The 121,896-nt window shown below is 39.5% G+C and overlaps 8 protein-coding genes across 15 annotated transcripts; 3 read left to right on the top strand and 5 right to left on the bottom strand.

Annotated features, from left to right (window-relative positions):
* Positions 1–1,008: 1,008 nt before the first annotated feature.
* Positions 1,009–3,145, top strand: LOC131689076 (tubulin alpha-1 chain-like). The gene is made up of 2 exons (XM_058973870.1): positions 1,009–1,166; positions 1,641–3,145. Exons 1-2 carry the CDS (start codon positions 1,164–1,166, stop codon positions 2,988–2,990), a joined length of 1,353 nt encoding a protein of 450 aa, XP_058829853.1. The 5' UTR covers positions 1,009–1,163; the 3' UTR covers positions 2,991–3,145.
* Positions 3,146–10,430: 7,285 nt separating this feature from the next.
* On the bottom strand, positions 10,431–16,721 carry LOC131687160 (uncharacterized). Its single transcript, XM_058971214.1, has one exon. The coding sequence runs from the start codon at positions 16,719–16,721 to the stop codon at positions 10,431–10,433; it is 6,291 nt and encodes a 2,096-aa protein (XP_058827197.1).
* Positions 16,722–19,586: 2,865 nt separating this feature from the next.
* LOC131690976 (cysteine-rich PDZ-binding protein) lies at positions 19,587–20,206 on the top strand. Of its 2 annotated transcripts, none has more exons than XM_058977090.1 (3): positions 19,587–19,624; positions 19,692–19,888; positions 19,942–20,206. In XM_058977090.1, the coding sequence occupies exons 1-3, from the start codon at positions 19,610–19,612 to the stop codon at positions 20,069–20,071; spliced, it is 342 nt and encodes a 113-aa protein (XP_058833073.1). In that variant the 5' UTR covers positions 19,587–19,609; the 3' UTR covers positions 20,072–20,206. The 2 variants fall into 2 exon arrangements, with proteins under 2 accessions (XP_058833073.1, XP_058833074.1); XM_058977091.1 differs by having other exon boundaries at positions 19,602–19,638.
* Positions 20,089–22,664, bottom strand: LOC131690975 (mitochondrial DNA helicase). Its single transcript, XM_058977089.1, has 3 exons — positions 21,945–22,664; positions 21,576–21,888; positions 20,089–21,336 (listed from the first exon to the last, which is right to left on the bottom strand). Exons 1-3 carry the CDS (start codon positions 22,524–22,526, stop codon positions 20,198–20,200), a joined length of 2,034 nt encoding a protein of 677 aa, XP_058833072.1. The 5' UTR covers positions 22,527–22,664; the 3' UTR covers positions 20,089–20,197.
* Positions 22,665–26,511: 3,847 nt separating this feature from the next.
* On the bottom strand, positions 26,512–29,235 carry LOC131691254 (coatomer subunit delta). The gene is made up of 8 exons (XM_058977521.1): positions 28,849–29,235; positions 28,568–28,791; positions 28,108–28,511; positions 27,877–28,047; positions 27,509–27,822; positions 27,340–27,451; positions 27,113–27,278; positions 26,512–27,042 (listed from the first exon to the last, which is right to left on the bottom strand). Exons 1-8 carry the CDS (start codon positions 28,889–28,891, stop codon positions 26,914–26,916), a joined length of 1,563 nt encoding a protein of 520 aa, XP_058833504.1. The 5' UTR covers positions 28,892–29,235; the 3' UTR covers positions 26,512–26,913.
* Positions 29,236–39,453: 10,218 nt separating this feature from the next.
* Positions 39,454–40,604, top strand: LOC131692027 (proteasome subunit beta type-5). Its single transcript, XM_058978854.1, has 3 exons — positions 39,454–39,690; positions 39,762–40,154; positions 40,215–40,604. The coding sequence occupies exons 1-3, from the start codon at positions 39,544–39,546 to the stop codon at positions 40,521–40,523; spliced, it is 849 nt and encodes a 282-aa protein (XP_058834837.1). The 5' UTR covers positions 39,454–39,543; the 3' UTR covers positions 40,524–40,604.
* Positions 40,605–49,112: 8,508 nt separating this feature from the next.
* LOC131692878 (probable ATP-dependent RNA helicase spindle-E) lies at positions 49,113–63,808 on the bottom strand. Of its 2 annotated transcripts, none has more exons than XM_058980221.1 (8): positions 63,642–63,808; positions 63,354–63,587; positions 61,187–62,251; positions 59,980–61,128; positions 50,592–52,070; positions 50,408–50,529; positions 50,105–50,341; positions 49,113–50,039 (listed from the first exon to the last, which is right to left on the bottom strand). In XM_058980221.1, exons 2-8 carry the CDS (start codon positions 63,537–63,539, stop codon positions 49,907–49,909), a joined length of 4,371 nt encoding a protein of 1,456 aa, XP_058836204.1. In that variant the 5' UTR covers positions 63,540–63,587; positions 63,642–63,808; the 3' UTR covers positions 49,113–49,906. The 2 variants fall into 2 exon arrangements, with proteins under 2 accessions (XP_058836204.1, XP_058836205.1); XM_058980222.1 differs by having other exon boundaries at positions 63,354–63,574.
* An 8,671-nt stretch (positions 63,809–72,479) lies between these two features.
* Positions 72,480–110,310, bottom strand: LOC131692879 (plectin). Of its 6 annotated transcripts, none has more exons than XM_058980223.1 (11): positions 110,066–110,310; positions 99,388–99,755; positions 99,227–99,342; positions 98,829–99,163; positions 90,959–91,124; positions 90,533–90,873; positions 90,097–90,262; positions 89,954–90,035; positions 89,042–89,159; positions 76,791–76,959; positions 72,480–73,827 (listed from the first exon to the last, which is right to left on the bottom strand). In XM_058980223.1, the coding sequence occupies exons 1-11, from the start codon at positions 110,245–110,247 to the stop codon at positions 72,607–72,609; spliced, it is 3,264 nt and encodes a 1,087-aa protein (XP_058836206.1). In that variant the 5' UTR covers positions 110,248–110,310; the 3' UTR covers positions 72,480–72,606. The 6 variants fall into 6 exon arrangements, with proteins under 6 accessions (XP_058836206.1, XP_058836207.1, XP_058836211.1 ...); XM_058980224.1 differs by having other exon boundaries at positions 72,480–73,824; XM_058980228.1 differs by lacking the exon at positions 110,066–110,310 and adding an exon at positions 99,824–100,061 and having other exon boundaries at positions 99,388–99,752.
* Positions 110,311–121,896: the final 11,586 nt, after the last annotated feature.

Below are 121,896 nucleotides of genomic sequence, written 5' to 3'. Positions count from 1 at the left end.
AAATAGCCATCGATACAGTAGAACCTTGCGGCAATTAAAACACTGAAGCACAATCAAACTTAGTAGGCATATTTCAATAATTATCTATATGACGCAATAAAGAGGTGAATTGAGATCTTGTCAAATGGGATTTATAATAATAGTTATGCAGCACAAAAAAAAATTTAAGTAATTTTGTCACAAGATGGCGGCCGTGCAGCCTTTTCCCGTAGACTCCTCTTTTTGGAAAAGGTCCACGACCGGAAACCTATCTCCCATAATTTTCAACCTAGAGCTTAAAACTAAAGTTTTTTTTCAATTCCTTATAATAATAGCATGGGACATACGAAGAATTTTTTCGAAATTTTGTTTTTGCGCGAAATGGCGCCATTTCGTCATAAAAATCGACGCAAAATTGTTGAATTAAAATCAATCAATAAAAAATAAATCCTATACGTCGTTGGAGAAACCAATTTTGAATATGCTGTAAAAATTTCAAAACGATCAAAAATGGTTTGTTCGAGTTACGTTTTCGGCCAGCTCAAAAATGTGACTTCGGGAAAAACGCGGTTATTTTTTCAATGCGATCGGGGTATACGTAAAAGGCGATGCGGCAGCATTGAAAATTTAAACAAATTTAAATTAATCGACTTGCCCTCAATTCCCAGTCCACCATTTTAGGCGGATTTAGTGTAATTAGTGATTTAATACAATGTGAACTCGAGTAAGTATCTATTTATTATTGTTTGAAATATAACCTTGAACAGTTGCGCTAACATGCTATTCCACCATAGCGCGCGGCTGTACTTTTTCTCTCTCATAAAAATTTCTCATTTACGAGAAATAATTGATTATTTTGATACATACTCTTTACCGTTGGAACATCTCACGATATGCTAGTCCGCGTGGTAAAATCTGGCCTCCGGAGGTGTAGAATGAGTAGGCTCACGCTAACAAGGCGCCTGCGCACGGCAGTATTCCTCTCTCGCGGTCCGTGGGTTGACTGGAAAACTAAATGCACATAAATAGCCCCGTGGACCAACGGTACACTTTATTCTCAGTTTGGTAAGCATCCTGATCTGCTGTTTCCAAGCGCGAGTCTTTTAACGGTGTTGCATAAGAACAATTAAAATATTTTAATATTTTATTCCTGATTAACAAGTTTTGGAAACCTCTGTATCAAAATGGTAAGTTGTTTTCATGATATAAAAAAGTACAAATGTGCGCAGTTGTGAATTTGCAAAGGTGTGAAAATTTGAGATTCTTTAAAGCAAACATGATTTGTTCAATATAGTACCTTACTAGTCCGTTCAAAAATCAATACTATAGAACATATCTCCTAGAACTCAAATTTTTAAATAATAATCGATCATACTGAGAATTTTCAAAAAGAGAAAAACCGCATTCAAGAAAATGTCGCATCCCATGTGCATTGCGGTACTGTGATACGTGACTCATCTGCTTATTCTTTTTCTTTTTCTTCTGAATTGATGCGCTGTAATGAGCATAAAATAAAGGGGAGGCAGCAAGAGAAACCTAAAAATGCAGTTATTTCTGTTCATGTGGCAGCCAGATCTTTACCCGAGTCGTTCATACCTTTCACCATTCACTTCCAATTTTAGAAAGCCGCTAACGATGCACTTTCTCCTTCTCTTTCACAGCGTGAATGTATTTCCGTACACGTTGGCCAAGCTGGTGTCCAGATTGGTAATGCCTGCTGGGAACTTTACTGCCTGGAGCATGGAATCCAGCCAGATGGTCAGATGCCATCGGACAAAACCATCGGAGGCGGAGATGATTCATTCAACACTTTCTTCAGTGAGACTGGGGCTGGCAAGCATGTACCACGTGCCGTTTTCGTCGATCTGGAACCGACCGTAGTTGATGAGGTCCGCACCGGAACATACCGCCAACTGTTCCATCCAGAGCAGTTGATCACCGGAAAGGAAGATGCGGCCAACAACTATGCCCGTGGTCACTACACTATTGGCAAGGAAATTGTTGATTTGGTTCTGGACCGTGTTCGTAAGCTAGCCGACCAATGTACTGGTCTGCAAGGATTTTTGATCTTCCATTCGTTCGGAGGTGGCACTGGATCCGGTTTCACCTCGCTGCTTATGGAGCGCCTGTCGGTAGATTATGGAAAGAAATCCAAACTGGAATTTGCCATCTATCCAGCTCCACAAGTTTCCACTGCCGTCGTCGAACCGTACAATTCAATTCTCACCACCCACACTACTTTGGAACATTCAGACTGCGCTTTCATGGTTGACAATGAGGCTATCTACGATATTTGCCGTCGCAACTTGGATATTGAACGTCCAACTTACACCAACTTGAATCGTCTGATTGGCCAGATTGTTTCTTCGATCACTGCTTCCCTGCGCTTCGATGGTGCTCTGAACGTGGATTTGACCGAATTCCAAACTAACTTGGTACCCTACCCTCGTATCCATTTCCCACTGGTCACTTACGCTCCAGTCATCTCATCTGAGAAAGCCTATCACGAGCAGCTCTCAGTAGCCGAAATCACCAACGCATGTTTCGAACCAGCCAACCAGATGGTGAAATGTGATCCTCGTCATGGCAAGTACATGGCCTGTTGTATGCTGTACCGTGGCGATGTCGTCCCTAAGGACGTTAATGCTGCCATCGCTACCATTAAGACCAAGCGTACCATCCAGTTTGTGGACTGGTGTCCAACTGGTTTCAAGGTCGGTATCAATTACCAACCACCAACCGTTGTCCCGGGTGGTGATCTGGCCAAGGTTCAGCGCGCCGTGTGCATGTTGTCCAACACTACGGCCATTGCCGAGGCTTGGGCCCGTCTCGATCACAAGTTCGATCTGATGTATGCAAAGCGTGCCTTCGTGCACTGGTACGTCGGTGAAGGTATGGAGGAAGGCGAATTCTCTGAAGCTCGGGAAGATTTGGCCGCCCTCGAGAAGGATTACGAAGAAGTTGGCATGGACTCCAACGACGGTGAAGGTGAGGGAGCAGAGGAATACTAAACAGCCAAAACACATTCGAGCCACTATTACGAACTCGCTAGGATTCAACAATATGTGAAAGTTTCTCCTCGTTAAAGAATTAAATATTTCTCGATTTTGAATGCAAAGTTTAAAATTTGCAGAAATAAAAGCAGCATAAATTATCATGAATCAAATGCGAAACTGGTTTCATTGATTATTTGCGTAGGCATATCCGACCAGCGACTTGCCTTTTATGGCAGTTGTTATTCACAATGAGTGCCACATGACGTAATTACCAGATTGAACAGAAATCCTTATACGGGGTTTAAACTCGTCCGCCTTCATTTTTTTTATTTTATGGGTCATCTCATACCACGAGTCGATTCTCAGACTCAGGCAAGGTAAGTCATGTGCATTGAAGTGAGATTCAACTTACTCCCCACTCAGAATAATATAGGTAGAAGATATATTTCATTACACCCTTCTGCTTATCGAATGTGAAATCATGCCGAACGGAGAGTTCAGTATCACTAGCGCTTTGAAATTAGACTCTCGGTAAGACAAATAGTATTTCATTTACAATAGATACACTGTCGTTCATGCACAGAGGAGTATTTGGGTCAAAAAACTGTCCAAAATTCGTTAAAGTGGGATACAAATCGATGTTTTTTGTAATAATTACATGTAATGATGACTTATGATTGTTAAACAACAGACCAAATCAATGTCGATGAACCACAGAAAACTGAATAAAAAGCATTTTGTACCTATTATTTTGAAGAAAAGTGAGCGAATTTTACAGTAGAATATGAGATCTTCCGGTTTTCATGAAGCCATTTTCCGAAACTTGAACTTTTTCCTATTTTTTGTGGTTCATCAACTAACTACAAGTCTAGTATCTACAAAACTTATTGATTTTCGCGTATCAGACAATTTTATCAAGTATTATCGTGGTCGTCGCGACGCTCCTCGACGTGGAAATGGTTGGAGGTATACTCTTGAAACGCTCGTATATGTGTCTCTGCGTGTCTGAATTTTTTTTTCGTGAACAATGAATGTATAAATAAATCTGAACATTACAAAAAAGATCCATTGTTACCTTTCATTAAAAATCGTAAACCAAAATAACCGGTTTGAGCAGTTTACACGAGACGCTCCCCTTAAAGGTGCCAGTTTTGTTTTGTTTTACATTTTAAATTTCTTAAAACTAGATGTTATTTTTTGCCATTTTTTTGTAATGACACTAAGGAGATTTTATAGCTATCTTATATATGTACACGAGGGGGTTATGTAATTTTCGTTAGATTTGGGGGGTCATTTAGTTTCTTTTATAGTACAGTCGTGATTCGCTGGTTGGGCCACACCTCTGTCCAACTAACGAATTTGATTCGTTAGTTGGACCGACTGACAGATGTTAAAAACTCTCCAAAGGAGACGTTAGTAGTGTAATTGCATCTATTCATATTACATATTTAACCTTCCGACCGACCGGACGCTTTCTCAGATTCGCGCTGCCGTATCGCGCGCGTATTTTATTTTATGTTAACTTCCTTTACTTTGACCCGCTAACGCGTAAGTGCAAGAATGCACAATTTTATTTATATTTTTTGTCGACATTTAATCATGTACCGTCGCGTAAGAATGGATAAGTGTGGTATAAACCAGTGTGAAATTAGTGACAACAAGCACCTGTGGAAATGTGCTGGCACATGCAGAAGAAGCTTTCATGCTGCTTGTGTGGGAACCCAACGAACTAGCGAGGAGCTGCTACGGACGTTCATGCTACCTCTATGGACTGAACCCAGACGAAACAGCAGCTGACCTTGACTCTTATGGAAAATTTTTGTCAAGCGAAAGAACTCGCCGCCTTCAACAACTCCGCGAAGCTACCTATAAATTTGGAACGTCGAATTTTCGGAAGAGACGACGCCCTCTATAGAGGAAGAACAATATAAATGTTAGTAATTTAAATATTCCAAAAACTTCTTCGCATCCCCAACAGAATTCGGTTGAAATTTTAGTTTATTGCCAAATTTTTAATCGAATGAAAAGCCCAGCGAAAATTAAAGAAATCCATCAAAAAATATATTCATCCTCTTTTAATATAATTCTTGGAACAGAAACTAGCTGGGATGAAAGCGTAAGAAGCGAAGAAATTTCTGGAAATCAATTTAATGTATTCCGGAATGACCGTAATTTGTCTCTTTGTCAGAAAAAATCTGGAGGAGGCGTCCTCATAGCCATAAATGCAGACTTTCCTTCAGAAGCAATAGAAACCACGAAACACATAGAATTTGAACATATAACATAAAAGCAGTAATATCAGGAGAAGTACAATTATTCTCCTCTGTGTCTTTTCCACCTGAAAATGCTCACAAAAAATCATTTGAGCTATTTTTTAAACTGTAGAATCTATTATGTCTAACAAAGAACCTTAAGTAAAACTGCATATTTATGACGACTTCAATCAACGTAACACCAACTTCATCGTAGACATTGAAAACGAATCTATCTTACTCCCAGTCGTAGGCAAAAATGAAACACTTCAATACTTATTTGACAAAATATCAGAATTTTGCCTGCACCAAATCAACCATGTAAAAAATAAACAAAATTCTTATTTAGACCTCTTATTCACGAACTGCACTGAAGACTTCTGTGTTAATGCATCTTTAACTGGTCGGTGTTAAGTCAGACTGGACTAAGCGACAAAATATTGATTTCGAGAAAAACGAGTTTAAAGTTTGAATTGCAGCATCCTTTACATTATGATTGGAAAATTATTTTAACCATAATTCTTGTTTATTGTTACATATTTCAAATCTGACAAAAGTCGAATGTAGCTGACGATATTCTTTATCCAGTGGCATCATTATCTCATTTTTTGATGTTTTGCGACTTAGTCCGGTCTGACATAACACCGACCAACTCCGTTATGGAAAAATAAAATATTTCACACAGCAATCGATTATTCAATTTTTATTCATCAAAACTCCTCCCCAAACGACATGGAGTACGAGGAAGTGCCATAAAACTGACTTCGAAGAAGTCAAACGTAGATTATGTAGAATAAATTGGCAAAATGTATTGAGTATAGAAGGAAATGTCAACGAAGCAGTGACTAAATTCTATTTAATTGTAACGAATTTAATCTCTGGAACAGTACATGTAAAAAGAAGAAGAAAAACTTATGGCGGTCAACAGCCTGTGTGGATTAACCAACATCTGAAAAACCTAAAAAATAGAAAACGAAAGGCACATAAAATTTATAAGAAAGAAAATAGCATAGATAATCGACAAAACTATTTGGACATTTGTTCCCAACTCCACATATCCAAGCGACATGAAGAATATAATCGAGAATGAAATCAAGACTTGTCCAAAAAAATTCTTCAATTACGTGAAAACGAAATTGAAAAGTAGCAACTTTCCATCCCAAATGCATTTTCACGGACATGTAGGAAATAGCAGTACTGATACTACTAGTAGCAGTACTTATACTTCACATTCCGAAACAGGCCGCGACCGCGACTACTTTTCATTTATACCTGAATTTTTAAATTACACTTCCGTCCACGAACTATCTGAACACGAAATTACCACTGCACCAAAAAAACCTAGACTCATCGAAAGGATCTGGACCTGACGGAATTGCCCCAATATTTTTCAAAAATCTAGCAGAAGAACTTACTCTACCATTACACCGTATTTTCAACATGTCACTGAAAAATGGAACATTCCCAGAAATATGGAATCATCCTTTTTAGTGCCAATTTTTAAATCAGGCACTAAATCAGACATTCGAAACCATCGAGGAATTGCCATTATCTCACGCATTCCAAAATTATTTGGAAAACTAGACATACCTTTATTACTCTTCAAACTGCAAAAATATGGCATGGAAAATAAACTCTTGAAATGGCTCGAATCATATTTAACGAAACGCGAGCAAACAGTTCGCTTTCAGAATATACTTTCTGAACCAATTCGTGTCACCTCTGGCGTACCCCAGGGTTCACACTTAGGCGCTCTTCTTTTATTTTGTACGTAAATGACCTTACCTTTATACTCAACTATCTAAAAGTGCTTATATATGCAGACGACATGAAATTTTTCATGGAAATAAAAATTAAAGGGTTGTGTACAGGACACGACCACGGTGACATTAAAAATATAGCTTTTTTATCTATCACACATATCGACACACGTTCTTGTTCACTCGCCTGTTTTCATATGTTACAATTTGCTATATACCCTCCCCATTAAAACATAATTTATTGAAGGTCTTTTAACAGTAATCTATTAATTAATAAAGTATCTCACTAGGTGATTGGCATTATTTGGCTGATCCATCTAGTAAAAATAGGCTGGTCTGTCCAGAAAATATATTCAAAAGAAAAGTTCCATATTGAGAGCTGTGATGAGGAAACCCACGCCCGCCAACGGAAATAGACGGATTCTCCATAAAATATGAAATTTCATTTTCCATTTAAATTTTCAATAATGTACTAATGAACTTAAGTAAACAATCTTAAGTGTAAGTATTTCTTGATCGATTAGTGGTGGAAAAATGAAATTATTTGATAAATTACATTGTTATGCAACGTTCGCACTACCAGTTAAAACGGGTTTTTATGCTATCTTGGTGACATTTTTCTTGTTGCTAATTATTAAAACGTGTTATAACTCTGTAGTGTAAACATTGTATTATTAAACCAATTCTGCAGCGTTTTATGTTATATAGGTGTTTTATGTGGTAATAGGACTGACACAATTATATCTTCAGTACAGCGGTTTGTTTCATAATTTAAAACAGATTTATTTTAAAATTTAAATTAGTATACCCAACCGTATTTGTTGTATACCTTAAAACGCAATTAGAACTGTGTTTTAAATACATAGGGTAGGACAGATATTCTGACTGGTTTAACTGGGAAAACAATTTTAAGTCCAGTAACGCTTAAGACATGGCTTGAATTTGAATCGAAAAAGAACACCCGCTTCAACTGCTGCTGGGACGGTAAGTTCTGTTTTAAAATTTTCCGTTGTGTGCAGTACGAAACAAAAGTGTTTGAAATTAGAAAACAAAAAGTTCTGCTGGGAATGTGATTGTTTCCGATGCAATTACACTCAGATTTTTCACGCAGGGGATACAGGCCATGTAAATGAAAACCGCGTAAATTTAAAAAAAAAGCGTGGATGAAAACCGCGTAAATTTCAAAATCCGCGTAAAAAACCTGAGTGTACTCTCCTATATAAAATACTACGCTGCTGAACAGTGCAATAACTACAGAAGCACGTTGTCAGATGCCTTACTGATAAAAAACATATAACCGAAATATGAAACATGAAAACCAATTGGCTCTTTACCCTACTCATGCATAAAAATAAATATATTTTTTTCAAACGCAACACTCTTAAGCAGCACACACCGTATTGAATTAAATCCAAACCACCCCGCCCACCCACTTTGCAAATCATTCTGTGACACCATGCTGGTACCCGACAAATCCGCACACGGCCACCGCTGCCGAAAATGCATAGCGTCTACCGCTTATTGTAGTGCCCAGACGCTGCAGCCATGATCTTACCCGTTCGACATAAGAACAAAAACTGATTCAAACGGGTACGCGTCACCTCTATTTATAAACTAACCGTATATGGTTTAGTCACTTAGGTGCGAGTGTGTGCAAATGCCAACGTTACCGAAAATCGATAGCGCTTATTGCATCGCCCGGAGACGACGTTGCTCGTGTGGGATAAGAGCAACAACTGATTTAAACGGACATGCGTTGCTTCTATTTATGACTTTTCGTGTTTCATTGAGCAACTAAGCTGCCCTCTTTTGACGGCTGTGTCTGAGAAATCTGCCTCACGAATGGTATTTTTCCCGTTTTTTGTGAACTTTTTAATTTTACCAATTTCCAAAAGTCTACTTTTATTGGGGAGATATTAAATTATTACCAATATTTAAGTTAGGTGTTTCTGAATCGGTTGGTGTATGAATGATTAAAATCCATCTAGTAATATTGGAGTTATAAGCGTGCAAACCTTACATAGTTTCGTTACATGGGAGATAGTTTAGATTTTAGAATGACACCTAGCCCCAGATAGTGGAGTAAGACATTTTTAATGTCAAAAATGTCAAAGACGCTGAAGTATTCCAAAACGATCGAAGCGCTGGCCGATCGAAGCGCCGACCAGTGGCAAGTTGCTACATGCTTTTGTCATTTCAAAGCAACAGTTTAAATTCTTACACAAGTTGAAAACTTTACTTGTATGTCAGTTCTCAGTGATAAGAGTGTGCTTGCTGAATTCCTAGAATCGCCTGAAACACTCACACGAACAGGAACATCACAATTCAAGCGACGTAGTCCTGCTGTTTTAACATTGCGCCGAGCAGTTGAATACCACAAGGCGAAAACTGAAGAAAAAAGAAAAATAAAGGAAAGGAAACAAAGAAAAACTGAGCTTAGAAAGAATAACAAGAAACCACCTCGTAAACAAAAGAATTAAAAATTAATATTTAGTACAAGAAGATTCCTGACGAACTTTGAACCTTGATTTATCATCCACTTGAGGATGTTTCTCCATAATACTGCTACAGATGAATTGTTACACGAAATATGTTATTGTTAACTCTATTGCATAACATTTAATGCTGCTTTGTTAAGTCTGCAGTAACCTAATTGTACCGAAAGTTTTTCTATTTCTCAAAATGATAGAACTAAAAAAATACTTCATGCAGTCAGCCTTCCATATAAAGATTAATGTACCATTTTTGATTGGCAGTCACTGATTTGCTTATGTTCTTCTTTCATGCATTAAATAGGGTAAGGTCGGGCAAATCCGACCTAGTAAATATTTTTGGCAGTAAAATGCTCATTTTACGTCGGATCAAGTCATTTTATATACCAAATTAAAGGTTAGACTTCTGGGCAACTTTCCATATGTAGCATTTTCTTCGTATATTTGGTAAATTTTGAGATTCAAGCGTTTTACGAAAAAGTTCATTTTTGCTGTTGTTATAAAAACTTTCCGAAGTTCGGTTTTCCGCAACTCGACTGCAAATCATAGATTACTTTATTCTGTATCTATTATAATTCAACAATTACTTACAAATTAGTTTCCTAACTCTTCAATTAATCCAATGAGGTTTCAATTTAACTAGGTTAGGTTTCCTAGCTCTGTAGATGGTAGACAATAGTTCAATAAGGCTAGTAATAAGTAGGTATAGTAATTCATTAGGTTAGTTAGGTAGATATTTTAAACAATGTAATCTTAGGTAATTTTAGGTAGATTAACAAACCTTAAATATTCCGCTCAGATGGTATTATCTCCTGCGAAATGTAGCTCTATTATAGCCTAGCTGGTATCATATGCACAGTCACTGCGAATGTCATATGCCAGGGTGACATTAACTAATGCGCCGCTTCAATAGTTTTCGGCGCCGACTCAAGAAGAACCGATCAAAAGAGCCTAATACCCGCATTTCGCAACACCCCGACCCGTAATACCTTCATCTTGAATGGTCTTACTCTCAATGATGTCCAGCAAGGCTACTTTGATCGTTGGTCTTTGAAGTACTCCAGACGACGTTTGGACGTCAACCTTCCTCACCTGACCGTCCTTCGCGGGGTAGATTTTAGTGATTCGACCTCGTAACCATCCGTTACGGACCGTCTCATCTACAATGACCACTGGATCTCCATTTTGAAGCGGACGAACGTCGCTAAACCACTTGGTCCTGCGAGCTATGGTTGGGAGGTAACCTTGAATCCACCGCTTCCAAAATTGGTTTAAAAGCTGTTGCATCATCTTCCAATTGACTCTCAATGGAAAGTCCTCATTCACCGATATTCTTGAAGTGGTGTTAGCGCCGCTCGAACTCATGAGAATGAAATTGTTCGGTGTTATGGCCTCGTCAGATGAATGCTCCAAGGGTATGAATGTCAGAGGATGGGAATTGACAATTATTTCCGCTTCTGCCATAAAGGTCATCAGTTCCTCATCGTTCAGGTGACGAGCATGGTGAAGGGATTTAAATGCATCTTTGATTGAACGCACCTTTCGCTCCCACACACCGCCCATGTGTGGAGCAGAAGGAGGATTAAAAACCCACTCAGTTTCTGCATTGGTGAACGTGGACGCTAATTTTCGATTGATAGTCTTGATTTCGACTGCAAGTTCGCGAGCTGCCCCTCGAAAATTGGTCCCGTTATCGCTGTATATTTGCTGAGGAGCGCCTCTCCGTGCAACGAATCGGCGAATTGCCATTTTACAGGAATCTGCCGACAGTGAGTGGACTACCTCTACATGCACAGCGCGTATAGTTAAGCATGTGAAAAGTGCCACCCACCGTTTTTCAATAGTTCGTCCTCGCTTCACGGTCAATGGTCCAAAATAATCTAGACCCGTAAATGTCAATGGTCTTACGTACGGCCTAACTCTCGGGTGCGGTAACATAGCCATCCTGGGCGCGATTGGTTTAGCTCGGTAGACTTTACACCACACGCATTGCTTCACTACATTCTTCACCATGCAACGATTTTTGGGTATGTAATATCGTTGACGCAACTCGTTGACGACGGTTTCTACATTGGCATGTCCGTAACGTTGATGGTATTTGTGTATCAGCAGATTGGTGACGTGTGTTTTTCTAGGAACTATCACTGGATTCACGAAATCGAAAGAGTAATAGGCCACATCGGTGTTGATTCGACTTTGCATTCGCAGTACCCCTTTATCGTCCAAATATGCCGACAATTTTCCGATTTCACTGCTTCTTTTCAAGGACTTCTTGTTCTCCTCTGATAACTCGGAGTTCTTGCGAATGACATCGATTTCGTAGGCAAACGCCTGTCTTTGAACAAATCGCCACACACTTGCTTCAGCGGCTTCGAAGTCTCGTTGTTCTAATATAACAATTCTACATCCCGTTGACTTTCTTCTTCGCTTTTGACAAGAATGAACGAAGTGATACACATAGGCTAACCTTTTCAGTAGATCTTCCCAGCGAGAAAAATTCGTGAAATCTATTGTCGAGTCACAAACTGCTGCGTGATGATGAATCGCTTTGACTTCCTGCTGCGGATCGGTAAATGTGGTAGGTTGACGTGGCCACTCATGCTTCAGCCGATGTAGGAATGTTGATCCAGTGAACCACGAATTTTCCGGATCAAAGCAAGGGCCGTTTCCCCACTTGGTACCTTTATCGGCGGGATTTAGATTAGACGGAACATGAGCCCACTCGTCAATGCTTGTTTCCGACTGAATTTCTGCAACTCGGAAGGCAACAAATTGCTGATACTTTCGTGGATCTGATCGCAACCAAGCCAGAACGGTTGTTGAGTCTGTCCACATGTAGCGCTTCTGGATTGGAATTGAATGATTCTCCTGAATGCTTTTAAGAAGTCTCACTCCGATCACACCCGCGCACAGCTCGCTGCGTGGAATCGATTGAGGTTTCAAGGGAGTCACCTTCGTTTTGGCAGCTACTAGAGCACAGCGAGGTGTACCGTTGTCAATGATTCGGAAGTAAGCTACAGCACAATAGGCCATCAAGCTAGCATCGACAAAAACATGGAGCTCGAGAGTGTCGTAGCTTCCTAGGTTGTACTTCGGGAAGTAGCATCTCGGCATTTGAATTTCCATCAGATTAGGAATCAATTTCACCCAACGTTGCCAACTCTCAAAATTTTGTACTGTTATCGGATCGTCCCATTTTATGCCGGATCTCCACATGTCTTGGATTAATATTTTTCCATGAACTGTGTAGAAAGCTACGATCCCGAGTGGATCAAAATGACTCATTACCACACGAAGAACTTGTCTCTTGGTTGGAACGATGCTCCCCGTTAATAATGGTTGAAGATCTTCACGGAACTGCGTAGAAAATACGAAAGAATCAACCTTGGGAATCCATTCCATCCCAAGCACTCGTTCTGCCACCGTCGATTTCTCCGCCGCAAAACGTTTCGTTGTTTCCATAAAGTCGACCCCGACCCGTCGAAGAACTTCCTCAGAATTCGACTGCCAGTTGCGAATCTCGAACCCAGCTTTGTCGAAAATCAGTCGCACCTCTTCTACTATCTGCACTGTTTCATCTACCGTATCCTTGCTATCCAGAAAATCATCAACGTAAGTGTTATTAATAATCGCCAACGTAGCTTCTGGATACAACTCCTCGAATTCCCTTGCGTTCGTGTTTTTTACATATTGCGCAAGACACGGTGAGCATGATGCGCCAAAGATTACGACATCCATGACGTATACAGTCGGCGCTTGTTCCGGTTCCGATCGAAACAAGAATCTTTGAACTTGTCGGTCTGTTTGCCTAACCAGCAACTGGTGAAACATTTGACGTACATCTCCTACTGCAACGTACTGCCGTTGTCGAAATTGGAACATAACCTTCAGGAGCGGAGTCAACAGATCTGGCCCCGACAGTAACATAGAGTTAAGGGATACGTCTCCCACACGTGCTGCTGCGTCCCACACAATACGCACTTTCTCGGGTTTGCGAGGATTCCGAACAATACCCAAGGGAAGGTACCAGACGCGAAGTTGATCAGAATTACGTAGCTCCTCTTCAGTTGCTTTGTGTGCATAGCCGCGCTCAAGATACTCTTCAATCTGCTCTAGGACTTTCCTTTTCAGCTCTTGATCCTTGCCTAGTTTCTTTTCCAAGCAAACTAGGCGACGCTCGGCCATTGCGTAGCTTTCAGGAAACTCGATGGTGTCGCACTTCCACAACAGCCCACATTCGAACCTCCCTGACTCAGTTCGCCGGGTAGTTTGCATTAAAATTTGCCTGGCGCGTTGATCTTCGGGAGATTCTAAAGATGTGACCGGTTTTGTTCCCATGTTTTCAACATCGAAATAGTTGTTAACAAGACGGTGAAGCGTGTCATCTACAGTGCAATCGCACATATGAAACATTACGCGATCGGATCGTTTTACTCCCCTCTGTCCGCCGCCAAAAATCGTCCACCCAAGGCGCGTTTTGGCTGCAACCGGTTCGCTGCTGCGTCTCTCACGTTTGTCTAAGGTCAACTTCAGTGTTGCGTTATCCAATCCAATGAGAATCCGTGGCACAGCATTGGAAAAGCTGCTCACAGGAAGTCCTTTCAGGTGGGGGAACTGTTTGGAAAGCTCCGCATAGTCCAGGCTCTGTTGCGGTAGGTCAAGACGAGGAACCGTTTGGACTTCTGAGATAGTGTACTCCCGCCCACCATGCGCGTTAGAAATGCGCAATTCTACCTGCCGTGATGTAGGTTCATTCCTGGTTACACTTCCTGTCCACTGAATGCATAACGGACTGATATTCCCATTCAATCCAAGTTCTTCAGCGACTTCCTCTTCCATCAACGTGAGGTTGGATCCGTCGTCTAAAAATGCGTAAGTTGAAACAGACTTGCCATGATTTGACAGAACGACTGGAAGCACCTTGAATAAAACACCAGCTTTCCGAGGACAATGAGCAGAAATAACTCCCGACGAGCCTGTTGGCAGAACTGGGCTTGCCTGCTTCGGATTTGGTGAATGGAGAAGGCTATGATGAAACTCATTGCAACCATCGACTTCACAGGATTGTTTCGTTCGGCAAGGCCATTTACCGTGACTTCCCAAGCAACGTTGACATAGTTTCGACTGTTCAACAATACGCTTTCGTTGGTCCATATTGAAACCTTTGAATTTACCGCAGTTGCGCAGTTTGTGATCATTCCTGTTACACGCGGGGCATGGTTTGGGAGCGATGTTCTCGAATTTGGCTTGATACTCTTTTTTTGAACTCGAAGCGATCGTAGACTTCTCCTCAACAGAATGTGCATTCACGAAACCACCTTTCTCCTTCCTACCTCGTCGATTTTCTTCCTGAAGACAGTCTGAAGGTAACGAGACTTTGCAAGCAGCACTTTTGATGGCTGTGACGTAATCACTAAATGCTTTTAGCGTTATTTGAGGAACTTTCTGCGTATGAAGCCCCCATTCTAACCGTAGGCTTGGGGGTAGCTTCCCAACCAGCTCTGACAGCAACATCGGATTCGATAAATGGTCTTGTAGTCTGGCGCCTTCGATAAAAATCACTAAATTTTTGACCTCCCTACCGAAATTTATAAGAGTGTCAAGTTTGTTTACGTTTGGCGGAGCAGCATGACGAATCTTTTCCAGTAAACAATGAACTAGCTGTTCAGGTCGTCCGCATTCATCCCGCAGAGTTTGAATGATCTCGGGAATCGCTGCAGGAAGAGTTAATATGCTCTGAACTTTCTCCCGGGCGCCCCCTACCAAGCTTTTTTGCAACCTAGCCAAATTTTCATCTGGCTGTATACCGCACATCGCCGTAGTGGACTCAAACGCGTTGATAAACATTGGCCACTCGAGAGGATCACCTGAAAACTTAGGCAATTCGCGTGATACAACTTGACGTGCTGCCAGTTGCTGTGCACTCAAGACTCCTTCAGTAGCTGGTGTAAAGTAGATACCCGAGGCTTGGCCAGGAAGTGGCTGCTGGATATTTTGCTGGATATTTTGCTGGCGATCATGCTGCGCTGTCGCCGCATATACTTGAGGCACAGTTTCATTAGCTTCAGTCGCACCCGACAGCTGGTTCGCGGTGTGTTGGTGCATCCAAGCTGGCGACGCACCTGTACTCATTCTGGTGTAATACTGCGGTGGGTAGAAATTCATCGGATAGAAAGTATTGATCGATGGCGCAATGGGGTTCTGATTAATTTTATGGAACTGCTGCTGATTATGCATGGAACTTATATTAGCGCTTGAGTGCCACTGGGCAGGGGGCAATGGAGCATTCAGCGACGTGGCATTGTGGTTCCCCGCTGGCTGCAAAGAATAGCCTTTTAATTGACCGTCGCGCTGATTATACAGATGGGTTTGTTGATGCCTATCTAACGCTTTCTCTTGTTTTCGATCTTCTAAATGAGATGCGGCAGGAACTGACTTTCCCACCGTAAGATTCATGCCTGGTAGCGCTACCTCTAATTGACCTGACTGGCTTGTCGGTGGAAGTGCTTGCTTAGGCGGACCTGGAGGATGTTGTTTCTGCTGATCTCGGCGTAAAGTATCGTGATGCGGTGCCGGAATTGGCTGCTTAGGCGGGTAAATAGCGTTGGTTATAATAGGGGCAACACTTGTTTTCAATTCAGTTCCTAGTGGAAGAGCTATAGTGGCTTGTACGATATTCGTGTTGGTAGGCGGAGGTGGGACGACGATTTTCTGAACAACCTCCTGATGATTCCCCTGGGGGATTGACTGAACTGGCTGGGTCAATCGCATGTCTTTTACTGCTTGAATGACGTTCCCGGAGGACACAACGGGAGTTGATGTTGACGCACCAGCTTGTTGTGTTACGACCGTCGGTGGAGTTTCCATCGATTGATTGATCCAGGTTCTAATCTCGCTCCGATGACTGCGACGACTGAGCCGGCTTCTAAAACTCGATGTGCTTCCTTTCAGTTGCCGTTCGCACTGAATTTCAGCCTCCAACCGGTGCTTTTCAGCTAAAAAAGCTCGCTCTTTTTCTGCTTGTTGTAGCAACAAACGATCATCCAGTGCTTTGGACTCTTCTAGCTGCCTCAAACGTAAACGAGCACTAGAGCTACCTGAGCCGACAGATATCGCTGAGCTGCTTTGATTGTCGCCTTGAGTCGAACAATAGCCGCAGTGCCATGGCTTGTTGCAGATGGAAGCCTGCACTCCCGCACAAGTGAAATGAAACCAGGTTCCACAGCCGTCGCACGCGACCATATCTTCGGCTTGATCCGACCGATTGCATGTCTTGCAGCTACCTGCCGATGGTATTCCGGAAGCATTCATGCTGCTGTACCTCCTCGGATTATAATTTTCGAGAATGTTATAAAAACTTTCCGAAGTTCGGTTTTCCGCAACTCGACTGCAAATCATAGATTACTTTATTCTGTATCTATTATAATTCAACAATTACTTACAAATTAGTTTCCTAACTCTTCAATTAATCCAATGAGGTTTCAATTTAACTAGGTTAGGTTTCCTAGCTCTGTAGATGGTAGACAATAGTTCAATAAGGCTAGTAATAAGTAGGTATAGTAATTCATTAGGTTAGTTAGGTAGATATTTTAAACAATGTAATCTTAGGTAATTTTAGGTAGATTAACAAACCTTAAATATTCCGCTCAGATGGTATTATCTCCTGCGAAATGTAGCTCTATTATAGCCTAGCTGGTATCATATGCACAGTCACTGCGAATGTCATATGCCAGGGTGACATTAACTAATGCGCCGCTTCAATAGTCTTCGGCGCCGACTCAAGAAGAACCGATCAAAAGAGCCTAATACCCGCATTTCGCAACAGCTGTTTTCAAAAAATGGTGGGGTAAACCCGACCGCCTATGTTTTTGGTTGATTTAGTACACATATTACCCAAATTTTATGGCTTTTCAATGATAAATCAATGAATGTTATTTTATTGAATTGTAACTTGAAGAATACGGAATTCAATGTCAATCTTGGAATGTCAAAATGACGAGCAGTAGCGCGTAAAAATATTCCCATTTGCATCGGAGAAATTGCTCGACGAATACTATATTCATCACGTTTTTGTGTCTTTTGTTTGTATTTTTGAACTATTGCTCGAAAAAACATATTACTATTGTGCTAAAAAAATAATAAAAAAATATTTCAATTTGATAAATACATATTTTCTTAGCAAAAAAAGCGGTCGGATTTACCCCTCTATTTGAGGTTGGATTTACCCCACCGTGTCATTCTTCATTACGATGCAATTAAAAAAATTATGAAAACAGTTGGGTTAAATTCATCTATGCTCTTTGTAGGACTTTAATCAAAGAATTTAAATCCACTTACATTTTTTATGCAATCACTTTAACAATCAGAAATATTCTGTAGTCAATGATGCACAAAAATCAAATCAAAGGCTGTAAAAACCAGCCCCCTGTCAAGGACGACGTCTCTGTACAGCCAGCATCACTGCCATGAAATGCAAAACATTGATTTTGAACCGAATGATTAGAAGCTGTATTTAGTTACAAAATGTCGATTTTCTGAATGATATGATATTAAATCATCCCACAAGATGCAAAACGTCGTGTGGAATGCTTGAATATCGAGCATAGTGCCGAACATAATTCTTTGTTTCGGGCTTTATAGCTATAACGCCCCATATATGTAGGTCGCTGTCAAACTCCATATGATGGTATAGGGTTGCCAGGGGGCTGGTAAAAACTAACTCATTGTCGTTTAAGCATCTCAATGTTGACTAATGAAATGTTGTCATGCCACCATTATGATTATTTTCGATGCTCTACACGACAACATTGATATTAGTTCGCGTAGTTCTTTCGATTTTCGATAACAGAGGGGGGTCGGGTTTACCCAACGGTCGGATTTGCCCCACCTTACCCTATACAACAAAGAGAACGAGTCAGTAGGTCAGTTTAGTAGAAAAAATTTTACTGTTTCCAAAATATATTCAGTCACATTCAGTGTGTCCAACATATGCTTGGAACACTGTCCAAATTAGAGAAGGGTGCGAAATGTGAAAAATTCATGCTGTGAAGAAATGTCATTTTCGAGTTTATGTCAATGTATAAAACACCCATTGACAGTTTCCTTTCAAGAACAGTAACTTTGGAGCAGACTCGTGCATGTATTGCATTAAAAAACATAGGCAAGCAAATATTTTTTGACGTTCACGTAATCTCACTTCCTCTAGGGGTCCAAAATTGATTGGTCACCCTACATAAAATGGGTAAAAAATTTTACCGTGTGGATTTTGGTGGCTAGCACTGATAAAATAAAGTACCCATTAATGCGTATAAAACTACGCATTTTCAAAATAAAGTGGAATAACCCATTAAATGGGTAAAGAGTTTGTAGCCATAAATGGGTACAGATTGTGTACGTCAGCTTGGGAGTGTTTTATCCATTATTTTTCGCAGAACTGTTACAACAAAATGCGTAAAAAATGCCCATTCATGAAAATCGCGCCAGAATGAAAAATATTGTCAATAGAATTATTTCTGAATTTAAAAAAACATAAAATAACAATCATTTCTCATTATTGTCTCCTTATTAAAGTATAAAAATCTAGATTTAGATTCTATTCCAAAACTCCTTAACAAAATAAAACCGCCAACTGGATATATTTTTGAGAGCTGGATCTTTTGGCTGATCTAAAAATGCCGAACTGGTGCATATTTGCAAAATCCTCAGTAGTCTAAACAGCCGTTGTTTTCGGAGCATTGCCGAAATGTTCCGTTTCCGCTACGGACTCCGATGCAGACCGATAATTTGAAGTTCCCGCTACGATCCTTAGTTTGCAGGTTAACTCGCTTGAAATAATTCTTAAGGATTTTTCACCCATTGTTAAGATCAATATACCCTTTGACAATACCTCATCGAGTAGTTGTGAAAGGGATAAAAAGTACTCATTGTTAGAAACAAAAAATACCCATTTTTGACAGCTCGAATAATTTACGAAAATGGGTAATTTGAATACATAAAATGGGTAAAGTTTTTTTTTTACCGTGAGTTAGACACAGGTTCGCCATCTATGTGTCAATGCGTGCTTTGATCTTTCAATATCATTTCGTCAATACAGATTTTTGAATAAGATCGTCTGGCAGCTCTGGTCATTCATGAAGTGTAGAATAGTAAATAAAACATTGTCGGCTATAATAATTTAAAGCTTTCAGAAATATTAAACTTTAATTTCATTAGGTACCTGCGAAACAGTCAGTAAATATGGTCTGCGAAAAGTGTGAGAAAAAATTAGGTAAGGTAATCACTCCCGACCCGTGGAAATCAGGTGCCCGTAATACAACCGAAGGCGGCGGTCGTAAAATCAACGAAAACAAAGCCTTGAGTAGTTCTAAATTGCGCTACAATCCTATAGCCGGTAATTTTGCCCCTTGTCGGTAAGTGCAGTCTGTTTTGCTTAAAGAGTATCTAATCATTTTGGGAATTGTAGGATATGTAAACAAAAGATTCACCAAGCCGGATCCCACTATTGTCAGCAGTGTGCCTATAAAAAAGGAATATGTGCGATGTGTGGCAAAAAGCTTCTGGACGTTAAAAACTATCGTCAGTCATCGGCCTGAATGAAGCAAGAATCGGATTCATTTTTAAATGTGTAAATAGCTTTAATTGAAAATTACTTTTAATCACTATAACACTTTTGGTCTGATGGCATACTTTTTAAGTTGAAGTATTTAAACGTAAAATAACTAATTATCACCACGGATTGATTCATTCGTTTCATCTACAAGAGGTGTATCTATCGTTTCAGTCTTTTTACGTTTTTGTGCATAGCTCAGGCTGGCCTTGTCGAAATCCAACGGCATAATACCTAAGTCTCCGCTGTAACGATTTTTGGCGACCTGCAGATACTTCTTTCCTCTCACTGAAGTTAGTCGTTTGTCCTGAATTATCAGTACGTTATCTGCTTCTTGTGAAGCTTTGGCTCCACCGAAGATTGAACTTGTCGTCAGGTCTTCCGTGTCGCGCTCCTTCCTAGGATGAATTACCAGCGTCACGTGGCAATTCTTGCGCGTGGCAAATGTTCGGAATGCCGCAATGATTGCATCCTGTTTCCAGTAACGATCTAAATGCTTACTCTCCTCCGAGACGCCCATCATAAACTGCAGATTGTCGATGATCACATGTTGAATGTCGTGTACGTACTGAGTATGTTCGATGGCATCCATTACGACTTTAATCGGTTGCTGCCCATGAAAAGTCATAAAGTAGACTTGAAGTTGCTCGAATTGATCCGCCCAATAGTCGAAATCCGATAAATTCACATCCAACGGTCGACCGGCCAATTGACGCAACAAAGTGGAAGCTAACCGGGTGTTTCGTATTTCAAATGATCCCCATAGTGTCGAGACTCCTTGCAAAGCTAAGTCCAGCGAATAATCCGACATGAAGGTAGTCTTTCCACACCCTGTTGGACCAGTGAGAACAGTCAGTTCACCTTTCCGGTGACCTTTTAGCAGTTTATTAAGTGTGGGATATCGCTTCCACTTAACACCCTGAACTTTATCGATATTCTGTAAATCGCTCAATACGTCCTGTCGCAATGCTTGGAAGGTGGTTATCGACTGATGAAGAATTGGCTGTGCTTTCGAGTAAATTCCTTTCAGGTCCATTCCTAACGAAAGAGCTTTCGCCGGTGTAGGATGAGCATCCGTTGGACGGACAAACAGACATCGACGCTCATCTAACTTTTTAGCGTAATTTCGAGCCGTGTCCCAACCAGCGGTGTCGTAGTTGAACCATAGTATTAATTTCTGGTATCGTTCTAGTCCTGGCAAACACTGCTGAGGCAAACTTTTCAAGTCATGAGGAAGACAAATGGCAGTTGCTGAAAGAATTTCGAAGTGACTTATTCTATAATACTACCGAAAACCGGCAGTTTCCTAAATTGAGCAAAAGTTATTATATACAGCTTCATTCGGCATTACGAGGGATTGTTGTTTCGAACCAAAGTGGTTTGATCGAAATTAACACCCGTTGTCATGATCCTGTCGTTACTGAGAATGCAAATCGCATTCAGTCGCAAAAGCGATCCGTCGCAATGCAGAATAAGGCTGATAAACTTACCGTTAACTTTAGCAGCACTCAATGCCAGTAAATCACAAATATTCAATACAACTATAGCATTAGAAGGCTCTTTGAGATTTGCTTTTACTGTTGTACCAACAGTCGTGGTCGAACATTTCAAGTAGATTAATCCAGAACAGTTCGCATCGGGTACAGTCCTCTCAACCAGCGTGCTACCGTTGGATTCTTCAGAAATACTAAGAACTTTGTAGCCAACTAACCTACATTCCACATCGATCAGAGGGACATACACATGTTGATGAGTCGAATCCCACCTTGAGCACATTTGTACTAAACTCCCTGTCGGAATTCCCTTTAATAACAAGTACATTATTTAAACTGAGATACGTCAATCAATTCAGCATTTACCTCTAGACGAAATTTTGTACAAATTTCAGCAGCTAAATTTTCATTAACTGTCACTAAACCATCCGGAAATTCGACCGCAGCTTTCTTCTCAGCTCTCTTAGTAGCCAAAAAGATATCCCTAAGCTTCTGCATCTCCTGTACAGTTTTTGCACTTTTATTGTAGGGTAAGAAAAACTTCTCAACATATTCCCACCGACCCAGATATTGACATGCAGAACAGGTAAAACTTCCCGTCGTCTTGTTCACATAGATTGTTTCATCTCTCGTACTATGGTTATCGACCTGTCCTGGTACTCTGTTACATATCGGACAAACCGTTTGTATACAAGTGAAGCCTTCTGAACTCTCCAGAGGCGACGCTTTAATAGTTTTCCTGATGTTGTACAGTGATGCCCCAGGTACCGAGAGGTCATCCCGTCCGTCCAGGGTGGAAGCATTGCGAACCAACAACCGGTACCACGCTGCCGAGTTTGGGGCGGATAATTGCGTTGTTGCTGTACAGCTTATTGGGCAAGGTGAGTGCTTTTTGCTTAGTGATTGCGTGGTTTTGATGCATGAATATAGAAAACGCTTCGCTAACATTATAACTTATCACATATTTTTAAAGGTAAATGGTACTAACACATGTAGTTCTTAACGTAGAAATGCATTAACATAATAATTAGTTATCTTTTTACTTAAACTAACGAACCAGGTCGCGAGGTTATTATCGTTATACGCGGTTGTTTACATATGTACAGTGTTGGCAGATTCATAAATGGTTAAACAAGTACACGCTAAGCATTGAAATCTATAATTTGGGTGAAACTAACGCCCAGTCACCGTGGCGAGCAGAAAGTTAGCAAAAGTTGAGCAAAGCGAAATTGGTGGGAGCAGAGTTTCTGCGAGCATTTTGCGCGATTTGTGCAAGAATTCTGGCAACGAATTCGCTCCAATACAACAACCGTTTCTGACAGAAGCGGTTAAACCAACCGATACTGCTCACTTTTATCCAGAATCCAGCCAGAAATGTACGGCCAAGATCTCTGCACGCTTCCTGCCACATCATTGTCAGATGTTTTGCTCGATTCGTGCTAAATTCTACCAGGTAGGAATTGCCAGGATCTTTGCACAGTTTATGTCCGAGTTATGCCAGGGTTTTGCTCGGTTCCTGTTAAAATTTTCCAGAAAATGCGAGCGAAACCGAGTTCGCCCTAGCTCAACTAACCCGACAGGATCCCGGTTAAACCATTCGGAATTTGATTCGGAATCCTGAATGGAGTCAGTATGGACTCCAATTCAAATGCAACAACCGATTCTGAGTCGGAATCGGTTGTTGCATTTGATTTGGAATCCATACTGACTATTCAGAAATCCGAACCGGTTCCGGAATGAGTTTAACTGGGCCCTCTAAGAACGGTTGGTTTCAAAATAGTCCAATGAAAGACGTTCGTTGGACCAATTTGGACGACGTCCAAATAACCGTTCAACAAACGTCCATCGTTGGACCGGTGTGGAACGATTTTGAAACAATTTTTTGGACGACTCAGTGGGGGGATACGCGCAGAAATCTGACAGGGCTGCCAAACCAAGACTTACAGAAATCTAGCAGAGCGGTCTCTGCCAAAAAATTTGCTCACTGGGATTGATTCTGGCAGCGTTTCTGCCAGTATATTTTGCGCGATTTGTGTGAGATTTCTGGCAAAGAATTCGCTCAAATGCAACAACCGTTTCTGACAGAAGCGGTTAAACTAACCGATGCTGCTCACTTGTAGCCAGAATCCAGCCAGGAATGTACGGTCAAGATTTCTGTACGCTTCCCGTCACATCTTTGTCAGATATTTTGCTCGATTCGTGCTAAATTCTACCAGGTAGGAATTGCCAGGATCTTCGCACGAATTATTTCCGAGTTATGCCAGGGTTTTTCTTGTTTCCTGTCAATATTTGCCAGAAAACGCGAGCGAAACTGAGTTCGCCCTAGGTCAACTAACCCGACTGGATGCGCGCAGGAATCTGACAGAGCTGCCAAACCAAGACTTACAGAAATCCAGCAGAGCAGTCTCTGCCAGAAAATTTGGTGACTGGGCGGAGGCGCATACACGTTAAATATTTTTATTAATAAATACTAGAGAATATTAATGATAGTATTAATCGTGTAATAGAAAAGTTGCACTGCGAGGGGCAAGCACTAGCACCCCGTCCAAACCATTCGGAATTTGATTCGGAATCCTGAATGGAGTCAGTATGGATTCCAACTCAAATGCAAGAACCGATTCTGAGTCGGAATAGGTTGTTGCATTTGATTTGGAACCCTCTAAGAACGGTTGGTTTCAAAATCGTCCAATGAAGGACGTTCGTTGGACCAATTTAGACAACGTCCAAATAACCGTTCAACAAACGTCCATAGCTGGACCCGTGTTGAACAATTTTGAAACAATTTTTTGGACGTCTCAGTGGGAATCCATAAAGACTCCATTCAGAAATCCGAACCGGTTCTGGAATGAGTTGAACTGGGCAGGTTTGAGTGCGTCGTGTTGAAAATACCAACGTATTTTGAATATAATTATGGCCGGCTGCCTAGAGTTTAAAAAGAACCAAAAACTAAACAAGATCTTTTTTTTTTCGAGTGATCGTGTACTCGAAGACTAACTAAACAACTACATAATAAAATATTCTTTACAGGTCGCATCGCTTGCTTGGAGCGAATTCTAGACCGTATACCCTTACAAACCACCAACTCCGCGACACCTATGGAAGAGTCTGATGAATCGTCGTCCTTCCATTAAGTAAGTGGAGCATCAACACTTCCCTTCTACCTTATCCTTTATCCTTCCTCGTGAACGATGGAGATGGGGACGGCCATCAATGATGTGTTGAAGTTTTGATAAGGGTCGGATTGGTATAAATTCTGACTTACTACTTCCTAAGCAACTCTTATTAGATAATCAGCAGTCATACATGATGAAGTCAGTGTGCAATCCGCCAAAATCATAGTTACAATGCAACGCAACGTAAAGATTCAAAGAACTGCTCATGTTTGAAAAAAGGAATCAATTCCTATGATCGTGTAAATCGGGTATGCGAATGGGTAACTGGGCCGCCGCTTTCGTCGGCTCATCCTCAGCAGCTTAACACCGCATCAGTTCCTTGACTTAGGTAATGCACAAAGTTTTGGTTTCACCACATAACCTTACTTACATAACACTGTTTCATTCTTTTGGATCCTAGGAAGGGAGTTACCGTTTCCTATGATTGTTTCCAAATGGATCTCAAAAATACACCTGTACTGAGTTCTGCAATTTATCCAACATGTATGTTTATTGTTTATATTATTAAAAGAAATGTAAAAATACATACTATTGTCTAATGTTGCTAGCAGTGCACTCTTCGAGGGGAGTAAAATGGCGAACATTCTGAAAGATTTTTGATTTTCATCAAGATTTTTCCCAGTTCAAAGCAATATGGGTAACTTTCCAAAAATGTCTAGGAAATTATTATAACTGCGGAATGAACTTCTGAGCATCGGTTCATTCTGTATAAGGCTTTTTCGAGAAAGAGTGCATTCTGGAATATTGTCTTCTAGGATTTGTTGCTTTCGAGGGAACGGTCTTCTGGAAAACAGTTCTTTTTGGTAACAACACTTAGTTATTGCAGTTTCTTTGGAATGGTAAAGTCGTAAAACCAATTATTCATTCCAATATTCAACACAACATGATATAGCAAATTCCTTATTTGTTCGAAATAAATAATGTCATCTCAACTTCCGGTTTCAACACAAAGCAAATCATTTCAAATGTGACCGAATCGAAAGCGAAGAATGTCGTTGGATGGAAGTGGGATCAAGTAGAATGTTTGAAAAGATCAAATCAATAAAACAAGTAAAACTTTTCTGGGAATTGTGCATGCTGGGGGATGGAATTCTGGGGAATGGCACATTCTGGGGAATGATTTTCGGGGGAATAGCATACAATCATGATAACCAGCGGGATGACCGTTTCAGTGCTGAGTGCCAAAGCACGACGAAAGGCTAGAAACCGAATGCTTGCAGCAGCTATATGTCAGAATAGCCATATAGTGAACTGAAGGCAGCCTGGAAAAAAAATTCATCGGCGTAAGAAATGTGAGCGCAACGAAATGGAAAGCACAAACAGAATGAAGAATTGGACAAACTGTATATCACCCCACGCTAGACGAAGTGCGAATCCCAGCCGAAAAGTCGGGAACCGGCTGTAGGAACCAATCCGCGGTCGGGATGATCAGTAATGAAGAAGAAATGCTTTCGGTTTAATTGGATGGTATGGTAAAAACTATCGAGGGCTAACAATCCCCGATGCCGCCTACAAAGTATTCTCTCATGTTCGGTTTAACAGACTGCACCCGTTGGCTGAATCCTTTGTCAGCGAAAACCAAAGCGGGTTTCGAGGAGGATCAACGACGAACCAAACGTTTACCGTGCTACAAATTCTGGCTAAATCACGGGAATAAAAATTTGTTGACATCAAGGCGACGTACGATTCAGTGAAACGAAACGAATTTCACAGATGATAATTAGTAGCCTCAAATGGAAAAAAATAAAAAAAAACTGCAGTTAATTACAGTACCAGTTCGCATGTGTTTTATTATAGATTCGATGCGGTGCTCTAAATTGGTGCTATATTTTATGAAACATAATCCGAACCGTTCTATGCTTTTGTATTCTGAAGCGTTTTCAAACTGACTCGCATCTAGATATCCACAGATTCCCCTATTGGACCATGGTAGGTGTTGGCAAAATTAAATATTTTCATAGAGCACATATAAAAGAATCTAGCCTGCAAATTACACTAAAACAGGTAAACGAAAATTAAGGCATCTTTTTTTTAATTTGTGTTCCAAAAGAATTAAAAGAATTATTTTAAACTTCTGCTGTTTTCATAAAGATAAAATTAACAATAACGATATCTGGATTGCGTATAGACGAGCAAAAGTTGGCAAAAATGGGTTGATTGATTTACACAATCTCATACTTATCGGTATAGAACAATGTCTCCGTCGAGAATTTGACATCCGTTCCGTCTTCAACAAGTTGCACCTTCATAGGCGTCAGTTCGGCATAGGGAATTTTCGATGAAAATGATATCTGCGTATAAAATGGTGACGCCAGTTAATTATGCAAGTTAGAAGTGTTTATCTCGTTTGAAAATACTCACATCCAATGGGAAGAAATCGCCCGGAATCGAGTTAGGTACCGAAAACTCCATTGAACCCCGTTTGCTGGATGCATCAACGACCGATAGGTTCCACTGGAGAATATTCTTCCGGGAGTCGTGATGGTAGTCGCCATCACATTCCGATATTACTGGAGCTATACCCATTCTAGTAAAGGAACATATTTTAGATACACTTGAAATAGTACTTACATACGGATGATCCTTACGGTAACGGTATTGTGATGCATACATCGTGGAGCTCAAGTCGTGGATGCTCCAGCTCGTACTCAATGTTGACATCACAACCACTTTCTGCGTTCTCCGAAGGCCAACAGTTGACTGACAAATAAATGTTATTTTACAAAGACAGATTACTATAAAATAGATGCTACGTACTAGTTAACGGAATAGCAGATTCATCCTGTGTCTGGAAACGCCATTTAAGCACGCCGACATCCGTATTTATTGGGAATGGTTTAGCAGGATTTTTAAGTCCAATTTGATTTTTGTTTTTAAATAGTTCTTTATCCACATTAGGATGGGTTTGCAACTGAATACCTCGCTGATCTGTATTCTCCAGTTGTACCTTGATTCTGCCATACTTTTCGTCCGAAATACGCAGAGTAAGCAATCCAGATAACTCAAATCCTTGCAGTCCACCATCACGACCAATCCGAACAACAATTTTATCCTCAAGACGGAGATGAATGCTACGGAGAAAAACATCGACGTTAACCAACACTAACTATTATTCTGAGCCTTACTCATCCATTGGAACATCAGATAATGGTTTGGCCTTGACCACTGCCGAAGGAGCTGACGGCGTTGGATTGCTGGTCACTTTCTCACCTTCACTCTTCAGCTGATCAACAAATGTATCCGCATCGCGAGTTTTCCCTCCCAATTTAAGAGCATTCTTCGCAGCGACCGGTTTACTGTAACGAGAAAACTTTTACACCTTGTGTATGACATAAGGTACCATTCAGACTACTCACGGTGCAGTCGCTGCTGGTTTTATCTCGCCAATACCAATCGAAGGGGTCGTTATTGAGGAATGATTAGAAATGCCTCCACTTGAGTTGTTGCCAAAACCCTCGGAACTTCCGCCGCCATACGGACGACCGCTGGCACCCAACCCTCCCTTTTTCTGTTCCATTCGTGCACGCTGGAGCTCCTTAGCACGTTCGCGCATCTTCTGTTTCGCTTCGCGCTCCTGTGTCTGCCGGACTGCTTGGTACACCTTTTCTTCGTGCGAATCCATCTCGACAAAAGTTTTAATTTGAGACAAATTTACGCTTTCCCTGTACCCTAAAGCAACAATTTCATCGAAAGCGAATATCAGATCAAATGCATTCTCGATGATTTCCTTCTCCTCCAGAGTGCGGCAGTACTCGGGAATCTAAAGCAAGAAACTAAGTTAGAACAAAAAAAATGAAGAAACAGCATTTTACGTACCACTTTTGAAAACAATCGCAACGTTTCCAAATCTTCTAAGATATTGCTCGCTTTGGTGGTGATTAGCAACATGTACAGCTTCTCGAGTGGTTGATATACGTATCGCACTGAATCTGTCTCAACGAAAGTGTGCTGTTTCCCAGAAGTCATCAGTTTCGGGAAAGCTGCAAGCAGACCCTCAATACGTGCCTTGGTCATTTCGACAAACTGCCTGGACACGATCGCTACAATAGAAACATATTTATATTTCCAAATTAATAGTTCCTATAACCATAACTTACTCTTGCCTGCTTTCGTACAGACTGCTGCCGCTATAAGTACCATAATGACAAGGGCTCAAAAAATTAATTTTTCAACATAAACCAATTGAATCTTTAGATAAACCTTCACTACCCTTCCGGCCAATGAGCATACAATTCCGGCTGACGTGTGAAGTTATGACGTTTCTTCGCTGATTAGATTGAGACAAAACATAAAATTCACTCGGAGCGATCCAAAATCCAGACTTAATTCAGAGCACTACATTTGTTTTAACCGTCTGGCGTGTCTGTGGTTAAGTTTGTGTTAATCAAAAACAAGACAGTCGTTTTTTCAACAATCTCAATTCGAATTTTGGATTAAACTTTTTAAAGAGATACCATAAAATTCAGATTTTAGTTGAATGTTTGACAGCTAACTTTGACATACGCAATTGGCTGCGTGCTAGCATTTTGAAGGACTGTTGTAGTGTTTTGAGTGGAGTGTTTTTAAATTACTCAGCTGGGATTTCAAAGGGTCTGGATCAATTCAAGACGGATTAAAAATATATTTTAAATTAAAAAAATGGATAGAAAATGCAAGAAAAGCCCAGAGCGGTACAGAACTGGTCCTGCTGGTACATGCCTGGCAGAAATCTGGCAGGAAAAATCGTAAGGAGAAAAATTCTGCCAGAAACGGTTGTTGTATTCGAGCTGGCAGGCTGACAGAGTTCTGCCTCTGTTCTGCCAGCCAGACCCCCAGAAATTCTGACAGAAATTTTATTTCGCTGCCGACTATCTGGGAGGAAATCTGCCAGGCACGTCCGAGCGGGATACTGCTATTGCTGTACAAAGACTGATGAACATGTAATTGAAACTAATGGGATTTTCGATTGATTGACACCGGTGTAGTGGATTGCACTGGTTTTGCACTTTCTAGCAGAAGTGTCAATGGAACATACCCAGTTTTCTGCACTTTTGCTAGAAAGTGCAAAAATGGTGCAGTTTCAGTGCACTCCACTACACCGGTGTCAATCAATCGAAAACCCCATAAGACAAGACAAGACAACAACAAGTAAGCGGTTTCTGGAGCCAGCGTGGAGCCCAAATGACGTCTTCGAATTTGACTAATGGGATACTGGTTTCGTTACCACAACGTTCATTTCGCAGTGTTGGCATCATGATCAATGCAAGTTGCCTAATAAAATAATTTGAATTCGTCAATTCTGTAATTCTGACTCGTCATAATAATCATTCGTTTACCATTCATATATTAGTTTTCTTCCGATCGAATACCTGTCAATAGAATTCATATGAATCAAAATCTTTTCGAATTCTTTTTGAAGAACATTTGTATTTATATGTGTATTTGTGACGTTAGCCTGTTAGCGTATTTGCAATATTCAAATTTTCTATTCTCGTGTATGATTAGAATATCACTTACCTATGTATAAAAAGTAAGCAAAATATAAAGATGTCGAGTCATTATCAGTGATTCTGCGTTTTTATTGTCGTTTTTGCTTGAGGCAGAAACTAACTCAGTTTCGGACCTACCCAGTTAAACTCATTCCGGAACCGGTTCGGATTTCTAAATGGAGCCATTATGGATTCCAAATCAAATGCAACAACCGATTCCGACTCAGAATCGGTTGTTGCATTTGATTTGGAATCCATACTGACTTTATTCAGGATTCCGAATCAAATTCCGAATGGTTTGACCGGGTAACTGCTGTCAAATCGTTTGTTTGAAGCCAGTTTCGAACATAGGTTATGTGCCACTGAACTAAAAACCGAGTTGGGTTTCAACCTGAAATGTATTTCGGTTTCGCTCACACCACCGCTGTTTTGCAAGAACCCAACTCAGTTCCATTAAAAATGTTTGTTTGAAGCAACTAACCTGGGTTAGTGTCGAAGTTCTCAATCGAAAACGACATGTACACAGAAACGAAAACTACCTAAAATTGAGTTCCTTTGACTCAATCTCGTGGTATCGTGGGGAACTTAAAATTAGGTAAACCGTGTTGAATGTAGTTTCCATTTAACCACGGCAAAAATTACAACTCATTGATAGGTTTTTGATACTCAAATTTAAGTTGAATTTACGTAATTTTGAGTATACCCCAAACAACTCAAAAGTACGTTCCTCCACGGAAGACCTCGACTGAGTCGAATCTCTCGTTTTGTTTTTAACAACACTAGTAAGTGCGAAAGCGACGCACAACTCAAAAGTAAGTTAAAAGAACTTATTCTGCAGGTTGTTTTATTTAACCGTGTAAATCTATTACGGGGACCTTCACCTGGAATCGTCGAAAAATCAAGCACTATTTGAAAATGTTTTGAGTAAAAACTAAACGACATACGAACTTCTGCTTTAGAACTCCTTAAATAAAAAGTGTGTAGTCTGCAGACTGCTCTGTAACGAGTCGTTCACATAGCAAGATGGCGGAATGGTGAGTCAAATAGATTTATGAATGTTACTTTTGTTCGTGCGGTCTGATATGATATGCTGGCCAGATTTGCTAGAAATATGTAGTGTTTGATATGGCGAAATGTATTTTAATGAAACGGACATTGTGTATTATAATAGCAACATATTTAAATATGAAAAAGAAATTGGCTGCACTGCCAACATCGCTAGTCGCATACAGTCAACTGTCATTAATTATTCAGCAGGGCACAAAAAAGCAAGAAAACCAAAAATAAGAAGCTAGTTGTCTCGTCTTGTCTTAGAATTGAGATAACCTTCATCTTTAGTTGGGTGAAAACTAATTAGGCATACTTCAGCACCATTTTTGAGCAACGCGGTGTTTAATCACTGCAGTATTTGCTGAATTTATTTCAGAGAGAGTTCACGTTACTACACACAGAAAAAAATGTTGGTAAAAATAACTTTAAGTTCAGTTGGAATTCCGATTGGTTTCTGCCACAACTCAGGCTCTACATACAGACAAAAAATATTGGTAAAAGAGTGTTCCGCTCTTAGCAAAAAACTGACGGCAGAGTTAGAAACACCGATGTGGAAACCAGCGTATGGGATTCGGAGTGGAACAACAGGAGAAACAGTGCACACGCGAGAACTACGTTTAACAATCGTTTAATAAGGAGAAACTAAAAGGTACAACTTGTCGCGGGAAGCGCTTGGTTTAGAAGAATGATTTTGTTTTATCTTCTCTCTATTCTTCTGCGGTCGGCGCAAGGTGTGATGTAAACGAAGGTGTAGACAGTTGCTGGGGGTGTGTGTATTGGTAGACGTTGCACATTTCCACACTCCTCCTCAACGGGTATCCGCTTCACACATCGTTCACCAGCCCAAGCATCTGCAAAAACTGCTCGTGCTTCTGAGGACCCAAAGGCTTGGTCATGATGTCAGCCACCATTCAGTTGAACAGTATTCCAATTTGATCACCTTCTTCTCACACAGCTCGTGGATGAACTTCTCCTTTGTGTCAATATGTTTCGACCGACGACTTGATTTCTCAGTCAGGCACCCTTGGTTATCTTCTTTCATGACGGTTGGCTCGTCCTGAAGCTCATCGAAATCACGCAGTAGCTGCCGCAACCAGAGGGTCTCTTGGCAAGCATCGGAAAGCGCGACGTATTCCGCCTCCATGGATGAGAGTGTCACGCATGACCGCCGACGGCTAGCCCAGGAAATTGTTCCTCCGCCGAAGTAAAATACGGAACCAGACGTTGATCGTCGGCTCTGGGGATCGCCGGCCCAATCGGAGTCAGAATACCCGATTAATGGTTGATTAACTTTTCCGCCCAATTGAAGGTAACATCCGTTTGTCTCTTTCAAGTAGCGCAAAACGCGCTTCGCAGCGGTCCAATCCGCCTCGTTTGGTGCGGAGAATTTTCTGCCGAGTATCGCCGTTACAGCTGCAATATCCGGTCGGGCAATTACTGACAGATACAGCAATCCGCCAACCAAACTCCTGTACATTGTTGCATCTTCAAGTAACTTGCTGGTTTCCTGAGACTTCAAATACCCCGAATCCATAGGAGATTTCGCGGTCTTGGCTTGATCCATTCCGTGTTTGTTCAATAATTTTTCGATATACTGCTTCAGTCGGACTTGAAAAACTCCATCCACGCGGCGCACCTCCATGCCAAGGAAGTGTCGTATCTCTCCCAGACAAGTAATTTCGAATTGTTTGGACAAGTCTTCGTAGATCTGTTGCAACTCCACTTCATCCGTCGTTGCGAGAAGCATATCGTCGACGTAGACTAACAGAAACACCACAACTTTACCAGTTTTCTTAACGTAGAGACACTGATCCGCTGACGACGCTTTGAACCCCAACTTGGTTAGAACATCGTTCAGTTTTCGATTCCAGCATCGCGCCGACTGACGCAACCCGTAAATACTTCGCTTAAGCCGGCACACCAGTTCTTTCTGTCCGACTACAGCGAAGCCGGGGGGTTGGCGCATGAATATTTCTTCTTCCAAAGTTCCGTTAAGGTACGCCGTCTTAACATCTAAATGACGGACCACTAACTTCCGGTTAGCGGCTACTGTCAGGAATGCCCGTAGCGTTGCTTGCCGAGTAACCGGTGCGAACACCTGATCATAATCGATCCCAACCTGTTGAGTGTATCCTTGTGCCACAACTCTCGCTTTGAATTTTACCACTTCATTCGCTTCGTCGCGCTTAAGCTTAAATACCCATTTGGAACCAATTATCTTGCGCCCCTTTGGCAACGGTACTAGATCCCAAGTGCCACTGCGACGATGAGAGTCCATTTCGTCTTCCATGGCACTGCGCCACTCCGGATGCTCGACAGCTTCTCGGTAACTTGCCGGTTCTTCGAAAGCACATGCCGCTATACCCACGACAAAATCATCGAACCGCGTTGGAACAGCTCCTTGATTCCGTCTCATTGACCGTCGAGTTCCACAAGATTCACTTTCATCCTGGCTAGCAGTATCGTAATCTTCTTCATTAGCCGAATCGTCATTTTCTTCACTCTTATCAGGCTCCTCCTTGAACGGTAGTAGCTTAATCTCTTCTTCGGGATCGTCCGGAACCGAAGCAGGAAATTCCACAGATGAAGTTCCATTTCTAAGTTCGATGAAACGCGCATCCCGACTGATGGTTATAGAATCCGTCTCTCGATCTAGAAACCTGTAGCCCTTGTGCTCCATCGAATAGCCAACAAAATAAAGTTTCTTCGCCTTCGCATCAAGTTTGCTCCTCCTGGATTCAGGAATATGGACGAAGGCTTCACTGCCAAACACCTTCAAGTGACCGAGATCCGGTTTCCGACCCCACCATAATTCGTATGGAGTTTTTGTGAGGGATCTAGATGGCAAACGGTTCTGCAGATAGGTAGAGGTTAGAACGGCTTCGCCCCAGTATACTTTTTCGAGTCCTGAATCGACGAGCATACAGGTCGCCATTTCATTGATCGAACGATTCTTTCGTTCGGCAACACCGTTGGATTGGGGGGAGTAAGCAGTGGTAAACTGGGGTTGGATCCCCTCAGATTTGTAGAAACTCCTCAGCTGCTTATTGTCAAACTCGCCCCCACCGTCAGAACGAATTACACGCGGCTTACGCCCAAAATTATTCTCAGTCCACCGCACGTAGTCGATAATGTTCTGCGTTGCTTCCCACTTGTGCTTCAGCAGGATTGTTACGGTGAAACGACTGTAATCGTCGATTAGGTGCATTACGTACCGGTTGCCACTCGGTGTAGTTGTCTTCATCGGCCCACATAAGTCAGTGTGGATAATGTCCAGCACTTGAGTCGCTTTCCTCTCGACAACAGCAGGGAAAGGAGCTCTGGCAGCCTTCCCTTCCATACAACTTTCGCAAACCAATTTTAGACCACAATCACTCACCTTTATTCCGGTGGCTAGATCCTCCTTGAGAAGGCGCTCGACCGCATTCCAGTCACGGTGGCCGAGACGACGATGCCACTGATGCTGGCAGTCGGACTTATGTTGACCTACCGTTGCTTGCATTGAACATTCAGCTTGACGAAGATGGTATAGACCACCGTAACGAACACCCGTCGCTACGACAGACCCTCTCGAATCAACTACTCGGCAACCTTCTCTGTTAAAACATACTTCCAAATTCTTCTGTGCCAGCTTCTCTACGGAAATCAAGCTGGTCGACAATCCCGGGACGTATTTAACTTCACTAACGTTAATTCTGATCGGCTTTTCGTCACCGTCTATTCCGCATACAACACCACTGCCCTCGCCGCAAATTTGGGTTTTCTTTCCGTCGGCAAGGGTAATCCAGCCTCCAGAGAATTCTTTCAACGAAGTGAAAAATGTTTTATTGTTTGTCATATGTGCACTTGCACCACTGTCGATAACCCACGATCGACTATTATCATCACTGACTGTGAATGCTATGCCTTTCATGTCGCTCTGGACCACTTTAGCCTTCGCACTGTCATTTTTCTTCGGTGGGTTTTCTTCTTTCTTGGAAGATTGTAACTTCCTGCAATTCTTACGAAGATGACCAACCTTCTTGCAGAAGTGGCAAATCCTCGTCTCCTTTTTCGGGTAGCTTTCGGCAGATCGCATAGCCTTTTCCACTTTTCGCGCACCGTTTTCCCGTTCTAGCCGTCGCTGGTAATCATCCATTAATTGAGATTTCACTACATCCAACGAGATGTCATCACCTGACCGGCTATCGAGAGCTGTCACAAGTCCATCAAAAGAAGGAGGCAAACTTCGAAGAAGCATGCAAATTTTAGTGTCCGAGTCGAGGGCCGTTCCGGCAGCGTCCAATCGATCGAACAAATCGTCGATCTCGAGCAAATGATGCTCCAAATCACTACGCTCCGAAAGATTTGTGGAACACAGTTTCTTCAATAACGAAACGCGCACTGAACGGGAAGTTTTCTGGTGATACGCCTTTAACGCAACAAAAACATCGCGAGCATGAACACAATTTTTCACCAGGGGAAGCTGGCTATCTTCAAGTAGCAGCACGAGTGTCGCTTTCGCCTTTCGATCGGCCTTTTTCCACGTCGCATTACGATCCGCTTCAGCAGGAATATCACCCGCGACGACGTCCCACAAGTCTTCTCGACACAATAAGCTTTCCACGCGCACTTTCCACGTAGCCCAATTCGTTCCGCTGAGCTTGGGAATCGAAAACTTGGCATCAACCATGCCGGTTCAAAGTGTTTACTACTTGCTCACGGACAAAAAGAAAAAACAAAATGGTGTTCGTCCGAACACGAGTCTTTCGCGGTGCTCTTTTCTGCTCCTTGCACACGTGCCAATAAAAAAAAATGCACCGCTCCGAAAAAAACGACGGTCATTCAATCCTCACACCGATCCCGCTGGGCCCATAACCTGACGGCAGAGTTAGAAACACCGATGTGGAAACCAGCGTATGGGATTCGGAGTGGAACAACAGGAGAAACAGTGCACACGCGAGAACTACGTTTAACAATCGTTTAATAAGGAGAAACTAAAAGGTACAACTTGTCGCGGGAAGCGCTTGGTTTAGAAGAATGATTTTGTTTTATCTTCTCTCTCTTCTTCTGCGGTCGGCGCAAGGTGTGATGTAAACGAAGGTGTAGACAGTTGCTGGGGGTGTGTGTATTGGTAGACGTTGCACATTTCCACAAAAACAACCAACGCATACTCTTAGATTAAAAATAAAACTTTTGTTCTTATTCTTCATTTGCTTAAAAGGAAAACTTTTACTTTGATTATTATTCTTGATTAATTTAAAAGTTTTACTTTCAACCTAATAGTTGGCGTTGGTTGTTTTTTGCTAAGAGCGAAACACTCTTTTACCAATATTTTTTGTCTGTGTGTAGAGCCTGAGTTGTGGCAAAAACCAATCGGAATTCCAACTGAACTTAAAGTTTCATTTCTACAAGATCGGAAGCAACTGGTAATTTACAGACGATGAATTCTTGTATTTTGAGTTCTCAATCCAACGAGCGTTGGATTCGATTTCACCCTATTCCCCAAACGAGTGTTGGTTTTCAAATACAACCTATTAAGTTAAAAAATCATCCATCGCAATGAAATTTTGGGCGTGGTTTGACTATTTTGGACAAACTTTAACCCATTATTTATGACATTTATACGAGCAAATGTCGGACTCATGCTGCAAAGATGTTTCGGATTTGCCAATATTCATGTACTCTGGGAGTATTCTTAAATGTACAGGACGTTTGTACACGCAGAAAAATAATTTTTAATGTCAAATAATATGAGGGTTGAAATAATAAATTTACCAAGTTGTTCTGTGTTCAATAAAAAATACATGTTTATATAAATAAAACAATTGTTGAAATAATTCTGAAGAATTTATTGGATCAAACATGGAAAATAGTTGGACCAACAAAATTTTTTATTGATTTTATCATAACAACAATCGAAACAACAAACAACTTTGTTGAATCAATGGGCTCATTTTGTTGAATAAAACTAATAAAATATTTGGATCAATGCATGTAAAATGTTCAATACAAAAAACATTTTTGTTAAATCAAATAATATCTTTTATTGTTTTAAACATAACAAATATTTGAATCAATGCATAGCAAATATTGAAGCAAAACCAATTTTATTGTATATAAAATATGCCTATTCTTTAATAGGAACCAAAGGCCAACTGTCAAATTTAGAACAAACCATTACTCGCTGACATAAGATAACATCAGTACAAATGAACCTCACAAAGTAAATACTTGCCATTGACTTATTGGCCTTTTTCTAAAAACAGGCTACAAACGCATTAATTTTACGCAGTCAAATCATTCTGGAACCGCTTCGGAATCCTGAATGGCCCAGTCAAACCCATTCCGGGATCGGTTAGGAATTCTGAATGGATTCATTATGAGTTCCAGCTCAAAGGCAACAACCGATTCCGACTCAATCGTTTGTTGCATTTGAGCGAGAATCCGTAAGGGATTCCAAACCTGTTCCGGTGTAGGTTTGCTTGGAATGAAATGAAATTTTATTACATGCAGCGCATACGATTCCAGTCACCGTCCCTTTATGTAGTACCTTTGGCCGTGCGCGTGGTTTATTCCAGATATGCGCTATAATATAGTGCTTCAGAGTCTCGGCTTTTAAAAAAAGATTGCAGAAGGCGCACGAATACGCTGTGTCTTCCTGTTGGACCAGAGATGGTGAAGTACAGGAAACTGCCCTCTCGAACGGGTATTATTTATCTCTGATGCGGTGACGTGTTTTCAGTTCTGCGATTGTCGTTTTTAAGCCACACAGGGTGTTTTGTTTGAGTTCTGGAATAGAGGAAGGCACCATAAAACGCACCGTGTGCGTTTCGACTTAATTTATTCACTAACCTTTGTGCGACATCATGATTATTTTCAAGCTGCACTTGCGCCCTTCGAGTCCGGAAAATCTGAGCACTATAAGAACTTACCGAAATCTGAATTCCCTGATTTAAAAATAGCGAATTTCTCCAGCATTGACGCACGTGGAAAAAGTTTTCTTCTTCGTAGCAACTTTTATTATTTATCTGTTTCAATTCAACAAGGACTGTTGATGTAATGCATTTAGTCCTTTTGAATCAATTAGCTGCATGCTTTTGTTAGAATCACTGATTTGTTTGGAACAAACAATAATTTTGTCGATCTTCGAAAAGCACAGATAACAAAACTTGTAAGATTGATTCAAAAGATATTTTGGTTGATCTAACCAAAAACTTAAGTTTGGTTTAATAAATTGTTTGGTTCACAATAAAGAATTTTTATCGATTAAAAATGAAGAAATAATTTATAGAATCAAACATGCACAATTCTTTTGCGTGTAATTTGTAGGTTCCAAAGATTGTAGGCTTGTACCTCCCAGTCAAACCAACAAGAATTCTAGTTGATTTCTGCCTGCATCTCACTCTCTTCTGAGTCCGTTTCTTTTGAGTCCACATTCCGAAGAAAAGCAAATAATCTAGCTTAAATAACATACGCCTTGTTATTATAAAAACTAATAAAATATACTGAATTAGTTTCATCCACCATGAAATTAATGTAATATTTGTACGGCTTGTATTCAGTATACTACATGACGAATTGGATGGTTATCGGCGCATTGAAAAATGTTTCCGGCAGTAACGCATTTTTGTGTATTACCGTATTTTCGGCGTATTGAAAAAACTTTCCGGCTGTAACGTATTTTTAGTGTAGTGGTGTGTTTTCGACGTATTAAATGTATTAACTTCTTTGACCTAACTCAAAGTCTGTACTAACAGGTTATCGTGCTCAATAAAATTACAAATTAAATTAAGGTATATTGAAGTACTTCTCGTGTATTTTTTCAATCATGTATTTTAAATTTACTTTGAATGGGGAGTGAACTGCCCCTCGCTTGAAACTATTCCGATCTCAATCTTGACCAAATAATTTAAAATCTGAAATAATGAATTAATTCCACCAGCTAATCATGGAATGTCATTCGCCTCGGAAACAGCAATAGACTTACAATTTCAATAGAAACAATTTTAATATTGTATTAAAATAAAACAAAAATATATATTATATTATATAATTAAATATTTATTGTATTTAATCCATTACAGAAAACAGAAGAAAAAAAATCTGTGTGTATGAATGACTCTTGTAACAATTGTAATGTTTTAAGGTTTTTTTACTTCAAAATAAGGTGAAATAACCCGCACCGTGTTATTGTCAAAAGTGCTTTTTGTTTGTCATCATCTTTGTGAATTTTACTTTGATACAGAATATTTCAGTCTGTTTTAGGAATATTAGCTCATTCTTCGGACGAAAATGGCTCTAGCAGACGTTTGCGGATTTTCCAAGGGTAACTTATTTGCTGGCACACAGATTGGTGATCATCTCTTCAAAAGGGACATCGCTTTGAGCAGCCAAAATTTGCAGAATAGTTTTGCGTTAGCGGTTCCTCCGTTCCAAGATGTAAGATTCGCTTTATAGGTTATGTTCCGGATCCTGCCATTAATCCAAGTCATTGTATACTCTTCTATTAGCCGGCAGAGAACTTAGCCAAACTATCGGCTCATGGCAAATCGAGTGGAATCAAGATGGAATTTGATCACGGTACCACTACGCTCGGATTTCGATTCCAAGGTGGCGTTATTCTGGCAGTGGATTCTCGTGCCACTGGTGGTCAGTTCATCGGTTCACAGACGATGAAGAAGATCGTGGAGATCAATGATTACTTGTTAGGTACTTTAGCCGGTGGTGCTGCCGATTGTGTCTACTGGGATCGGGTACTGGCTAAAGAATGCCGAATATATGAGTTGCGGAACAAAGAACGAATTTCGGTGGCGGCTGCCAGTAAAATCATGTCCAACATTGTGTACTACTACAAAGGAATGGGACTGAGCATGGGTATGATGTTAGCTGGTTATGATAAACGGGTATGAGAAACGACACCAATCTAAAGTAGTGCGTGTACTCATTTTAATTCTTCATTGTAGGGTCCCCAGTTGTACTACATCGACTCAGAAGGAACACGTACACCTGGTAAGGTGTTTTCTGTGGGCAGTGGCTCCATCTATGCTTATGGTGTTCTTGACTCCGGTTATCGATGGGACTTACCTGATGAAGAAGCACAGGATCTAGGTCGACGCGCTATCTATCATGCCACACATCGCGATGCATATTCCGGAGGAATTGTGCGAGTTTATCATATTAAGCCCACCGGATGGGTGAATATTTCCAACCAAGACTGTATGGATCTGCACTTTAAGTATCAGGAAGAGAAGCAGCAGAAGTTTGGTTCATAAAAAACACTAATCCATATGTATTGTATTCAGCTCATTCGAAAAGGAATTAACTTGAAAATAAAACCTTGTTTTGAAATCTAAGTATCTACCTACACCTATCTAATTTTGCTGATTGCTAGTGCACATCACTCAAACGAAAGAAAAAAAACGAAATTTTTTTATCCCTTTGCTGAATGGACAAGGGTTAGCGTTGTACCCCTAGTAGAGGTTCCAAAAATACTGAAATGTATTTTCGGTACCATGTACAATCCAGTCTTTGAATTCTAGTTCACCGTTACAAGCTCTGACCAGCACGTTAAAGTGAGTGGTTTAAACAATAGCTGACATTTTTCGTCAGACTTAACACCTCTTTTTTAATCGAAAATTCTCGTATTTCTAAATAAATTTTCATTCAAATGACTTTTATAACCTTTCTCGAGTGCTTTCAATGTTGGATCAATTTGAATAAATGAATCTAATCAATTTTCAACTAGGTGGCAAATAAGTTTTATTTATGATATAGCAATTCAATAATTAACATAGACTTAATAAATACAGATCCATGACTATACAGGGTGCGTGACGGATGTTTGCAGTAAATGACACGTTTTAGAAAAAAAAATCGTATTTCCCATATCTGCATCAATGGGTATTCCAAAGTTTCAATGATGTCTTAATTCTAAACTTATGGGTGATTGTCGACTATGCGAGAAGGCTGCGAGGACAACTAACGTATTGGCAAGGATCATGCCGAACTCAACTCACTGGCACCACTGTAAAGTCGCAAGAGGGAAAAATCGACGCGTTAAGCTTTTTGCAATTTTCTTATGGTTTTTTTGTCATTTTAAACCTAGAAAAGTGTTCTGCGGCTGCAATAAGCCTAAAAACAGTTAAAAAGTGTTAAAACACCTGTGAAGTGGAACACAAAGCCATTTCTTCACTTTTGTAAATTTCCTCGGCGAAAATGTAAAATGTGTTAGTGTGTGTGTGCCGGTGAAGCGTCAGCGTCGTACGTAAAGTTGAGTTAGTTCGAGGAAGTAAATGTGTAGTGCAAATATCATCTGTTTACAATCTTGTTCACTATGAAAGGCGAAGATACCTGCGGAACATGCAATAATGCAATCCCCCCGGCCAAAGGAAGAAAAAAGAAGAAGCCGGAATCCATCCAGTGGATCTGCTGTGACACCTGCTTCAGGTGGTTCCATGCTACGTGCGTAAGAGTCAGCAAATGTCAAGTGGAATGTGCGTCGAATTATTATTACTTCTGTGAGACCTGTGCTGTAAGAGGTTGTCTTATCGTGAAACAACATACATCAGCCAACAATGATGACGTCGAATCGTTGAGGAAGACTATCAACGAGCTAACAACGTAACTATCTCAGCTACGAGCCGAGCTGAATGAAGCACGCGCCACCAGTAAGAAGCAGTTCGACCGCATCCAGAGTAATCTCCGCACCACAGATCGATGCAACAGTCAGTGTACCGCACAGAATCAGCTCGTGAATAATATCGGCGAGAAGCTAGAAATGATTCAAACAGGAGCAAAACTAGCCCGTACATGTTCCAATGCAGTCTACTCTTGCAGACTTGCAATCAGCAAGATTCCGTACTGCGCAGGGGAGAACATCCAAACCATTGTCCAAAGTGTATTAGGTTTTCTTGGTGTCGAACAGGAGATGTCGCATGTCGATTGCTGTTTCCGTATGCCGGTCAAACCGTCAAAATGAGCAGACCGTTCCCTTACTCCAACGATCGTGATTGCTTTCGATAGTGCTGATTCAAAACAAGCGGTTTGGCGAACGTATTTCAAGAAGCACAAAGAAGCAAAACTGTGCAACCTGCCGGGTCGTCTCGCTCTGGACTACAGATTTACTATTAACGAAGTCCTATCTATAAGCACCTTCCGTATACCAAACCTCGCACTCAGATTGAAGCAGAACAAAATAATCAAGTCTGTTTTTGTTAAAAACGATACAGTTTCAGTGTTGCTTCCCGAGCAGAAACGATACGTTTTAGTAGAAAGTATAGACACGCTTCAAGAATTGGCTGAGCTCTCATCCCGTTCCAAAGACTCCTCGGTTTTCTTCGACGCTTTATCGACGGATGTCACAACATCCTCGCACTGCTAGCTCTACCGCGTCGCTGACGTTTCCTCCAAGTACATTATGCCAAACAATATATCCAACCTGCGTATTGGCCACCTGAACGTCAGGGGTCTCGAACGCCATATCGATGGTCTGAAACTTATTTTAGACACGAATCAATACCACTTTTTTGCAACGACGGAAACAAAGCTTCAGCCCTCATCACCTGTCGGCCCTATCCGTGTTCCCGGATATAATTTAATCAAACACACGCTTCCATCCTGCCGTGGTCGAGGACTGAAAACATGTGGTGGAGTAGGGTTGTATATACAGAAGGGAATCTAGGCTATTCCTTTCATAAAATCTACGTTCGATCCTGAAGTTCCAATCGCCTCACGTTTTGAATTCCTTGCAGTTCAAAGCAAGTTGAACGACCTCGACGTCTGTGTCGTAGTAATATACAACCCTTCCTACTCGAACCCAAACATCAGCAAATGCTATGAAAAGCTCCTTCTGGACTTGTTGGAACACGATTTCGATCGAACATATGTTGTAGGTGATTTCAATTTAAATGTTAGTGCATCTCAGCCATCTGCGAATGTGTGTGCAATGTGGCAGATCAACTCGGCCTTCAATTTGACTATATTGCCGACGGGTCCCACTCGCATTACCGAGAATAGTGCCACTACGATCGACCTTCTCATCACGGATTCACCTAGTACCGTAATCAAATCGAAAGCATCTACGAATACCATATCCGATCACGAAGTGATCTATCTTTTAGCTAACATTATGGTACGCAAGCCTGTTGCGCAGACCACTGCAGTACGGAACATACGTGGAATCGACCAACTACAACAACTACAACTGCATTTTAACACAAATCTGCCTGCCAAAAAGCTCTGGAGTAACCTAAAAAGGGAAGGAATTCACAACTCCAAAAAAATGTCATCCGATGGAGCGGATGTTGAAAGCCTCAACCATTTCTTCACTGAAGGTCATAGACAACAGCTCCCAGCAAATCGCAATCGCGCATACTCTGAACACCATGATCAAGCAGAAATAGACCCGGCGGCAGCAAATTTGAATTTCCGGCACACCAATGTCAACGAAATCTGCCGGAAAATCTACGAAATTCAAACGAACGCTACAGGCTCAGACGATATTCCCATTTCCTTCATTAAACTCCTATGTCCCTTTATCCTTTGTTCAACTCTATTATCGACACAAATTCATTCCCAGCCTCATGGAAGAGAGGAATCATCACATTCATTCCAAAATCCTTAAATCCAACACAACCAAAGGATTTCCGTCCGATCAGCGTGCTACCGGCAATTTCTAAAGTTTTCGAAAAGATTCTTGATCAAATAACAGAGCACTTAAACGAAGCCAATCCACCCCTACTCGCATGTAAACAATCCGACCACAAGAAAGGATTCAGCACGACTACCGCTCTCGCGAAGGTTGTTCACGACATCTACAGCAACTTCGATGACAACCGCTGCACAGTGATGGTGTTGGTAGATTTCTCGTTAGCCTTTAACTGCGTTGACCATCAGATCCTGAAGGACAAGCTGCTTACCCTGATCGCTTCATTTTTAGGAGGGCGTTCTCAAGTTGTACGTGTTGGAGATATCCTGTCCACTGTAAGGAATGTCCCAGACGGTACCCCACAAGGTTCTTGTCCCAGCGCGCTTCTGTTCAGTCTCTACCTTAACAGTTTACCTAGAACGCTGAAATGTGAATAGCAGCTGTACGCAGACGACCTTCAAATCTACCTGTCTGGACCTGCGCATAAAGTAGTGCCATTAACGAAGATTTGGTTTCGATCGTCGACTGGGCCGAGCGAAATCGCCTGAACCCAAAGAAAACGCAAGCGATAGTTTTCAGCAAAAATGGCTCAGTCGTACCAGGGGCCCTATTCTCACAGTCACGTCACTTGGTGACTAGAAGGAAATTTTCCTCTAGTCACTAGGTGACGTGACTGTGAGAATAGGGCCCCAGAAGTAGAAATCACGTTCAGTGGCATAGCAATCCCTCTCGGCAACCGTGTCACAAACCTCGGACTACACATGGATAACAAACTAACCTGGACATACCAAGTGAACGACATCGTGATGAAGGTCTACAACACGCTCAGGACTTTCAGAAGATTCGCAACTGTGCTATCACTATCGACACGTCTTAATCTTGTGCAAGCTGTCGTGGTTCCGTTTTTCACCTATAGCGACGTTGTGTATTATCCCGGACTGGCAGCTGCTCTACGTAATCAGTTACATCGCTGCTTTAAATCAGCCATTCGTTTCGTGCATAACCTTCGTCGTCGCGACACAACAGCTGCAGTGAGGAGCTCCATCCTGGGATACGACTTGCCGATCAACTACCGTCTTCGAGAATGCTTTTTCATGAAACAGGCGTATGAGAAGTCCCTACCTGGCTACATCATGCAGCACATACAACCTGGCCGACAGGAACGCTCCGCTAGTTTCATTGTCCCCAACCATACGGCATCCAGTGGCAAAAGTGTGCTAGTGCACGGGGTATCAAGCTGGAATGCACTTCCATTAGCCATCAAACAAGAGCATCGGCAGGGCGCGTTTAGTTTAAACATGCTATAATTAGGCTAAACTAAGCTTATTCTACATTGTAACTCAAATTTTATCTGCTCTAATCAAGTAACTTAGGGACCATTAATAAATTACGTAACGCTTTTAGGGGGGGAGGGGGTACAAGTTGTGACATGTTGTGACATAGGGGGGAGGGGGAGTTAGCTAGATCGTTACGTAACATGTTTTCACCGAAGAAAAAAATTTTTTTCTAGGAATTGGTTACGTAACAGGGGAGGGGGGGATGAAGAAATTTGTGACAATTTGTTACATAGGGGGAGGGGGGAGTCAATTTTGGGCAATTTTTGCGTTACGTAATTTATAAATGGTCCCTTATATCCAAAGCATTTTTCCTTGTCCTGATACTAGGTGTAAACCAACAGAATACCGCATGTAATAAAATTACAATTACAACATCGGAGGAGCAAGATGCAGCACGAGACGTCTCCTTGCGGGTGTCTCATCCTCTGAGGTATAGCGTATCGACCTGGGCTGCGGAATCGGACGAAGTTGACAAGTACGTTTCGCCTAATGGCTATTGGTGTCACGAGCGCGTAAAGAACGATATCGTCAGAGGTAATCCCATCTACATCACTATGGATGAGGACGTGAAATACTACCAGTGGAGGAATACACGAAATGCAAAGATACTGGTCAGAGCGAACTCGTTGGTTAAGTGTCAGCAAAAGTGGAACAACGCGGAGAAAGGAAGATGGACCCATCAACTAATCCCAAATGTGTCGGTGTGGGTGTATAGAAAGTATGGCGACGTGAACTTCCATTTAACGCAGTTTTTGTTCGGCTCGGATGCTTCCTGAAATACCTGCGTTGGTTTGGAGATGCTTCGTCACCCATTTGCCCGGAGTGTGTGAACGTGCTAGAGATGCCAGAACACATTGCTTTCGAATGCTCTAGGTTCGAAGAGGTATGCCCGGCGCGACAGTCGACAATCGCGTCGAAGAGATATGCCTGCATTAGCATATCTGGAATACGGTTAAGGGGTTATATACAAAGTTATGGCGAAAAAGTGAGCTAAGTTCGTGATTTTTTAAAGCGTTTCATGCATTTTTTTTAAAGACAAAAGACAGCTAGTTGGTAGTGCTATCGTATCCGCCGCCGGGAAGCTCTCCACCGAAGTAGACTAGATCCCCTGCCGGGGATCAGTTAAGAGGTAAACGACGCAGCACCGGGTAGGAAAGGTCCACCGCCGAGGCCTAGATAGAGTAGATCGGAACGAAGCCATTTCGCGCTCGCGAAAACAAGCATTGCAAAACAAGATGAATCCACCGCCGAGAAATACATACTAGAGTGGATTCTAATTTGGCTGGGAGCTAACTGACTCACGAAACAGATATCGGTACCGAGAAAAATGCCCCCGCCGGGGAACTGTCGGAGTAGGGTAGTTTCAGCGCCGCATAATATTCGAGTAGATCTCAATAAAGTTGGGAGCTAAATGGCTCAAGAAAGCGGGTATCGCTGTCTGGTTCAATCGGAGTATGCTGTGTTCACAGCCGGGGGCTATCCGAGTAGATCGTAATGAGACTGGGGGACTGAATGATTCACGGAAACAGGAGCTATTTGGCTCATGACATTAGCAGCTAAGCGGTTCACTAAGACGACAGCCCAATGGCGACGAAATCGATGGAGACGATAAGCAAGAGAAGAGCTAAATGGCTCAAAGGTCGAGCCATTTCGTGAATCAAGTGAAGCTCCGAGACAGCTGCGGAAAACTCGTGAGCAACAGAAAGAGGTACGACGAAAGCGCAACCAGCCCCACCCCGCCCTCCACGGACTAATGATGTAGTCCCTTAGGGAAGAAGGGCGAAAAAATAGTAAGGAGTGTTTTTAGTCATTATATTAGTCCTTACTCGCGAATTCTTTTTCTTACAACTGTACTGTTTCACCTTCATCTTGTAACAGAATTTGATTATCCTTGTTCAAGTCAATATTCTTGGTTATTAGGGTATGATTCAGGCAAATCGTAATTTTTTTTTTCTAATATGCTGAGCTAAACGGGTGAAGGCATTTATCCACTATTCCCCATGAAGTTTGCTCGAGGCGCCAGAAACGAGTGTCCATCTTGTTCGACTCGAACAGACCATACCGACCCGAAAACGCTGTTTATTTCTTAGAGCCGGTGTGCTTGGTCGAAATAAATAATCAAAAACAAGTCCTGAATTCGCTTAGCTATCTCTTAGGTGCTAGTCCTGCACTCCTTGAATGGACTAACCCAAACCCAAGTTCAAAAGAATCGAAAACTAGCAGAATTCACATGTCCCATCTAATCGGATTGATGTATCCACTTGTAAGTTGGAGCACATGTCTACCAACCAGCCATGAAGACATCCGTACCAATGAGAATGGACCATGCCAGTCGAAGGCCACAGGCCCAGGGCCATCCAGTACAGTTCCTGAACTGTTGGAATTAGAATATAGGTATTGCTACTTATAGATTTCATTTCAGTGGTAATAAGTGTCTTATTCCCCGTTTTAAAACTTGCGCTGTGTCGATATTTACGATATTACAACTTACTACTGCTCTTCTCTTCCGTCATTTCCAAACCGGCGGTCGAATCAAAATCTCTGTCATCGAGTCCGCCATTTCGTTCGGAACTCTACTACGGCGAATACCAACTATCTGAAGCGATAAATATCAGTTTATACATATAATATGTAACATATTCTCTAATCTTATAATCAACAAAGGCTGCCTGCCGATTCTAATGCAGAAGCACTAATTATGTGAGATCAAGAATACGTCATACCACTTTAAATAAGACTCTATGACGCGAGTTTGGCCTTAGGGGCCGTACACAAATGACGTAGGTTTTTTTCGGCGTTTTTCGACTCCTCCCTCCCTCTCGTAGCATTTTGTCACAAAACTCTAACCTCCCCCTTGTAAATAGCGTAGCATTTTTTACAACCACCCCCCCCCCCCCCACCTTCCCAAGGCGACCGAGTGATGAAAAAAAAAATTAAATATGTTTTACAATTCTATTAAATGCATGTATTTACAAAATGTTTGACGGCTTTTATCTACATTTTCATTTTAATAGCAAAATTGCGAACAAAATAAACCCATTTTATGACAAATATCGCGTTAATAATTTTGTTTTGAGTTTTATATGTCATGGAACATGAACAAAAGGTCTCTCAGTTCACGATTCTGCAGCATAAGAAGCATGCATTCAACAAAATTACTAAATTTTGTTTGGTTGAATCCGAAGAGAAAACTTAATTCAGCTAACAAACACAGTCTACTAGTTAGCAAGATTAGCTAACTAATGTAGCAAGTTGAATCCGCATACACGCAAACTTACCACATTAAAAATTTCATGAAAAGTAACTTGTGTGAATTTAAATTTCTCTTGGGAATGGAGGAACATCAAATTGTTTTTTCTAATCAATGGGTTTTAATTCCCGTAAAAAAATCTTAATGCTACGTCGCGCAACTTCTGACCCTACCCTCCCCCTCGTCACACTTCGTCACAAATTTAGTATACCCCCCTACCCCCCAAAATGCTACGTCATTTATGCATGGCCCCTTACCGAGCTGTCACGCAGATGGCGGCTTAAAAAATGCCGAATAGGGGCTGAGAACAGCTCGAAGCAGCATCCAAATGTATGTGATCTAAAACTGACATGGATAGTAAATATTATCGAACCTAGTTTGCATACCTCACATAACTAGATTCACTGTTTTTCATTCACATACCACCAAAAAGTAAACCCATCTAAGCAATCAAAAGCAGTCCAGTTCCAGCAAGCACCAGTTGAAGTATTTTTAGTTTTTCATTAATTTACTACTACTTAGCAAATTGTCAGTGGTATATTTTAGCAGAAAGGGTTCTATAGTACACTATTCTGCTTTTTATTCTAATACAGTACGGGAAATTCTCATAGGACTAAAGGATATATAATCTTGATTGGATAACTTTATTTCGTTCGTGAAAATTACTTGATTTTTAATGTCACTGTGGTTGTGTCTTGTACACAATCCTTTATTTTTTAGAAATAACACACTTTATGATACATAAAAAGGTGAGCTGTATCAGCATCTTTTTTTTAATTTTATAGCATAATAAACGGACAATCTTCGTTAAATCCGCATGAAATATATATATAAATGATTCGTAAGACTATGAGGCAAATGAAAAGATCAATAAAAGGTTCGATTGATCCATCGGTTTACGATAGTATACATAATTTTGAATACAGTCATATACATTGGAAAAATATATATTTTGCCTGGAATTTGGAGCTTTTTATGAAAAACACAAACAACCTTGAAAATGTCCGCGTAGTTACCCTACAGAGGGGAAAGAATGACAGAAATCGTCAACGCTTATCAACGGATGGGCTAGAGGGGTTCAAAAAACGAAGGTTTTTTATGCACTTGTTATATTAAGTCCATTTTAAATTTTGATTTAGAACCGTTTAATTTTGCCATTAGATATAAAAAGGAAACATTCTACTTGTACTTTTAGCTATTGCTCATAACAATGGTGAGCAATGATTTTTATTTATGGAATCTACGTTGAACTGATCACAAATTCGGTGCATGATAGAAAAAAACTGTCAACAAAACTTGTTCTGAACGTTCACCGCGAACTCCTCGTCTAAACATAAAATACTTCGAAAGTCGATCAGCATTAGAACATATGCTAAGATTTTCAGAAAGAGCTGATCAAATATGTTATGTAAACAATAATCACTAGCGGAACTTGATTTGCGACTCACGATCCCGATGCAATTTAGAATAGAGATGAATACGCAACTGTGGCAGCGTTTCCAGAATGGTATTACACATTTGACAGGTGATTCCGTGCCGCGGAAGATGAACATCACTGCAAAAGAAAGAATTCAAATTTTGTTTGCGTTGAAAGCACTGATCACTACGGTTAACACTTACGTGAGTGCCAGTTTGTGTAACTCGCGGCAGTGCCGTTTCAAAAAGTCGATCTGTTTAGCACTGACTGGCAACAGATTCAGCGGTTCATGTAGCGGGAAAATGGCGTTCTTGTAGATGTTCAGGTCATCTTTGCGCCTCTTGGAGGAGGAACCGCCACTTGCGTTCAAATCGGTCTTCCACGCGTAATCATTGGGAGCATGACGAACATCCAGGAACTTTCGCTCAGCTTCCAAGATTCTAAAAATAAGCAAAAATAAATGTTATTTCATCGATCTTCTGTGATATTACTTCTGGGAAAATTACTTGATGATGAAACTTTTAATGTTGATCTTTAACTTTTCGATGGAAACGTTGTTGAACTTGGGCATTGCCTGGTCCTTATCGGTGAGCAAAATGCTGTCGATTGTGTACCGTAAAGCATTAATCTATTTAAAAAAGAAACTTTGAAGAAGAGTCTGCTGCCGTTTACAGTTGGGTTTATACTTACTTGCGAAATGTCATCGTCGGTAAGAACGACATCTAGTGACAGAGCCATGTCATGTTCAGGATATAACGATTCGCCTGTTGTGCTATCCATGCCTAACCCACAAAGAATGGTAACGACACGCGTCTCGTCTGCGTCTTTTTTAAGCTGACAAGTAGGACAGAAAATCAGTGCCATAAGTGCTCCGAATCCTGGAATATTTGGCATCATTGAAGTCTGGCGGAGGACCAGACGATTTCCCTGTTCGTTTACAAATCCGGCTACCAGCAATTTCTCGTGGGTATCTTGAGGATTGGAATCTAGTAATACCGAATTTACGGAGTCGGCTTCGATTGTTACCGCTGTCATTACACCCGATTGAATGGTGGACGAAGCACTAGTTTCCAGCGGACTGTGTGGACCTGAAAGGACTACCTTGCAACGAAGCTTTTCTTCCGGAGGGGACACATCTTCGAGTTCTTCTTCTTCGTACATGTTCTGGTTCAATTCAGCCGTACGGTACACTTCCATACGCATATTTTCATCTAGTGACATTTCCCGCTGCTTACGCTCACGTGAATCATGGTCAAGCTTGGAAATATAGCTTTCCTCTGAATACTGAGCGTACTTAAGCCGGATGAGTTCGGAATTTATTGGAAGTTCGTCTCCCTTTCTTAGTATCACACTCGCCACATTGTTGACAACCGAATAAATCTCGGCGATGAAAATCTTTCCAAGAGTCATCTCCTTAAATCTGTTAATCGATTCGGCTGCCCAGATACCTTGCGGTGAGATGATTGCCGATGGTTGAATCTCTGTCAAAGTAGCTTCAAATACACGTTGAGGAACATCCTTTAGATATTCTAGTGGACCGTCTAATCGTCTGAATGCCGATTCTCCCAAAACAGCAGTATGTCCGTAATCCAGGAAGAAAATAATCCATAGGACGTCACCGGAGCGTCGCATGTTTTTGTAACTTTTGAGAACGGCCCTAGCATATTGGTCACTACCCTCTTGCAATGGGGCAGCAACCATCAGACCAGCCGAGAAGTGAAACTCTGGGTCGAAACGTGACAATCTATACGAATTGGAATTCAACTTGGTATGAATTTCGGCGAAAATGTCCTTGTTTCGGCTGTCCTCCGGGCGTAGGTGGAACTTGTTGCAGTGCACTACGTGCGTCACTTGACACACCATACTGGCGCGGTAAATAGGCGGAACGACCGATAGATGAGCGTTTTTGACCACTTTTCGACGGGAGACCCATCCGTTCGCATCCTCCCAGTGACCGAGATTCAGTTTAGTGGCAAACTCAATGGCATCCTTTTGTCGCATAGTACGAAGCTCGGAAATGCGGTTACGGGTTCCCATCTTGCGCAGTTTTATCGCACGGTACACATCGGAGTGCACTTTTCCGGGCATGAACGAACCACGCTGATCCCGTTCGTCATTACTGCCCAGGAAGGTAACGAAAATACGATTGGTGGTTCGGTCAAACATTACCTGCAAAGAGAAATGGAATGATTTGCAATTAATACCTAGTTGGGGGGCATTAGGCAATATGATTTGGATAATGCAATAGGAAAACCTATCTGTCGTACAGTGGCACGAAGTGAGACAAAATCCCCCTCAAAAAAAAAAAAATCTTTTCTTTTACATATATTTATTTTATATTTTTCTTAATCTCGCCATAATCGGATAAAAAATAAAATTTTACCATGCCATTAAACAAGTAATGCCGAGGATTTTTGCTCAATTCACACGAATTTTTAATACATTTGAGTTTCAAATGGTGATATCTACACTACACGGCCGATTGGAGTAATTTTAGTTCATTGCAAAGAAGAATTTTGTGTGTGAACGCCTAAACCAACTAGCCTGATGTATCGGTTAGCCAAGCCAAGAATCTCTAGTTCGCTGACGAGTATAGGGAAACAAACTGTTTTTTTTACATGAGAGCTGCAAGTATGCAATATTTATTTTTTCCTGAAGGAAAAAAATGGATTAGGCGATTTGCGCATAAGAGCACAAGATTCATCTTAAAAAAAGTTGTATTTTAATGTTTTGTATTCCATCCGTCAGTAACTGCCAGCAACTTGCTGCCAGTTAGACAATATATCCTGTAACCGTTGGTTACAAAGATAATAAAGTTGGCTCTGCCAACATAAAAAGATTCTCTCGACTGCCTTAAAGAGTTCCTCGATCCTTAGTCTTAGCTGGTGAGTAATATCCCGTTAAGTCTGACGTTTCGTCTGGGACGGAGGGGTCACTCACGCAAGGGTGCTCAAAGATACGCGCTAGGGATACCGGTCACAGAGGTTTGAGCGAAAGTCGCGCAACGTTTCATCAACCGACGTTGCAACCATGAGAAGGGCGGACAATTAGATGAAATGCCAAAGTTCGTGGTCCCTTCCTGATCGTTTTTGATCATATCTTTTATGATCTAGTTCAGCACGTCCATAGATCGATCTCTTTCCGTCGACAACCACTCAACGGTGCGGATGAGCGCGGCGTGTTTTCCGTTAGCAGTAATTTAATGTGAATTCTGAAATATTTTAGTGCAGTTCATTTAATATTCGAGTAGAAATATAGCATAGGAGTAGGAACTGAAGATTTTTTTCGACGGAAATTAAAGAACCACACTCAGTTCAGTATTTACAGAGCAAATAACTGTTTACATGGAAATTCTTTGCGGATTGTTTGGAGCGAATCTAGTCGTCCACAAAATTTAGGCACCCATTTTGTCCTAGCCAACATCTGTCTTTGTCAAAATCAAAACAAAGGTAGGTGCTTTCGTTGCAGTGCTAGAAGCAGCTCAATTTTTACCTTTCAATGCTCACTACAATTTTCCTAGATTACTTACAATAGTTCAACTGCGTGGAAAACATAGCCAAAAACAGTCTAAATTGATAAGTTTTATCAGTTTTCACTAATATTGCAACATAACGAAGATATATGAAAAATTCATTTTCCGTCGTCAACGTAAACGGTCCCTGGCAGCACTGCTCCATTGGAGTTCAATCAGACTAATTGCAATAACTTCAGTTCTAGAGCTGATCCTTGTAACTGTTAATACTCAAATGAAAGCCAAAAGTCACATTTATTACCCTTACTTGATTTTGTGAGCAAATCTTGCCTCAATCAAAAGTTATAGCTGTTTAAAAACGTTGTTGTCCACAAACAACATGGGCATGAATGGGTTAAATGAAAAACCGCTCCCTGAAAATCTTTTGAATCATAGCATGCCGTCGCGTACAGCACATAATTTCCTGATTGTCTACTACCAGAACGTTCCAGGAATGAAAACAAAAATGCAGGCCTTATTGCTTGCTCTCACTTCTTGCGACTACGGCATTAAACACCGAATTAACGACGAACTACGCAATCTACCGATGCGATCGCAACTCTTCTACCTGTCATTCACATCGCAGAGGTGGTGTTCTTGTAGCGATAAACATCTAATTGGGACTGTACTAAACATTCCTGAATGTAGAAATTTGTCGTACGCGTTTCACTGCTATGGCGACTGTTTTGTGTTTGCTGCATTGCTCTGAGGTTAAACATTGATCCTGACTTATACAACGTTAACTTCTCTGCAGTTCAAAGCATTCTGGACAAAGCTACAGGCGCGACAATGTACTTGTTGCAGTTGATTACAATCTTCCTAATCTCCAGTGGATTTCTGATGACGATTAGAAGTATCTTCCTGAAAATGCAATATTGGAACAAGAGACGGCCATCACATCAACTTTGGTCGCTGGTAACATGAATCAAATTTGCTCTCTTAGTAACGTGAATTAACGAACCCTCGATTTAGCCTTAGCCAACGACACGGCCGTGTTCGAGCTAATTGAGCCTCTTATATCCATACTGAGAGGATTCTGTCACATTCGCCCGAATGACATTTGCCCGAATATCACATAAACCCGAATGTCATTTACCCGAATGCCACCAACACCCGAAAGACATTCGCCCGAATGCCATTCGCCCGAATTCCATATACCCGAGAAACATCGAAATGTCAATCGAAAAAAATTTAATTTATTAAGCTGAAATACAATTTCTTTACATTTAATGCTATGAAGAAATTAACACTAAAGCTATACCAGTCAAATAGTTAATCCAATCAGCTGGTTTGTATGATTTAATTAGGGTTTCCAGTTTTAGGTCCTTTCGTGAGTTCTTTTTAGACTTTTTAGCTGTTGGTACCGCTTGTAGTGTACGTAAAACATCCGTACTACGTATCCGTGCGTTTTTCTCTTCAAGCTGCAACTGCTTCAACACACCATAGAATGTAGGATTTCCACGGCTTAACAAACCGTGCCATTTATTGTGCAAGCCCTCAACATTATTGGTGGTCCTAGGAAACTTTTTCGATGCATTTTCGAAAACTGACCACGAAGCGGGTGGAAAGAGCGGTCATCGAGAAACTTTTTGGTTAGCTTCATTTCTACCGAAAATACAATTACTACTAATGTAATCCAAAAAAAAAATAAAGGGTTGTGTACAGGACACGACCACGGTGACATTAAAAATGTAGCTTTTTTCAAGAGCGTGCAAATGAATTTTATCTATCACACATATCGACTCACGTTCTTGCTCACTCGCTTGTTTTCATATGTTACAATTTGCTATATACCCTCCCCATTAAAACATAATTTATTGAAGGTCATTTAACGGTAATCTATTATTACAATTAATCAAGTATCTCACTAGGTGATTGGCATTATTTGGCTGATCCATCTAGTAACAATAGGCTGGTCTGTCCAGAAAATATATTCAAAAGAAAAGTTCCATATTGAGAACTGTGATGAGGAAGCCCACGCCCGCCAACGGAAATACACTCAAGTTTTTTTTTACGCGGTTTTTTTTTGCGCGGTATTTTTTTACGCGGTTTTTTTTTACACGGATTTTGAAATTTACGCGGTTTTCATTTACGCGGATTTTGAAATTTACGCGGTTTTCATTTACGCGGATTTTGAAATTTACGCGGTTTTCATTTACGCGGTTTTTGAAATTTACGCGGTTTTCATTTACGCGGATTTTGGAATTTACGCGGTATCCATCAATGAGGTTCCCTTTATCGCGGATTCTTAAATTGAAGTGGTCTTCATTTACGCGGATTTTGAAATTTACGCGGTTTTCATTTACGCGGATTTTGAAATTTACGCGGTTTTCATTTACGCGGATTTTGAAATTTACGCGGTTTTCATTTACGCGGATTTTGAAATTTACGCGGTTTTCATTTACGCGGATTTTGAAATTTACGCGGTTTTCATTTACGCGGCTCGTATCCCCCGCGTAAAAAAAAACCTGAGTGTATACAGATTCTCCATGAAATATGAAATTTCATTTTCCATTTAAATTTTCAATAATGTTCTAACGAACTTAAGTAAACAATCTTAAGGTTAAGTATTTCTTGATCGATTAGTGGTTGAACAAATGAAATTATTTGATAAATTACATTGTTATACAATGTTCGCACTACCAGTTAAACGGGTTTATGCTATCTTGGTGACATTTTTCTTGTTGCTAATTATTATAACGTGTTATAACTCTGTAGTGTAAACATTGTATTATTAAACCAATTCTGTAGCGTTTTATGTTATATAGGTGTTTTATGTGGTAATAGGACTGACATAATTAATTATATCTTCAGTACAGCGGTTTGTTTCATAATTTAAAACAGATTTATTTTAAAATTTAAATTAGTATACCCAACCGTTCTATTTGTTGTATACTTTAAAACGCGATTAGAACTGTGTTTTAAATACATAGGGCAGGACAGATACTCTGACTGCATAAACTGGGAAAACAATTTTAAGTCCAGTAACGCTTAAGACATGGTTTGAATTTTAATCGAAAAAGAACATCCGCTTAAACTGATACTGAGACGGTAAGTTCTGTTTTAAAATTTTTGTGCAGTATGAAACAAAAGTGTTTGAAATTAGAAAACAAAAAATTCTGCTGGGAATGTGATTGTTTCCGATGCAATTACACTCAGGTTTTTTTTACGCGGGGTATACAGGCCACGTAAATGAAAACCGCGTAAATTTCAAAATCCGCTTGAAAAATTACCGTGCAAAAAACCACGTAAAAAACCTGAGTGTACTCTCCTATATAAAATATTACGCTGCTGAACAATGCAATAACTACAGAAGCACGTTGTCAGATGCCCTACTGATAAAAAACATAACCGAAATATATCACATATAACCGAAATATGAAACATATGAAAGCCAGTATGCTCTTTACCCTACGCTGCTACAAAGCGCCGTAAACATGGATTAACAAGTTACAACGCACACGAATGCATAAAAAAAAAATATTTTTTCAAGCGCAACACTCTCAAGCAGCACACATAAGTCGCATCCTGCCGTATTGAATTAAATCCAAACCACCCCACCCACCCACTTTGCAAATCATTCTGTGACACCGTGCTGGTACCCGAAAAATCCGCACACGGCCACCGCTGCCGAAAATGCTTAGCGTCTACCGCTTAGTGTAGCGTCCAGACGCTACAGTCATGATCTTACCCGTTCGACATAAGAACAAAAACTGATTCAAACGTGTACGCGTCACCTCTATTTATAAGCTAACCGTATATAGTTTAGTCGCTTAGGTGCGAGTGTGTGCAAATGCCAACGTTGCCGAAAATCGATAGCGCTTATTGCATCGCCCGGGGACGATGTTGCTCGTATGGGATATTAGCAACAACTGATTCAAACGGACACGGTTTATCACAGCTGTCTCGAAATCCAATATTATGTAGAGAGCTATTTGGTATATAGATGCAAGAAATGGCTCTTATTTTGAAAGAAGGAATCAACCCTTATGTTTGAGTAAACCGGGCAGACGAGTGGATTAACAGTTTCCTTGCAAACTTATTTGGCATGCAGATCCAAGGATTTGTTCATGTCTGAAAAAAGCAATCAACTCCTAATTGTGGGAAAATGCTCATGTTTAAAAGAAGGAATCAATCCCTAATTGTGAGTAAACCGGGCAAACGAGTGGATCACCAGTTTGATTGCGAGGGCTATTTGGTATACAAACTCAAAGAACTGCTCATATTTAAAGAAGGAATCAACCTCTACGTTTCAATGGATACCAATGGATCACAGGTTTGCTAAGGCGGGACCTCTGCTTCGGTTCCTCGACCTCGGTAATTGTGGCAAAACCGCATCATACTAGCTTCGCCACATAACCTTTATGAGCTACTTTTTACTAACGAGTTATGCCAAACGGACTTTCGCCATGCAATTATTAATTTAATTGATTCAATTTGTAACGAAACATCTTAATATATATTTACCTCGATTGATGATGTTTCCGAAAGATTTCTTATTATTTTGTCAGTTTTATCACGAGATTCCACTGCTCGAGCTGACAACTGCCTTATATGCATCAGTTTGCACACGAATAGCATTTGTGGCGTTGGCAACGTAATCTCAGCGGTTTCGGACAGTACACCTAAAAGTGATGTGGCGTAGCCACATTGGCCAGTGGTCGTGACTAATATGGATACGCCACATCGTTTTTTGGTACACTGTCCGACCCTGCTGCCGCTCAGTCGGCTTTAAACTAGCTATATCCCCTATGATCAACCCTTTTGGCAAAAACCGCATTAAAATCCATCCTCTATCACTAAAGTCTCTAAACTAGACAATTACCGATTTTATATTATGCTTGAGTGAATGTGGTATTCGGGTTCATGACATTCAGGCGAGTGGTCCATTCGGGTTTATGGCATTCAAGTAAATGGTCCATTCGGGTTAATGACATTCGGGTAAATGATCCATTCTGATAAATGGTTTTCGGGCGAACGTCATTCGGGTAAATGACTTTCGGGCGAATGTCATTCGGGCGAATGTGATAGAACCACTGAGGGTAGACCATAACCATAAACACTAGAGTGATATGAAAAAAATTACCGCTATCGGTCCACTCGTGAGTCAATTCCTAGTCCGACCAGGAGTACGTGCACCATGTTTGAAGTAAAACGGACAAATCTAGCTATCGAACCAGCGTATCTGAAGTTTGCATGGGATTTTTCGACATTTTACACGGAGAAAACCTACTAGCTTGCATTTTCACCGCTAGGTGGCGCCAAATGCATCGTATTATCACTGCGGTCACAGATGGAACTAAAATTTTCTAACCATAATATAACTCGTATTATGTACTACAATTCTTCTAAACATACTATTCAGCTAAATCTAGCCATTATTTCACAAAAATGTATAGGTCTTGAGAATTGAGAACTGATACACACTCATGCACTGCTAGGCTCCATGCAAAACTGACTCAGACATCACTTAGCTAAAAGTTTAACAACTTCTTTTAACGAAGTCGGATTGAATAACAGTCTTCGGCAAAGTTGTAGACAATTAAAATATCTTTCTTATTTTCACCCACAGTGATAATACGATGCAAACAGTGCCACCTAGCAATGAAAATACGAGCTAGTGGGTTTTCTCTATGTAAATTGTCGAAAAATCTTATACAAACTTCAGATACGTTGGTCCGGTAGCTAGACTTGTCTGATTTGCTTTAAGGTTGAACAGAGAATGGGCAAAAATCGAAAACGAAAAAAGTAGTTTTTTTCCACACCGTGTGTTAGATATTCATAAAAATCAATCAGCAGTACTGTAACAACATTCTACATAAGCTGCTTGATTTTCATGAAGATCTAACACACGGTGTGGAAAAAACTGCTTTTTGCCCATTCTCTGTCCAACCTTAAATTTGGTGTAAATACCCCTGGTCGGACTAGGAATCGACTCAGGGTTTGGTCGATTGAGTTTTCAAAAATTTATTATTTTTCTCGGCAGTTTAATAAACACTTTGTTTTAATATTTGGTATGCGTTTTGATGATGGTGAAGCTTTTTCTTATAATTAGCGACGACCTCAACTTATACTTTACCCAGGCCAACCTTGATGAAGTCTCAATGGTTTTTGCGACACACCAATTGACACGTGACATGCCGATTGGAAATGATTTAGATCAGACATTATGAGACCATACATGAGATTCACTACCGTAATGATCCTAAAAATGAGTTTAATTAAATTGTTCGTGCAATATTCCGTTGTTCAAACGAACAATCTGCACCAAAATGTATGTTCATCATTCGAACAATTGACTAAACATAATAAAACAGCTTTGAATCAGTGCATCATACTTATTGAGAATGATTTGCTCCTCCCAACTATAATTTTGATGACTCATTTTTAGTTTCTTGGTCAGTCACAGTCTACAAGAACTATAAACAGTTTTGCTTTAATTAGAGATTATGTCAAAAAAAACTTTTTGAGTATCGCAATATTTTGAACACTCCTCTCAAGAGCACTGCAGAAAGGACATGGCAAAATTACATTTCTACTGAATTCAGGCAGAAACAGGACACTTACCTTCATGTTTTGATGTCGGGAAACATCCCCTTCACTGATAATATTCTTAATCTGAACGGTGTACAGCGAACCGATGTATCTTTCATGATCAAACCCAGTGAAAAACACCGTATTGCAAGGATCACGTCCTCCCAGTTCAGTGAACGATTGTCGTTCCATCAGTTCCTTTCCGCCGACGGACATGGGCACGTAGTAATGTGGATAGAAGGCTCCAGCCATAATCACTTTCAAGATGACCGTCTTCTCGCGGGATGACCACACAACTCGATTCGGTCCATACGTTTCTTTAAATCCAATCCTTTTCAAGCGATCCTTGATTTCACGAATTAGCTCAGCCATATCCATTAAACATTTCAGATCCAACGACATACGGCGAGTCCAACTGGCCATGTCACCACCGTCACCGGATTGTTCCTTGCGACTTTTCCATGCGATGAAGGCATTCAAGATGGCAATTCCGTCACTACCCGATCCATCAGCCCAGTACATTTTCTGTGTATAACTTCTTACATTATTATGAATGAGAAAAATATTCTTCGAGTTCATTCCAGCGGCAATAATTATGGCTTCTTCTAGCACGCTGAAAACGTATCCAAGCATGATTAATTTTGACATGCGCAGGTCTATCGGCAGTTTAGCCATAACGCGCCCCAGACAAGTTAAGTCTCCATCTAGCTGTTCATAGTTGCCGTTTACTGTGCTCAGTAAGGCACCCATTTCTTTAAGTTGTAGTACTGTGTTACGGATGTCACTCAAATCCGGAGGATTCATAGCCAAGGCAAGAATGGAATGAGGTGGACCCATTTCTAGAAGTTTAGCTTTTAGTACCACAGCATCGAGCGGACAACGCAGCATCTCCGGAGGAATCGGAACCTTCATCTGATGTTCGTAGTAACGACGAGTAACCAATCGATATACTCGACCGTCCATAACACGACCGGCGCGACCACGACGCTGTTCGCAGTTACTGTGCGAAGCCCACTGCGTACGCAACGAATTGAAGTTCGTACTTGATTCCGTATACTGGAGACGTTGTAAGCAAAAATCGATAACAAATTTGATGTCTGGAACAGTTATGGAACTTTCAGCAATATTTGTCGAAAGAATCACTTTACGCTGACCGGGAGCGGGACGACGAAAAACTTCCACCTACAATAACAGAAACAATACTTAACTTGAAATAAAATTTTATTGAGCGTTAACTAACCTGTTCTTCAGTTGGCATTGTCGAATGCAGCTTAATGAGTTTAAGGTTTGTTTCACTTTTATGCTGAGTTTGTTCCATCATTCCCATCAAACTGTCATACATTTGTTCAATTTCATTGATTCCAGGTAGAAATATTATAATCGATGGTTTATAGGCCAATATTCTCTCTTCGTTATCATTGTCTTCTAGAAGTCGATCGCATACGAACACTAATTTCGATGCGAGTTTGTACATCTCTGGGGAGATTCCTGGGTTCTCAAAATCAATCGTGAAATCAGTTTTTAGCTTATCTAGATCATCAAGGTAATAATCTTTGACTCGAAACTGTGACGGTTTATCTACCGACAATATTGGAGCAGAAAGATAACCACTCTTTTTTGGAATCTTAAAATACTCCGAGAAAACTTTAGCATCAATTGTTGCCGACATCAGAATGACTTTAGTCTTTGTTGAATTTGTGGCCAGCAACCGACGAACAATTATTAGCAGGAAATCAATATCTACATCCCGTTCATGAATTTCATCCAGAATAACATGGGTGTAATTGGCCATTGATTTGGAAGTGATCAAAGACTGCAACAGCACTCCTGTTGTTACATAGAGTAGACGAGTATCTGGAGATACGCATTCTTTCAAACCCACTTTATACCCGACCAATTCCCCCGTTCTACATTTTCGCTCATCAGCCACCCGATTTGCAATGGACATAGCGGCAATCTTACGAGGTTGTGTCACAATAATGTTACAATATTCCTTTCGTTGATAAGCTTCTTCCAAAATGTACTGTGGAACTTGCGTTGTTTTACCGCAACCGGTAGGTCCTTGCAGAATTACAACAGCGTTCGTACGAATCTTCTCCAGAATATCATCTTTTGCAAACCGGATAGGGAGTTTACCTGGTTTTACCACAAAATTGTACCGCTGGAACAACGGAGCCATCATCTCCTTAGCTTTTAACGCTTTTGTATGCTCCTCATCCTCGTCAGCCATTGAAGTTTCGTCGTCTACATCCTCCAAATTAGAAGTACGCGATGTTGACGGACCAGCGGCTTCGTCCAGGAACGCCTAATGTAATAGTTATAAAATAATATCAATATTCGACAAAATGATATATTCCAAGTTTTGGAAATTTAATTTTTTCTGTGCAGAAATAGTAAAGCAAGGTATCAGACAAAAGCCAACTTGTCAACAACTGCAAATCTAAACGATATGCGTTAGTTTAATGTCATGCTCTCAGTAACTGTAACAGTATATTATTCGACTAATAGAAAGGCTTAAAAAATTAAATACAGTGAAAACTCGTTATCAGTCCCTTGGTGAATTTTAGGCTGACGAAATCGGGACATATATTTTCCTTTCTTTTTAATAAAACGAAGCTCTTATAACATTCTTCTTCGGTCCCTAGATATTGCCTCGTAGCCTTTTCTGATTATTTATGGGATTTTCGATGAATGTGCGCCGGTGTAGTGGAGTGCACTTTCTAGCAGAAGTGCAGAAAACTATGTTCGATTGACACTTCAAAATGGTGCAAAACCAGTACACTGCACTACACCGGTGTCATCAATCGGAAATCCCATTAGTTTAAATTCCCCTTTACGGAGGTCTGAAAAATCTCGAAAAAAATATATATTTTTGGATATTTTGGATCTCTAAGATAAGAAAAATATAATTTAGAAAGGATTTACTAGAATTCAACTTGGTACGTCTGCTAGAACCCATCAAACAACCAACTATCAATTTTCATGAGGCTGACAAAATCTGGTCAAAAAGCTGATAACATCGGGGGTAGACGAAATCGGGGTTGATAAAATCGGGTCTTCACTGTAATAATAAATTTTACGGCCGACCGTGCACCAAAAAACAATAATTCCTAATATTGCCTTTTGAAAACTTAACTTGTTTTGATTCGATGAAAGCGGCAAAACTTTAGATTTGTTCCAGCACACGGAAGTCGCTCCGGAGCAAAAAATACATGCTCCTTTTTACTCCGGCTTGCTAACAGAGGAAACAAATGGGAGAATACTGGAACTATTTTTTCCGTTTGCTCCGGAGCATTTCCAGTTGCTCCTGGTACTAGAACAAACCTATTTTTATATTGATATGTCAAATTCTTTTGCTTCTATAGAATTCGACTTACGACGTATTAGAAATGCGTGCATTTACTTACACTGATCAGCTGGGATTCCTCCTCCTTTACAAACTTCCCAACATATTCCTTTCCAAGTTTTTCTCGTTCGGGCATCTTGGCAAAGATGCTTTTATCTTCCACCACCGTAGCATTGCAGTACCCACCGGAAATAACTACCCGGTTGAAAGGTTTGCTGAAATCGAAGAAATCGTCGATGTCATCCATGTTTGTTTCCTTTTCGCTTGTGTATGGGGACGCAGCTAACAGCAGTGCCTTTCAATAAAAATTCTTACTTACGACGGGATTTAAATCACTTATCTTTCTTACCTTTAATCGTTTGCGTGAACGATCCGCGTCTGCAGTTCGATTAAATTCGAAAGCTGATAAAGTTCGGAACAAAACACTTTTTACACTACTGCAACGATTGTACGACGAGAAAGAAATGAAGTGAATTGCACGCAGATCTTGATTGAACACGGAGAAATGTTGAAACAAGTGGAAACTGGGGTTACACACTTCTGTAAAATTTACCTGTTTTTGCATAAATATTTGAACCGCGAGTATCCCAGTCAAGAAAAAGGCTGAAGAATATTGCAGAGTTGAATATTTTGACGTTTGATATTCGTTTGATTGCACTGCGGTTGCGCTAATTGGGTCATTAAGCTATATATAGTTTTCCGTTCCATTCGATAAATTTTAGGTCCAATATACATAATATAACATTATTTCAAAAAATAATTCGTTATTAGACGTAAAAACGATTTTTTTGTTTTTTAAAATAAATCTTATGTAAACTTGGCTACACACAGAAAAAAATATTGGTAAAAGTAAGAGTGTTCCGCTCTTAGCAAAAAACAACCAACGCCAACTATTAGGTTGAAAGTAAAACTTTTAAATTAATCAAGAATAATAATCAAAGTAAAAGCAAATACAAATTAAATACGCCATGGTCCCATACAAATGCGTGATCACTTTTTGACACAGCGAACAAACGAATTATACCGCACCCTATTCATCTGTTTGGTATTGACAGGTCGAAATGTTAAAAAAAATTATACTGGCAACGCTACACAATCAAAGTGTGCTGTTCGTTATCCCAACAAATTTATTGTCATTATTGTAGTGATTTTAATTATTTTTCGTTTTTAAGAGCACTAAAGTTATTTTATATTATATATAGTCTGCTAAACTGATGATTATCCAGCGAACACTAATCGGCTTCTAAAATTCAGTTAGGGGCGATGTCTTCCAACGCTTAAATTTTAAACCTGATTACATTCCGGTAATCTTGGTTTAACAGTTAAGCAAGGGTCAAGAAATCGGCCCTTAGTATCCCTTAATTGAAGGTATTGATTTTTATAAATCAAATTCATTTTCAAACCTTCAATGGATATTTCAGAAAGTAGCAACACAAGGTATCGTAAAATAGATCAGCAAGAAGTAAACCACACAGACTAGTGGAATCAAATGATATCCTGAAGAGGCACAATTAACACAGCTCTAATTGGGATATTGGAAAGGTTTGAATGCAATTCATTGTTTTACGTTAATCCACACTTGAAGTATTTTAGACACTTTACGAATGTTTGAAACACCTTTCCGAAGCTGGATTCGGATAGTAAGCTTGGGGAAGTTTGAGTTCGAATCAGCTCTACAAACGGGAAGGTATTCTGGAGAAGCTAGGGGAATGAGAAATACGAGGGTAGTCTCAATACCGAAGCGGAGTTTGGAGTTTGCTCTGACTAAAAACTAAGATTTGGCAAGATGGCTCTTTTATGATCACACTATCGATTCACGAGACATTTTTACAACTTAATGGTCTGTGGAAGCTTATTAGGGTAAACAGGTCTAATACGCCCCCCTTAAGCAAAAATAGCTATATTTCACCATTAGACGCTATGATCTTCTCACTAACTACTCTAATTTATTGTTATATTAGTTAGAAATTAGTACCCGTTTCATTTTTTATTAAAAACATCCTGAGACAAGTACAATTAAACATTTTTCAAAGATGCCTAAATTCTAGTTTTTTCTTTCACCCAGGGCAAAATGCCCCCGGTGAAAGTGTAATATGCCCCACAACAAGAGGACGGTATGCCCCACAGCAATCGGTGAGTATGCCCCACAACAATGGGTGGGGCGTTTTGGCCGGTGATGAGCTGTTGTGAATACATGAATAATGCTACACACACATAGTTTTAAGCCAAGCTATAAACTAAGATAGTAACTATAACATTCTAGTAAGCTACTTGAAATAGTTCTATCGAATCCGACTATTTCTAATTGGTTGTAATGCTATTGAAAAAAGTGAAGCTTACATAAAAGTAGCTCTTTTGAAACTTTTGTGTATATTGTTGTTTTGCAACATATTAAAAATACCAAACTAATTTAGTACGTTGATTTCATGAAAGGATACTGTTATCAGTCATTTTTACTTTTTAGATAATTCAGGAATCCTGGGAATCGAAGAGGGGCATTTAGCCCCGGTGGGGCGTATTATACCCTTTTACCCTAATCATTAATGCGCAACCCGAAGAGCTTAAACTAAAATTGAGTTTCGCAACTGACAGAGAAGATCATATCATAACAAGCGAATCAAACACAACATCTTAAGATCAGTCGCGTAAAATGTTCCTCTGCGTAAGATTTTCTATCTGCAAATCCTGAATATAATGGGACATTTCGAACATTTAGAATGAACAATAAACGGGATCAAGCGCATATTGTGTCATTTTTTAATTTAAGTTTAACTTTCAACGCTTCTTATTTTTCATCTAAGCTGCTGTCCTCTGTTTGCTAGTTGGGTTTTTTTCTTTAGCCGTTTCTCCCAGGGGGCTAGCAAGTATATGGTGATGTACAGGCAATCACAGTAGAAAACATATGGTGGGCTTAGTCCATGATTTTACATTTGATTGATTTGCTTTTTAGACTTGGAAAAAATTGCCGCCTTTCAGCGACTTGGTTTCTCCACACTTATCACGAATTCGAACATTTTCTACTTGCTGATCTTGACCGTGTCATTACCCTGTGAACTAATAATCGTATGTTGCTACCGGCACAGCCTTAGGGGTAGCATCTTTAGTTCTATCGCACACTATAGGTGCATTCTATGTTTTAAGAAGTGCGTAACGAGTGCCATAAAACCACAATTGTTACAAGAGCCCTTTGCATAATTGATATAACGGCAAATGTACTTCCATGATTGACATAACGCTTCACGGGTGTAAGCGATGTAGTTTGTAACGCGGTTGCTTTTAAATAATTACGTCATGTCACACATCCACTTGTATATTGGAACTACCTTCGAATGACACCGGATTTGAGGTTGGTTCCAGCTTTCAGCAATAGTCACCTAAAAGATTGATAAGATCTACATAGAAGGTGTTTATTTTTTCGGGCGACTTACCTCCTTTACCAAATTATTCCCAATTAGATAATGTAAAACTTCTTTAAAGCAAGTCTAAGCGAATGCAGTTACCTTTTAAATTTATACCTCTCCAGTTTTTTCAGATTTTTTAAAATAATAAACAGATGGTATCTAGGGTAACGTGAAGTTCAATTTTTTTCTTTGCAGCGATGTCAGTTTTTGAAATAATCAGTCATAAAGCGCTGTCACTTTGACACTGTACCTTTCCAGGTACAGGGTAGCTTAAAACGAGTCCTCGAAAAATCATCAGAGCATTCCGTATTAACATATTTGTATTTGGTAAAAGTTTTCCTTTTAAGCAAATGAAGAATAGTACTCAAAACAAAAGTTTTATTTTTAAACAAAGAGTATGCGTTGGTTGTTTTTTGCTAAGAGTGAAAAACTCTTATTTTTACCAACATTTTTTTCTGTGTGTACTATACATAGGAAAACTGCAATTGTTTACATCTGGCCTATCAAGAGAACACCCAAAATGAAAAAAAGTATTGCGTTGGATTGTGTTTATGTCAAATAAAAATAACCCTGCGGGAAAACATGTATTCATTTTTTCTGACAGTGCTTGAGTGGGTTGAGTGCGTCGTATTCAAAATACTTGCGTATTTTGAATGTAATTTAAGTAATTAATGAAAGTATTTAAAACTACTTCTGTTGTACTTAATATGATGCTTAATGTATTTGTACAAGTACTTTTACGGCGCGAATTTTTCTTTCATTGTTAATACTGCTATTTTTAGCTTTATATTGGTTTTCGAGGTCGAGGATTCTAATCCAGACGTCGAAAATGTAAAATTCAAAATAGCGGGTACAATATGGCGACTGTGCTAGGCTAAATTTCATGTTTTTTTTAATATTGGCCTAAAACCACTGAGAACTGACATACAAGTAAAGTTTTCAACTTGTGTCAGAAATAAAACTGTCGCTTTGAAATGACAACAGCAAGTAGCAACTTGCCACTGGCCGGCGCTTCGATCGGCCAGCAATCGCTATACGGGACTTGTGTGCAAACTTGGATACAATGGTGACTCACGCATGCGAACCTGTATGCGATGGTGATTTTCAACGTATTTTCATTTAAATGTTTTTCGGGAAAGTTTGTTCCAGCTTATATGTCTGTTCTCTGTGCTAAAACGTCTTAATCAGCGACCCCAAAAACTCGTAAATCTAGTTTAAAACCCATTGTAACAAAATTCGAAAATTTCGTAAAAAATGGCTGCCATTGTGTAACCGCTATTTTGAGTTTTCAAATTCTGTTATCAGAAACGTAATCAGCGACCTCAAAAACCACATAATCTATTTTATGCTAGTTGAGAAGCTATCTCTGTCTCTCAGAATCTTTTATAGACCAGCATAATAATAATTTCCATTTTTGTATATTTTGATCTTCTTTCAAAAAAAAACTGACATGCGAAAAATTCTGCAATAAATCTATTATTTAGTTCAATGTTTGAAATACATGCAAAAATTGTTTTAGATCTCTAGGACTTTTAGTTCAGATAGGGTGATGAGCCCATTATCGCTATGTTTCTATTATCACGCTACCCATTTGAAGCCGTTGGTTAGAGCAGTGTCTGCCATCTTTGTTCAACGCATTGAGTCAAATGGTAGCGCAACAATAGGGGCAGTCGATTCGAGAGTTCGCTCAAACACAAGAATTTCACTGTTTTCAGCGCATTTGTGTTATTATGTTGGTTCTTAACAGCAAAGCAAAGCTGTTGATGTAATCTTTTACGGATTACATTGATTGTAGGCCGAGAAATTAATGAATTAGTGAGGCACCCTGGTTAGTATGGTGAAAATAGGCACGTTACCCTATAGCTGAATTTATTATAACAAAAACGATATTTTCGAGTTTTAATTGTTTGTAACTAATAAATAATTAACATATTCACATAATTTTTTGTGCTAGTTGTACTCCTTCCATTTCTAAGAGTTGATTAAAAGAAAGAATTCGTATTTATATGTAAACGCAAACTAGACATCCAATAAAAACTTAGGGGCAGTAGATGGTACGTATACGTCTCACTGTGTCGCAAAGGGTTAAAGTACAAAAGATGTGTACTTAAAAATTTCCCATAGAAAATGGGACAAATATGCGATCATGGGTAGTATAGGTTACTACGGATCGTTTCACAGCTAAGCCACCACGTTGGCGACGAAAGAACAACTTCAAGTCCACACTCTGGCGACGAAGAGGACACCGAAGAAGTCAGTCGCAAATACAAATCCAGATGCAGCTGCCGAAAAACATGTTTTTTCAACATTTCTTTTCTTGGTTTCGTGATTTGCCATCATTTGCCACTTCTCATGTTCTTACCTGAATGGCGTCAATTTAATTTTTAAATAATCTGCAGTATTAATACTCTTCAAATAAAAGTTGAACCAGTGATTTTCTAGGCGTGTACATTGTTTAAAATAACTTCGAATATAGTAACCTATCGTACCCTAGATTTTAAAAACATCAAAAAGGTACCTTCGCCTTATTGGATTCAGCTTGAATAATATTTAGCCAGGCATAAAACCATTATTGCCAAAACGTTGCCAGATGTATAACCTTTCTAAAGAGTGCTTGTTTGTCAGAATCAGTGAAAAAATACCATCGCACGAGCTCGCCAAAGAAAACTGACCAACTTGACCCCACTCTATTCTATGCAAGTTTCGATGGCTCCTATATTAAAAGTTTCTACGGAATATACACTACCGGTCAAAAGTTTAAGTCACCCTACAATGTTAATGTAATAATCAAAAAGCTATAGTTCTCTTCATTTATTGTGATTAATTACTATTATTTATAATTATTTTTCGACCCAGTTCTCTACGATAGGCACATAAAATATGTGTTTTCTCCACTTTTCAATAATGAGATGATAATCTTCAAATTAGGTCAATTTGAATAGATTTTTTTTCGACAGTTCCGATTTTTAATATAAAAATCTTCCTACTTATTTTGTAATGAAGAAAAATATAAAAAAAACAATTTGGAATATAATTTTTGGAGTGAACTCTCGCAGTACTAAGATGTAACACGTGTTATCACTGGTATTATGTACTCGATGTATTCATCAAAAAAATACAACCTGTAATAAAAAGTTTGTTTGTGATCTACGCGTCACCCAAAGGCGTCAAACCTCCTCCTACACTTTGACCAGCAGCGTGCAGCAACATGATATAGTTAAGACACACGTGCTTGAAAAAGTCTACTGAGAAACCCACTCAATTATGTAAAATTAAAAAGAAAAAAAAAGCAAGTGAACTTAAACTTTTGACTGGTAGTACATATGAGATGGTTCACAGCAGCATGGCTTGGATAGTACGATATCTGCTCAATACCGTTTCGGATTCTATGGTGTGATGGAATTCATAGGTATGATGCACTCATAGTTTTGGATATAATCGTGCATACTAACTGCAAAGCATATGTTTTATGTGCTTTTATGAGATATTATCAGCCCCGGACGCATGCTCAGAATAAAGTGTTTAGGAGAACTACTACATGTTCTAAATTCCACGTAACGCATCTTCGTATCATATTTCTAGACGGTCGAGCCGTACCGACATTTCGAACAACAACAGGACATGCAGCAGCGAGCCTAGTAACGACCAATAAATAACTACTACCATCTTTACAAGTCCCAAAGAAAGGCAGATCACAAGATTGGTTCGTCAAGATTGACAGAACTGAAGGAACCTCGCGCGTGTTTGAAAAGTTTTGGCATCTTTCCATTGGGTCTCACACGTTTAAATATAAAATCATTAATTTTGCTTTTGTATCACGAGATGTCAATCCTTCAAATAATCAGGAGCCCCGCTTTACCGTAGGATTTTGGGCCATCGCGATAGCCACATTGTTGGGGTTTCACGAATGTTTGTAAAATTTCAATAATGTGGTTGAAAGTGAACCTTAAACCTAACAATATGGGACAAAGCAAGGATGCAGTAAACAGATCGTTTAAAGATAACAGTAGTAGATTGATTTCCATTGTTCAAGGCGCCTTTTGGAGGTAAGAAGTTTTTGGTTTATACACGGCTAAACGCATATTCAACATACGAGCACCTCTGGTACTTATTTTCAAAAAAGAAATTTCTCCAAGTAGACTTACTTTATTGTGTGCAACAGTCATGCAGTTGAATTTCTATTGCATTCTTCCAAACATATGGATGGAAATCTTGTGTTTGACGATTCTTTGTAGCATTGAACTGTGTGGTGATTTCCCCAATAGATAACTTTATGGGGGCCATGCATAAATGACGTAGCATTTTGGGGGTAGGGAGGGTATACAAATTTGTGACGAAGTGTGACGAGGGGGAGGGTAGGGTCAGAAGTTGTGCGAAGTAGCATTAAGTTTAAAACCCATTGTTTAGAGAAAACAATTTAATGATCGTCCATTTTCAAGAGAAATAAATTTAAATTCAAACAAGTTACTTTTGATGCGGTTTTTCATGAGATAAATTTTACGATTCGCGGAATTACAAGTTCACAAATATACGAAAAGATTTTGTATGCGGATTTAATTTGCTACATTAGTTAGCTAATGTTGCTAACTAGTAGACTTAGTTTGGAAGCTGCATTAAATTTTCGCTTCGGATTCAACCAAACAAAATTTAGTAATTTGGATGAACGTATGCTTCTAGAATCATTGGCAGCTGCAGGATTGTGAACTGAGAGAACTTCTCTTCATGCTACCCTGGACATATAAAATTCAAAACAAAACTATCAACACTATATTTGCCATGAAATGGGTTTATTTTACACGCTATTTGCTGTTGTAATGAAAATGCTGATAAAAGTTGTCAAAGATTTTGAAAGGACATGTATTTAAAATAATTGAAAAACATTTGTAATTTTTTTTTCATCCCCCGATCGCTTTGCATAGGACAAGGGGTAGGGGGTAGGTAAATGCTACGTTATTTATGAGGGGGCGGTTAGAATTTTGTGACCAAATGCTACGAGGGGGAGGGAGGTGATAATCAAAAATCCCCAAAAAATGCTACTTCATTTGTGTACGGCCCTTATAAGCACATCAATTGTCACACTTTTCCTCAGTATCAGCAGATGCTCAACACCACCAATAGTTGTAACTGGTAGGAAAGCCTTTGTTGTGTTAAGGACGATTCAGACAATACATCAACTTCCGTCAGCGACAACGGAACGTCACCGTTCCGTTAGGATAAGTTACATGAAGTTAAATGGAGGTATTCACACACAACATCAACGGCACGTAACGTTTTGACGTACGGCACGTGTGAACGAGCGCAAAAGAAACGTATTTAACTTATCCTGACGGAACGGTGACGTTCCTTTGACGGAAGCTGATGTATGGTCTGAATAGTCCATTAATGTTCCGCAGTCACTGGCTTTCGTATACTAGCGAAATAAGTCTTTGATCACCAGAAACAGCAACAGATCCAACATAGTTTGATTTGAAAAGTTGAATGCATAAAATACTACTCAATGTTCAAACTAGTATGTTTAAATGGGCCCATCAGTAATACCAGCCTTGGGGCCCGAAGCGGCTCTCGACGGCCCCACCCATGATGTATATAAACTTTTAGTTTATGCAAGATTTACTTACAACAAATAAGGCAACTTGGAACTTTCACTTATGCTTATAACTGAAATTATAGTAATTAGACGACTGAATCCAACTGTAACAGTGCTGCCAGGACCTGTTTCAGTTTACGGTGAAAAATGAAATTTGATATACCTTCGCGGTTCGTTTTCGAATCTGAATTGGACACAATTTGATGAATAGAAACTCGTTTATTTTCTTAGATGTTTTAGAACATATTCAACATAATATTTGCATGTGGCATGATATACCGTACCATTCTTTAAGCTTGTTTATAAACAATTTTCATAGCGGTGTACTATTGTAGATTATTAGGGCTTGCGCTGTTGTAGTTTTGAAGCACAGTTGTTGTCGGTGACGGCGTCATACTATCATCAGAACTGGTATCAAATAGACTAGGGCTACTTATGCTGAGGCTAGGATAAGACTCAATCGGCTGGAAATGGTAACCTTGTGGCAACTGACGTGGCAGACTGTTGCAACAGTAACTATTACTTGTTTGCGGGTTGTTTGGGTTGTCCAACTTGTTTCGATCCAGTTGGAGGTCCACCTGGCTGTGCGGAGGAAGCTGTTGGTCCTCGGGAACGAGTGTACCCCACATTTCGATTGCCTTCCGTTGGTTCCGATGGGACTGGTGCGGCTGTTGGCGTTGGTGCTGGCGGTTGTGTTGGGGACTGAGTGTTTCCGGTTGGGTACCTTGGTTCATCATATACTTGCTCAGCGGCGTATGGCTGTGCATCATATGATTGCTGATAATTTTGGTACTGTTGCTGATCGTAGGCTTGCTGGTCATACGCTTCCGACAAATACTGTTGGTCTCCGGCATATCCGTCGTATTGACTCTGTTCATATTGCTGTGTGGGGTCATACTGGGATGCATTATATTCGGAATTTTCGTCATAGGTTTCTCCTGATGGTTGGTACTGCTGTGTGACTTGCTGATAGGATTGATCCCGATCTCTCGATTGTGACGAAAATTGGTCTGCTGAGGTTGGTTGGTACTGTTCCATGGATTCTGTACGCTCTGATACATAATCGCTGGGTATGTCCGATTCGTTATACGCAGCAGGTTGTGGTTGTCTGGTAGATTGTCTGGACGTGCGATCGCCACTGACGATTGATTCACGTGAAAGTCTGCCAGTGCTTCCGGTGCTGTCTTGTTTAACGGGGACACTACCGCTGTTCCGGGACAATCGTTCTGTGTCAGCACGTCCAAACTCCGGCTCCTTTCCAGGCATCTTGGTTGAACCCTCTTCGTTGGGGATCGATGCCCGTGATAGGCGGGACTCACTTCGTTTCTCCTCGACGTACTTACTGCTTTTGGGTTCATTGTAGTCATTAACGGAGCTAGTTCGAGAGAGTTCCGACTTTTGTCTGCCGTTGACATTTTTGCGATCGGATGTTCGTGACTCAGGTCGGGAGATTTTGCCAGGTGGTGATGGCGCGACTGGTTGCATCGACCGAAGCGGTTGATATTTGGTGTTACTGCCTGGTCGTGATGCGACTTCGGGGGGTCCTGCTGATACGAATTGTAGATTAGTAACTGTGCAAGAGATGATTGTGTTAGTGTGAGGATAACTAAATGTAAGTAGGAGTATACGTTTGCAAATCCGCAAAAAAATAACCCATTATTGCCCAAAGTACTATATATAGTAAATAATTAGAATAACTCCTATTACTGAAGTAAAAACGCAAAACAGGAATTATCGAGAAGTTAATATTGTGAATATATTCTTGCTCAAAACCTTTGCAAAATGGTCAAAGTTTGTGTTTCGTTTTGATTTAATGTTCCCTCATGGAGTTTTGTGTAATTGGATATTCTGGAAGTGTATACCTTGAGAAAAAAATTCCGCAAAATTTCAGGAATATCAGAGTTCGTCAACTTGAGTTACAGCTATTCATTAGGGCATTGTAATTTTTTTTTAATTCTCAAAAGTGCCTCTCTCATATTGTGACAAATGTCAAAGTAAGTTCAGATACCAAATTTCACATCATTTGGACAATTCTAGACTCCCGTCCACTTCGCTTGAAATTTTTGAAATTGGTACTATGAGAAAATAAGGAGGAAAAATATTAAATGCTACAACTTGGACATATTTCTGTTTCTAGAAAATACGGGAAAGTGGGTAACTGGATCATTTTGGCCCCAAAATCCTCTATTTTTAATAATTTTTCTGCTCCGTGATGCAAATCATACATATTTTGCAGTTTTTCTTATGTGAAAAAGCCTCAGAAATCGAACGGAACCTTTTTGTCCGAATACGAGAAGTTGGGGTTATAGGGCCTTTTGTCATTCATATTAAATTTTATCATTTTCTCGCGCATATATCTCTATTATTCTCCAATCAATTTTCAATTATTTTCCCATAGTACCAATATCAAAAATTTCAAGTGAAGTGGGCGGGAGTCAAGAATTGTTCAAATGATGTGAAATTTGGCATCTGAGCTTACTTTGCCATTTGTCACAATATGAGATACCCTACTATTCATAAACCTGTTCATCACTCGGCGTAAAAGGTTCAATTCGCGGAACTGTTGACTCGCTGCACCGACAGTTAAACCTGATTATCTTAGAATTGTATATCAGTTCCTTTGCTAAAACTACGATATCTCAGGAACCAATTCACCGATCATTGTAAGATGTTAACCCGTTGTTCATTATTATATCAGCAAGGTCGTGTAAAAAAATATTATTTCAACGACCATTTTTATTTGAGTCGACCGGAAAAGTCATTTTGTATTGCGCATGAACATTGGGCAGTAACGGGTTAAGGGATGCGGATAGTCAAAGCTTAAACTGAAACATAAAAATTTAATTTTCTTGGTGTTCTTCAAATTAACATTCTAGAAAGAAAATTATTGTGAAATATTGAGAGTCAATGTTTAGTAGTCGCAAACAAGAGCGTATTATTTGGCAAGTAGGCGGCGTTGAATGTTTAAGGGGGTCCTCTACTCTCGAGATCTGAAATTAAGCTGTTTTTAGAGAATAAATTGCAAAATATTTAGTTAATATATTTTTAGTTACACATTTTTCATTTTGATGCTTTAAAATTTTAATTTTGAAGATCAGAAAGAATAACCAATATTTTTCAAAATTATTAAGTAAATTTATCGTTGTTTTCCCGTGACAGATTTTTTTTATATTGTTTATTGAAAAATTTATGCACATTATAAAATTTGGCAAATCGTATACGGGCAAACAGCGGTATGTTTACTGAACACGCAAAAGAATCAGGCCTTTTTGAAACAACAAAACGTTTAGTTGCATTTCAAACTTGACGAATGTCTGTTTCAAACTGTAATGTAATGGGCGTTTCTTGAAAACTTGTATTTAATTTAGTTCAACAAATACATCTGTTTGCATTTTAAATAGAAACATTGTTGAAACAAATTAAAATTTGGTTGATCGAACTGATCCTTTTGTTGAAAACCAACAAAATTTTTGCTTGATTTCAACTACATTTTAGTTTTCTTCTTTGCTTAATACTAAAGCTTTTGTTTTGTTTGTTCGAACTTGTTTGTTCGGTTAAACTTATTATGATTTTGTTGTTTCAAATGACATATTTGTTGATGCTTTTGAAAAGCCAACAAATGAATTTGTTAGTAATTTCAAGCAACAGTATTGAAGGAATCAAACCTGAATCGTGTTTATCACCATATCAAACACGAAAATTGGTAATTAAAACCAAAATTTGTTTATTCTTACTGATTTATTTTCGCGTGAATAATTAAAAAAATATTGAAATCGGTCCAATGAAAAATCTTACTGAGCAGCAGTTTCAACATCAATTTTATCAATGACGTTTCAAGGTCGCGAAAAAATTTTCTGGTATTTAAAATTAGAATTTAATGGTCTAAATATGTTGCTTCAAAATAATTAAATTAAAATTTCTTCAGTACTGTGCAATTTATACCCCAAAACGCTGCTCATAGTAGAACCCTCTTAAGTATAGGCACTTAAAACTGCAACTCAGACGGATAAGACATTCTTAACAAAAATAAACTAGGCAAATCTTTACTCGATTCTAATAAGTATCATAAATTTTAAGGTGCATTTGAAATTCAAGCAAATATAAGCCAAAATAGATTTAATTGTTGGAGTAGTCTGTCTGGTGCTTGTACAAGTTGATACCTTCATATTGCACATCATCTCGCGACGGGGTCTGATTTAGAGACAGGCTTGAATAATCTTGAGCAACTTCAGCAGTAGCGTTAATATTAGTAGTAGGATAATTGTTATAATTTTCAGTAGGGGAAGTGTATTCAGTAGCAGGGTAGCGATTGTCGTTAACGGTAGTTTTATTCAACGAAGCATATTGATTATCTTGGTTAGTGGTAGCAGTGCCGATTGCACTAATGTCAATACGTTGTGAGAGGAAATCGAAATTGTTCTGAAGAATATCTATTTCCTGCCTAGAGTTAGCCGCAAAAGGTAAAAGGGAGAGAAAAAGAAATAATTATTAGTTAACTATACCATTATACCTCCGAATTATGATGGGATACTGAAGAAATGCTGGAGTCCAACTCAAGCTGCACAGTATTGCATTCCTTTTTCCGGAAAGCTGGACTTATTTCTTTATAATTTATCCAGACTTGCTTCAAACGTTCCATCAGCTCGTTGTTAGTTTGTCTCAAATCCTTTTTTTCTTCTCTAGTAATGGAACCAAAAACATTCAGATTATACAAAAACGAACATTGACTAAACTATAATAGCTAAGTAACACAGATATTTAAATAAAATTTGTGAACTATACAAACATTACAAGTTACAACACAACACACACACTCTGTGCACCTGATGTAGAAATATCTTCTGATACCTGAGACTACGGTTCTAAAATGGATTATTTGCAAGGTGCACGGATTTGTTTTCATCTCTAGTTGTCACACTCCTCCTTCTCGCTGGTGGTTTTTTGTTTGGGTTTTGGACTGATACGCACGTTGACATCGATTTTAATAGGGTGCTGTTTGGTGGTACATGCCACGTGCTCTTCGTTTAAAACGTTCGTCTCTTTGCCATCGGCGATGCCGGCTTCCACAAAGGGACGCGAGCAGGGGCGAGTAGTACCTATTGCCGGGTAACGATGTGCTGCTAGCTGGGAGCTTCTCGAGGTCGCTTCCACATCCTGTTTCGGTCGTTGAAACGGAGTCAACGAAGGAGTGAGGTTTTCCCCGGAGGTTCGATTCGTACTCGGTGGGATCATTTGAAAAGCGAACGGTCTTTTTGAGGTTTCGTTTTCTACTTGATGGTCACATTCATATCAGATGGTGAGGACAGTTCGAAATACGTGCAAGGATAAAAACCAAAACCCAAGCGTTAGGAAGAGTGATAAGACCCAACATTAGCTTGTATGTAAGCAAGAAAAGTGTGGCTAGCTTGATACACAAATTTTGGTAATTCGAATCTTCTTGAGTACTGTGCAGTGGCGGATCCAGAGGGAGGGTCATGGGGGCCGGACCCCCTCTGAAATTATTTTACTTGTTGAGAAATTTTAAATGAGTTTCAATTTTATATTAGTTTCAAACTCAAAATTATTCGAAACCAAATTTGACCAACAAAACTGATATTCATTACATAAGATTATTATGTATTACGAATTGTACAATCTTCATTTTAAAATCGAAATTTTGGACCCCTCCTGAATTTTTTTCTGGATCCGCCCCTGGTACTGTGGAATCCAGATTAAGAATTTTGTCGCATGTTATTGCTGTACTTATTTTAACACACAAAGGCATTTCAGGAATACGATCCCCGTTAAAGTGTTTACTTGCAGTAATAAACAATGAATAGCCCGCGAATGTTTTAACGATTTTACACATGTTTTAGTGTATGTCAGTGGCGGATCCAAGGAAAGTGTCCTGGTGGTCCACACTCCCCTCCGAAATTGTTAACTTATTAAGAAATTTTATACTAGTTTCAATTTTAAATTCGTTGCAAACTCTAAATCATTCCAAAACAAAATTGATCACCAATACTGATTTTTTTAAATGAGGTTATTACGTCTCACGTATTGTCCAATGTTCTTTTTAAAATCGAAATTCCCTTGCAGTGCTAGAAGCTGCTCAATTTTTACCTTTTAATGCTCAATACAATTCTCCTAGAATATTTACAATAGTCCAATTGCATGAAAAACATAGCCAAAGACAGCCTAAATTGATAAACTTTATCAGTTTTCAATAATATTGCACCATATCGAAGATACATGAAACATTCATTTTCCATCATCAACTTAAACTGTCCCTAATAGCACTGCTCCATCGGAATCCATTCAGACTAATTGCAATAACTTCGGTTCTAGAGCTGATCCTGGTAACTGTTAATGCTTAAATGAAAGGCAACAGTCACATTTATTGGTCTTACTTGTTTTTGTGAGCAAATCTAGCCCCAATGAAAAGCTATAGCTGGTGAAAAACGTTGTTGTCCACAAACAACATGGGCATGAATGGGTTAACGATACTCAGCAGCTTCTCGAACTAATGTGCATTGTCTCAAGAACAAAAGAAACATTGTCTTTCGTCGCTGTCGTCCTATCTTACGGCAAACGCCATTTCGAGGTAAACTGAGTTAAATTGGTCTGATAAATTTCTACAAAGTGAGGAACCTTGCGCGAAAGATGCAGAGGAGAACACATCTCAGCCAATTGCTCACTCACATACGGTATACCAAACCAAAGTAGAGTTTACAATGCCAAAACGGTTATCGAATTTGTGGCATCAGAAATGTAGAGAAAAAGGCGGCAATCTACAAAAAGGGTACTATACTATATTTCTCCTTAGTGGAGAAATTTTTTTATAATATAGATAGTGTGCACAATGACGAAGTCGACTGATAAGTGGACATACAACCCCCACTATAAGCCCCTCCACCAACACTGTCATTAGGCTGTGGAATAATGTCATCAAACACAGCCCACAGCAAAAGTCAATCCACGTCGACCCGCCAGACGGCCACGTCAGCGCACACAGGATAGTGGTTGAGCATTACTATGGGCTGGCGTAGAGTATGAAAAAACATAAAAAGACCCATAGCCCTCTCGGTCTCTTCGATGCGCCACTATCGAGGCGGAATGCAATAACCATCCTAAAGCAATTGTCTGTCAGAGGTTCTATAGCACTTATGCACGAAATATGCTTGAAGATGTTTGCAAGACCGTCAAACCCCTCAACCTAGGGGAGGGGAACAAATTTCAAAATAAGTTATTGGAATAAAAAGATGCTAAGAAGAAAAAAATGCGCTAAAATAATGATATTTGAACTTGTTACTTCCGAATTACTTGACATGGTCTATTCTATTCTATTCTAACTCTTACACAGCCAGTATTGAAAAGCATCCTGGAAAATACTACAGTTATTCTATAGTGTTTTTCTTGTCAATATTAATATTCGAAGCATATTTTCATATGTCGCAAATATTAAAGCGGCCAGGCCTACTGTGCAGAGTTGGGTTTAAAGATGATTCAAAATTAAACGGCAATAAAATTATTCAATTGATGGATAATTTGATTAACGAATCGTTTTGAATCTTAAAAGAGGAAGAAACGAGGACAACCGTACCAACCGTTTCCGTTTGAAGGGGATATGATAAATCGTTGGGAGTGACTTTGCTAAGAAGGTTAATGTCACTCCTTTGGGATGTGGCAGAGGTATTTACACCTTGCCCTGGCTGATAAGCATAGGTTATAGAGCCTTTACTCGCTCTACATCTTTTCCAGCAACTTATTTTTTTTAAACTAGTGTAATTAGAACGAACTCACCGGTTAAGTAATGCTGGATCCCAGAATCCGATTATAATAGCACATCGTTTTGTTTCCTATGTCGCCAACATAATCCTAATTGTGTGCATCGGGAGAAAATGCTCCTGGCAACCTATTGTCCTTCGGACATGGCTTGTTTACTACTTTACGTTAGCAGCAGTCGCTTTTAACTTGTTTTTTTTTATGCCGACGGGTACCCAGAATCATCGGTGACTCTCAGGTCCCGAAATGTTCCTTCACGGTGGAATTTCACAGGAACCTTCTAATCCTCAATAGATCTCCATCTATCTTGATATATGTACTCACGATATCCGTGATGAAATTCGTAGTTAATGTGCTGGTGAAGCCGGTAATGCCAGAGATTCTCACCATCAACATGGGAAATTTATTGTGAACGACGGAATGCAAAATGAAGTCACCATGTTGATTATGTAGAGAACGATCATCGGACGATGGCCCACGATAGATCCGCGTTGTTGAGTCAAGACGGACTGATTTGTTCCAACCATGTTCACAGTTCTTATGCTATTACTCCGAAGATTCACTTGGTATTGGCTGTTAGCTAAATCAGGCGGGAACCGTTGGAAGGCTTTGTCAGATTCAGTGCATTGTTGAGATGAAACAGTATTCGGCTCAGTATAGGTCCGTTTCCAACGAAGTGAGTCTTCTCAAAATTCCGATTGGGGCACGACTTGCTGGCTTCGAAATGATTTTTGGTCACAGTTAACAGAACTTCTAGTAGAACACTTACAACATTTTTGAACGATTTCTTTCGGAAAAAGATTGTCAGGAGTGAAAAACCACCACCTTTCTCGTTAAAGACATGGTCGCTGCAAACTAAACCAACCAACTATTGAGGTAACGATGTTGGAATCACTGATTATATTGCCTAAGTCAGAGCTCACTTGATTAACAACTAGATTATTGCTTCAAATCGTCAATAGTTTACACTAGCGAGGAATGGTATCAATTTCAGGAGATGGGCAGTATAAATATGCAATTGTGTTTAAGCCCATGCATCGATTGGAAAAACTATGCATAATTTATAGAAGAATCTTCTGCCCATAAATGCATAAGAGTCCCATATTGAAAAATAGCAAGCCGAGAAAAACACTATTGAAGATTTATTTTCTCATTGAGCCTTGGGACAACCATGTTTTGTTATTTTTTTTCGGTATTTTCATAACAAACCTGGTAATCTTATTTGTTCATTGTGATTCAGTGGTGATACAGAATACATTCCAACAGATAACTCATTTTCGTCAAAAATCCATATGGGACTCTTATGCTTTTATGGGCAGCATATTACTGATAAAAATTTTCTTACAAATCGGCTGTTACGGGCATCAGAAGAAAATTAAGCGTATTTTTCTTTGGTTTTTTTTTTCTACGTGAAATTCCAGTTATTAAATTTTCAATTGCGATTAGAGCTATGTTCACCTGTTAAAACATGTTAAGATCTGTCTAAAGAACAACCTTTGATGATTTGTGGGCATGTAGGGTTTTTTTTAAAACTGGAGTTTAAGTGAACTTACTATGGAAACCTAGCAAAACAATCGATTTTTGATTGGAGACACTTATTAATCATCTCCAAATTAAGCCATTTTTGGGGGAGAGCTTCCGAATTTACACCTAGAACAAGAATTTGAGATGAACCAAAATCAAAATGGCAGCGAGGGACTCCATCGCTGCCATGAAAACTATCACATTAGACCCATCGACTTGTTTCGTCAATTTGAAGAATATTCAGTCCCAAAATTTCGCAAACTTTCTCTTGTGAACCTGCCAATAACACCGCAAGGAGTCGAAGTGCATCAATAGCCGTTTGTAGTATTGAATCAAGGCTTCAATCACAGTCAAGTATTTTAAGCCTCCTTGCGACCCCAACACTTATTCACTCTATGTTGCAGCATGCTACGCTACTCTCGGTGTTGCTGATTATCGTGTCCGCAACCCTGAGGCTAGTTTTACAATACACTGTGGACAACACTGCTTCACAAGCTAGTGCGAATTATGCAATGGATCATCATACCCAACAAACAAGCATTGAGGAAGTTCCCGTGCCTCACAACTCAGACGCACCCTCTGCGAACCTCCTTCTTAATAATCGTCCCGGTGCTGAGGTTGGAAACAGTAGAGGGCTTCCTGCCTGCTATCCCGGGCCAGTATAATAATGCTTTTGAACCTGCTGTACCTTATTTACTTCAAGCCGTATCCGCATTTACTTCCAAAAAGTAAGTGGATTAAGGACCACAATATAAGCAATTTATCCTTGCAGCTTCGGAAGCTGAGTACGACATAATCGCTTTTACCAGACTGAATGACCAAATCTGTTCGGCACAACTCTTTGAATATCTGAACCCTGAACAACCGTAAGACTCATGGTGGAGGTGTTTTGATCACAGTATCGCTAAAATTAAATTAATGTCGAATATGCCGCATTGAATGCTACGCGTTTAGTCGTTAATTGGCATTTTTGTAATCGTTCACACAGTGGTCGAATCCAAGATTACATGCTCTCAAGCAAGCGCGATCAGCTACCCTGCGCAAGTATTGCAGTTCCCGGCCGTCCATTTCAAACAACTATTGAAAACCTCAAGCAAGCGGTGTCTTTAAGGTGCACTTTAAGCAAGTACCTCCTCGTTTGTTCCGCCATTTCGACTCAGATAGAACAGCCAACGTGCGGGACGCCTCGTGATTTCGGTATTCCACATTCTAACAGACGACATGGTAGTGGCTGCCATGCAGAAATTGAAGCTGTCTTTTGCTGCTGATTCTGATGATATTTCGTCGTCTGAGCGTCGTGCAACCGCTCTTTGCAATCTGTTGGCTGGGGTGTTTAATTTCTCGACTCAACAAAGCGAGTTCCCGAAACTTTTTCCACTTTTTCTCAGTTTTCAAAAAATCAATAAACGTGATGTCTCCAATTACCGAGGAATTACGATGCGCCTGCTCAAAACTATTAGAAGTAATCGTGAACCAACTTTTCGTCTACTGCAAGAGATATATAGACAGTAAAAAGCATGGTTCTTAGACCGGCAACAAGCTTTTTTGAGCTTTTTCTGAAAATTCTAGCTCACTCACAAGAGTTTTAAAGTTTGTATGGTAAATTAGGGAAAAGAAACAATACATTCATTAAATATGTCAGTATAATCTTGTGCATCCCATAATCTGCAGATATATAGCTTAAGGTGTAAGGATCAATATTGCCGAAGACTGCAAATTGATCCGATTTTGCAGCAAAAAGATATTCTTATATAAAGTAATGTGTTGCCTCTCTTTTTTGCACATGCTCAGAATAGGAAATTTAAAAAAAATCGGTTGGTCTTCAAAGTTAAATAACTCTGTCGGGGAACTTCCAATCAATTTTCAACCTTCAACAAAGGTGTTCGTTATAAAATAAGCTATGCGGCCAAAATTTTTGAGGTATGCAGAGTTACTGTGGAATTTTTTATTTAATTTTAAGTTCTTATTTCCGAGTTTTCATACCATAGAAACTTCAAACCTCTTGTGGGTGAACAAGAGCTATCAGAAAAAGCTCATATTTTGCATATGATTTGTGCATCCAATTACCATTTGAATTAGCAGTGTTCCGAAAAAAGTCAAAATTTATGCCGGTCTAATGGTTATCCTCTAAAATGCTCCGTATCTACTAATATTATGCAGTTTACCGCAAACTGTTTACGGAACATCGATTCCGAATGCAAATAGATGCGGTATATAGGGGAATTATGGTTAAAACCGATACCTTAAGCTTAACACTTTTTCTAAGTTGCCACAAAACCAATAAAATCATAATTTTCATGCAGAATTCTTCTTCAGAAAATTCTTAATAAGACTTAATTTTTTCAGCACTTCAAAAAATTAATTTCATTAAAAATTGTTGGTTGTAAAACTTGGAAAACAAAGTGACTTTTTGTAGGCACTGCGGGTAAAACCGACACCCCATAGGGGTAAGATCGACACCCCCTTTAATTTATTTTCTCTCCACTTTATTAAAATCTTTGTCTTTATTAAAAATGAGATATATGCGTAATTAATAAGGTGTGAGTATGTATGAGGCAAATATGTGCTTTTTATTGCTTCATCATGTAGTGAAGGGAAGAAAGTTCGAAAGCGTAGTACTATAAATAAGAGTAATTTATGCTATAGGATTATTTCTTGATATGAGTATTTCCAAATAATCCTTGCGCACATCATTGCAACCATCAGTGTCATTTTAATTCGTAAGAGAAGATTTGCAAGCGTTCTACGTTCTGCTAATTGGATTCATTCACTTATAAGTAACACACACACTTCTTAGTAAAACTGTCTTTTTCAGATTTGATTTTTCGGACTCTGATCATAAGCGATCTATTTGGGTATACATAAGATCATTGTCTCATTGTGATAAAGTTCGTCTATGACAAACCAAGAGAACACTAGAAATTCGGTTTGATGAGCTTTTTGCAGAAATAGCAATTTTTGATTTTTAAAGAGACTTACAAGAAATAAACACAATAAAAGTATTTCTATGCAGTTCTGCTAATACTATAGTGCTCTAATAGGCTAATTGAAGTGTCACAAAGATCCCCATCATTTTGCAATGAATCGCAAGTATACACAATCATCTTAACAGCGTGTCGGTTTTACCCTAACCATAGCGTGTCGGTTTTACCCCAACAGAGCACATTGTTAATAAAAGCAATTAATAATATTGAATTTATCAAACTCGTCTTCAATGCACCTAGTTAATCATAGGAAAGGCCGATAATAATAGGTACTGAAAAATGTGATGATTTGAAAAGCTTTTGTACGGTTAAAATCTTAAAATCTACCAACAAAATTTAACATCCAGACGAGTACGAACGCTGCTGTCGTCTGTTTTGTTTATTTTTATGACATTCGGCGCACTAACGTAAATCCATTTTTCTTCAAATGCTCTACATAAACGTACTTAGAATAATGTGTCATTATGAAATGAATAAAAATTTGATTTCTAGGAAAAGTTGTGGGGTGTCGGTTTTACCTACAGTGTCGGTTTTTCCCACAATTCCCCTATGGATTTCAAGGCAGCATTCGACCGCGCTAATCATGGAATTCTTCTTAAGGGGTTACATACCTTTTTAGCATTGCATAGCATAGCAAAAACGACCGCACTCATCATGGGTGGCTGATACAGTGAAATCTTTTTATACAATAGTATATTTCAGCGATTCTCAACCTGGGGTCCGTGGACCCATAGGGGGCCGTGAAGTCGTTGCTGGGGGTCCGCGAAGAGGAAAATCTTTTCCGGACGGATATTGAAACTTCAGGTTTTTTTTATCGCATCAGGCTGAAAATAATATATTCACAGCATATAAATCGATGTTAAGCCGTGGGGGTCCGCAATCGTCCAGGATAATTCGGAAGGGGCCCGCGACCGGCCAGGATAATTTCGAAGGGGTCCGCGATGACCCAAGGCGATTTCGAAGGGGTCCGCGGAGCAAACAAGGTTGAGAACCGCTGCTGGTATAGTTCACTGCACACCATGTCCTTACGATCGCCAAAGGGAAGGAAATGTTAGTTGGATACCTACTTAAGAAGATACGGGAAACCCACGCAATCTTCATAGTCATTACGGATGTTAGAATTGGTTAGTAGGTAAGGAAAATAGGATTGGGTTTGGAGTGATTTATGTAATATTCAAGTAAATGGATAATAAAAATTAAATATAAATTAGATTGATCTCGCCAAATTCACTCGGTCTGTAACAGATGCAGGCTTCAGGAACCATCGTTATGCTACCTTTCCGAGCATTCCGCTTAGATGGGATACCGCATCAATAAAAAGTCTCAGATGAAATAGACGAAGGAAGCATCAATGATGATCCGGGTTTTTGGTCTAACTACAAACCACTAACAGACCAACACCGATTTTGATGTTTTCACTAAGCTAAGTATATTATTATGGAGACAGCTAAACACAACAGATGCGAATGTGCAAGAGTAGAGCAGAGTTTTCAAATTTCCTCGGCGCGAGAAAAAAGCCGAGCATTAAGAACTTTTTTTTGCGAAAATCGTGACAGATTAAGAAATCGCGTCCACCTTTGGTCAAAGCCTTCTTCTCAGTATAGGAGGGCACTTATCTCACTTATGTATTGTGCTACTTATCACAAAGGCCGATTCCTGCTTTTAGCAAAATAGCTTTAATTCAATTAAACTTTCACCACACGACCGCTAGTTCAGTGCTACGCCACCCGGCAAAAAACATGATAAATTTATTCATCTTCAGACGCAGACGTATTCTCGAATTGACATGATATTGCATGTCACAATACTAAAACATTTCCGTATTCTATTCACATGGCGACAATTAAATCAATTACTATTTTTCTACTCGGAAAATTTTCACACGCGAAGCAAAGACATTACGGGGTTGCATATCTTTTTGTGCGAAAAATATCAAGAAAGTTTGAATTTACGTAAAGGCATAAAGCAATGATTTCATGACATCAAACTAATATTATAATATTTTGGTAGAACATTTTTCAGTGAAATAAACAAGCATAAGTTTATAAAAATATATTGATGATTGGCGGAGTTATGGATTTTTCCCCGAGACGCTTTTTTTATTTAAGAGGTTTGTGGTGATCACGATTGAAGACCAATAGATCAACTAGAATTCCAAAACTCAAAAAATTTCATTAGTATATGAGTATTTCTCGTACCTTAATGATTAGTTTAATGAATAATAATTTTTCCCTCCATTCGGGAACGCTTTCACTAAAAATCGCTATTTTAAGCTCTAAAAATTGTATTGAAAACATTTCATCCACGAAACAAAAATTTATGTATCAAAAAGGAATCGTTAAGGTACGAGAAAAATTAATTACGATCAATTTAAAAAAAATAAAGAAAATCGGTTGAGTGGTTTTTCGGCAATCGTGATCACGGAAAAACCATTTTTGGAAAAGCGACATTTCGAGAAAATCTAGTTTCTACTGCTCTTGGTAGACGAAGCGCACTTGGAAGCTCTGTAACTTTCGATCTATTTCTCGAATCTCTATAAAAATTTAGGAAATTATTCTCAAAGAGTTGTACTTTCAGAAAAAGTAATGAAAAAATTAGTTTTTTGAAAAATAAGAAGGTATGTAACCCCTTAAGAAGATGGATTTATTCGGTATCCTAGTGATGACTGTGGCTTGGTTCAGATGTCCCTGTCGAACCGCTCTGTACAGGTTCGAATAGGCTCGACAACATCGGAATCTTTCTTAAACCGGTCCGGAATTCCACAAGGTAGCTGCGTCGGTCCGTTAGTGTTCTTGCTTTTTCTAAACGATGTCTCCTTGTTGCTTCCATCGAACTGTCGTTTTTATGCGAATGATGTAAAAATGCCTTCTGGACTGCTTGGAGTTACAGAGTATGCTGCATTCCAAGAGTGATTCAAAAAGAAGTGTGTTTAAGTATCGCAAAATGTATGTATTTGACTTATAAGTCAAGTAACTTTAACATCACCAACACATTGATGCGTATCAAATAAACGACATTTTATATAATAGTGCACACCAAACCCAACCACATAGCTACAATCAAGTGAAGCACTATTAGAAGCGAAAACCGATATTTATGATGATGTAAAACATTTATATTGATATTTCCCAGAGTTTAACCCTTTCATGCCCACCTTTTTCTAGTGCATGTAGGGTTTCAAAACTATTTTTCCTTGAAAACGGTGGGGTCAAGATACATGAAAAGCCTATTTTCATAAAGATAGGTGCTTCCATGGCAGTGCTAGAAGCTGATCAATTTTTACCTTCTAATGCTCAATACAATTCTCCTAGAATAATTACAATAGTCCAATTACGTGGGAAACGTAGCCAACGACAGTCTAAATTGATAAGTTTTATCAGTTTTCAATAATATTGCACCATAACGAAGATATATGAAAACATCTTTTTCCGTCGTCAACGTAAACTGTCCCTGACAGCACTGCGCCATCGAAATCCAATCAGACTAATTGCAATAACTTCAGTTCTGGAGCTGATCCTGGTAACTGTTAATACTCAAATTAAAGACAATAATCACATTAATGATCCTTACTTGTTTTTGTGAGCAAATCTTGCCTCAATCAAAAGTTATAGCTGTTTAAAAACGTTGTTGTCCACAAACACCATGGGCATGAATGGGTTAATACTGATATGCTATAGAAATAATCTGTTATAGGGGGCGTTCGTGTCCACCAGAAATTTTTGATTTGTTTTTTTGTAAAAATATGAAAAGTCGAATTGATTTTTTTCCCTGAATTGAATATATTTTTCCTGAAAAGTCCAGGTTTTTCCGGCTCAAATTAAGTTCCCTAAAATTCCCAATTTCCGGGTTTTTTTCTGGATTAAGATTTCACAAAAGACACTAAACTACCAAATTTCTACAAGTAGACAAACGACAAACCCTAAAACTGTTGTTTTAAACCGAAAGAATACACACCAAAAAAATCTGAATTTTATCGTTGACGTAATTACAAACATGACACAATTCAACAAACCGTAATTTACGAAATGGCAGAACATTACCGTGTTCCATTTAATTTTACATGAAACATATACTTTACATGCGCAATGACTTAAAATTACACTTCCTACCATTCAGAACAAACGCTGTATGTGGAGTAAAATTACATGATTTACGAAATTAAACGTCATGTAAAATTAAAATCAAACGTAAAACTAAGTCATTTTTGATGCTAGTATATGTCATGGTCAGGAGACGTAAATTTACACTATTTTTTCTAGGTGTGTAGCCACACTTATCTAGGCATTCAAAGGAATCATTAGCGAATTATACAGAAAATCATATTTCAAAACACTACTCTTATTTCAATAAACTCCTACTGTAAAGTGTGGAAAGTTGTGTTCATAACTGAGTTTTAGCTTTATAGTTATTGCAGGGCTAAGAAATGAACTCAAATAGTCTTCGCAAACAATCAAATGAAAAACAAAACAGGAAACCGTGGTTTATGTACTTATGTTTTAGTGTTGTGTCCTCTAACTTATGCGTCAAGCTTTTGCATTCTGCAGTTAGTTTTTCCATGAGCTGTTTTTGATCTTGAACCATGCCCTCGAGCTCTGACACGGTGGCGGCTGTAGGAAGAAAAGTGGACAAAAGACATGAAACAGAGTTTGCGCTTTTTATTTTCGTCAGATGGGAATGTTGAAGTTGAACGAGTCATCAACAGGCAGGTATTGTATTCACATAGCGGCGGGTCTCACACTGCACACAGCCCTAGAGGGCAGGCCAATAGAATTCGTTGGCTTTCGAAGGGAACCAGAGACGAGCGGTTCAGTCACGTTACCAGCCAGAAGGTTAAAAAATTTCCTATTTATAATTGTTCTGTACTATTAGCAATTCTATTTGAGCTGAAAATTATTCGAAGATTTACTACTAATTACTGACGGCATAGACAAGGTTGATAGTGAAAAAGGTGGTGAGTAAAAAGCTCATGGATAAACTATTGAGAACGCCAAAGAATCTTTTCAGTTTTCTCATTGTTCATTATTTGGCTAGTTCAACTGTGTGCTTGAGCAAGATTGGCATAAATTTTGTTGCTAATAATTTTCTATGCATAGATAGCAGCTACAATCTTTCACACAGCCGAGTGCGAAGCCGCGTATGCGAATATGTTCAATGATTGTATGGGGGAAATAGCATGAGTATAGCAACTAGATGCAAAACGCAGGAAAATAATCATAAGTAGCGCTAAACACAATTCGTTTGTGATGTGGATGGAACAAACCACTGATTTTAATAGTTTCAACTCGCATGTATGCTCGTTTGGTGGGTTTCAATAGCTTACCCATGGATATTAACTAAGCGTTCTAAATTGACCAACAACACATGATGCTGAAGCGGATACGAATGAAAAGTTGAAACTCACCATGCTTGCCTTCCATGTCAGAAATAATTTTCGCCAGCTCTTTGGACGGCCTAGTTTCCTTGTTCAATTCGCCTAATGTTAGCTACAATATATTAAGTAATCCTTTAAATATTGCTATTAACTGTTGAACAAACATTTAATACCTCTTTCTCCAAAGAAGCAACTTCATCAGCAAGCTTCAAGTTCTCACGTTTGGAGTGAAGTAGATCAGAATCAGCACGATCCAACCGCTGCCGTAGTGAGGTGATTTCGGCATTCAAGCGAGAAACCTCCACTTTGGACTGACGCTCCGTTCGTTCTAGCTGCAATCTGTGAAGATGGCATGAAATGGCACCGTACGACATTATTTACCGAACACTTGATCGATGTTGGATCAGATCGGACTAAGTGACAGTTTATTGATTTCGAGAAGAACGTGTTTAAAGTTTGAATGCCTGCATGCTTTACGTTATCATTCGCAATTGTTTTATACGGTAATTCTTGCTTATGACAACATTTTGCAAATCTGGTTAAAGTATCTCACTTCTTGAGATTTTACTACATAGTCCGCTCTGGCCTAACACCGACGACTCTCTTTACCTCAACGATGTGATCTCCTGTTCTAAAGATTGTTTCTCCGCACTAGCCTGATTCAAATCAGACATGAAGATTGCCATTTTGTTCTTTAGTTCCAGTTTCAGTTCATCGAGTTGCGAGTTTTTCTGGCTAATTTCCCGCTTGTAGTCCGACTCGATGCGCTTCATGCGTTCCAATTCTAGTTGAAGTTTAGTAGCTTGTTCCCACTGGCTGCTCAAATCTCCGCCCAGTTGATCTACCTGAAAAGTATAACGTCTTTCGGCATTAGACCGTTCCTCTCCAATTCGCTTTGTCATTTCGTGCTGAATCTCCCGAACTCGCTCATGTTGACGTTCCAATTCATCCTATAATAAAGCAGAGAGTTTTACTATTTACTGATATACGGGAAAAATAAACCATCACGAATTGAACTAAGCGGGTAAACCATACCTTTAATCGACGTATTTCAATTTCTGCCTGATTCCGCTCAAATGCAACGTGTTCAATCATATCACGACTTCTCTGCGACTTGTTAAAGTTGTTAGCCTCGGAATCCTTTAGCTGGTCAATTGTCAACTGGAGCTTACGGACGGTTTCTTCCAAACTTTGTTTATCCCTGAATTTCAGGAGTGATAATAGTGATAATAATAACACAGGATTACAAAATTTGGGGTAATTACATTAAGCCAGAAAACGATGTTTACTTAATCAATGTTGCATCACTAAAACGAGAACAATGCTTTTTTTCTTGTACAAAGAATCGTTTTGAATTGAAGATTTTTTTTAAAAAAACGACAGTTTGCAGTTATCCGATCGGCATGGTAGATTTACAGTTCGAAAGATAATGAAATGGTCTTTCCAAAAAAGTACAATATGTGAAGATCAAATATGAATCTATTGAGGTTCCAAGCGACTCATACAGAAAGGTATGTTCATAGCAAACCACTGCTCTTGCCCAGAACCTGATTCTTCCTCGGTACTACTTTACGGCATTACTTTGGGGAGGGGTTTTTATGTTCATAGCACCCACTCTAATTCTACTACTTAGTAATTAGTTCCTTCAGTTGGGTTACAGCCCTACTCCTCGACGCACCACCAGTTCTCCACCATCCACACAGACTGGCAATTTCTGCATGGCAGTCGGAAAGCTGGCAGTGAGTCGAGACTTAGTGCTCCTGCCCTACGAAGACAATCTGGGCGGCAAACTTCAGATTGTCTAATTCACCGAGCCCTTGGGCTCCCTTATGCCATTCAGCACCACTACTCGGATCCCTTGTGTCAGTTAGCACCGCAACTCCCTTTTCGCACCATTTACTCGTTGAGTTCCCGACTTGTTCGTGAACTACTCGGTCTAGTCCCTGATGATGGACCTAGGCTACTTCGACGGCCCGGTGAGAGAAGTTCTCCCAAAACCGAGACAACCAGCCAGGTGTCGAGGTCAGTTCGGCGATTCCGGTGGAGCAGGGCGTCTGGTTCGCTGGTGCTCCGCAGCTGGTATTCCCCGGCGGTGAATCTAGCTTACGCCGATGGAGAGTTCCCCGGCGAAGGAAGTTCTTCCGATACCGATTCTTCTTTGGTTTTATCACCACAATGTCTTGAGGCCTTTGGCTCCCTCTCGTTCCATTTCGCTCAACTTCCCTGGTGAGATATTCATCTCCCACCCTTACTTGTTTGTGAACTACTCGGTAAAGTCTCCGACGATGCACCTAGCCTACTCCGACGGAGAATTCCCCGGCGACAGAGGCTCTCCCGAAGCTGAGCGGTAGATTTCTCCCGTTACCGATGTTCATTTCCGTGAGCCATTTAGCTCCTCGCTTCGTCCCGATCTACTCGATCTAGTCCCCGGCGATGAAGCTAGCCTGCTCAACAGGCCAGCCAGTAGGTGCTGAGGTCTATCCAGCGATTCCGGGTGGAGCATAGCTTCCGGTTCACTGACGCCCCAGCGACCCGCTGCTAGCTATTCGACGCGGTCTATTCGGTCTAATCCTCGGGGGTGGATCTAACCTACTTACGAGTTACCCAGTAGGGTGTTGAGGTCGGTTCGGCGATTCCGGTGAAGCTGGACGTCCGATTCACTGGCGCTCCGACGACACAAACCCGGTTCTGTGTCGCGTACTGCTCAACTGGTTCCCGGTGGTGGAACTAGTCTACACCGTAAGAGAGTTCCCCGGCGGCGGAATTTCTCTCGAAACCCGATTTGTGGCTTCTTGTTGGTGCAGCTCGGAGAGTCTGCGTCAAATGGAAGTTCACCTCTCCATGCTTCCTATGCACCCAAGCCGACACATTTGGGATGAGTCGGTGGATCCACCTTCCTTTCTCCGTGTTGTCCCACTGCTGCTGCCATTTAACCAACGAGTCCGCTCGAACCAGTCTCCTTTCATTACGTGCATTTCTCCGCTATTGTTCTGTAAGAACTCGCGACTCATACGGCCATCAGCCGGAATGTCCTGCTCAGCTTTTCACGGTTCCACTTGGTTTTCAGCGCAGCACCCCAGACAGGAACCCCATATCGGAGTATCGATGACGAAACAGTAGATAGCAGAAGTGTCGTGCTGCTTCTCGGGCCGCCGACGTTTGGCATGATTCTCGCTATTGCGTTCGTTGCCTTCGCCGGCTTTTCACAGGCGTAGTAAACGTGGTTGTTGAAGCTGAACCGGTCGTGGATTATCACTCTCAATTGCTTCAGTCCCAGCTTCGATGCAATCTCGTGCCCTCCGACGTCGATCTGCGTCCGCTGAACCGATTTGTAGTTGCTGACCAACAACATCTTCGTCTTGTGGCGAGCTAGTTGCAGCTTAACATCGTTCATCCAGCTCTCGATCGCGTCTATTGTCTCCGTCACCGACACCTCCACTTCTTCAAGGGTCTCACCCAGTTAGTGACACGTCGTCCGCGAAACCCACGATTTTCACTTTTCTGGGCAGCCGCAGTGCTAGGACCCCATCGTACATCCCGTTCCAATGAGTTGGACCGAGAATGGAGCCCTGAGGAACATCCGCTGTGACTCGCATTGACTTCTGCCCTTCGTAAAGCAGCAATCTGTTCTGGAAGTAGCTCTTCAGGATGTGGCATAGATCGGGAACCCTCATTCTGTGGAGCGCTGCAGCGATGGCTTCCCAGCTGGCACTGTTGAATGCGTTCTTGGCATCTATCGTGACCACAGCGCAGTATCGATCTCCTCTTCGCTTCTGTATAGATGCCTTCTCAGCACAATCGAGCACTGTTCGAATTGCATCCACTGTCGATGCTCCTTTGCGGAATCCGAACTGCATCTTGGACAGTCCGCGCTTACCTTCCGTGAATTTCGTCAACCTGCTAAGGATGATCCTTTCCAGGAGTTTTCCGAGTGTATCCAGTAGACGTATGGGCCTGTACAAGGCCGAATCGCCAGGTGTTTTCCCTGGCTTTGGCAGCAACACCAGTCTCTGGACCTTCCACATTTCGGGGAAGTTGCCCTCATTTAGACACTTCTGCAGCACCATCCTGAACATGTCTGGATATGCCAGGATCGCACCTTTATGCACCACGTTTGGTATTCCATCCGGACTGGGGGCTTTCTTTTATTTCAGGCGCTTCGATGCTTCTGTGAGCTCGTCGTTAGTCACTTGCCATTCGTCCGTGTTTGTTCCTTCTATAGTTGGATCGTGTTTCGGGAAAAGATCCTCGACGATTATCTTCAGCACATTTCGACTGGCGTCGTCGAACCCTTTATTTTCACCATCATGACTCGATACGCGTCGCCCCAGGGATTGGCGGCTACTTCTCGGCACAGCTTCTTGTGGCAATCTGACTTGCTAAGTCTGATCTCCCGTTTTAAAGCGGCTCTAGCTGCCCGAAACGCTGCCTTGCGCTCTTCTCTATCTGGTTCCGATATCGCTCTCTGAGCCTGCCTTCTGGGTCTGAGACAAGCAGCGCGTACCATGTTAAGCGTCTAGTTTTACCAGTAAGCTGGACGCCGTTTGTTGCGTGGTTCCAGCTTTCGCGGCATTGTGGCTTCACAAGCCGTCACAATCCTTGTTATGTCAGCCGCATCCACGTTCTCGGTCCCGTCATTCAGCCAAAGTGCCTCAACGAAGAGGTCTTTGTTGAAGGTTTCTGTCTTCCACTTTCTCTCACCGGTCATCCTTCTCCGTACTGCAGCAGGGTTCCGTTGATCGATACGGTAGCGAATCTCCTGGTGGTCGCTATGGGTATACTTCTCGCATACTCTCCGATCCATGTTCACCGTCAGTGAAGGACTACATAATGTGACGTCGATGATGGACTCTCTCCCGTCTCTCCGAAATGTGCTAACATTTCATTGCGCAGTCGGACGTCTAACTTCGCTAGGTCTTCCTGCAGGATATACCCTCTTGTGTTGGTTACTCTACTGCCCTACTCCACAGCCCAGGCGTTGAAGTCACCACCAATGACTACCGGCTTCCGACCAATCAACTGCTCGGTTAACTGCTCCAGTATTAGGCTAAACTGCTCTACAGTCCACCTTGGAGGTGCGTACCAGCTGCACACGAAGACGCCGTTGATTTTGGCGTATGAGCGTTCTGTCACTTCTTGAATGGGGAATCTGTCCATAACCTGTATCGTAGCTGTTCCCGTTCTATCCGCCACCCAATTACCGTTATCGGAGGGGACGTGATACGGCTCTGCAATCAAAGCGACATCACGCATTGTTTCTTTCATAGACAGCCACTGGAGTTGCTGTGGAATCAGATTTATCTGGATTATCTACATTATCGTTGGCCTGCAATCGCCTTCTTATAGGCAGGGCATTAAAGGCCACCCGTATGATGGTCGTTTCCGTGCGCTGTGGTGCAAAGCAAGCACTTCGGCCTCTGCGTACAATCTCTCGCAAGATGGCCCCGTCTTCCCGCATTTCCAGCACATCCCGGATCTATCCGGGCCTTTGCAAGCCCCTGCCAAATGTCCAAAGCCCAAACACTTGAGGAATTTGTCCGCTTGGTTATTCACTCATGGGGCGGCTCTCAATGGGTGTGTGTGTATTTATGTATATATGTATGTATGTGTCAAACAATCTCACCGATTCTTCTCAGAGATGACTGAATTGATTTGCACAAAGTCTCAAATGAAAGGAACAGCGATCCCATTAACTGCTATTGAATTTCTAATTGATCTAATTGATTCCGGCTTCCGAATTACAGGGTAATGAAGACGAACACGCAGCAAATCCCGATTTCAACGTAAACTGCGATGAATGTAAAAAGGTGATTTATTTTTTGCAAAATGTGAAATTTTTTCCAAAATATGGCCACAACTGCTTGAATTTGTAGTTCTAGGTCACTAACAGTCATTCAAAGTCTCTTTGGCCATATTGGCCATCATCGACGGTTCCGAAAGCCCCGGTGGAAGTATTCAAATTCAGAATAACAGTTCCATCGATTCCTCAGTGATGACTGGACCGATTTAACCAAACTTAGTCTCAAATGAACGGTGTTGTGTCCCCAAAAACTGTTATTAAATTTTATTTCAATCCGACTTCCGGTTGCGGAGTTACGGGTTGTGGAGTGTGGTCACTGAGAAAACTCCTATTCAAACCGATACCGTGATGAATGCAAAAAAAGTTTTTTGTTTTTGCTCAAATGAGAGCCAAACATTTTGCAGTTTAAGTTCTAAGATGACCATCGTTCAAAATTAAGAAAATCTCACATCAGTTTTTCGGAGATGGTTGGGCCGATTTTCACAAATTAGTCTCAAATGAAAGGTATATTATTCCTATAGACCGCCATGAAATTTCGTATGGATTGCTTATATGGTTCCGGAAATAGAGAATGAGTCGTCCGGTCACATAAGAAATTCCAATATAAGCCGGAACTAAAAATTTGATTTTAAAGGGGGGTCCTATGAAATTTCAGAAGTCGAATTTTTGATACAAAATGTCATTAAAATGCATAAAACGTTGAAATTTTATGTTATCCTGAAAAAATATTTTTGAATGTATTCCTTGTTTTGACGTGAGTCTTGTTTTTTTCCTTTTTCAAAGATTGTTAGGAACGTGTCCACTGGAAAACAGACAGGGAAAGAATGACCGGAACCGGTGAGAATGAAGAAACGGTGAAAATTCACCAATTATTGGAAACACTGAGAAATGATATGTCCTCAAGCAGAAATCGAATCTGCGATCTTCCAATCTCTAGTTGGGTGCGTTAACCACTCCGCCATCGAGGAAATTTGATGATGCCATCACATATTCCCGACAGTATCGTGATCACCGTCACAACCTCTAACACCTACTAATTGACCTAACGATCCCCAATGTCTCCTATAAGCAAGATCATCACCTCTCCTCCTCCGTCCATCATGATCTGTTTTAGGTCCAACTAACATTCACATTAAATCACTTGCGGTGCGTTTGTGAAAATGGAATTGTATATCTATGTCTTCAAATGTGCGCAATGTGTGACATCCATGACAGATTTCAAATTTTTCAGTTGTTCCACAATTTCGAGTGGGTTAATAGCCGTCCGGTTTTAATGTGGCTAGTACTACCAATACTACCCACGTTATCCGCCGGCCATGTTCCCTGACGGAAAGTAGAAGCAATAATTTTTGCAATGTTTTTTTGCGAATAGGATTATAAACAAAAAAAGATAGGTGAATACTAAAATATAAGTGTCAAACAAATACAAACGCTTTAACGATGAAAATGTTTAGTACGGTGTGCCACCAATTCCTATCGCGAGGAAATAGAAAGGAGAATCAGTGCGAAACGGTCTAAAAATAGCAAGCTGAAAATATTTTTATTGAAATCAAAGTTATAGCTAGTATTTTTACGAAGCGAGAGATTTTAAAAATAAAATACCCCAATACCCCCAATATTCTACAGGAGATTAACGCAACATTTGATTCCGGAGATTATATTTAGTTCAATTTGTTTAATGATACTTGGAGTAAAAGAATTCTTACGATTTTTCCGTTTTCTCATTGTGCACAGGTTACACAACTAACACACATTGAACGTGGTCTGTGCCTGGTACCCCCAAATCAACATCTTTGTCAACCCTTGTTTTCCAAAAACCATCCAATTTCTTTCAAAATACTCGAGATAAGAAAAAATATGCGGCAATGAAAGTTGTGTATTTTGGCGATTGGAACTAGATCAGCAAACATGTAAAACCCATAGAAATAATATTGGAAAATGATATTTAATAAAATTATTTTAGAGGTCATCCAAATATATAAGTATTTCAAGAAGAGATTTACTATACTCAGCTAAGATATTTGCGAAAGTGTTTTTCAGTACATTGCCAAAAATCAATTGAAAAATTTCACTTTAATCACTAATAAGATAGTACCATATCACATACCGTTCTTTTGTTGATAAGTATTCCGAGAACACTATTGGCGCAAACTCAGTCGTCTCAACGTAAATTTGCGTTACAATATTTTTCGAAAATTGTTAGATTACGAAAATACACCAATGTTTAAATATATAAAAAGTTGCTCAATTTGATGATATAAAACTTTCTACAGAACATGTCGAACTTATCAAGATGATATTTAAAAAGTGTTATCAATGAATTGGTTTTAGGAAAGTTGGTAAATATATCACAACCTCATATGAAAAAGAATTATGATGTCCACAAATTTCTCCGATGACATCATTGAACCAAATTTATTTATTGATATGAATAGCATAGTTTTGCAAAAAATACTGTTAACTTCTCCAAATCCGATAATGTAGAGTTTTACCATATTTCTTCAATTTACGCTTGATAATTAGAGATAACTAAATCAGACCAAACCTTCATAGAAACTAGTCTGATTGAATTAAATTCCATAATTTCCACTACGATGAAAGTCTTCCTTTTGAAATTTTATGTTCAAGGTAATTCTATTTATGAAAACCTTGGTTTTACTTTCACAGCTGCAAATGCCAAACCATCAAATTGCAAACAAATTTAACTATGAAGACAAATTTGAACGTTTGGTAAAGCAAAATAATATGTTGCAATTTGTCCAAAATCCATTTTACGTTAGTTTTGTCGTTCAGAATATAATTCCTATTTTCTTTGCACGAGAATTACCAACATTTAACAACTGAGAGAATTGTTTAGGGTTGTATTCGTATTCCTACAAAGATGTAAGCTGAACGATTAATTTTGTAATTTGAAACATGATAACATCAGTCAACAAAATAAAAACAAACTGTTTAATTATGCAGACCAAAATTTTCTTTCAAAAGAAAGCATCAAATAAATAAATTAATGAATTATTCAAGTTTTTTCTGCTAAATGGGCATATTTCTCTCAACTGCAATGACTCTAATTCCAAATTTAAAGTAAGTCATTTAAATTTAACTTACCTTTGCAAATTTTCCACTTGTTTCCGATAAATGTCCGCGCAACCAGCATCACTTGAGCCGTGTACCAGTTTGCGTTTATTTTCTTCATTTTCGTTGAACAATTTCTTCAAATCGATCTGCGATTGCGCCAGCTGGGCTTCCAGTTCACTGATTCGGGACTCAAACACAATATTCGGACCGGACAGTTGTCTATTCGTCCGTAACCGATCTGGGTCTAAATCTTCGCTCTCGGAGGAATCCAACTGATATAGTGCTTTTGTGCGAGCCCGATCGGTAAGGGCTTCATTCTCCGAAACGACATCCTTAACTTTCTTCAGCAAAGTCGAAAGTTCCTCCTACATTGAAAAATTGACTAGTAAATATTTGGTAGTGGTGAAATGAGAAACATCGAATCATACCCTACAATATTGAGATTCTTTCTCTAGCTGTTCAATGTAATTTTCTTGTTTCTCGATAAACCCGAGTAGTTCTGGAGGTGGTTGTGTCACTTCAAGATTCTGCGAAACGCTGCAAACTATTTAGAAGGTTATTTTGGTACTTAAAAGAATGAGTTTTTTACCTGATGGCGCCGGTTGCAAGCTGGCCATCGAAGTGGTTGGCTTTAGAGTAGATCCTACATCTTTATTCAAATAACTAAATCTTCTAGCGCGGGTCACTCCGGAGCCGTATCGTGATACTGTACCAGGACTGAAGTACTTTGATACCTCAGTGATGGCAGGCCTCTCAACGGTTGATTGTTCCGAGGCTTCCGATTTGGCATCATCGACTCCACGATAGTAAATAGATGTTGCTACTTTGCTAGGTTCGTAAGCCTCAGTCAAAAGAAACTTGAGTCGATTCACTGCTTCGTGGTAGGCGTAATCGGTAAAATCGAATGTTTTCTTTTTGTACAATGGAGTATCGATTTTATCTGCTCCGGAAAGCCTTCTGAAACGACATAATGATTATGATCAAATTATGGCTAATCAACAAATGAGGTTAGTCTTTATACTAACTCAGACTTTCTTGCATTTTCAGAACTCATAATAATCTAGTATCACAAGAAAACTTTTTATACTTATTCTATAAAAATCGGAACACACGCGATCTGTTCGCTCTTTACTGTCTGTACCGACGAAAAATTAAAACTGTTTGGGTACCGTCAACAATGATCGACTTATTTCAGTTACCCTTAACAACACCCTATACATGTGGGGGTGAAACATATTCTTGCACATGTCCTTCATGCATAAGTTTCAGTTTCGTATATTTCCCTCCCTATTCATTTTCTGTTATGCGTGTCCGCTCGACCCCTATTTTTTGGAAAACTAGGACGCTATTAACGAGACTGAATAGTATGATACTGCGTATATAACGAACCACGTGTCATTAAAAAAAACCTTCCACAAGTTCAAGCGTATGTACTTTGGAATAGGGACATTGGATTACAACCACGTGTTGATGATCAACAAACGTTACAGTAATGGCTCAATCTTTGGCGATGTTGCGAACTGGGAGTAAGATGGACATGTTAAGGATATACTCAAATATAACACAGTAAAAGCATGTTTTTGTCAACATGTAATACTCTATGTAGTAGCAAATACAAATTTGTATTTGGTAGTAGTTCCATATGTTGGTTTTCGAATATCCAGAGGAATTATGTTACAAAAATTAATAAGTATCTTCTTTAAAGAAATCGAAAACGATTAAATGTTTGCACTTTTTTCAGTCTGCGCGTGAAACGGACATATGGTGAGGTAAGATGGACATTAGACTGCCCAGAAAATAAAAGAATTTTTGAAAACTCAGTCGGCCCAGCCCTTAGTCGATTCCTAGTTGCACCAGGAGTATTTGCACCAAATTTGAAGCAAATCGGTTAAGTCTAGCTACTGAACCAACGTACCTGAAGTTTGTATAGGATTTTTCGACAATTTATATGGAGAAAACTCACTGCCATTGGTAACATCAATTCCTCGATTTCACACAGTCAGAGTATAGGACCTGCACGAAGTCGTCTATATTTTCCAAGTTCTATGACTTCCTTATTTAGCCTTGGTCGCGTTAACGTGGTACATCCTGCAGTCTACTGCATGTCAAGTTTCAGCTAGCTGACCGGATCTTCACGTTTGACAGCTAGATTTTCATGTCTATACGCGAAACATTCCTCTAATGATGAATGAATAGAATTAATATAGACTGTCTTGCCACATATATTTGAAAAGTTTGCACTTACTCACGCATAAATCAACTTTCCTTTTATTTTTCACGAAGATGAAGCTTAAGAGTTGCATTATCGAAACAAAGGAAAAAATCCGCGAAGCAACTGTACACGTTCAACAGTATTCAAGGCTTACTGAGTGTTTCATATTTCAAGGACATTCCTAATGATAGAGTACACCAACAATATAATTGTATTTTTAATGTGCAGCCCGTTCGTCTTTCCCACAGTTTCCCTAAATCTGTAACTGCGAGTTGAGGGAGAAGTGAGTAGGTGTCGTCGAAGCGTTCGTATCATAGGTTGTTTTCTCTTCATTGTCGGGATATTTATATTTTGGTTTGATGTAATTGAGATTATTCCAATTCTTTCAAACGAACAAAATTTCAACGAAAACTTATGTGTCTTATAATGACCAGAATTCGCACAATTCGTTTAATTATACACTCAGGTTTTTTTACGCGGGGGATACAGACCGCGTAAATTTCAAAATCCGCGTAAATGAAAACCGCGTAAATTTCAAAATCCGCGTAAATGAAGACCGCGTAAATTTAAGAATCCGCGTTAATGGGAACCTCGTTAATGGATACCGCGTAATTTAGAAAATCCGCGTAAATGAAAACCGAGTAAATTTCAAAAACCGCGTAAATGAAAACCGCGTGAATTTCAAAATCCGCGTAAACGAAAACCGCGTAAATTTCAAAATCCGCGTAGAAGCAAACCGTGTAAAAATACCGCGCAGCAAAACCGCGTAAAAAAAGAGTGTACATTTTATTATTTATTTTGATTTATTATCTACAGGCACAAAAATAATGTTTGGTTGAATCAACATGTTGTTTGTTGAAAGTAATACAAGTTTTTGGTCGAACCAAATACAAATTTACATATTTATATTTGGTCGAACCAACAATGATATTTCGTCGTACAATCGTATTTGGTTGAATCGGCTTTGGCAACAAAGCAGAATCACTTGTGCGTGGTTTTGAGTTCGTTCGTGAATTCAATATACTAAAATTTAAGTTGAACTTACCTAATTTAGAGTATACCTCAAACAACTGAAAGGTACCTTTCTACGGAAGACCTCGACTGAGTCGAATCTCTAGTTTTGTTTTTGACAACACTAATAAGTGCGAAAGCGACGCACAAATCAAAAGTAAGTTAAAATAACTTATTCTTTGGGTTGTTTTATTTTTCTGTGTAGTGACGGTTGATTGGAATACAAGACAAATCGTTTAAAATGTAAATATAATAAAAATTTAGAGCAGGAAGTTGGTGCGATTGTTTCATGTTATTTTTTAATGGCTGGATATAAATTACCATAATATTATATATTTATGTTCTGGAAGTGTGAAAGTATTGCATGTATCCATTTGATACATGGATGTATTCGCGCTGAACTTATTGTATATGAAAGCAATTTCAGAATGTACGTGTAGAAACAGGCATTCTTGAAATGGGTCGTTAGATTTACAGTAGAGTTATCACCTTTCATCTCAGAGGCTAAACATGTTTACATCTATAAATATATCAGTAAATAGATAAAGACAAGTTTCTTCCATAAAAACACTGCCGGTCAGTGGGAGATGGATTGTATAATATAATGTATAATGATGTATAATTGATATGAGAAACATGGCGAATGTGGTGATTACATTACAAATCACAAATTATTACTACGATTGTAGAATTAACATTTATTCCGGGTTGATAGTCATGGGTGCGTGTCAACTGACCAAGGTTCTACAGTTGGCAATAACGTGTTGTATATTATTCTTTAAAAATATTTGGATGCATGTTGCGACCCCTTATAGTAATTTTATGGTTTGGAATGAAAAATCTTTTCCTCATAGAAAATATACCGCAATTATTCAATTTCCGTTAAATGATTAAGTTTTTTATCAAACTTCTACTCGAGTTATTTTTTTTATTTCGATTATAGAGGTTTTAACCTTAAGGTTATTCGCCTCTTCGGGTTAGAAAAATCTCTTATGAATAATGTCCAACCCTATGAGCGGGGTCGGGACTCGAAGACAGGTGCGCTGCGTACAAGGCAATCGATTTACCAACTACGCTACGCCCACCCGGAGTTATTTATTTTTTAAAGCGCTCATATATAATGTTATTCCTTATGAAATATAATAGTAAAATAATTCGGAACATTGGAATAGGCATTGCTAAAATTTGCACAACATTGAACGCAAAAACTAATGTTGGGGATGTCTTCATTTCTAGAGACAAAAATATGTGACGCGGAAAAGCCGCCAACTTGCCCCAGCCCCGGGGTAAGTTGACGGTATGCATGGGGTAAGTTGGCGGAATGCCAGAAAATAGACAATCAAATGGAAATTCGATTACATCGTCTTTCCATTCGTGACTGTGATTAGCAAATCGACAGCTAACAGCAGTAGCATACGTAGCGTACGTCCAATATTCGCAACAAGGCAGTTTAGCTTGCTGCGGCCGGAAGTCGTTTCCTATCAACAGCAGAGGTCAGCGGTGCTCCAAGGAGGAACTAGAGTTTATTGCCACTCAGTAGCAGCAGTTTCCGTAAAGCCGTGTGGTGTCCGGCGGGCTGAAATCTTTTTGCACTATTTCAACCAAGAATAGAACCTCTGGGAACTGCTCCCATGTCGTAAGAGGCGACTAACAACATGCTAGGAGTTCCTAGGCCGAGGTTTTGTTCCGTACCGAAGACTTAATCTGGGCGGACCTTAAGGTTTTCCATATTACCCTCTTTCCAGTCTGTATTTAGTGAATCACTGACATATACCTTTTCTGATTCGCCTTTCTTGATTGTGTACCAACGTTTTAAGTTTCTTCTGGCGGTTGTATATTAGCCGTAAATGACGAAATCTAATTCTACACTAAGTAACAGAATATATTAATATACCGGCACTTCCACGCCAAGGTTTAACTTCCAAAGCTTTGGCTTAAAAACCGTTTTTAAAAAATGGAAACTTTCATGCAGGAAATTTATTGAATTGGCCTAAGATGGAGCTGTCGAATTTCACAAAAAGCTTTTTATGTTGCAAGTGATCTGTAGTTGTGTTAAATTAGGTATTTTTCTATTATATTTGGAACCGTCTACCGACAAATCTACATTTACGAATACCTCCAAAAGTGACTTCTTGAGGTCTCATGAAGGCCTGACACTAGCTTTATGATACTTTTGCTTTTCTAAACAGTAATAAAAATCTCAACATTCAAGAACTTCACTTTGTCAGAAAATGTAGGGCCATCGGAAGCTAAAACTTCGTAAAATCGCACTCCTGGTCCTTTTTTCAGTGCAGTACTCTACGTCACTCGTTCAAATTTGCACCGCTCTTATGGTAGTCGGTATTTGCTAGTATTACTGTTCTCCCATCCATTCTGGTAGTCAAACGGTGGGATAGCAAAATTCTTACAAGTTTCCTATCTCATGCCTCCACGCGATTCTAAGTCTATTGATGACATTTGGTCCTTAGACCGCAGAATGAGAGGGTGCGAACAGAATGAGAGGGTGCGAACAGATCTAGTCGAGAAAACATTGCCGTAAAAATGAATAGTTGATCGGAAATTAGCCCCAATACGACTAATCTGACTAGTATCTATGAACACGGCTCAATACGTATTGAAAATTCGCCGCGTCTGTTTTTATGAACCTAATTTAAAACTCCGTTATTGCTAACAAGCCCGTGCATCAGATTAACAATCCTTTATATTTCCCTTCAGTGTTCGGTATTATCGCTCGTATACTTGTATTCCACAAACAATCCGATATGGAAAATAAGAAATACTTTCCTTGATTTATAACATCTCTCGCTATTTTTGCCTGTATAATGTGTTATCACTCGGTAGTTTTCAAGCCAATAAATATATCGTAGAGAAGAAGTAGCGAATTCTGTCCAAATACTGTTGCAATAAATAGTGATCCGGCCCATTACGCGGATAAGATTAGCTTTTCTAGGCAATACTCCCACGGTCGGCCGTGTGGAGTTCAAATTGCTTTTGTTTAGGGAACATAGTATACTCTCGGTAGCCGGCTGCCCAGAGTTTAAAAATAACCAAAAACTAAACAAGATCATCTCTTTTTCGAGTGATCGTGCACTCGAAGACTAACTAAACAACTACCTAATAAAACATGCTTTACAGGTCGCATCGTTTGCTTGGAGCGAATCCTAGACCTGATACCCTTCCAAACCACCAACTCCGCGACACCTATGGAAGAGTCTGATGAATCGTCGTCCTTCCGTTAAGTAGGTGGAGCATCAACACTTCCCGTCTACCTTATCCTTTATCCTTCCCCGTGAACGATGGAGATGGGGGCGGCCGGCAATGATGGCTATCATGCTGTTGAGGTTTTAATATGGGTCGGATTGGTATGAATTCCTACTTACCACTTCCTAAGCAACTCTTATTAGATAATCAGCAGTCAAACATGATGAAGTCAGTGTGCAATCCGCCAAAATCATCGTCACAACGCAACGCAACGCAACGCAACGCAACGCAACGCAATCAAATGGAAATTCGATTACATCAGTGGTCCTTATGAAATGTGCCGATTGTCTTTTCACAAAAACTGTATATTATTCGACACTTTTCATTATATTTCTGTCTCAATACCCCGTCATTTTGACTTCGATGCATACTCCATATTCATAGACAAATTTTCGAAATTCTTCAGGCGATTGGCCGAAATTATTGTCTTCTGTATTGACGAGAGACACAATAAACAGTTTCTCTTACTTTGGAGAGAATTCCAGAAATTAAAATATTTGATGTCTATTTTTGCACTGTAAATAGTACCGCCTACTTACCCCGTGTGCATCACCGCCAACTTACCCCAACCGCATATTTTATAAAAAAGTTTTTAAAAAATTACTTTTGTGTATGTATAGGTGTAATATCTATACGGATACAGAAAGCTATTTTCACGCGCTGTGGAAAAATACAATCATTCGGGTAATAGATTGAAAACCACCTTAAATAACACAAAATGTTTAAAATTAAGAAAATTTACAAAGTGCGCTCAAAAACACAATATCGCCCACAGCTTCTACAAAATAAATGTTTTGCAACAAAAACACATTGGATAATGCGTTTCATATTACTTGAGGTTCACAACGAGAGACAGCGCTTTATGTCTTATAGAAACGGAGAAAAGGGGATTCCGCCAACTTACCCCAACCGCCAACTAGCCCCGGGCTCCCCTATTTTTCATTGGTACCTGAATCTCGACAATACGTAAAAAATGATTTCATCATGTTTTTTGTCATTATTATTTGTTCTGACTTTTTAAAACTCTCTTGGTCATGTCTCCTCAGACCCACTTCAGTGAGACTTGACAATGCAAGCGATCTCAGCAAAACTTTTATAACTTCTGAAAAAATAAAAATTCTTCACAAAATCATGAATACGCACAATACATTTAATATTTTTTTTTTAAATTGATAACTTTATAGAGATTTGCGTTGGTATATCAGTAGCGACTGGCTCAAATGGCACCTTCCCCCTATTGATCGGAGATTTGTGTCTCGTCATAATCTGCTTTTTCATCATTTCCCTAATGGGAAGCATTGGGAAAGTGGTAAGGTTAGGGGTATGAAAAATAATGATACAGAACAATTAAAACAAAGCATTCTGCATCTCCGGAAGAATGCTGAACGATCTGCAGGTACTGCAATAGCAGAAAGAACATTTCCAACCCCCAGGAGGATTTAGAATTATTTTTTTAATGTAGAATTCATGTAAGCTTTCAATATAAAGGTCCCGGTTTAAAATATCGGCTGTGGCAGCCGCGTCAGATTTTGAACGTTAATAACTTCTATTATACTTAGCAGTATTATTTGATGCATGGGCCATTTTGTCGAAAATATGTTCAGCAGTGTTGTAGTAAAATATGAAGTATGTATAACATGCATTAATAACGAAAAAACTGTGTTTTGCAAAATCTTTCGAAACTCGGAAATGGTGAAAATGTTCAGTACATCTTGATCGGATCCGTTTTATATATTTAAAACGCTACAGATTTGTTCCTATTATCATTTATATTTGGCTGCTTGGTGCGAACAGAGGGCTGTAAAATATCGATGAGGTAATATTTGTAAGCTAAGTAGCCCTTATCAGCGCTATCAAACCGTTAACCAAAAATTTAATTTGAACATTATTCCCTTCACCAACTATTATTTTTATTTCCGACAGGTCCAAACTAGCATACACATCCACGAAAAACACGATTTTTAATCACCTGACTGAATGTCATTCCTGATTGGTTCCCGCTAATTTCATGCACCGGCCGCAAATCTTGAACAGTTTTTGTTCGAAGATCCTCCTCTTTCTCGATGCAAGTGAACGTATTTCATTCGATGGGCTGCCCATTTGGCTTCGAACGTAAACTGAACCGATCACAAACACACTGTATGTAAGGGGTAATGTGCGAGGGACGCGAACGTTGATTTTCTTTCCTTTCGATGGCCAGCCCCTTTGACTTCAAACGCAAACTGAACCAAGTACAAAACCAGGGGTGGTATGGGAGCTCAGCATCATTCGTGCGTTACACCCGTACTTACAACATGTGCTCGTCTGATTGTGGAATAGAAAGAAAGGCGAAGGAAAAGCAAAAATCCCGCTTAGTTTGTACCGGTCTCCAGTTTTCTGTCCGTTTGCTGAGAAAAGGTCACGACGCCGAGCATGTCGGCGTCGGAGCACTCGTTTACCTGGTAGCAATGAATATCTTGCCATCGTATAGGAACTGTCAGGAAATGCTGCCCGTGATAACAAAAAGATCAAAAGAAGGCCTACGCAACTTGAAAAGCAATCTTTCGGGGCCATTGTGCGAATAATTCTTTGCTACTGCTGTTGATGCTGGCTGGTAATACGTTTGTTCCAGTACACAAAAGTTACTCCGGAGCAAACAGGAGCGAAAACTACTTGCTCCTTTTCACTACGGTTACCACAAGAAAAAAGAAGCGAATACAGGAACGGTTTTCTACCTGTTTGCTCAGGAATTCAGTTTCTCCTGTTACTAGAACAAACCTAATGCGACAGTCAAACGAATGATGAGAAAAACCGATTCGCGCGAATACGCACTCTATCGCTCTCTCGCTCGTTTTCATGCCATATGCTTTTCCATTTCCATTTCCATGCTAATATGCGGCTTTCCCCCCATCCATTCAGTGATCAATGTTGCCACACGTATTTTCAGCTTTTCATCAATAACATTTCAACCATATTTTCAAATAATGTTGCAGATTTGAAAAGAAAGGAAATAGTTGATAAAGGAAGAGATTTATAAAATTTACATTTTTTTAAATTTTCCATTCCAACGTGATCCCATTGAATATTATTATATTTGAATTAACACTTTGAAGTGTAGTCACGACAATCCGATTATACCTCACAGTATCCACCCATATTTTGCACATCTGATTGAAAAACAACGTTGTTTATTCTAGCAATCTGAAATTTTCGAAAATTGATCCCTTTTCATTCCTTTCTGCTACTAACCAAAACAAATATACATCTTTCCCCCACCAACCATTTAGTGGAAAGCGTTGCCAAATGCATATTTTAACTTTTCATCAATAACATTCCTATAATATTTTTAAAGAATGTTGCAGATTTGAAAAAAGGAAAATAATTGTCGAAGGAATTTTAATTTTTAACCATAATTATCATAAAGTATCATCTGAAAATTTCCTATTTAAACGTGATTCAATCGCATATCTTTAGATTTAAATTAATGTCCTGAAGTGTTGTCACGACACTCGCATTATGTCGCGTATATTTTTTTATAATGAATTTTATAATTATCCGAAAGTTCTGATAAGTACACACTTAATTTCTTCTGCCGAATCTCAGCTTATTTCGCATCTTTTGGCGAACTCTCAACAGCTGAGATCTCAGAAAAATTGACATTTGGTGGAAAATATTTCACCGAAAACAAGCAAAAAAATCTCACTATACTGAGATATCAGTTTCTAAATTTGCTGACTACACGGCTGTTGGGAAATTGCATGTGTATCGACACATTTGAAGTACCGTCTCCTTATGTATTCTACATCTCTCCGGTTATGTCGCAGACATTACCCTCCCATCTTTTATTGTCCTCCAGTTTACTGTTAAGCACTGGAGATTTTGCATCATAAAGATGGTTTTTTTCTCGATAGGGTGAAGTTCTAGAATGTTCAAACCTCTTTTAGCTTAAAAACGACATTATTGTTTGCGTCAGTTTAGGAGGGTCTTTGCGAGACCCCTATAGAGCAGTATTTGGAGGATACTTGCTTTTGTACGTTGACGGTACTAAATGTGATGAAGACCTAAATAATTTTGCAGCATGCGCCGAACGCATGCCAGGCACAGATTTGTTGAGTATCGCGTTCTGTTTATCGCAACAGAGCAAAAAAAAATTTGCGCTATTTAAATTGAAATTTTAAAGGGTTACATCACTGTAGAGCACGAAAAACGTACGCAGGATTTTTTTTATATTTGATTTTATGCGAAATGGCGCCCTTTTGAGTGAAAAAACGCCGAAAATGTCATAAAAACGACACAAAATTATAAATTAAAATAACTCATTTTTAATTAATAATTTAATAATTTAATAATAGCAATAAAAAAATAAAATCCTACGTACGTCGGTGATGAAATCAATTCTATATTTACTTTGAAAGTTTCAAAGCGATCAAAAATCTGGCTATCTTCGTAGTTTGTAAGATAATTTGAAGGTTTAGCTTCTTCCTCTACTTGACAAGTAGATTTTAATAATTTTATGCAACATCAATCACAAGTTAGTTATATATTAATAGTAACTGCCCAAATCGTGTCACCAATATGCAAAGTCACCACTTGTGACTGAATATGAAAATCCTATTTAATCCTTTCATGACAAACTTTTATCTAGCGCAAATTGGGTTTAAGAATTATTTTCCGTAGCACTGTTGCGGTCAAAGAGTACAAAAAAAACTATTTTGATCAAGATAGATGCTTGTCTCGCAGTGTTAGAACTTGTAGGTACATTTAATTAAAATCTAAATCATTCCAAATCAAACCGTTTGCTTGCCTCGATTTAGATTTCTTTACTCTTCCTAGAAGGTGTTCCTTATCCGTAAACTTTGAAGGCTTCAAACCACTTGTTAATGAATTATAGCCCTTGATGCCTATTCCACTGTATGGCAAAGACGAGTATGGCTTTAACGAGTATCCAAGAGCATCACCAGTATTTAATCCATATCCAGTTTTCATGGCGTCCAGCTATAATCCAATGTTGCAACTCCTTTACGACTTTCACCGATTTGAACCACCCGCGCGATTTCACAAGACTAAAGACATGCCGGAGGACGACCGTTTCCTTTTATAGTGCTTTTCCTGAGTTCGACTTGGTGGTGACAGGACAAATAACGATTTATATGTTGACTCTGGTCTGAGGTAACAATTCCTTGGCAACGATTCTACCGGATCAGATATAACTATGTTTGTGCTGCGGAATTCAGGTTCTTTTCGGAAGGTTGTATTATTCCGGCTGGTAGATGGCACATGCAAACTGTGCTTGTTGTATCAGTCCGTATAACTTTCAGTGGTATATTTTTTGGGTGGTATAGATAGAATAATTAATCACACACGAATGTGCTCGCGTGATACCGTGATGTAAAACAATCCAAAAGTTTATAAAAAAGACAACATTTTTATGTGATAGAATAATGCTGGCTGGAAAGTTCAGTGTGTCGCAGTCGCGTAGTTGACCTGAATGAATCAGGAGTAGGCTATGGTTGTCAAATCACATATATTTTACGAGTACCCAACATCTCGGCTCGGTCCAGCACGTTGGACCCCGTTTTCTGGTTACTTCACCCCAAAAAGAGAATATAGGGTAAGTGGTTTCGCAGGTCTCGTATACTAGTCGTTGACATATTTGTAAAAGGTATTATTTATTGCTGTTTAACCGTGATAATCAGGTCCGGTCCAGCTGATGTTGGGTATGAAATACTTGCTAGACAGCGTCCCGCTGGAATGAATTGGTTATTCAAAATGGGATTAGGAGCACTTTACCAACTATGTCAAACAGTTTGTAGAGACAAGACCGGAAACCAATAATCATTATTATAGGAATTCGTTTCTGGTACTGGAAAAAGTTGTTACTTTTCCCAACTTTTGAGAGAGAGAGAGAGAGAGAGAGAGAGAGAGAGAAAATATGATCATATTAAATATTACAAACTGGATTAAGAATTAATTGATCAATGACTCACTTTATCGATTTTACTATACTTCATAGGCTCGACTGTCCAATCAAGTCCAGGAGTTAGACCATTCTACTCAGTTCGTTGACATCGGAAAATGTTTGTGTGTAAGTGTGCGTATGTATTAAGCAAAGCAAAGTATATGTTTTAAGCGGGTCTCATTATCAGTCAACTTTAAAAATCGATTTTGTTGCTTCAATCGTTAGAATTATTATTAATGGAAAATAGTTTTGCAAAGTTTGAGAATAAAACTATAAATATAAATTTCGTGCACGATTACAAATAAACTCTAAAAGTCTATGTAAGCAACTAAACACTGTTTTTATGTAATTTAATTGTGCCAGACTGAACTAAAATGTATTAAAAAAATTATTTTACTACGTTATTAACGCAGTTACTGCTAAGAATGGCTGAAAATAGAGTACTTGATTAAAAATAACTAAAATATACACCTTCAAATCACCATTATAGTCAATCTTGTGCAGAAAAGCCTTCCGAATAAGGAAGTTTATTGTTTCAGGTAAAAATTACGGACTAGATCTTGCACGGAGTTTGAGTTATCCTTGGCGAACTGCTGCGCGAGATTTTTTATGAATCTGCCATTTTTATTTATTTCGACATACAAAAAACTTTTTTTGTTCAGTAAATATATGTTATAAAATACGCAAAAGATAAAAGGATTCTCTTGTTATGTTCATATTCAAAAAATCCTACAAAACCACCTTTTTATGAGCTACCGATAAAGAGCAAGCAAAGCAAAATAAGTGAAAAAATCGTCACTCTTCCTTCTATCATGCTCATATGAGTCTACCTAGCAGTCTTGTCTTTTATTCTAAGTTAATAATTGATGCGCTCTAAAGTATTTATCCATCTTGTAATTTTCATGTCTTTTGTCTCTCTCTGTCAATAATTGTCGAAAATGACCAATGAAAATCGATGCAGTAGAATTTCAAGCGCCGGGACTGGCATAGCGTAGTTGGTTAACTGATTGTCTTGTACGCAGCACACTTGGATTCCGTTCCCAACCCCGCACAAAGAGTTAGAATTTTTTCTGAATAAATTTTTGCAACTCGAAAAAAAAGTTTTTACCGGAATCGCCGAATCGACCTCGACACCCTACCGGTTACCACGTGTGTAGGCTATGTCGAATAGTTAGTAGTGGCTCGTTAGGACGCCAGTGAACCGGAAGCTACGCTTCACCCGGATCCGCTGGACAAACCTGGCCTGTTGAGTAAGCTAGGACCACCACCGGGGACTAGATCGAGTAGATCGGGACGAAGCGGAGAGCTAAATGGTTCACGGAAACGAACATCGGTATCGGGAGCAATCTACCGCCGCGTTGGGAAACTCTCAGTAGGGTAGATTCATCGCCGTGAACTATCCGACTATATCGTGACAAAAATGGGATCTAATTGGCTCACAAAACAAACACGCGGTGTGGAAAAAAATTTCCACTGCCGTGGAACTCTCAGTCGGAGTATGGTAGTTCACCGCCGGATTATCCAAATAGATTTCGATAAATCTGGAAGCAAAATGACTCAATGAAGCGGGTATCGGTGTCGGGAGAAATTCCTCCATCGGAAAAGTCTCAGCTGGAGTAGGGAGACGATCTGACTAGATCGTAATAACGCTGAGAGCTAAATGACTCATGGAAACAGGAGTTAAATTGATTATGGAATCTAAATGGCTCACTGGAACGAGAGCTAAATGGCGACGTAATAGATGGTGACAAAAATCAAGAGAAGAGGCGAGAGTTAAATCAAAGCTCAAAGGTCGAGCCATTTCATGGACAAAGTGAGCCTGCGAGATAGAGCAGAAGAAAGAGGGGCGATGAAAATACAATGAGCACCCCCCCCTGCCTATGAAGTTATACCTTGTTGTAGTTCCGTGAGGAAGAAGGGCGAAAAAAGAGTATGAATTATTTTCAGTGGTTAGGCACGAAAGTGAGTCGTTAATCCCACACAGTGCCAATACAGGCCAGGCTTTTGAAGCTTTTTAAACGTTTCCGTAAAAAAACACACACACATACAGATTTTTCCCATCTCCACGAACTGAGCCGAATGGTATATGACACTCAGCCCTCCGAACCAGTATTAGATTGACGATTTTCAGAGTGATTGAATATCGTTTATATATGAGAAGGGCGAAAAGAAAAGCAATTCACTTTAGATTGAAGTTTCGGGATAGACTGAATGGATTGAAATTAAAAAAGGAAGTTGGAAAGTTTGATCAAGGTCAAGGAAGTTGGAAAGTTTGATTATTAAAATAGAAAAAGTGGTTATTGAAAAAGAGGTGATAGAAAGCCTAATTACGAAATAATAAAAAAAAAACAATCTGGTAAGAAGTATAAAAAAGAGCATTCCCAGCGGCTAAACTTCAAGCTGCCCCCTCCCCTGCATTATATGCTTGTAGGACCCATTATATTTGCTCCTAAAGCCATCTGGTTTATAGTACGAGGATGGTATCCCATCAACGACCTGTCGTCGATAGCAGCTCTATAAAAACCATAAAAAATATATTTGTTACATAACTTATGAAGTTTGCAATTATTTGAAACAAAATGATTTGTTTTAAAAGTTGCGCCAATTTTTTTACTTATTATTTTCTTTAAATATTAGGAATCATGTTAAAAAGCTTGTGTAAATATTTGGGAGTGAATGAAAATACTTTGCGATATATTATAAACTTAAAACAAGGCAATTGTACACTAAAGAACCAATGTAAATGTTATAATCTCGTAAAATACTTCAAGTTCTATTCTGAAATTTTCACATAATCTTCTTTTTTTCTGCTCAACCCTAAAAAAATATTTGCTTCTAACATTTGCAGAATACATAAACTACATAATAAAAACAAATATTACAAAAAATTCCAGTGAGATCAAGCGAAAACGCAACTTTTATTCTTTAATGTTTTTTTCCGCAAATCTAATAGTTTCTGAGTTATCAGGGATTGAACATGTTCAATTTTATAAAATTTATTAAATTCAAAAAAAAATTTAAAAAGTTCAAAAACTCAAAAACTTGAAAAAATAATAAATTCGGCCAAAGCAAAAAAAAATCGTGTCTATAATTTTTAGCTAAAGAATTGGAGATATTTAAAATTTTAGTTGTAAGTCTGACGTGGAATGATTTGCATTCTGCAAATTTAAGACTTTTTTGGTAGTATCCAAATGTTAGAAGCAAATATATTTTTAAAAGTCGCCCCAAAAACAATTATTTGATAACATAAGTATATTAAGAAGATCATATGAAAATTTCAGAATGGAATTCAAAGTATGCTATGAGATATTTCAATCATAACAGGTCAATCGCTGGGCGTTTAGTGTAAAATTGCCTAAAACAAGGCAAGTTTATAATTGTAATATCTCGCAAAGTATTTTGATATTCAATCTTAAATTTTTACACAAGCTATTTAACAAAATACTAAGTATAATAATAATAAGAAAATAATAAGTAAAAAATCAATTTCAATTAATTACAAATTTCATAAGTTAAATAACAAACAAAATATTTTTGTAATTTTTTTTTCGGTAAGCTCATTTGAAAGTGCAACTTTTTTATTCCGTTTCCGAGTTATCAGCGATTGAAAAATGTTCATTTTTATAAACTTCAAAAGTGCAAAAACTAATAACTTGAAAAAACTATCATATTCAGCCAAAACAAAAAATACGTATCAATTATTTTCAGCTAAAGAATGCAAGAAAATAAATTGGAAGGAATTTAAATTTTGGTTGTAAATCTGACGTGGAACGACCCGTACATTGCACGACATTCATATCAGAAAATGAAACAATTTGTCGTGATTTATAAACGAAAATTTTCGTGATTTTAAATATTCAGAGTACATTGCACGAAATTCATTGCAGACGGTCCGATATTTTCCAGTTTCCCTAGAGTATATAATGTGTTTAGCGGATAATCGAAGTCAATCCTTCACATAGTCATTTCTTCTGTATAGTTAAGTGTTAATAGGTGTGAATATCGTGAGAATAGAGAGATTGGACGTAGTGATTTTTTCATCACATTCTGATAACTTTGCAATGCATGCGCGTGAATCTAGCCGCCAAAAATATACCCGATCGTTCCCTGTAGCGCCACCTATAAATGACTAGTTGAAGCAACGATTTTACTGAAGATTGAAAGAGAATTCTTGCACCCCTTCTTGTTTTATGTTATTTTTTCAATGGTTATATTTTTATCCAAATAATTTTCTTACTGTAAATACGGGCTAAACAACGTAACATTCATTTTGCACTGAAATGTTGTTGAATAAGCTCCTCATAAATAACCTGCCCTACTAATCGAAACTCCTATTCCTGAAACATCTATGAAAGTAGTATGTGTTCCCTGCACTTTTGCAAGTAGATGTTGAATTAACGTTCCTTCCCTTCCTCGATGATTGTAAGGACGTGGCCAGGTGTACACTGTAATGCTTTTCCACCATCAAGAAAAACGTTAATCCCAAATGTTTTTTCTTGCGACACGGTATGGTGAATATCTATTTAAATATTAGCTGATCATTGTACAGCCACCCACGATTCGTGCAATCGTATATGCTATGCTATGCTATTGCACGAAATTCATCGCAGAAAGCGAAACTATTCTTCTAGATTGAAACGAAATGTTTCGTTATTTTACCAAATGTTTGTATATATCACGAATATTTCGTTAGTCGAACGATTTCATTTTCGTTCACCAAATAAAATTTTGGAACATATTTTCATCCGTTCTTTAAGGATCGATGCTTGACAACATCAATTTTTTTATGCGAAAGAGATCGGTCTGGCATAATCTCGAATGATTGCGATAATTTTTGTTCACGACATTTACGAAACATGTTTACAAAAGTTACATGCACGCCCGTATAAAGTTTTTTTGTTAATATTGTGGGGATTCTTTGGCAAAATCCGTGATTAGCGCCAAACAAATTTCTTGGACTGATTACGAATCTAATTCGTTAATAGCAACAATTAGATATAAACATCTTTCGTAGTCACAAAAAATGAACCGTTTCCTACGATGAATTTAGTGCAATGTACACTAAATATTTTTAGCAGATTTACGGATAAATTCGTTCAGTGATATGATTTTTTTGTACTAAATTATTTTGGAGATTTTTCGGAAAAAATCGTTCGTGTTGAAAAACATGCTCTTAAATATTATAAAGATTTTCGTGTATTTTATCAAACAATTGGTTTGATTAATGAAACAGATCTGTAATTAACCTACGAAAGTCGTTTCGTGGTTTTTACGAAAAACCCATCACGACAATAAAAAAGTTTCCGTAGAACTACGAATGATTCATCATTTATACAAAAAATTCGCATATTCTACGAAAGTTTTCTATACGAAATCTATTCGTAGGAGATTTACGAATATATTCTTTCAGTGTACTTGCTGCATGAAAAAAATCGTTACCGGCCTAGTGAATACCAGTATGGATAGGTATTGTCCGTGCTGTTCCACAGCAGACGCGACGATTTATTTTCGTAGCAAGATTCGTAGCGCTATTAAGCGCACGATTCGTCACAATGTATTTCGTATGGGATGAATGACACGTTAAAAAAGGTGGTGCAATTTTGTAATTGTTAATAAAACATACGAACACCTGAAACTTTGGAAGCATAGTTTTCAGTCAGTTTTATTGACAAATTAAGTTACAGTAAACAAGTAGCACACACACACTTGGGTAATACATATTTTTCGACGTCTTCCAGCATTTATTACCGAATGCGCCAATTCAATTCGTCACCTCAAAATGATTGAATGGCGCGTTTCCAATGAAACGTACAATAATCAATAGCAGATACGAAAATTCACAATCAGACTTTACTGTCTTCTACTATTCCTGTATCAAGGGGCGGTTCGATTTCTGCATTTACGTACGTTGAAATGTTCAGTCAGTCCCATAAATTACTGCTATTTTTATGCCGTTGAGCCAAGAAAAAAACGAAAGGATATTGATTTTGCAATATATCTTTATTACTGGTAGTAGGTATTTATTTGGTTCACTGTTGTGTATGCTGCTGTAGTGGGCTGGACTTTAAGCCTTTCATACTTGAAATATTAATAAAGTAAACACAACCAATTAATTCAATCAATCACTATTGACGACAATCATAGGTCTACATTTATTGGTACCTACTCTACACACTCAGAAAAATTTAAATACCATTTGGAGTGGACAACAAAATTTTAATATGTTTAATAAAATCCTGCTTCGATTTAATGTAAAATTTAAATTTGCTGAATAAGCTGGGGCACTGTGAATTTTTTTGCATGTTCTCGATTGTAACTTCTAGTACAATCATAATTCCAATGAGGATTCTTGACGATCGAATGGGGCTTACACATGCGAAGTCTAGCTTTCGAAACCAACGCATTTTTTTAATACTACGTTCCAAACTTATTTGCCAGTTCCACAAATTTCATACCACAGTATATGCACGTTATATGCACCACTCACTAGTATTTCTGCAGACTCTCAAAATAAAGTAAAACCTTGGTATTACGATCCAGTTGCGGGATTAATATTCATAAGATCGCCGGTTTTTAATTTACAGGTACAATTACGGGGCCAATGCAACGATCCTCATTAAAAATCCTTCTTGGTCGGGATTCGAATTAATAACAACCAAGCTTACCATCAGACAAGGGCACACTCAAATTTCCACCCCCAATTTAGACCAAGAGATATGTGGCAAATACACAACCAGTTTGCAAGAAACTATTGATTCAGTTCGTACATAGGTACGTGTAATGGTTACGAATTGGTCGTTTATCAAAACTAGAGCAATTGACAGTGACTCAGCCACTGGTGCAGGCATATGAAGAAAAACGATTAAAATTCCTCCCATTAACGTTGGATTTATAGTGACCAGCCCATCGTCTCAAGAAGTTTTCTGGAGTTCGGTTAAACAAACAACAAGAAAAAAACATATTCACGATTATCGAAACCCACATTCCATTCGTTACAAAGAAATCACCCCTTACCCAACCTCTTAAGTTCTAAGTGTATTTAAAGTTCTTGTACGGTTTGAATCGGAAATGCTAATGGAGTGCGAACTTGGGCAACACCTAAGAATGATTCCAATTAGTTGACCATATAAACACATGTTCCACAAAATGCCACGGCCCTTTCAAGTCACCGGGTCGGTGCCATTTCCTCCATTATTGCTTTGTTACACTATTTATGAACCGAACGATCGAGATGCGGTTTTTAGGAAACCATTCCCCAAAACAAAGGTGCGAACTATGGCGCGGGCATGATTATAACCCTTTTCAGCATCCATCGTGGTTCATGTTGCAATACAACCTTCATTATTATTAGTTTTGTTATGAAAATGTGACCATGATACTGCAGACGACAACGAGTCAGTTCTAATATGATGGTAAATTAGAGAACCTGTATCTTGAGACGGAAGGTTGCGTGTTGTTCCGTTTGCCTTTGCACCATTAAGAATGTGGCTGTGGCGTGGGTGATTAATCAATGAACTACATGTATTTATGAAACGATCTGTCATAGATTATTTCATTTTTATGATGATCGTCCGTGAAAAATATGTTTATTATTTCCATTAGGAGATTGAATATGATAGTGGCCTCGCCGAACATACAAGTTTTTTTTTGCGAATGGATTTTTCAATTTTAGAGAGACGAATGGTCTGGAGCCAAAAATACCTTATTGAACCGTTAAACTGGTTTCCTATCGAACAAAACAATGATATATGGGTGGTAAGCGTGACCGCCACCCACCCCAGTTGGTCTGGGTTCAATCCCAGTCGAGGTCGTTGAGATTTTTCAGAGGTGAGAAAAATCTAAGGTCACGCCTTCCTTCGGAAGGGAAGTAAAGCCGTTGGTCCCCGGTCCATGAGTTGATGGGTCGATATCCAGTCCAGATAGTAGGAGTGTCACCTCTCTGGCGTCGGTGTTTGGCCTCGTAGCGGAAATAGGCCGACGGAAAATAAACAGAATTGGAAGAAGAAGAAGAAAACAATGATACATTGCTAGTTCTTTCATAGCCTAGACGTGTTGCAATCGCTGTAGCAATAAGTTCATGAAATTTTCATGTTACATTCAGTTTGTACACAAACTGAGTAGTTATGTGACCATACGTCCTGGTTTCCCAGGACATGCCCTAATGTTCAATAGACTGTCCTGGTGTCCTGGGATGTCGAGGAAATCGTTTGATTTGTTCTGGTTTTCTTCCTCCAAGCCCAGATCCGGGGTCACGGGTTGAAGAGCTCGGTCACACAGCAAATTCCCCTATAAGATGGTAACACCATATCCGAAAGATATAATACATATTAAAATGGGTGTACCATTACCTGGATTTGTGGGTGTAGATTAGTAATGTCCTATTAAAGTAGCTTTGACTACATTGGCCACCTACACTCAAAAAATAAATCACGTAGCTTCTACGTGAAAACATATGTGAATCTCATCCACCGCACTTTTCACGTAAGTTCTATCGGGTGCTCCGGTAAATTAAAATCATGGTCAATATCTGATTCATCAGGTAAAAGTTATGTGTTTTAAGGATAATTAGCAACAGAAATTCACGTAAATAATACATGAAGCCTGACATAACAACTACATGAAGCCAAACGCAGTAATTATGTGCAACCAAACGTAACAAATATATGAAACCAAACGTGAAAATTACTTGAAGCCGTTCATAGATTGTATTTTCAATAAATTTGCATTCTAAAAAAGAAAAATCTTTATATGTCAATTTTTTTTCAATTTATTTGAATCCTTAATTGTGATAACTAAACATAGAATATCCTAATTTTGAATAACACATCCTGTTTTTGAAGATCAGCGAAGCAATGTACATGCGATTCAGTCACTAGATGAAGACATATTTCGGTACAAGTACTTCGGCAACACTAGCAGTGCTTTTTGGATGATTGTCAGCATGATCAGCAGAGGCAATGGTAGATTGTATCTGTAGATGTTTTGTATAATGACAACGTAAAAGTATTTCAATGCCTAGATCGCTACGAACAAGTCATTGTTGACTACGTCCTGGGCCGTACAATACTGGAGCAATTTCTCCTCCCCGGGAATGTAAGGTCGGCCAGATCGATTTCCAATTTGCCTTGTGTCACTATATGGAATGCAAATATATAAACACGTTGGAAATCGAATTCAGTAATGTAATGTGATAATGGAAATAACTTACCATGTATAGTTGACAAACGTTCATCCAACGTTCGAAATACCTATACTCCTGCGACATCTTTGGCATCCGTGTTTCGCGATTTATTTGATCGTCCATCGGAGATGGACCTATTCCCCGGGTAAAAAGACAAGCTTAATTCGAGAAAAAATTGATGCATTCCACTTACCATACAAGAGATATATACATATGGAAAACAACAGATTCGGAATAATTTAAACAGTGGCAGATGTTTCAGCCATGTGTGAAACAGGAAATCCACGTGAACTACGTTTCGGCGGCCAACATTGCATCACTTAAAGGTTACGTGTGAATCAAATAAATTTTACAAGATTATCAAATGGCGTTCATATGAATCACGTAATGTATGTTGAAATATGGAAAATATTGATTCACGTGACAATTCATGTAGATTTAAAGTGATTTATTTTTTGAGTGTATGACGGCTCTTGACAAAAGAGATTATAACTACTAGAGGTCGCATGTCGCTGTTAACACTGAAAATTTATCATCTCGCTCTTACATATGCTAGGCCCATTAGTTTGACACATATTGCCCCGGGTACACACATGTCAAAGTAATGGGATACAATATGCATGTTTCACTCCGTGAATACATGGAGACAGTAGCGCTTTGCTCCCTCTAGTAGTTATAATCTCTTTTCTCTTGACGCCATTGAGGAACTCGCCAAGTTCCTAAGCTAATGTTACACCTCATTCCCAGCGAATTCTCGGTCGATTTTGGCAAACTTGATTTCAAATTAAAGATACAGTCATCACATGGACTGCTATTAATTTTTATTCGGTTCTGATTTTTGCTTTCGGAGTTACAGGTTGGTTAGTAAGGTCACACCGGAATTCCCCATACAAACCGTTACAAACGTAATACCTCAGAGACTAAAAATCTATTAGGATGGTCAACAGATTACATCGATTAGCAGGTCTAGATTACTAATTGCCAATCAAATATTCTTTGAATATATTGTCCACTATCGACAATTCCGGAAGTCCCGGATTCGGGGCATATTCCACAATCAAAATCACATCGATTCTTCGGTCATGATTGAACCGATTTTCTCAAACCAAGTCTCGAATGGAAGGTATAATATGCAGTTGGGTACTGTTTAGTCCCCCCCCCCCCACCTTACCTTTCCACCACCCCCTTTCATCACCACCTCCCTTGGACTCACTCAAGCAGAGCTCGAGAAACAAAGCACAATACACTCGAATCTCTCGATTGTACGATCCGATGTCTCCGGTAGTCAGCAGATATTCGTCAAAAAAGTAGATACATAATACTAGATTAGGATTGTCGCTGGTGTTCCCATTGTTTTCGCTTCGAAGCATGTTTGTTTTTTTTCGGTACATGTCTGTCAAAGTATCGCACGTTTCTCTGGTAAAAGTCTTTGGTCAACATTCTTGGTACATCCAGAAATGTTTGGATTGTTTGTAATAACAAACTGTTTAGTTGA

This window comes from Topomyia yanbarensis, chromosome 3, assembly GCF_030247195.1.
Source record: "Topomyia yanbarensis strain Yona2022 chromosome 3, ASM3024719v1, whole genome shotgun sequence".
In the NCBI taxonomy this organism is placed as follows: domain Eukaryota; kingdom Metazoa; phylum Arthropoda; class Insecta; order Diptera; family Culicidae; genus Topomyia; species Topomyia yanbarensis.
This window is presented reverse-complemented; position numbering and strand designations above follow the sequence as displayed.

What these genes read in the sequence shown, in the direction of transcription:
- LOC131692878 (XM_058980221.1), bottom strand. Translation starts at nt 63,539, where the DNA reads ATGGATGACATCGACGATTTCTTCGATTTCAGCAAACCTTTCAACCGG. An exon ending in AGGAATCCCAGCTGATCAGT is followed by an intron (nt 62,252 to 63,353) that starts GTAAGTAAATGC and finishes CTATTACATTAG; the next exon opens with GCGTTCCTGGACGAAGCCGC. An exon ending in CAATGCCAACTGAAGAACAG is followed by an intron (nt 61,129 to 61,186) that starts GTTAGTTAACGC and finishes CTGTTATTGTAG; the next exon opens with GTGGAAGTTTTTCGTCGTCC.
- LOC131690975 (XM_058977089.1), bottom strand. Translation starts at nt 22,526, where the DNA reads ATGTTAGCGAAGCGTTTTCTATATTCATGCATCAAAACCACGCAATCA. An exon ending in GTACAAAATTTCGTCTAGAG is followed by an intron (nt 21,889 to 21,944) that starts GTAAATGCTGAA and finishes TTGTTATTAAAG; the next exon opens with GGAATTCCGACAGGGAGTTT. An exon ending in GAGTGCTGCTAAAGTTAACG is followed by an intron (nt 21,337 to 21,575) that starts GTAAGTTTATCA and finishes AAATTCTTTCAG; the next exon opens with CAACTGCCATTTGTCTTCCT.
- LOC131691254 (XM_058977521.1), bottom strand. Translation starts at nt 28,891, where the DNA reads ATGGTACTTATAGCGGCAGCAGTCTGTACGAAAGCAGGCAAGA. An exon ending in TGCGATTGTTTTCAAAAGTG is followed by an intron (nt 28,512 to 28,567) that starts GTACGTAAAATG and finishes TTCTTGCTTTAG; the next exon opens with ATTCCCGAGTACTGCCGCAC. An exon ending in GCGATTTCTTCCCATTGGAT is followed by an intron (nt 27,043 to 27,112) that starts GTGAGTATTTTC and finishes TTTTATACGCAG; the next exon opens with ATATCATTTTCATCGAAAAT.
- LOC131692027 (XM_058978854.1), top strand. Translation starts at nt 39,544, where the DNA reads ATGGCTCTAGCAGACGTTTGCGGATTTTCCAAGGGTAACTTATTTGCT. An exon ending in CGGTTCCTCCGTTCCAAGAT is followed by an intron (nt 39,691 to 39,761) that starts GTAAGATTCGCT and finishes CTCTTCTATTAG; the next exon opens with CCGGCAGAGAACTTAGCCAA. An exon ending in TAGCTGGTTATGATAAACGG is followed by an intron (nt 40,155 to 40,214) that starts GTATGAGAAACG and finishes TCTTCATTGTAG; the next exon opens with GGTCCCCAGTTGTACTACAT.
- LOC131690976 (XM_058977090.1), top strand. An exon ending in GGTAATTTTGCCCCTTGTCG is followed by an intron (nt 19,889 to 19,941) that starts GTAAGTGCAGTC and finishes TGGGAATTGTAG; the next exon opens with GATATGTAAACAAAAGATTC.
- LOC131692879 (XM_058980223.1), bottom strand. Translation starts at nt 110,247, where the DNA reads ATGAAAACTGGATATGGATTAAATACTGGTGATGCTCTTGGATACTCG. An exon ending in CAAGTGGAAAATTTGCAAAG is followed by an intron (nt 91,125 to 98,828) that starts GTAAGTTAAATT and finishes CCTGAAATTCAG; the next exon opens with GGATAAACAAAGTTTGGAAG. An exon ending in TTGAAATACGTCGATTAAAG is followed by an intron (nt 90,874 to 90,958) that starts GTATGGTTTACC and finishes GCTTTATTATAG; the next exon opens with GATGAATTGGAACGTCAACA.
- LOC131687160 (XM_058971214.1), bottom strand. Translation starts at nt 16,721, where the DNA reads ATGGTCGCGTGCGACGGCTGTGGAACCTGGTTTCATTTCACTTGTGCG.